Here is a 144,179-nt window from a genome sequence, read left to right on the forward strand (position 1 = left end):
GAACTCAGTGTGTAGAACAAAGTATATTTTTTTCACTGTCTATACGTGTCTTGCTTTTTATTAGATTGGTTTTTTTCACAACATGACTAATAAATATTTTGCATGACTTTACATGTATAATTGATATCATATTATTTATCTTTTCAATGGGTGGGGAAGGGACAATCTAAAGGGAGAGAATTTGGAACACACACAAAAAATTTTAAATGCATGTTAAAAATAAATTATTAAAAATGTTTAAAAAGATAAAGAAATCCTGTCTTACAAGTTGAACCATGCTCTTATGTGAAAGATTAATCATGGGACCAGCTCAGACATCTCCCATTTCACCTTCAGACAGTAAACATTTTCGGGAAGACAATTTGAATTGTAGGACTATGACTCCCTCACACTTCTCCCTAACAGGATCCCTGGTTTTTAATGGGAGAAGATTCATGTCTCATCCATAAGAGTATCCTGCAGGCAGAACTGTTAATATCTTGAGATACTTGAGAAACAAGAATCCCAACCCAACTCTGCCACCTGTATAACCTTAGATGAGTTTCTGAATTCTCTGAACCTAAATTTCCTTATTTGTAAAAATTAGGGACTGTCTTTTTTCACTCCCCCTTCTAATGCTACCCAGTTTCTGTCAGTATTTTTCTAAAAAATGTTACTTCTCAGGCTGCTAGGTGGCGTAGTGGATAAAGCACCAGCCTTGGAATCACGAGTACCTGGGTTCAAATCCGGTCTCAGACACTTAATAATTGCCTAGCTGTGTGGCCTTGGGCAAGCCACTTAACCCCATTTGCCTTGCAAAAAAAAAAAAAACCTATAAAAAAATGTTACTTCTCTGTGTTTAAGATAATACTCCAGCCAGGGAACTACTGGTTTGTATATATTATAGTCTTTTGCAAATCATATTATCCCAAAAATCCAATAAAAAGACTTGGAGCTACATATATATATATATATATATATATATATATATATATATATACACATATATATGTATATATATATATATATGTATGTATGTATGTATATACAAAGAAAGAATTATCCATACCTGGAAATGAATAAGTAAATTAAATATATAGATTCAGATAATAAATGCATAAATGAAGATTGGATTAAATAATCTCTAAAGTTCCTTCTGTACTTAACTTCTCTAAGTAAAGACTGAAAAGGAATCCCCTGTTCATGACTAAAGAAAAGAAGAAAAATACTAGGGTTTTTGTTTGGGGTTTTATTTTTTTAGAGTCCCTAGATTTTTTTCATCATACCTTTATTAGTAATTTTTGGTTTTTTCATCATTTTTTTAACAGGACTTCTCCAAAAAAGCCTGGAATACTCATATCCTAGGATAGCTAATCCTTTGTAATCAAGATTTTAAAAGAAATATTCCCAAAAAGGCAGTTCAGGGGCAGCTAGGTGGCACAGTGGATATAGCACCAGCCCTGGAGTCAGGAGTACCTAGGTTCAAATCTAGTCTCAGACACTTAATAATTACCTAGCTGTGTGGCCTTGGGCAAACTACTTAACCCCATTTGCCTTACAAAAAAAACTAAAAAAAAAAAGGCAGTTCAGCAACACCAAACTATACCTCAACTATATTTAGTCAAAATTTTGTTTAGTCACTTTTCAGTCTTATCTAACTCTTGGTAACCCCATGTGGGATTTTCTTCACAAAAATACTGGAGTAGTTTGCTATTCTTTCTCTAACTCCTCTTGAAGATAAGAAAACTGAGACAGACTCAAAAGTGACTTGCCCAGGGTCAAACACAGCTAGTAAGTGACTGAGGCCAGAATCGAACTCATAAAGATGAACTTCTTGACTCCAGGTCCAGCTGCCAATGCAATATCTCAAACCCACGATCCTCTACCTGGGTCAAGATGGGAGGAAAGTGGTATTTACCATCTATATAACCTTGGTCTCTGCTTGCTCATCTGTTGTCATTTATCCTTCATTTTTAAGAAAAGCAATAAGTGAGGCAGAATTGCACCAAGTTGTCAGTCTCTCTTTTCCAGAATCATCAAAGTCTAGTGGCAGGACAAAAGTCAGGTCAACTGGTGATGGCCCAGGATGCAACTGATGACTTGTCATCTTCAATATCTGACTAAGCTCTAAGTGCTCCATAGAGTCTGCTTCAGATACCTCCATGGTCACTGGAATAAATTGTTCTCATCCAATTAGCCAAGGGAACACTTTCGTATGCTTAGTATTAACATCCCTCTAACTCATGGATGGATTTGAGACTTGTCAGTTATCTTCCACCTGGTTTAGCCAGTCTGCCAAAATGGTTTCACCAAGGTGTGGCTACTGCAGGAGAGAAGGGCTGGGTAAGTCTCCTGCTGGTCCTCCTGGAATACCCCATACACCAGAGCATAGTTTAAGAGGGAGGGCACTAGCAGTTAAGGGGATCAGGAAAGAGCTTGAGTTCTATAAACGTGACAAAAAAAAAAAGATCCTTGTGTGCTTGTTGGTTCTTCCAACAGACAGAGATATCTTTGTGAGAACTGATTTTTCTTTTTGGTTTGATTTTTTTTCCTTGCCTTTCTTTGCCAATCATAGTGCTCATAGTAACACATAGTAAGTTCTCAATAAATGAAAAGAAGGATCTAAACAAGCATTTAACAATCCTGGAAAGCAGATACTATTATCACTCCTATTTTACAAGGGAGGACACTGTGGAAGATAGAGGTTAAGTTATTCACCTAGTCTCTGAAGGCATATTTGAATTTAGGTCTTCCTGACTCTAGGCCCCAGTACCCCATCCAATGTAACACCTGGGATTTTCTTGGCAAAGATACTAGAATGTTTGCCATCTCCTTCTCCAGCTCATTTTGAGGAAGCTGAGGAAACTAAGGCAAACAGGGTTAAATGACTTGTCCTAGGTCACTTGGTTAGTATCTTAGGCCAAATTTGAACAGGTACTCTATCTACTTGGCCAACTAGCTCCCCATGACTCACAGTAGATGGTCTATAAACTCTTATCCCCTACACTCCCCTTCTCATAACAGATCTCCATCTCTTTAGGTCTGGGCATTTTCTCTGACATGGGGACAGTCTCTTTAACTCCTACTACTAATCTCTCTGGCTTCCTTTAAGTCCCAGTTATAATTCTGTCTTCTTCAAGAGCCCTTCTTAATTCCTATGCCTTTCTCTCTATTAATTAGCTCCTATTTAAAATATATATATGTATGTATGTATGTATGTATGTATGTATGTTTTTGCATACTGTCTCCCCATTAGAAAGTAAGATCCTTGAAGGCAAAGATTGTCTCCGGCCCCTTTTTCTATCTCCAGTGTTTAGTACAATGTCTAGTATATATTAGGTACTTAATAAATGCTGATCGAATGAGTGATTTGTTGCTCTCTCTCCCTAGAACGTCAGTTGAAACCAAGTTGTGAAGGAAACTGAGTACACTAGTCACAATGGCATTCACAGGAAGATCTGGTGAACAATGATTATAAAACTAACACTTTGAGAGTGCCTTAAGGCTTTCCAAAGCATATTACAAAGCTCTCTCCTCATGATAGTATAGCAGGGCTTCATAACTTAAAGGTAGAGATTTTTAGATTATATTAATAATGAGGATGATGATGATGATAGCATTTGTGCAGCGTAAATATATAATATTTCATTCAGTCTTCCAAGGTTTCCTCAGTTTTAAAATGAGAATAGTATTAGCACTTACCTGCCAGTATTGTTGTGAGGATAAAATGAGATAATATTTGTAAAATACTCATTTTTTCTCACCACCACCCTAGGAGGTAGGTGCCATTAGATGAGAAAACTGAGGCAGACAAATAAATGAGAAGATATGTGTAAACTGCTATATAGATGCTAGCTCTTATTATTAATTTTACATCAACCCTGCAAGGTAAGTACTATTTTTTTTGGAGGGAATTAGGATTAAATGATCTACCCAGGATCACACAGGCCTGATTTAAAAGCAGGGTCTTCTGACTCCAGAGTACTCTACTCACTATGCCATCTAGTTGTCCCAGCAAGTGCTCTTATTAATCCCATTTTACAGATGAGGAAACTGAATCTGAGAAAAAAGAAAAATAACTTGTCCAGGGTCACAACCAACCTGGCGGAACTGGGACAAAAACCAAATCTTCCAAGGCCAAGATGTTTTCTTTTTTTTTTTTTTTTTTTTGCAAGGCAGTGGGGTTAGGTGGCTTGCCCAAGGCCACCCAGCTAGGTAATTATTAAGTGTCTGAGGTCGCATTTGAACTCAGGTACTCCTGACTCCAGGGCTGGAGCTCTATCCACTTTGCCACCTAGCTGCCCCAAGATGTTTTCTGTCATATCAAAGAATCATCCTCTGGTGCTGCATTTATGTGCAGTACATTGGAAATAATACATTATTGTTATTTCTAACAGTGTTATCATTATTATTAGAAACTGAGAGAAAAGGCATGTCCCCTATATAAACCTAAGATCTCATGCCAGGAAGGTTACCAGGGAGAAAAAAAAGGGAACAAACTGACCTTGTAGTAAGATCAGGAAAAACAACAATCAACCTACCTTCCATCAGGCAAGCACTGAACAATACTCCAGAGATGAACAACTAAAACCCCAAAGTCCCTGCTCTAAAGGTGCTCATATTCTATCAGGAAAACTATGTAGAGGGAAAGAGTGTGTAGAAACATCTATACTACATCTAGAACCAGGTTTGAACCTGTCCTAGCTCAGTGATCTCTGTAATCTTAGACAAGTCATTTTCCTCCCCTGCTAAATTGGAGAGTTGGACTAGACTTTCTCTAAAATCTCCCTTCCCCCAATTGAATGATCCTGCAAGATGATGTGGCTAGTTCCAAATATCCATCTGTCTCTGTTCCAGAGATGAAATATTTGGAGCAGGTACAACGTACTGGTAAAAAGAAAGAAGCATTCTGTTGTGGGTTGTTGTTGTTTTTTAATTAGAAAATAGATTAGTTTAACAGTAAGGAAAAAAGTCAGATTTATTGTTTTAATTAAGTACACACTTCACATTTTCAATCTCTAGAGGGAAAAGTACTCTGTCCCATCAGTTTCCCCATTTTTCCACCCATTTGAGGAAGATACTCACAATTTTGGAATGATAAGTACATGTATTGGTCAATTATCAGTCCAGAATTCACTAGAAACAGTTTCAAAAATCTCATCTTGGAAGAGACACATTCAAAAAGACCCTACCAAGTATATCTATTTAAATGGAAAAGGAAGGAAATTGAGAAAGATCAGAAAGAAATATGGAGCAGGACAAGGAGCATGAGATGGAGCAGGAGACGTTGCTATTATACACAGCTTAGGTGAGAAATGTCAATTATTTTCATCCTTGCTCTACCTGACTGGCTATGCAGAATTCTCAGTTCTCTCCCCATAGGTCTATCTGTGATCCCCATCCCACCCCCATCCCTCCACTGAAGCCCTCCCTCTTCTGGAAATCCAGACCTTTGGACAACCTCTTCCATCTGTTCTTCTCTAACTACCCCTCCCATCACCACCTTCCTCCACCCAGGTCCAGAATCTTTCTCCATCAATAGCATCTACTTGACTCTCATTCTGCATGGTCCCAGATCTTAAATTAACATTTGGAGTTGTAAATTACCAGATAAATCCAGTCTAGGTTCACTAATATGATAGGTGAGAATAAGTATGAGAAATAAATGCCAATAGTTTACAGAATATGGGGAAATTAGGGAACACCTAAACCTAGGAAGGTTTGGAAGCAGGGGTAGGAAATTCTATTTTTTTATAAAAACCCATTGAAAAATTTAAGTTGTTCACCCCTCCCCCTATTTTGCCTTCCCATAAAAAAATGAAAAATAATAAAAAGAAGAGATTTTCTAAAAGTATAATCCTTAATACTCCCCAGGCCTTAGATTTGTGAGACTGGCTTAATGAGATGAGAAATTCATTCACACACATATTACTCTTGTCAAGAAGAACAAATATAGACCCTATTGGAGAGTAGTGCAGGAGGATAAATGGAATAAAGTGAATTTAAACTGCAAAGAGAGAAATTGTCTCCTCTCCTCAGAGCCAGGGCCCAGAGGGGGGCGGTGTGCACCTCATAATTCAAGTCTTCACTTAATTAAACAGGGGACCATCTTGGACTCTGCCCAACTGGCCCCAATTCCATTCTGATTCTGATTCTTCAGATTGCTAATAATGTCCATTGGACGGAAGGTAGTGAAGGAAGGAAGGAAGGAAGGAAGGAAGGAAGGAAGGAAGGAAGGAAGGAAGGAAGGAAGGAAGGAAGGAAGGCAGAGGAAAGAAAGAAAGAAAGAAAGAAAGAAAGAAAGAAAGAAAGAAAGAAAGAAAGAAAGAAAGAAAGAAAGAAAGAAAGAAAGAAAGAAAGAAAGAGAAAGAAAGAAAAAGAGAAAGGAAGGAAGGAAAGAAGGAAGAGAGGGAGGAAGAAAGAAGGAAGAATGGAAGGAGGAAAGAAGGAAGGAAGGAAGGAAGGAAGGAAGGAAGGAAGGAAGGAAGGAAGGAAGGAAGGAAGGAAGGAAGGGAGGGAGGGAGGGAGGGAGGGAGGAAGGAAAGAAGTTTTCCCAAAGGTTCTTCCCTAAATGTCCCTTCTAGCAGTTTATGTTCATAATGTGGAATAGGAGCATATGAGAATGACAAAGAGGCAGGAGTTTCAGTCTAAGCAATCAAAAAGCTGTGAGGAGGTCCTGCCCCTTTAACCCTAGGAAACCCTGCTGCAGCTAGAGTTTTCTCCCGAAGTCATGCCAAAGTAACATTGTTTCCTTCTTTGACAGGATTGTAAAAATTAGTAAATAAGGAAAATGCTATGAATATAGTTTGCCTAGATTTTATCAAGATTTACCCAGATTACTTAGATTTGGGGCAGTGAAATAGTGCAGTGGATAGAGTACCAGATCTGGAGTCAGGAAGACTCAGCTTCCTGAGTTCAAATCTGATTGCAGATATTTAATAGCTGTATGGCCCTGGGCTTGTCATTTAACTCTGTTTAACTCCATTTCTTCATCTATTAAATGACCTGGAAAAGGAAATGGCAAACCACTCCAGTATCTTTGCCAAGAAAATCCCAAATGGGTTCATGGAGAGTAAGACATAATTGAAACAATCAAACAAGATTTCAGCAAAGCTTTTGGTAAGCTTTGATAAAGTATGTCATAGTATTTTCATGAAGTAGAATAATTAATTAATCTATTAATGCAGTCAAATGGATTCAGATTTATTAGAAATCTAGTCTCAAATAGCAGTTAATAATGGTGTAGTATCGCAATAGTAGATTGGTTTCCAGTGGAGTTTTCAGAGGTCCAGGGACTCTCCCCTAGATCTTTTTTTCAAGGTCAGTGATTTTTTTTATTTCAAATGGCATACATTTTCTTCTATTTTTTAATCTTTTAATTTTGTTCTAATATTTCTTAATTTTTCATGGAATTATTGACTTGTTTGATCTAATCTAGTTTTCAGGATGTCCATTTCTTGAGTAAGGCTTACCATTTTCGTTTTGTTTTTTTTTTTTAGATTTTTGCAAGGCAAATGGAGTTAAGTGGCTTGCCCAAGGCTACAGAGCTAGGTAATTATTAAGTGTCTAAGGCTAGATTTGAACTCAAGCACTCCTGACTCCAGGGCCAGTGCTCTATCCACTGCACCACCTAGCCACCCGTTCATTTGCCTTTCAATTTGCCTCTGATTTGCCTTTCAATTCTTCCACAGCTTTTATTTCATTTTCTATCTCTTACTTCAATAATAATAATAACAATAATAACTAATACTTATATAACACCAGGCCAGCTAAAGTTTTCACAGACATACACTTGATTATTTCATTTGCTCCTCAACAATCCTGGGACATAGGTGTTCTTATTTTTTAATTTTTACAGAGAAGAAAATCAATCAATCAATAAACATTTAATAAGTACCTTTGCTGTTGTTGTTCAGTTGTTTCAGTCATTTCCAATGCTTAATGATCCCATTTGGAATTTTCTTGGCAAAGGCACTGAAATCGTTTGCCATTTCCTTCTCTAGCTCATTTTACAGATGAGGAAACTGAGACAAATGGCTGAGTGACTTTTCCAGGATCACATAACTAAGAATATAGCCTAGAATACCCTTTGATCCAGCAATACCAGCCACTACTGGGTCTATACCCTGAAGAGATGATGGAAAAGGGCAAAAACATCACTTGTACAAAAATATTCATAGAGGCCCTGTTTGTGGTGGCAAAGAATTGGAGATTAAGTAAATGTCGTTCAATTGGGGAAATGACTTAAGAAACTGTGTGTATGTCATGGAACACTATTGTTCTATTAGAAACCAGGAGGGATGGGAATTCAGAGAAGCATGGAAGGATTTGCATGAACTGATGCTAAGATAAGAAGAACCAGAAGAACACTGTACACCTTAACAGATCATGGGAGTGATGGTCAACCTTGATGGACTTTCTCATTCCATCAGTGCAACAATCAGGGACAATTTGGGGCTATCTGCGATAGAAAATACCATCTGTATCCAGAGAAAGAATTATGGAGTTTGAACAGAGACCAAAGACTATTACCTTTAATTTAGAAAAAAAAAAATGTTATCTTACTATATAATTCTGCTATCTCTTATACTTTATTTTTCTTCCTTAAGGATATGCTTTCTCTCTCATCACATTCAACTTAGATCAAAGTATAGCATGGAAACAATGTAAAGACTAACAGACTGCCTTCTGGGGAGGGGGGGAAGGAAGATTAGGGGAAAATTTGTAAAACTCAAAATAAATAAAATCTTAAAGAATATAGCCTGGGGGGCTAGGTGGCACAGGGGATAGAACACCTGCCCTAGAATCAGGAGTACCTGAGTTCAAATCCAGCCTCAGACCTAATAATTACCTAGCTATGTGGCCTTGGGCAAGCCACTTAACCCCATTGCCTTGCAAAAACCTAAAAAATAAATGAAATAAAAAGAATATAGCCTAGATTTGAACCTGGGTCTTCTTGACTCTAGGCTCTATCGACAATGCCACATAGCTCCAAAATAGCTAATATTTCTATAGAACTTCCTTTTTGAAGAGGACCAATGACATAACAGATCATGGCTTGACTCCTTTATGAATTGGATTTAAATGAAGTAGAGTTGCACAAAGTTGTTAGACTTGCTCTCTCTTTCAAAGAGGAAAACTCCAGTGGCAAAGATTGATTTGCAACTTTCCTTCTCTCATTCATTTTACAGATGATGTAAATTAGATTAAGTGACTTGCCCAGGGTCACACATCTAGTAAGTGTCTGAGACTAAACTTGAACTCAGTTCTTTCTGACTTCAGGCCCAGCACTCTATCCACTGTTCTTCCTAGCTGCTCTAATTTCATTTCTTTACTCATGTACTTCTTTTTTTTTTTTTTTTTTGGTTTTTTTTAGGTTTTTGCAAGGCAAAGGGGATTAAGTGGCTTGCCCAAGGCCACACAGTTGGTAATTATTAAGTGTCTGAGATTGGATTTGAACCCAGGTACTCCTGACTCCAAGGCCGATGCTTTATCCACTATGCCACCTAGCTGCCCCCTACTCATATATTTCTTATGAAAAATCTATTTTCTTTGATTTTCTGCACTTATTACTGATTTATTCTCACCTTTCTTAGGAGACTCTCTAGCTTTGCCAAAAAATTTTTTTTGAATTTTTATTTTCAGTTCCAAATTCTCTCTCCTCCTAGCCTTTCCTCACCTATCATGAGAAAGCAAGCTTTTTTAATTTGCAAAAAAATGTTTGCTATTAGAGCATCCAGGTGATGCAATGGATAGACCATGAGTCCTAGAGTCAGTTCAAATTCAGCTTCAGATACTTACTAGTTGTGTGACCAGGGTCACTAACCTCAATTGCCTCTCCAAAAAGCGAGGGTTTATTATTGGTTACTACTTTCTTTGATTTACTCATCTTCTCAGCATTAGTTTCTGAACTAGGGTTCTGTGATAGGAACAAATTCCACCACTAGTGGGTGAAGTGATTGATCCTACATTGGTCATGCCCTGGTTTCCTTGAATTTCTGCACTGACTGGCATTTCCTGGTCTTACCCTGGATTTGAAGTTCACAAGAAGAGATAGTCTCATGCTACAGCACCATAATGGTCACTGCCATCTGTGAGTTTCCCCAGCTCTTCCAAGTTTCAGCCTCCCTACCACCACCACCACCAAGACTTTCTGACTTAAGTGAGACTTTTTCTGAGGAGACCTTCATTCTCTCTCTAGTTGTATTTGGCTTTGTCAAAGTACTGGGTGGGGGGGGAGTGAGTGTTAAGGGGAGTTTTCCTATTGTGCTTGGTTTCTTAGTTCAGTTTTTGTGCACTTATGGGTAGAAGCAGCCATTTTTTATAGCTTCTCATCAGATTTCCTGATCATTATTTGATCTAGTATAAATTTTTACTATTTTTGCTAGAATGGTCCTGTGGGAACAGGACAGTCTATCTTCCACTCAAGCAGCCACCTGTTCAGAAGAGATCATTGGGAACTTTGGAGAAGGCAGTTTCAGTTGAAAAATGTTGAAAACCACATTGCTGAAAGTTTAGGAGAGATCAAGAAGGGAACAAGCGGGCTGCTAGGTGGCGCAGTGGATAGAGCACCGGCCTTGGAGTCAGGAGTACCTGAGTTCAAATCCAACCTCAGACATTTAATAATTACCTAGCCATGTGGCCTTGGGCAAGTCACTTGTCTTGAAAAATCTAAAAAAAAAAACAAGGAAACAAGTGGAGTTATTCATTATAGATCACTTTCTCAATGAAATTAGCCATGACAGGAAGGAGTTCTAATAGGTTTATATCTATCAGGAATGATAGGTACAAGTAAGGTTTTATATTTTAGGGGGTTTTTTAAGGATGGAGAAAACATGGTAAAGTTTAAGAAAAGGTCAATAAAGGGCAGTTAGGTGGCACAGTGAATAGAGTGCTGGCCCTGGAGTCAGGAGGGCCTGAGTTCAAATCCAACCTCAGACACTTAAATTACCTAACTGCGTGACCTTCAGCAAGTCACTTAACCCCATTGCCTTGCCAAAAAGAAAAAGAAAAGAAAAGAAAAGGCCAATAGATAGGAGAGATTGAAGATAAAAAAAAAAGAGAGAGTGGAAATTATAATTGGGGAGATTTGCTTGAGAAGTGGGAAAGGAGGGGATCAAAAGGATGCATGACCAAGATGAGAGCTAGCTTTCTATCTGAGACAAAGATGAAGGAGGAGATGATGGAGAAAGATGTCTGAGTGATATGAAAGGAAGAGATGGAGGGTGAAGGCAAATTTTCCATGAATGGTATCAGTTTTTTCAGTGAGGCATGAGTTTCAAATCCTCAACTGAGAACAACTGCAGAGGGTGAAGAAGGGATGAGAATGTTTAATAATCATGGTGGTTGTCCTTTATTAAGGAGAAACAGAATGTTTACCTAGCCATAATGGAGAATCTCGATGGCACAGTGGATAGAATGCCAGATCTAGAGTCAGAAAGACTTATCTTCTTGAGTTCTAATTTGGTCACTTACTAGTTATGTGGCCCTAGGCAAGTTACTTAAGCCTGTTTGCCTCAGTTGCCTCATCTGTAAGATGAATTGAGAAGGAAACAGAAAACCACCCCAGTATCTTTGCTAAGAAAACCCCAAATGGAGTCAAGAAGAATCAGACACAAATGAACAACTAGCTGTAATAAGGGCACCATTGAGACTAAAGTGGACTCAGCTTGGTTTCATGATTGTCTCCAGCAAAGATATGACTGGAGAGATCAAGGAGGGAAAATGTACAGAATGAAGATGGTTCATCAGTGGATTGAGGTAGGAAAGACTGTAACCAGTGCAGGAAGAATAACTTAGAAATAACTGAGGGGCATAAGAAGTGAAGGTCATAGTGAAGATAAAGAACATGGTTAGAGGTGCTAAGGCATTGGCAAACATAAACTGATAAAAGAATTTCAGAGTGCATGAACATGGAAGTGGAACACTTATGGAGCCTGGCAGATCAAAAGTATGGCCATCTTTCTGTGTAGCTAAGGTGGAATGGAGGAATAGATCATGGGAATTATATAAATTGAAGAAAAGAGAAATTAGAGAGGAAGGAAAAAAGAAAGGAAAGGGAAAGGAGGGAAAGAGGGAAGTAAGTAGGAAGAGAGAGGAAGGGAGAAGGGGAAGAAGGAAGGAAGGAAGGAAATATTTTGGGGGTTAATAGTTAAACTAATAAAATCTGGATTGAGTGATAAATTTGGATGGTGAAAATCTCAGGGCATCTGAGGTTGCATAATGAGATGATCAAGGATGGGTCTGAAAAATGACAGTGGAAGAAAGGAATATTCTGACTTGCTACTATGACTGGTTAGTCTAGGGAAGTGAAAAATGCAGCCAAGGAAAGTGGTGCAATCAGAAAGTAGCTATGTCTAATGGGGTTATAGAAGACAAAATGAATAACAGAAAGAACAGTTTATAAAGAAAGGAATTTTTTTTTTAGGATTTTTGCAAGGCAAATGGGGTTAGGTGGCTTGCCCAAGGCCACACAGCTAGGTAATTATTAAGTGTCTGAGGCCTGATTTGAACTCAGGTACTCCTGACTCCAGGGCTTGTGCTCTATCCACTGTACCACCTAGCCACCCCAAGAAAGGAATTTCTTGAAGTTAAAGCACAAGTCCTGGAGTCAGAAAGACCGGAGTTCAAATTTGGCCTCAGACACTTAACAATTGTGTGATCCTGAGTTAGTCACTTTAGGGAAAAGATTGCCTTTGGGGAAAAGAAAAAAAAAAGACAGACCATGTATAGACATTCCAGAGGATCCTGTGGAAGAGGAGGGCAGATCTGAGGTGGGATATTGGAGCATCAAGGTTGAAGTGTCTAGGCCTAAGGAACAGAATATGGATATTGGCTACTGAAGGTTGAGAGTCACTGGGATGGGATGAATATAAGAGAATAGGAAAAAGCTTACAATTGAATCATAAGTCCCAAGCAGAGTATCAGTAATCTGAAAGAAATTAGTTGAGGTAAATATAATATTAGCCTGTTGGAAGTCCTTCCTTGAAGAACAGAAAATGTCCAAAAGAGGCAAGCAGGAATGGTGAAGAGGCCTGAGTTCGGGACATGTGAAGATGAAGCTGGGAACATTTAGAATAAAGTCATCAAGATATAGTGAATAAAGGAAAACCTGAGTTCAAATCCTATCTCAGATAGTGTGATCCTAAGCAAGTCACACTAATCTTTAGATTTTTACTTTCTAACCACTTCACAACTCACCAGCAAGGACTACTTAACCCTTTTATCCCCCAAGAATTTTCCCTCTCCCTTTCCAATTCTGCAACTCTAATCAATCATGTCATCACTCCAGAAATGGGTATGTCAAGATAACCCCCTAAGGTTATACTCACCACTTTCCAGGACACCACTACCCCACAGGTTATATTGTTCATTTTTTCTAACTCTTCATAATTCCATTTGGAATTTTCTTGGCAAAGATACCGGATTAGTTGGCCATTTCCTTCTTCTGCCCATTTTACAGATGAGGAAACTGAGGTAAACAAGTTAAGTGACTTGCCCAGGGTCACAAAGCTGGTTTAGTTCTGAGGCCTTCCTAACTTCAGTCCTGGCACTTTATCTACTGTGCCAGCTAACTGCTATTGTTGGTCCATTGTTTTCAACTCTTATTTGATGCTTTCTTGGCAAAGATACTGGAGTGGTTGGCCATTTCCTTTTCCATTATGTTAGGAAGATCACTTTAATAGGTGAATGGAATATGCACAAAACTGGAGAAAGACTTGAGATAGGAAGAACAACCTGTACATTATTTCAATAGTTCAGGTATGAATTAATAAGGGATGTGGTAAAGTGATATCCAGGATCTCATGAGTTCTATTAGCTTTACTCAGTGAAATTTATTATTCAGAATTTTTAACTGTTATTCTAATTGGAAGTCCTTTACCTCTTATTTTTGTGCCATGGATTCTTTTGGCAATTGAGTGAAGTTTATGAACCCCTTTTTAGAATAATGTCTTTAAGTATATTAAATAAAATCCCATGATTACCCTATGGCAAGTAGGTGACACAAAAGATAGAATGCCAGGCCTAGAGTCAGGAGGACATGAGTTCAAATCCAACCTCGGGCACTTACTGTGTGACCTTGAGCAAGTCACTTCACTCTGCCTGTTTCCTCAACTGTCAAATGAGCTAGAGAAGGAAATGATAAACCACTCCATCTTTGCTAAGAAAATTCCCCAAAATGTACTCCTGAAGAGTTGGAAATGAATGAACAACAGCACAATTATTACATTTATTTTTATTTTATTTTACAACTTTTTCCCCAATATCGCTTCCTTCTCCCCCACCTCCCACAGAAGGCAGTCTGATAGTCTTTACCTTGTTTCCATTGACAATTATTACAAAGAAACCAAATATACTGAAATACAATTACCAAATCCTTTTATACCAGTTCACAGGTGTCAAGTAAGAATCCCTGAGTTAAGGGTTCAATTCTTATTTGACCCTTTCTGCTTCTTCCTTCAGCTCAAATGAAGTTGTTTTTCTTAGCTCTTCAAATTGTCCCAGTGGAAAAAAACCTGGTTTCTCCAGGTTCTCTCATAACATCCAGAACCAGCACTCAAGAAATGTGTTTGAACTCCTCACTTTCTTATTTTCTTTGGTACACAAGCCTAGGCTCAGGTAAATCCTTCCACCCCCACCTCCATCTTACACTTTCCTGTCTTTCTAAGCATCTTCTTTTCCCTGTTTCATCTACTTGTCACCAAATAGTTTCCTTCTCCTTCATCTCAGTATTTTGCATCTTCCAGCTCCCTGGATTGGAGGTCAGGTTCTTTTGTCTCCTCAGTACCAACATTAGCATATCTAAAGCCTATTTCTACATTTTATAACAGTCCACAGAGGAACCTGTCTCCATCCAACCCATGTATATTGAAGTGGGGGTTGGGTATTGGAGTAAAAAAGAGAGATAGGTTCATTTCTTCACATCTTGCTAAATTTCTGTGAGCCCCCACAACAGATGAGTGTGTCCCAGAGTAGCTGTCATTATCATCAGAATTTTCTTGTAACTTTCAAATTTCAAAAAACTAAGGCCCTCCTAGGTACTGGGTACTAGGTGGAGCAATGAAAACACAAAAACAAAAACAAAATTGTCCTGGCCTTTAAGAATCTTGCATTCTCCTTCGGAGGAGGTGCAACAAGCATCTATTAAGTCAATTAGTCAATCAATCCATTTATAAACATTTATTAAGCATCTACTAAGTATCATGCAGGCAACTAGATGGTATAGTGAATGGAACAGTCAAGAGTCAGGAAGACCTGAGTTCAAATTTGGTTTCAGAGACTTATTAGTTGTGCAACCCTGGGCACTTAACCTGGTTTGCCTCAATTTCCTCATCTATAAAATGAGTTGGAAAAGGAAAAGACAAATCATTCCAGTATCCTTGCCAAAAAAAAAAAAAAAAAAAAAACAGCAAAATGGGGTCATGAAGAGTTGAACAGGACTGAACAACAACAAAAAATATCAGGCACTGCCAAACACTGCAAAAAAAAAAGAGAGAGACAAAAAAACAGTCCCTGTCCTTAAAAAGCATTCAGTCTACTAGGGGGAAGAAAATATGCAAACAAGCATATACAAAACATGCTATGTGCAGAATAAATATGAAATAATTAATAAAGGAAAGGCATCAGAATTAAGGAGTTAAGGAAATGGCAAACCATTCCAGTATCTTTACTAAGGAAACCCCCCCCAAAAAAATGGGTTCTTGAAGAATCATGACTGAAGGGAATGAACAACAAAATGATTACAAAGAAAACCAAGTATACTGAAATACAGTTATCAAAAGAAGTTGGGACTTCCTTTATTTTATTTTATTTTATTAGGTTTTTGCAAGGCAATGGGGTTAAGTGGCTTGCCCAAGGCCACACAGCTAGGTAATTAGGTAATTATTAAGTGTCTGAGACTGGATTTGAACTCAGGTACTCCTAGGCAAGTGCTTTATCCACTTCGCCACCCAGCCGCCGCACCACCCCCCCCACTTCCTTTAAAGGAGATTAGTAATCAGTTGAGAAAGGAGAGTGGTCCAGCATGGGAGAGAGCCAGAGAAAATTCTTGAAGTTCAGAGATTGAGTGTCTTTTTCATGGGACTATAAAAAAACCAAAATCACCAGATCAAAAAGTATGTGCTGAGGAATAAGTTGTAAGTATGGGAGAGCAGTTAAGGTGGGAAGACTGGAAAGTTAAGAGAGGGTTAGATCATGAAGGGTTTTGAATGCCAAATAGAGCATTTTTTTATTTGTTCCTACAGACAACAGGAAGCCATCGGAATTCATTGAGTAGGGAGATGATATGATCAGACCTTAATTTTAGGAAAATCACTTTAGTGACTGAATGGAGAATTATTGGAGCAGGGAGAGAGAGAAGCAGGCAGACCCACAGAACTATTACAATTATAAGACCTGAGGTGATGAGGGCTTTCACTAGTGACAATGACAAAGGGCTTTCCTGTGACAATGTCAAAGGAAAGAAGGTGCATTCAAAGATATGTTTCAAAGGTGAAATCAATGGGCCTTGACAATAACCTGGATATAGGAAAGGAGAGATAGTGTGGAGTCCTGGATGACTCCTAAGTAATGAGCTTGAGAGACTGAGAGGATGGTGTTACCCTCTATGGTAAAAGGGAAGGTAGGGGGTTGAAGGTGGAAGAGGAAAAAAGATAAAGAGTTTTGTTTTGGATGAGTGGTATTTGAAAAGTCTATTAGACAGACAGACAGTTGGAGATGAGACAGCAGCAGACCTCCAAACTAGGGCAGAAAATGTAGATTGGAGGTCTTCAGACATCCAAATTAGGGCAGAAAAGGTAGATTTGAGAATCATCAGCATAAAAATGGTAATTAAATCCTTGGAAGCTGGTGAAATAACCTCCCTTTATAAAGGGAGAAGAGAGAAGAAGTGTCCAGGTCAGAACCCTGAGGGGGCTCCTGCGGGCAGGATCCTGGACCAAAGCCAGCAAAGGAGGAATGAAATCAATCAGAGAGGTAGGAGAAAGTTGTAAGAGAGGGATATCTCCAAAACCCAGAAACAAGAGTGTCAAGAAGAGGGTGATCAATAGTGTCAAAGGTTACAGAGAGGTTGAGGAGGACTAAGAAAAGATCATTCGATTTGGCAGCTAAGAGATCAGTAGTAACCTTAGAGTGAAAACAGAGAAAATGGAAGCACTTATTGTAGATGGCCTTTTCAAGTTTAGCTACAAAGGGCAGAAGAGATAAAGAACAAAACTTAGCAAGGATGGAAGGATCAAATGAGAACTTTTTTTTTTCAGGATAGTGGAAACAGGTATTTTGGCAGGAAGTAGGAATTGAGCCAGTAGAGGAGAGATTGAAAATAAATGAGAAGAGGGGTGGCTAGGTGGCGTAATGGATAAAGCACCAGCCCTGGAGTCAGGAGTACCTGAGTTCAAATCCAGTCTCAGACACTTAATAATTACCTAATTACCCAGCTGTGTGGCCTTGGGCAAGCCACTTAACCCCATTTGCCTTGCAAAAAACAAACAAATAAATAAATAGATGAATGAATAGATACATAGATAAGCAAATAAATAAATAAATAAGAGTAGGGCAATCTTTGGGATGAGATGGGATGGAATAGGATCACTTGAACAGGTATAGGAGTTAGCTTTGGTAAGGAGTAATGCCTCTTCATCATGTGAGACAGTGGTGAAGGAAGAGATAGTGACAGAAGCATTTGAGTGATAGGAGATGAGAAAGCGAGAAGAAGCAACTGGCTTCAATTTTTATCTGTAATATATGAATTTCTTAGCTAAGAAAGCTGGGGGGTGGCAGCCATAGAAGATTTGAGGAGGGATGAGAAAATTTGGAAGAGCAATTGTGGACAGTGGGAAAATGAGTTGATAGGGAATAAGAAGATAACCTATCAGCAGTGAAGGACCAATTGGGGTTATCTAGCATATCCCCTCCCCTCCCCTTCCCTTCATTTTGAAGAGGACCAATGACATCACAGATGATAGATTTAAGTGAGGCAGTTTTACAAAGTCCTCAGCCTCATTCTCTCTCCTAGGGTCATTAAAATCCAGGGGCAATACAAAAGTCTGTACAACTGACAATGACCCAGGATACAGTGGACCTTCTATGTCTGACCAAGCTCTAGTCTAAGTATCCCACATTGCCTGCTTCAACCATCTCCATGGCTGCTGGATCAGATTGTTCTCATCTACCCATTTAGTTTTGGGGAGGAAGGAATCTTCACATGCTTGGAGTGGCCATCCTTCTAACTCACTGGCAGGTCAACAGGTAACTGTCTACCAAGACAGCATACTATAATTTCTTGGAAACCCAGGTGAGAGTTGAGTGTCAGGTAAATACTAAAGGTAGATGAGCAGCCCTGAAAAGGACTCAGCAAGCCCTCATAGCAGAGGTGCTAGCCCCCCTAGAATGCTCCATACATTCCATTATTTGTAGTAGACCCAGTCAAAAGGTCCAGTGATTTTCTCCACCATTGTTCAAGTGGTGGAAATGATCCAAGATGAGTGTAGGGTTGTTCAGATTCACAAAGGAGTCGAAAAGGAAAGAAGAAAAGTATAATTAGTGTAAGGGGGATGACCTGGCAGAAAATTGTAGAACCAAGAGACTGGAAGTCATGATGAGAATGGAGAATAAAATTATGTGAAGGAAGACAGAGGGAAAGACAATAGATTATGGCATGCCAAGGGAATTTCAGAATCCTTGAACATGGAGGTAGTACATTTGTGAGTGATGGCAAGATGAACAGCATGAACATCTTTGTGTGTGGCTGAAATGGGATGCAAAAGTAGCTCATGGGAAGTAGTAAATTGAGGAACTAAGTAGTTAGGATGTTAGGGGGGAGAAACAATATGCTGAAGTCTGGCAGGAAAGCAGAATTTGGGGAGGAAAGAAAAACTGCAAGCAAGGCATTCAATTCCTTAAGGAAGAAAAGGAAGTGACATTAAGGGGTCTATAAAAAATAGCCACCAGGATTTTGATTGGGTGATAGATGTGAATAGCATGAACCTCAAAGGAAGAGAAGTTACTGAGTAATGGGGGAATGGGGGAAACCTGAAAATGTTAAATGCTTATCTTGAGTCACACACTGTGCTCAATCCCTACACATACAATTTTAAGGAAAGAATACCTTTAGCAAGACCTGAAAGTTTGGTCTCTCTGCTGGGAGGGAAATGAAGCATGAGGAGTCTGAGCCTCTTCCCAAAATGGAGGATAACAACTAACATGGTAATAGGTAAGAAGAAACAAGGTATTTTGAGGAGAAAGAAAGCAGCCAGGGAATCATGAAAGGATTTGAGGAGGTCCTGCACCTGAGCTGAGCCTGGCAGGAAGCCAAGTAAGGATTGAAGGTGAAGAGGCAAGGAAGGGGACAGAGTGTGCAAAAAGGCATAGCGGTAATTGGAGTCTGGGAACAGCAATAGTCAATTTAGCTGAAAATTTTGGTGTGAAAGGGAATAATGTCATTATATTGTTGTAAAGATATAAAATATCTTTATATTTACAGATATAAAAATAAAAAATGTGATCATCATATTCTGCTTTGTGCTATAGATTTGTGTTGGTATTTTTGTTCCTCTTTGAAACTGCAAAATGGAGTATAACTGGTCTTGGATGCAGGAGATCTAGGTTCAAATCCCAGCAAAGGCATTTCTTATGTAAATTAAGATAAATTGCTTAACTTCTCTGAATCTCAGTTTCCTCATCCATAAAATGTGTACAAAAAAGCATACAGGAGCTACTTAATAGTGAACATTCTACCTGCTGCTCTAGGAGTTCATTCATAAAGGGCTTCACGTAAGGGAAAGTCGCCAAGCAGGGCCTGGTGGGTTCGCAGCTATGCTTATCAACAGATTCAGTTTCTCCCTTCATTGAAGAAATGAAGGCTATAGATATGGAATATTGCCTGTTCTGTTAGACACCATAGTTTTGTGGGCTTACTAAAGTGCTTTTCTTTTCTTCTTATAAATCCTTGTTGCAAGGGTTGATTGGCTAGGCGGGGGGTAGAATTTCAGATGAATATGATATAAAAAAATGAATGTGATATGACAACAAAGGGTTCCACTAAAAATGAAATGTATTTTAAAAACTTTAAAATGTTATGTAATTATAAACTCTGCTAGACTTTATGGTTGGGAGTGAAAGGGGAATGGTTTCACAAGGAGAGCAATTGTATGAATTCAGAAGTTCTGGATAAAGGGTCCCTAACTGACACTTACCAAGATGCATGTCTATAAACTAGTTAGTGAGGATTATATTTGCAATCCTACAGAATTCTAAGGAAGGAAAATGCACTGTAAACCTTAAAGTGTTTATAAATATTCTTCATCTTTGTTCTCTTCCTGGTCCCTTCTCTATTCCCCTGTATAAGTTTCATCTTTAATACTTTTAAAAAATTGCTAAATTTTAATCTCTTGCTTATGCCCAAATATCTCTGCTTTCCAAATAGAATGAGTACTTAAGAAAGACCTCAATCCCAATCCAAATCCCTTTGGTCCTCTAAATATTTTATGGCAGGGAGACGAATAAATGTTCCTCTTAAAACTCATAGGCTCTGGAAAGACTTGCATGAACTGATGCTGAGTGAGATGAGCAGAACCAGAAAAACATTGTATATCCTAACAGCAACATGAGGGTGATGATCAACTCTGATGGACTTGCTCATCCCTTCAGTGCAACAACCAGGGACAATTTTGGGTTATGTGAAATGGAGAATACCATCTGTATCCAGAGAAAAAAGTATGGACTTTGAACAAAGACCAAAGTCTATTACCATCAAATTAGGGGGGGAAAAGTGTTATATTATTATGTAATTTTACTATCTCATACTTTATTTTTCGTCCTTAAGGATATGATTTCTCTGTCATCACACTCAACTGAGATCAATATATAACATGGAACCAATGTGAACACTAACAGAATGCCTTCTGTGGGGGATGGGGGGATGGAAGCAAGAATGGGGGGAAAATTGTAAAACTCAAAATAAATAAAATCTTTCTTTTAAAAAAGAACAACTCCTAGGCTCCAGAGGTTGGATGGTGATGATGTCAGAAGGCAAGTGAAAAAAAGTAGCATTATCTCTACAGGAGAAAGCCTACTAGTCTCCAACCTACTAGTTTCCCCTCCTTTTCCAGCAAACCTTCCATCCACAGCCAGAGACAGGGTTAGGAATGGTTTCCCCTTCTCTTCTACCCTACTTTTCATTCACAGCCAGACAGGTAAGAATTCCCCATCCCCCACTTTGGGAAAATTGGATAGGCAACAGCTTCAGGAGAACACACTTGCTTTCAAGGGAGTCAGATACTTCTGCTGAAAGCAAACATAGAAAATCAGAAGAGCAAGGAGAGGGGCCCCTGCCTGGAATCTGGCATGGGATACTTGGGGTTTGCCCCGCAGTCCCCAAAACAGGCAAAGTCCATCTCCACCCCACCCTATCTTCCATCTCCTCCTTCCTTCCACCTACCACGTCATCTTTATGGGTTGGGTCCACCCAGCCCAAATCCTCGAATTTACTTGGACTCCCCACCCTTTCCAGGAAGGGAGATGGCATTGTTATTGTGTCTCTTCAAAGCAAAAGTAGTCCGGGTGGCACCACTGTTGTCTGCCCACTCTCCATTTTCCAGGACTAGCGACCCCGACCTTACCCACCCTCATCTTGGCTTCAAAGTGGGCCATCGAAGCTATGGAGTCACCAAAAACAACCCTTCCCGGGAACTGTAACCCCCGGGGCAAGAGATGGAAACGTGGCCGGAGAAAGTGTGGCCGTGGACTACTAGCACCTCGTAGCGGAGTGCTTGGCGGGCCACCTGTGCATTCTACCTGCGACCACAGAGAGATACCCTTCTGGGGGGTGGGGGGGCGCTGCGCACGCAGACCCAGGCGGGGGTGCACACCCACCACCCACACCACCCCAGAGCCCGAGGCACCCGCCGCCTTCCTATCGCCGAGTTTGTGCATAAGCGTGGCAGAGAGCCGGCCCGGGCCCCTCCGCTCCGCGCCGCGCCGCGCCGCGCCGCGACTTTCCCCTCCACCGAGCCCTTTATGAATGAACTCCTAGAGCAGCAAGTTTATTTTTTTATGAATGGGAGTCCAAGCCGTGAATGAAGCCCAGCACCAGGCCTTGCGTTTTGATTGGCCCGGGTTACTGGGAAACTCCGCCCCCGGGCTCGGACGGGCTGCGATCCTGATTGGCGGGCGTGTCCGGCCCTGGGGTTTCATTCACAAAAGTCAATGAAACAAAGGGAACGGGGAAAGCTGAGCCCGAGCTGAAGGAAATGCACCAATCGGGGGGTCCCTCGGGCGCACAACTGTCTGCTCCGGCCGGAAAACAAGTTGGTGCGCTCGGGACTGGGGACTGAGCCAGCCTCGCGCCGACGCGGAGCGCGGGGTCCCTCCGCCCCGGGCTGGGGGCATGCTGCGGACCCCACAGCGGCCACTGCACAGACGCCCCCTCCTCAGGTGAGGGGGAGGGGGAGGGAGGGGGGAGCGTGATTCCCCGCCCACACACACACACACACGCACACACACGCAGAACACAGTCGTGCCGCGCACACATGGTTTCTGCACAGTTGGGGGGCGACGGGGGAGGCAGATGCTGCTGGACGGGGCGCCAGGTGTGCGGCCGAGGGGCGGCTGAGTCGGCGGCCCGGGGATGGGGCACGGCCGGCCCCCCAGCCCCACGCACACGCGCGCGCCCTCCCACACGCTCACACACTCGCACTCACGAGTAAGTCTTATGTAACCGCTCCCGGCCCCCCGGGGCCGCACAGAGCAGGCAGAGGAGGAGCCGCGGAGCTTCCCGGGGCAGGTGGGGGTCCGCCGGGCGGGAGGGCGGCCTCGCCCCGTCTCCCGGGCCCCTTCCCGGGCGCTCCGGGAGCCGGGCCCGTTCCCACTCTGCTGCGCCCCCGTCCCCGCTCCCACCCCAGGTCACCTCGGTGGGGCCGAGGCTCGAGGGCCGAGGCCGGAGCCACGCGCGGCGGAGGATGAAAGGCGGATCCGCGGACCAGCGAGTGCCCTACACCTTCTCCAGCGTGAGCGCGGGTCTCGGCCCCCCGGCCCCCTCCCCACCTCCCCGGCCCCGCGCCCCAACTTTCCCGGCCCCTCCCCCCCCACGCATCCCGAGTGGGAGCCGGCGCTGTGCCCGTCCCGGGGGGGCGCCCCAGCCCCGTGACCACCCCCCGCCTCCGCCCCGTCCGTCCCCGTCCCCCAACTCCGCCACTCTAGAGGATGACTCGGGGTCCGTTGGGCCCTTCTCTCCCCCCCCCGCCTCCCCCCACCCCCAGAAATCGCCCGGAAATGGGAGTCTGAGCCGAGCTCTGATGGTCACACAGGGGAAACTCATGGACCCTGGCTCCCTGCCGCCCCCGGAGTCAGAAGGTGAAGCCCCAGCCCGGGCACCTCCACCCCCCGCCCGTGCCATGCCCCCAGCCCCGGCCCGGCCTCCCAAATACACACCGGCTCAGGTGGAGCCCCTCTCCTCCGCCCCCGACACTTGTGGCATTCCCTTTCGAAGGTCAGAAGTGCTATATCCCCGAGTGGTCCCCACTCTCGTGGCGGGTGGGAGGGGAGCTCCCCCCTCGGCCCTCTCCGCCTTCCAACCCCACCAACACCCCCCATCCCGTTTTATTCTGTTCACCCCTCAGATCTCTTCCAGGACTTGAGCCAATTCCAGGAGACCTGGCTTACGGAAGGTGAGTTTGGGGTGCCGTGCTTGTTCTTCTCCCCACCCCCACTCCTACCCTCCAAGCGGCTCTGGGGCTCCCCCCCCAACCACCTCCCTCTTCTCCCGTACTCTTCCCCACCCCCACCCCCCCCAGTCGAAAGTGTGGACCTATATATTGATGTATTTATTTTCTCTTGCCCTGAGCGGGCTCCTAAGCTTGTGTAACTAGGCCTGGGGATGAATCAGACCATTGTGCGGGGTATTTGCTTATGAATGGAACTTGGCCTCAGGCCCATTTTCCTTGTTGAAATTTTCATTTGCAAAGTCTGCTTGGCCCTGTAGGAAGACTGAGGTGTGTATTGGGGTGGGGGTGGGCAGGGAAAAGGAGCAGTTAATTTGTTACTTATCTTCAGAGTTTCCAAAACATTGATTCTTCCTACCCCTCCCCCACCCCGTTAGACAATCAGCTTTTCTGTGGGTTGACAAAAGAAGAAAAAAAAGTTGAAATGATTTTTTTTTCCTGTCTGCTTTGCCTCCAGGGCCCAGAATCCAGGGATCTGTCCCTAAATTCCCTTGCTCATAAATCAGATAGTTCTGCTTTTTATTCCCTTTCTTTCCCCTCTCCACCTTCCAAGTGATAATTCTCCTAACTTACACTTTTTTCCCAACCTTGAGACTGGAGAGTTTTGCTGGCATTTGATGGATGCATTGTGTTTAGGTCTGAAGATGTATTTGATTTGAGGGCAGAATTTAGATTTGGGTGTGGTTGGTTGATGTAGTTCACCTAATGTGTTTTGAAAAGGATAATTGATATATTTTCACAGGATCCGAGAATATTGATTTAAGAGGTGGACCGAATCTTAGAGGTCATCTTATTCCTGTTAGTATATTTCTGTAGGTTTCTTTCTGACAAAACTGGTGACATGTTAGTGATTTTGTTTGTAAACACTCTGGATGGTAGGGGCTGGAAAGATTATGAAGCTCATTTTTCTTTAACGTGTTGGTTATCGAGAAATACAATAGAGATTTCTCCCCCCCCCCACTTCATTTCCCCACCACCTCTCAATTTACAGATGTCTTATTCAGATGATATTTTGGGGGCTCCAAACTGCAGGGCAAGTTGGAAAGAACTTTTGGCTAGCTCTCTGGGACTTTAGGGATATGTGTGGGTATTATATAAGTAAGACTTTCTCCTACCCTCAAATGTAGGCTAAGTAAATTACTAGATGTCAGAATTACAATTACAGACCCAGAATCATATCCCTCTGTTCCTACCACCTTCCCGCTAGGGGTTCCTGGGCTAAGACCTAAAGTGGCAGAAAAGTAGAACCATTGCTGTTCCTGCAGCAAGAATTTTCCAGGGTTCCATTTCCAGTTTCATTTAATTCATTTATCATATAGTTTGACATCTCTCTGGCTTGCCAGGCTGAAGGTCCCCAAATCCTGTGACCCTAAAGTGGGCAGCACCTCATGATGTTTTGTCAAAGAAGATTGGGTTTTGAGGTTGGCTCCGGTTTCAGCCAGTCCCATCTGTGGCCTCTTTGTAGGAATGAAGGGAGGAGGAAATGTCTTCCTGTTCCTCCATACAAAGAAGCTTCATCCCTTGGGCTGAGGGGTTTAGGGGTACTTAGGGCTAATGATCCCAGGGAATACAAATGTTACGGCCATGTCTCCATGTTACTGTGGATAATGATCATTCTGCTATCCTAGCATCCCTGTACATTCCAATTCAGTGGGTGGACAGTGTATGGCCAGTGAGGGGGAGGGAAGTATGAGAGGCAGGGGGAGGGGGACTGGGATCTCCCTGGTTCCCTTTCCCTTCTGAGGGAGCGGCTACGGTTCCCAGCTGGAGATGTAAGGGGCCTGAGGTGGGGATGCTGAGGCCGCTCACTCACACTCTCTCTGCGGAGACAGATGCAGCTGCCGGGGCCATGTCCCCCTCTGCCGTCAAGTCACCATCCTGGCCTTCTCTACTGCCTCCTCCCACAAGGTTAGTCTCCCCTCTTAGCACAGGGGGGGGCCCTGAGATAGTGTGTATATGTGGGGAGGGAGGCTGAAGCTTGAAGGGTGTGGTGGGGGGGGATGGGAAAGAAATAGTTCCTTTGGAAATTGGTGATTATAGGGAACCCTGGTCCAAATGTGGGGTGATAAGCCGGCCAACCTCTCCCACCTCCATTGCTTCCAAGAGGATTGAGAAGTCTACTTTACCTCAACCCTCCAGAAGCAGAGTCTACGTGTTTCTGCGGTGCCGAGTGACTTCCTAACACCACTACTGTTCTAGGGTACCAAGAGATGGGCAAGGGAGCTCTTGGTCTGATGGGCCACTGAGGTGAAGGGACACACAGCTTAGAGATGTTTGTGGCAGGGTGTGTCTGGGTGATGGTAAAGAGGGAAACCGTGACAAGGAGCCCCAAGCTCTGGTTTTGTGGAGCCTTATCTTGAGCAGGGTTGAAAAGGACCTCCATTTTCAGGGCTCCATTGACATGTTGGAAAAGGAGAGTGCAGGAGGAACGCCCTGAAGTTGGGTCAGATTTTGAGAGTCCATCTGACTGATGGGGGATAAGGGAGCTGACCAGTATTTAGATAAGGTTTTTCTTCTGGGACTTTCAGCAGTCGGTACTAGGTAGTCCCTCTGAATTTGGGTTCCATTTGGTGAAAATGAGAATATTTCACATGGCTTCATGTATCATATGGTTCAAACCCTCTGTATTGGGATCGCTTTCACACAGTGAACACCTTTGCTTTTCTTGACCTGTGGGTATACATGGGTGACTTGATTGAAGTTCTGTGTTTATAGTTGTAGCAAGAGTTGACCAAAGGAATTAAGGAATGTTTCTATGTGCAGAAATGGATTTATATGGTCATCTGTGTACATATGTCTATACTCATGTTTATGCAGGTAGTTGTTTCTTAGGGTATGTTGTGTGTAAGCATACACTCAGTTTATTCCCCTTCTTCCCTCCCCTAATCTTTACCAGTATTCCTTAGTTTTACTGTTGACCCTCTGGCATAATGTGGATAGAGACTGTATTTCCCCCCCCTTTCCCCACAAAAGAGAGGTGATTCCCTTTAGAACAGAGGTTGATATTTGAAGTGAACGTACATATGTTTGAGTAACATTCAATAGATATGTTCCTGAAAAGCTAGAAGACTGCTGAGGGTAGTGAGATATAAGACAAGTAGTTGTGTAATGGGGGGAGACTGGCTAAAGGGGCTGCTTGCTTCCTTTCCCCATACTGTCTGTCCTCTTGGAGTTCTATTGCTGGGGCTCAGAGGTAGGGAGTATCCTGAGAGATCTCAAAGAGGATGGGGCAGAAGTCAGGGTGTATGCAACCAGACTCCTCCATATTCCTGATAAAATGGTGTTGTAACATGGAGATAAGCAGAAGATATGGGGGAGCCATATAGCTGAATAGCTAACTGTATCCGCCTTCAAGATTACTTTAACCTTCCTTTGGGTTGGGAAGTTTTTAATGACTGCCTATCAAGCATCCTTTCATATCTCTTATCCTTGTATCTTTTCTCATTTATATACTGGTTTCCTGAACTGCATAGACTTGAAGAACATTAGACTGTGGAGGGATCTTGGAGGTTATTTAGTTCAACTTCTTCATATTACAGTAAAACCCAGCGAGAAATGACCAAGATAGGAAAGGAATGTTTCCTCAGATCTCTTTCTGGCTTGGCAATTCAGCCATCCTCCGCAGTTCCATCATCCTTGTCCACTGCTCAAAGAAAGTCATAAGAGCATAGTATTTAAGCACTAGAACCATCTAGCATAACCATCTTACTCATCTGCTATAGAGAAGTTGGTATCTGCCTGGAATGGGTCAGGAAAGTCAGAATTCAGTCAGATGAATAAAACAAATAAATCCCTGTGATCTCCAGACCAAAAGTGGTTGTTGAAGAAAATACCTTTGCTCTGCAGGAAAGGAAGTCTTTGTCGTTTTCATCAAATCTGATCATTCTGAAAATTTGACCCATCCCTCATCCTCTTGGCTTCTGTCTGTTTTCTCCCACACACACACACACACACACACACACACACACACACACACACAAACACACACCTGAACCTTTTTGTCCCAGTGTCAGGGAATTATAATGATGATGATAACAGCTAGCATAGCACTTGAGAGCTTGCAAAGCTCTTTACAATATTTGATCTTTACACAACCCCAGTAGGCTCTTGTTATCCCTATTTTTTACAGATAAGGAAACTGGGGATGAAGGAGATGAAGTGTCCCAAATAGCCTTTCAGCTCTGGTTTTCTTGCCTCTGTCCACTGAGACTTAGACTTTTAGCTCTCCTTGGGTGTGGAGATACAGTCAGGATCATGGAGGGCTTTAAGAACTCTGAAGGGTTGCCATTTCTTGTCCTTTTTACCTTCTAAGAATTGTAGATTCATACTTTTTTTTAAAAAAAGAATCCAACATTTTTTTTTGGAAGGAGGCTAAGAATCCTGGAAACGTAGGATAAGAAAGCTAGAAGGAATTCTAAATAATCTATTCTGGCCCCACATCCTCATTTTACGAGAGGGAACCTGAGGCCCGAAGGAGGGAAGAGGTTTGCCTAATGTCACACACTTAATGGCTTAACCAGGACTAGTTGTTGTGTTTTTGTGTTTTTTCTTTTTTGTTTTTTTTGTTTTTTTTGCTAGGCAAATGGGGTTAAGTGGCTTGCCCAAGGCCACACAGCTAGGTAATTATTAAGTGTCTGAGACTGGATTTGAACCCAGGTACTCCTGACTCCAGGGCCTGTACTTTATCCACTGCGCCACCTAGCCGCCCCTGGGTTTTTTCCTTGAAAGAGATACTTGGAAAGGTTTGCTATCTTCTCCAGTTCATTTTACAGTGTGGAACTGAGATAGATAGGGTTAAGTGACTTGCCCAAGGTCACATAGCTAATAAGAGTCTGAGGCTGGATTTGAACTTGGGAAAATGAATCTTCCTGACTCCATGAATCTTCCTGACTCCAGGTTCATTCCCATCTAGCTGCCCAACTAGGACTAGAACAGTAGTAAAATAGAAATCCTCCCCTAGGGACTTGCATTGAATAGTGTCAGTCACAGCTCTTTAAAAGCTGAGTATGAAGCAAAAAAAAAAAAAAAGGATAAGAGAGGGCCTTTGAAGTGCTGCTTTATGGGCCCTGGTTCAGGTAAGCATCCTTTTTAATGGAATAGTGGAGGGAATGACGTCAACAAGGGCAGACCTGGCCCCTTTACCTCAATGGAAACAGCTGTTTAATGAGGCCCCATGGGGGCATTGAGTGCGTCACCTTTCTCTAGGCTCTGTGTCTCCACTCCCCTCCTTCTCTAGAGACCCTCCTTGCCTAAGTGGACAGGGGAGAGGGGAAGGAATTTTGTTCACCTTTTATCCCATGTTATCTCCTCTACACAACCAAAGCCACCATCCCTATTTGAGTTTGGAGGTGTCGAGAGATGAGAGGGACTTGGAAAAGAGAATAAGAAGTCTGCCTATTTTTGGTCCATGATTAGAGTGTGTATCTTGAATTTTTAAAAGTCTTGAGTGGTCTTCGGTGTCCTTAACTCAATAGACGTGTCTCTTCTAGAAACGGACTTTAGAATCATATGGCTAAAGCTAAAGAGCCATTCAAATCAACTCCTTCATTTTACAGATAAAGACAAGGTCTTGCTCAAGATCACAAAAAAAGAAGGGGAAGGGAGTAAGGGGAACAAGAATTAAGTGCCTACTGTGTTATATTATCTGATTTAAAATACTTATACAAATAGTATCAAAGGCAGAATTTGAACCCAGGGTCTGGAGTATGCTCTTAATTTTCACATTGATTTCTGTGATGATTTCTAAATCATTTTACTTTTTCTTTGGGGTTATTTTTTTTAAGTTTTTGCAGGGCAAATGGGGTTAAGTGGCTTGCCCAAGGCAAGGTAGGTAATTATTAAGTGTCTGAGGCAAGATTTGAACTCAGGTCCTCCTAACTCCAGGGCCAGTGCTCTATCCACTGCGCCACCTAGCTGCCCCTAACGTTTTCCTTTATGTTGAATGGGTCCATAGATTCCAGTGATTACTTGTATTTTGATGTCCACTTTAGGTTTTCCGTCTTTTGGGCAGCCCATGAGTCTGTAAATCAAATTCACTAGGTCTCTATACTTTAGAAGTTCAAAATGATTTTTCTTATATATAAGTAAATAATTATCCCCTAATTTTTCTGTTTTGTATACTGGCATGTTCTCACGTAAACAACTGTAAGTTCAAAGAAACAGCAATAATGTTCAGTCTTGGACTGAGAGAGTGGGGTAGGGGTTGTTTGGCTCCTTAGAGGTCCAGTCTCCCCCTGGCTTCAGAATCCTTGTTCTTTACCATTCTCCTGGTCAGTATGGGCATCTACATTCCAGTGACCTGAGCCCCAGAACCATCTTGACTCCAACTGGACCAAAAGTTATCTCATCCAGCTCCTGTCCTTGCCTACTAGACAGAATAAATCTCCATTTTTTAGCATTCTCCTAGGAAAGAAATCCTTCCAGATTCCTTAGGCAACAATTTCAGGGTAAAACATCCCTTCACTCCAACCCCAAGACCACTCCCTTGAGAGGTAGAAAAATTTTTGACTCCATTTGTCTACCTAGCAGACTTCTCACTACATTCTACCTGGGAGGCCTAAACTGAGGAGAAAAGAGCTCTGCCTTCTGTTCCCACAGAATAGATTGCTTCCACCCACTCTGCTCCTATCATTCTGCTCCAAATTCCCTACAGTTGAACCCCCCCTCAACCATCCTCCACCCTCATACCCTTAAAGCTTGTGCCAACTTGTCAGACTTCCAAGCTTCTAAGACTTTTAGAAACTCCAGCCAGGTCCCCTCCACACCCTGACAAAGCAGCAGATAAAAGGCTTAAGGTACCTTTCCCCCTCCCCCCAAACCCCAGCATTCCTTCCGCCCATCATTTTCCCCAGTTGCTCCCTAGCCTAGCCACAGAGTACCCAGGTAATACCCCATCCCCAATCCTACCCATCCATGACTCCCCTAAGTTCTGAGTTGGGGAAGAGGAGGAGAAAGGGGAGTAGAGTTGTTTCAACTTGAGGGAAGGGGGGGGGGATTAAAATAAATCATGTAGGAAAAGACACTGGAATCTCCTCAGACAGGTTCTGGGAATGTTTCAGCAACAAACTGTATGAGAGGAGAAGGGGGCAAAGGGGCTGTAGTACAGTCCTCTTTGTCAGTTACAGCACCCCTGGTGCTACTAATCTGTAAGACCCTCTTGGAATAAAAGTGACAGATCTGGTCACCTTTAGGTCATCTGCCCCCACCCTTGACCATGAGCTCTTAACTCATTCCCAAACCTTCTCTCTCTCTGCAGCTCAAGTTCCCGACAGTGACGAGCAATTTGTACCAGATTTCCATTCTGAAAACTGTGAGTTTGTGGGCCCAGTTTGGAAGGGAGTTGGAGAGGAAGGAATAAGTCTAGGAAAATTCATGTACACATTCTAGACTGACCCATTTTCCCTTATAAAAGTATGAGGGGAGCGGGATTCCTATTTTTGCACAAACAGACTAGACCAACAGTTAGATTCTGACCACCAGGCAAAAGGACTTCAACAAAACAAAGCTTTGGGGAGATAAAGCCTTCTTCCATAGAATCAACAACAAAATAACTAGCATTTATCAAGTGTTTTGCTTGTCATGTGGCTTTGGCACTATGCAAAGTGTCAGGGATACAAAAAACAAAAATTCATATAAACAGTCCTTATTCTTACAGAGAACAGGGACAGTTAATCACAAACAGCACATACTATGAAATAGTTGACTCAAGATTCTAAGTATTTAGCTCCAGAATATATTGAGAACCCTCTAGAGTTTCTCTTCTCTACCTCCATTCTCTGAATGTTCAGAACCCAGTTGAGCAGTAGAGGAAAAAAGACCATTATCCATCCACACATAATTGAGAATATGGTGGATATGTGAAAGAGACTACTGAGCACTAAACTAAAAGGAACCATTAGTCTGTCTAAGGTTCAGCGTTCAAGCCTAATACAAGAAAAGCCTCCCTTCCACCCAGCTTAAAGTATAAAGAGTTTAAGGCCTTAAGTGAGCCAGAATGAATATGATTATGAAATTACAGATTTGTTTGCACAAGTACTCTAGAGTTTGACTTTATGTTGAGGATTGAACTTTTGGCAGTGTCTCTGGCTAATGTCTGAATTTAGGCATTGTCTCTGATGTCTTACATTAACCAGTCTGCCCTTAGCTATACTGTCCAGCTGTATACTCCTTATTTACATTTTCATTCAGAACCCAAATTTTGGGGGGAGGTATACCAGCAGGCTCCAGATCTCTGCTCCTGCTTTGCCAATCCAATCCTTCCCTTATTCAGTAGCTTTCCACAGTCCCACCACCAAGATCAAGAAAGAGCCACAGAGCCCTCGTACAGACCCGACCCTGTCCTGCAGCCGAAAGCCGCCGCTCTCCTACCACCATGGTGAGCAGTGCCTTTTTACCAGGTGAGTACAGGTGAGGATAGCGAACTGGATAGAGAGAGAGGGGGAAGAGGAGAAGTAGTCGTGGGAGGAAAGTGGGGAGAGCTGACAACTGGAAAGATGATCTAGCCGGCAGAAGGATGAGCTGTGAAAATTATTTATTGGGGATCAGGGAGGAGGGAGTATTCCTCTTCTCTTGTGAGAAATAGCCCCATCTAATCAGTCTGGGCTCCCCCAAAACCAACTGTAGTAGAAAGAGGAGTGGGGTTGGAAGGGAGGATGAACTAAAACAGGACAGGTTAGATTAAGAGAGAATATTAGCCACAGTCGAGACAGAGGGTCTTGCTATTTTAAACTCCTCCTCATTCAGCAGCCTCTCTCCTCTATATAATGTGGGGCTGTGACCTCACTATCCCTGGGGAGTGTGTGAATGTAAGGGGGAGGAGGGAGATGGAGCTGAGAATGACATAATGATAATAATTTATACTTGGATAGCTCTTTAAGATTTGAAAAGTGGTAGGTTGAGAAGATTGTAGAGGGCTGGCTATGCCTAGGAAGGCTCACCTAATTTCCTTTCTCTCTCATCCATGTCTGTTTGTCCCTAGTGCCTATGATGCCCCCAGACAAATTGCCATCAAGTCTCCCACACACAGTGCCCCAGGACAGTCACCTCTGCAGCACTTTCCCCGGGCAGAAAGGAGTTTCTTGAGACCCCCGGGGGCAGCCCCACCCAACCCCAGCCATGGGTTCATCATGGAGCATAGGTGAGTGGAGGACATGGTTTGGGGACCCCCATTCCCAACTTTCAGGGACTCCCTCCCTCAAGCCTCTACCTGGCTACCTTTCCTCAGGTGATGTGGTACAGTGGGTAGAATTCGTCTGAAAATGAGGGGGTCAGTGACTTTTCAGGTTCCTCCCAGCTCTAAATCTGGAATCCCATGATCCTAAGTAGGGAGAAGGGTGAATAGAGCAAGGGACACCTGAATTTCTACCCCAGCCCAACACAGTTCCTCAGTTCCTGAGGAAAGTCCCCAGCAGAGGGAAAATAATAAGGGAAAGAGTGCAAAGGACAGAATCAGCTAACATTTTCTTTTTTCTCCCCTCTCCTCCCTACTCCCTCCCATGTCCCATCCAACCTCCATCCAGCTCCATTTTCCAGCAGCCCCCAGAGCTATGCCACTCCTTCCCTTCCTCCCAAGGTGGGGGCCGGGAACCCCCTACAGCTTCCTGCCAGCCCCAACTTTCGGAGCCCTGCCTGCCTTATCCCCAACAGAACTTCAAACGGGAATACCACGACCCCCTGTATGAGCAGGCAGGTGGGGGTTGGGGCAGCGGCAGCAGTGGGCCCAGGTACCCAGGGGCGGGGGTGGTGATCAAGCAGGAACAGACTGACTTCGCCTATGACTCAGGTAAGAGGAATTGGGGGCCTGGGATGTGTGAAGTGGGAAAGGAGGCCTGGGAGGTGGGTTGTTAATAATGGTAAAGTGGGAGGGGGATGACCCTATGGTGAGAGCCCACAAGTATCCAGGAAACATTCAGTATTCTTTCCTCCAGGTTTCTGATTTTAAAATGTCTATACATGCATATATATTGTAAGTGTATATTTTTTTAAACTAGACCCAGAGCTAGATTCATCAGCTGTATTGGGTTGGGTTATTAAAATGAATGGATAAATTTCAGGATTTAGAAAACTGGAGAAGGGGACACAATGAACCTTAAAGTAACTCTTAAGAATTGGTTTCAGCCCAAAGGAAACTTCTGCTTTTTTTTTTAATTTCCACACTTTAGAGGAGGGAAGAGAGAACACATACATACATTACCTAGATGCTAGCCTGTGTAATGTATTTACTGTGTGTGTGTGTGTGTGTATATATATATACATAGGAATACTAAACCAAAACACTCCTATAAAGCAGAGAAAGAAGCCTGGGCTGGAGGCAGCGCAGAGGAAGGAGGGAGGGAGGAAGGGCCAAGCTCTTGCCACTGACCTTCAAACATTGCTGGAGTGGGAGGGGATCAGGTTACGTGCCCTTGAACTCAGGGCCCCTCCCCCTTCAGCTCCCTCTGAATGGAGTCAGGAATTCCATTCACAAAATGGAGGCATGAATGAGTCCACCCCCCCCCCTCCCCAACCCCAGAGGTGTCAAATTTCACCTCTAGCTGTTCACTCATAGGTGAGAATGGGGGGAGGAATAGTCCCGGAACTGTCTTCTCCTATCCAATCAGCTCAGGGTGGGAAGCCTGATGTCTGAGAAGGGGGGAGCTCCCCAACCCTCACCCTATGGGTTGCAAATACAGGGGTATTGGTCCAATAGGATTTCTGGGTTGTTGTCTCCCAAACCATAGAGACAAAAAGCTTGCCACCCCTCCCTTCCAAAATGAGGAAGGGACAAAAGGCCATTTGGGAACTTGATCCAAATTATATCTGCCCCTTCTCCTAGGGATCCCCCCTCCCCCAAAAAAAAGAAGATAGTGAATGGTTTTCTCTGGGAGCTGCTGGTCTTCATTCATGCTCTCCCGTTCCTCCCTCCCCCTCTATAAACAGGAAATAGCCGCTCCCAGAGGCTTCCTCTGGGGTTGGAATTATCCTGGCCTCCTTTCAAATAGAGGGAAAACCCGACTCAGCAACACTGCATGATCTCCAGGCTACAGCCGCCCTCCACTCACTATCCCAGGGCTGTTCAGACCAAAGACTGAAAAGAAGTTGGGCACCCAAATAATTGACAATCTCTCTGGATGGTGGGGCTGGGGAGAAAGAACAAGGTAGCAAGGACAGAAGAGTAAGAGGGTGCAGGTTACACATCAGGAAGGATTTCTTGAAAGTGAAGGGGTTGCTTCCCCAGCCCACCGCCAGGCATACTTGACATAGGTGTTTTCTTCCCTTCCCCACAGATGTGCCTGGGTGTCAATCCATGTACCTACATGCAGACAACTTCCCTGGCCCCTCCCCAGGTGATGGAACCTTGGGTAAGGCAGCTGTCCCCCACCTTCCACTCCTGGCCCTGATCTCTCTCCCATCCCCAGTATATCAGCAACAAAAATCATAAAATATCAGAATGGATATTTTAAGAGATCTGGCCCAATCATGGCTTCTCTCCAGCTCCAGCTCTCCTCATTTCACAGCTGAGGGCCTGTTGGCTGGAGATCTGGATATAGAACCAGAAAATCAAATCCAGTCTCAGATACTTAATAGCAGTATGACCCTGAGCAAGTCATTTCCTGATAATACATCTTCTACCTCCCAAGGTTGCTGTGAGGCTCAAATTTGTAAAGAACTTGCTATGAGGGAGCAGCCTCTCTCTGTCTCTCTGTCTCTGTCTCTGTCTCTGTCTCTGTCTCTCTGTCTGTCTGTCTCCCTCCCTGTCTCCCTTTCTCTCTCTCTCTCCCTTTTTTCTCCCTCACAATCGGCATTTATAGAATCATGGTTTTAAAGCTGGGAAAAAAATCCCTCAAGAATGTCTAATCCAATTCAGTAATTAATAATAATAAACATTTATATATTGTACTGTGTGCCAGGCCAAGTCCTTTACAATTATTGTTTGATCCTCACCACAACCCGGGGAAGGTAGATGCTATTATTATTCCCATTTACAAATGAGGGAATTGAGGCAGATAGGTAAAGTGACTTGTTCAGGACCAAATAGCTATTAAGTGTCCAAAGCTGTATTTGACCTCAGGATCCTCCTGACACCAGGCCCAGTGATCTGATCACTGCACCAACTTTACAAATAAGTGTGGGGGCAGCTAGGTGGCACAGTGGATAAAGCACTGGCACTGGAGTCAGTAGTACCTGGGTTTAAATCCGTTCTCAGATACTTAATAATTACCTAGCTGTGTGGCCTTGGGCAAGCTACTTGAACCCCATTTGCCTTGCAAAAACCTAAAAAAAAAATAAAAATTAAAAAAAGTGTGTGGAAGTGGTCAGACTTGCTCCAGGATCTACAAACTTTTCAAAACCTCAGAGGTAGTATTTGAACCCATGTTCATTGACTCAAGTGGCAGTTCCCTTTCCACTCTTGTCTGTTCTATCACACTCTCTCCTGTAAATAGGTTGGAGGGGTCTCAAGCCCCAAATCCTAAGGTGTGTCCTTTTTCTCCCCTTCTCCCCTTAGGTTATGGTTTTGAGAAGTCACTTCGGCCTTTCCCAGAGGATGTCTGTGTGGTCCCAGAGAAATTTGAAGGTCAGAGAGTGATTGGTGGGGGTGGGGAGGCAAAGGCAAGTCTCCCCATCCATGACCCTCATCTGCTCCAAAGTAGGGAGGTTGGGAGTTTTTTTTTCCATCTCCTTCCTCTCTAGAAAGGGAGTCTTAGACCCTGGGGCGGGGGGGGGGGGTCCTCCTCACCTACCTCCGTGTTGTTTTTTACAGGTGACATTAAACAGGAGGGCCTAGGGGCATTCCGGGAAGGTCCCCCATACCAGCGCCGAGGCTCCCTACAGCTCTGGCAATTCTTGGTAGCTCTATTGGACGACCCCACTAATGCCCACTTCATTGCTTGGACTGGCCGAGGGATGGAATTCAAGCTCATTGAGCCAGAAGAGGTGAGTGTCTCATCTCTTCTTCTACCATGAGACTTCCTCTTTCCTTCTTACTAATCATGAGTGCTGAAAAGCCTAGAGGTAAAAAGAAATAGATTTCTTGGACATCCACCTTTTTTTAGCAACTTTATTCTTACCTAGCCTCTGGGGGGGATGGTTAGGGTGAGGGTGACTGGTGCTTAGCCCTAAGACCTGACCAATGTTACATGAATCAAGACCAGGCATTTTTCCTGGACCACCTCCCCTTCTGCCCCCTGCCCCTTGCCCCTTCTAAGAGCAGAAACCTCCTAACCCCCCACACCTACCCTCCCCAGACTCATTTGCCCATCTCTCTCAGGTTGCCCGGCTGTGGGGCATTCAGAAGAATCGCCCGGCCATGAACTACGACAAGCTGAGCCGTTCACTTCGCTACTATTATGAGAAGGGGATCATGCAGAAGGTTGGGGTTGGCTTGCCAAAGAGCTAAGAATGAGGTGTCAAGTGGTGGGAGCGGGGCTGGTGCTGCCAGGGAAAGCACCCGGGTGGGAGAAGATGGAATGAAATCAAGAGCTTAGGAGAGGAAGGAAGTCCAATTGGGGTGAGGGGGATACATCCTTAACACCCCTTCCCAAGGAAGTAGTTGGTGGGGAGTGGGGGAGGAGGGGGAAGGGCAGGGCAGGGCAGAATGTAGTTAATAGTTTATCTGGCAACCCGCTCTCCCACCTGCCCCCAACAGCTGAACTAGTCTAGGCTTTAAGATTGAAAGGTTAGATCAAGCTATTCTTGCCACAGGAAACTTGGGCTTAAAATATATTGATGGAAATGATGGGAATGAGACTGGGATAATGGAGAATTGAGAGATTGGGAAGGAGGAATAGTGGTAATTGTTACCTTCCCCCTCCCAGGTACTGTTCCCTAATGAGCAATTCTGACACATAGAAAATTTCATAGTTAACATAGTTATTTATAGAGATATTTATATATTATTTATATAGATGTTTATATATTTATATTTACACAGATAGTTATTTTTTTCTTTAGGTTTTTTTTTTTGCAAGGCAATAGGGTTAAATGGCTGGCCCAAGGCCATACAGCTAGGTAATTATTAAGTGTCTGAGGCTGGATTTGAACTCAGGTGCTCCTGACTCCAGGGCCAGTGCTCTATATCCACCACGCCACCTAGCCACACCAATACATAGTTATATTGATAGCATTGGCAGCATAGGAAGGGAAGACCCTCACTAGGGTGACCCGAAAAGAATACTAGTTCTGGTGTCAGAGGGCCTGGACTCAAATCCATGTTTGCTGACTATGGACGAGTCCTTAGCTTATGTCTCCCTGTGCTGACTTTGTTTTCTCTTCATCTGTAAAAAAGGGGAGTGGTGGGATCAAATGACCTTGGAGATGACTTCCAGCTCTAGTTTGCTGGCCTGTATTTTCTCATAGTCACATCCTGCAGAATTCCAGAATGCTTTTTGGGACATGCAGGGTTAGGCATGGAGCACTTTTTAAAAAAATTTTATTTATTTAAGGCAGTGGAGTTAAGTAACTTGTCCAAGGCCACACAGCTAGGCAATTATTATTAAGTGTATGAGGCCGAATTTGAATTCAGGTCCTCCTGACTCCAGGGCTAGTGCTCTGTCCACTGTGCCACCTAGCTGCCCCATGGAGCACTGCTTAATTGAATGGGGATGCTACAAGGGCATAAGATGTAGACCTGTAACTTCCTGGAAGATCTCTTAGCTCTAGAGGGTTCCCCATCCCTGCTATCTGCCATCTTGCCTGGAGACAGTGGGAGTAGATAGGATCTCCTCAACCACTCTATCCCATCCCCTAGGTGGCTGGTGAACGCTATGTCTACAAGTTCGTGTGTGAGCCTGAGGCCCTCTTCTCTCTGGCCTTTCCGGACAATCAACGCCCAACCCTCAAGTCTGAATTTGACAGGCCAGTCAGTGAGGAGGACACAGTTCCCCTGTCTCACCTGGATGACAGCCCTGCATATATTCCAGAACTTGCAGGGCCTGTCCAGCCCTATGGGCCTAAGGGTGGCTACTCCTACTAGCCCCTGACATCTCACCAAGAACCCACAAACCCCCCAGGTGGGGGCAGGGGACACTACTCTATGACCATCTTCTTTGTACATATGGATAAATTTGGTGTTGGCAGGAATCCTTTATTCCCCTCTCTGACACTCCAGGAAAACTTTGGGGGGGCAGTTCCCTAGCCCTGGTCATCCTTTCTCCCTTTTCCTCCCCAACTGAAACAGACCCCACCCATGGTGCTCACTCAAATGGCTAGAGAGGGTGGGAAAAGATCTTGTCCGTAAGTAGAAGGATCTTTCCCTTTTCCCTATAACCCAGAGGCTCAGCTCAGGCTCTTCTCATTTCCTTCTAAATGACCCACCCACCTTCCTTCTCCCCCAGTACAGTGAGCAAGCAAGGTTTGCCCCATCAGGTAGGTCAGGGGAAGAGGATCAACTCTACCCACTACCTCCAACCCCAGTGGATCTTTGAGGTTCAGAAAGCTCCCATCAGTTCCCATGAAGAGAAACAGAAGGCCTAGATATGCTCCCTTATCCAAGACCAAATTCCCAGGTCACCTTTCTGCTCTCCACCCCCCACCCCAGCCTCTGGGTTACTCTGGGTCCCCTTGGGGTCAATAAAATGCTTTTTGAACTAAGGAAGTTAATGGCCTCCTAACTTCACTAGTTGTCCTTTCTCTGCAGGTGACTGACTGTTGGCAAACACTCACTCCAGCTGGGTCACTGGAGGGTCTAAGGTCCCTTGTTCTCTGAGGGAGGGGTTTCTGGCCCAATTCTTCAGGAAATGGAGGTTGCAAGGGTCTGTCGGGCTGGTAGCTTGAGGATGAACTGAAGAAGGTTCCCTGAGCATATTATCCTCTTCTCCAGACCAAAAGGCCCTCAGTCAGGCTCTGTCAGTTCTCAATGTGGCCAGCTTCAGTCCCACTCCTCCCATGGCATGTATTGGAGAAGCTAGGGATAAAGATTTCAGAGAAATTCACAAAACAGTTCATAAGAGTTGCTTGAAGTTTAGGGGCTTCAAGGTATTTTCTTCACTCCTGCTCTAGCTTTTTGCAATCTTTTGACTTTGTTTATCTCACATATCCCTTCTTGTCCAGTCTCACTTATCCCTAGCTCTTGCTGGCTTCTCTCACCTAAGGAGCAAGTAAGGGTTTCCTCCCACTACTCCCAGGCAAGTTCAGGGGTGGCCCATTTGTCATTGCTGCATTTTTGCTGGGGACAAGAGAGGCAGGGGCAGCAGGATGTGAGGGGGAAGTCCAAGTATGTCCCGGGAGTTAGGCCAGTGAGGGATTGGTTAAGATAACCAAATAGATATGTGTGTACTTCCAGGGAGGAGTTGGGAGGAGAAAAGAATTTTGTCTTCCAAATTTGGAAGAAATCTGACTCCTGGGACAGTTTAGTATGGGTGGGAGGGAGGCTGCAGGGAAGGAGGTGATGAGTAGGATACCTGAGCTGTGTGTAACTGAAACAGGTGATGCAGCTATGGTGGGAGGACAGGATAGGACTAGGAGGAAGAATAGGAGTCTAAACAGAAGCCCCCTTCCTAGCATTAAGGCTAGACCCAGTTTGGGGAGGAAGGCAAAGGGGAAGTTAAAAACAGGTGATCTCCAGATGAATCTATATTTTCAAACCATTACATTCCCCTTGGAACTAAGAATGCATCAAGAAAAGCAGGTGAACACAGAAGATTCCAAGTGATTTAGTAACCCAGCAGAGATCTGGCCCAAACCATCTCTTAATGCAGTTAAGTACAACATAGCAATTTGGAAGGGGGAGTCCTTTTTCCTTTGGAGAAGAGAATAGAAGTCATATAAGAGTCATATACAAGTTAAAAACATGTTTCATTTTATATTGGGGGGGGGGGAATGCTTTCCCAATCACTTGCTTTTTAAAAAAAAATTCCAGACAGTGAACATAAAACTTGATATAAAAAATTAAAATACACATCAATGTCACATTATGGCCATAGGCTACATCAAGGAAAAGGAGAAAATGGGAATGGAAAAAGAGACAGAAAAAAGTCAACAGATTGAATTTGGATTGATATACCTTGAAAAGCTCTAATCCTAAAACTTCTTTTAGTAGCCTGATGAAATAAATGGAAGTCCACTAAGAAGAAATGATCTCAAATACTGTGAAGGCAAAGTAAGACTGCTGGGGGTTGAAGGAGATCAAGCTGTGGGCCACAGATCCAATATACACATGCAAATGCAGGCAACACAAATCAGATGAAAGGAGCAGGAAACTCCCAAGCTTGGGTACCTGCTGGGCCACTGAGAATAATAGACTTTCATAACTATAAAGATTCCAGCTCACAGCATGACATCCATATCCTCTCCCTAGTCATCACCCAATGTCAGGAAAAAATGAACTAAAGCCAGGGAAACAAGCACCCCATTGTGTGAGAACCACAGTTCAATCTTGACCACAGTTCTTCTCGGGAGCACCATCTCGGTCCTGAAATAGGTAGGGTGGGGAAGCAGCTCCAGGGAAGGAATCTTCACAGTTCCACAATTCATGTTGATCTTTTCTGGAGGAAGGTCAGAAGGGCTTGTAGACTCAACAGGGCCCCCAGTGTGGGCGAGGGGTGAGGAGGCCACAAGGTTGGGTCTCACCCAAGCTCTCCAAGAGGAGGTAACTAGAACACACACAGAGCTAAAGGCCAGGAGGCATTCTACATGGCCACCCAAACCACTGTCAGCTGACTTTGGGCTTGGTAGGTGGTCGACCAAGCTGCCCCTTCCCACCCAGCCCCCCCACCAATATGTCACATATTCCCCTTATAACAGGGTAGCACCATTGGCAGGGAAAGGGGAAGCTGTATTCAATAAAGGTGTACACTTCCAGTTTTATCTGGGAACACCTGACTTGCCCTCTATCATACTGATATATCAATCTGGCGGGAAATGGCTATGGAGGAGGAAGGTTGGGAATTGTGTAGCTCTCTGCCCAGCCTCTTCTATTCCTGGAGTCCCTCTTGGGTTCCCTTTGAAAGCTTTACAATGGTAAGGTTTTTTGTTCCTAAGGCCCTCAAGCTGATTTTCTCTGCCAGACCATTCCAGGGTGAACCCAGCACAATCTCTTCAGGGCCCAAACTTCCCATTCAAATATTTAACCCCACGCAGAAAAGGAAAAGGTGTACCTGGGGAAATGGAGGGGTCAAGGAGACTAGCAACTTTCCCCAAACCCTAAGTAATTCCTGCTGGTCTCAGTCATGAGCAATTCCTAAATGCTGTGGCCTGGATTTTCAGAGAATGACTCAAAAGAGTTCAGCTAAATACAGGGGCAAACAAAAAAGGTAAGCAAGAAGGAAGGCACAGACATGAACACTGGGTTACACTGCCCAGTTCTAGCAGCTGCTTCTCCACAGCAGCACAGAATTTCGAGATGGAAAGGACCTTAGAGATAATAAAAGTAAACTAAGGTCCAATGTGGTTAAATCTGCCCAGGTCACCCAAAGTATAAAGCTGATTCTCAGACCTCTGATGCCTGCCTTCACACTGAATAAACTAGAGAAGAGTGGAAGCAAAGTCAGTGAAGAAGGGACAGTTGACAGCACTGAGGGAAGAGTGACACCTCCAGACCCCTAGTTTCAATGATACCTCCAGACCCCAAAGCTTAGACATTGGGAGACAGACACCACACCTGAAACATCCCAGGACACAGTGGGCCTTGGTGATTTCATCACATGATGTTGTTTTGGGGAGCTCGATTCTATTTCCCAGCATCTCCTAAACACAAAACTACTCTAGCAGGCAGTGCCAGCCCTTCTGGGGGTTGGAGAATGAGCAAGCAGAGATGAGGCATATCCACACAAAGACCTAGGAAAGATGAGCAGGGAAAAAGGAAATTCAGGTCCAGAGTACAGCTGTGAGACATCCACAAACCGTGTGTGTGTGTGTGTGTGTGTGTGTGTGTGTGTGTGTGTGTACACAAATGTGTGTTTTACCATAGAAAGCTTCTTTGTTAAAATTCACAAGAGTTCCTGGGGGAATACTAGGCCTGTTTTGTGGAAGGGAGTGATGGAGGTGGAAATTCAATAAAATAAAAAAGTTGTGATGTCACCTAGCATTTTTAAAGAGGAAATAAGACACATTACACATTATTTGGGGGGGGGGGGTGAAAACCCTCTGTATTCAACATCTGTAACCACTCAAACCCCCAGAAATGAAGTGCTCTGTGGAATGGATGTGGCTAAGCACTGGGTGACCTATAGCTCTTAACTATGCTAATGCTGAAAGACTAGATTTCCAGTCTGGCATGTGTGTCCAGCCCAAGCCCAGCCCAAGCGTGAGGCTTTGATTCTGGGAAAGGGGAATGGGGTAGGAGGGGTGTGTAAGACCCTTTACCATATGCTCCCAGCTGCAGATTCTAAATTACCTCTCCCAAAGACAAGCCAATATATTCACATTTTAGCTAAAAGAAACAACTGCATGAAAAAATATATACATTTGTATTTAAAAATAAACAAATACATATTTCCAAAGAGTTAAGCCTGAAGATACAGGTTGGAGAGTAGATAGAAAGTTAGGACAGTGCCACCAGGGGCTCTGTTGTTAAGTCCTGAAAAAACACTGGGCTGATGAATTGGGATGGTACAACAGGATCTTATAGCGTAAACTTCTTAGAAATGTTAACAATTCCTCCTGGTCCAGCTCTGCAGAAAAAGGTGCTACATACCTGTCATTCACAGGTCCCAAGCTCACCCCAGCCAAAGGCATAGTACATATCTCAAAGTCAGGGTGAGCTCCTGTCTTGTGAGGATTTCACCCCAGGAAAAGAAATGAGAGTCAAGTTCAGGAAATCTTGCATTGACTTTGAGGCCTCTCAACCCAAGTACAGTTGTGCTCTCAGTGGTAGGTTTTAAACAAAAGTCCTGAGCCTCAGTCCCATAGAAGGGATCTGAAACTGAGCATTTTGTGTCAGAGTCCATGGCTCCCTCATCACCGCCGCCGGAAAGCACGGGAGATTCTCCAAGCATTCGGTTCCTCATAGCGGTTGTATAAGGGCTCCAGCCGCTGCTGCTTCTTCTGTTTGCTGAGCTTCGTGGGGTCCGAGACCTTGAAGAAGGCTGGGGCAAACTCCACCAGCCACCGGGGGTCAATGGTGGTGACCTCTCGCATGTATTCCTTGGTGGTCAGCACCAGCTCATGGTATACCACCCTGGGGAGAGACAAACACAAGATACAACACTGGGGGCATTATGTGACCCTGGTCCACAAAAAAACTATGAAACCTTCCCCCATTCAGGCACTCTCTGGGTTTCTATTTTATACTGTATTCCAGTGAGCTCTGCTTATGAATGTGACACTGAATTTTCTAGACCTTGGGTCTGGCAGAATTCTGCATTTTTATGAACCAAAGGGCCTTGTCTATCTTGCAAATAAGTGGCTCACACTAATGGTTCATTGCACAATTATCCCAATGTGAATATATCCAGAGATCCAGAGTCATAGAGAAATCAGTCAGGTTAAGAGTTCAAAGAAAATGTAATTCCCTTATTGAGAACTATAGAAGCTAAACTTGTGTTTCTGATCCTCTTAGAAATATTAGGACTAGAAGAAGTGCTGGAAAAGAACACAAAAACATTTTTTTACTTTTTTAATTTAAAAGAAAATTTATTGGGGGTGGCTAGGTGGCACAGTGAATAGAGCACTGGCCTTGGAGTCAGGAGTACCTGAGTTCAAATCCGGCCTCAGACACTTAATAATTACCTAGCCGTGTGGCCTTGGGCAAGCCACCTAACCCCACTGCTTTGCAAAAAAAAAAAAAATTTATTTCAGAAGGTATGGGGGTCTCACAAGATTATTTGTGAATAATAAGAGGAATTCAGACCTCTGGTGAAAGAAGCAAATCTATAGAGCTGGAGACCACTAGACTTTATGCTTTCATACACAGAAATGTCTATCTAGAGTGCCCTACATTATGTATTGCTGGCCTACCATTCTGGCTGTCTGTTGAAGAGAGCACTGGAAGGATGAATGTAGACCACCTGCTGGTCAATCAAAGTTCGATAGCCCTCTTGTGGGTCCTTCTTGGCAGCATTTCGGAAGAAACCACTGCAAATGGCTTTCTGTACACGCACTGTAGCCTTGCCACAGGACACCACATCCAGTTTATGCCTAGGTAGCAGAACAAAGGAAAATAAGAGAAAGATATAGGACCAGTCTGTTGTCAAAGGCTAGTCAGACACTGATACCTCTAACCACACCCACAACCACACCCACACCCACTCAATATCTTCTCTCCTCTCCTCTCCAACAGGGTATCCCAACTTCCACCACTAAATAACAAAGAGGAACACTGCTTTACAGATTGGACAAAGTAAAAGCCTAAATCACTCAGACACTTGCCCAAAATAAGAAATTTTACTTTTAAGATACTGATTTTAATAGTATAAAATTATGTTTTCTTATCACAAAGAATCTGTCCTCTTTTGTGGTATCTTTAAAAGCAAAAAAATATCACCCCATTCACTTGTAACAAAAGAAAAGGTATAAAAAATGGAATAGATGGGTTTGTCTATTGGTGGTCACAGGTTAGTTGTTTTGTTTTTTGATGGAAGAACATTGACAACTGTACTGTAAGGACTAGAAAGGCAATAACCATGTACAAAAGATAGAAGGAAAAGTCAGTCCAAAAAATTCTAAAATAAATGATTCTGGGTCTTACATGGTAAGATGAGGGGGTAAAAAGATCATATTTTAGGCTCACCTATCCATGATGCCCAACATCTGTTTACGAATATCCTGGGCTCGGCGCAAGGAACGAGCCTGTATGAAATTCTCATAACACCAGGGGTTGGAGAATTTGTTGTTCTTCCAAGAATTGTACACAGCCAGGAGAGTGAGGTGGTCACCTTCAGTCTGGTGGAATTTGGCTTTCTTCTGATCTGCAAGGGCTTGTTTGTCCTGCCAATCAATAGAGCACAAAATTATTCTCTTTTTCATTCATTCCAACCAATCCACATACCAACAGTCAATACCCAGGCCTCCCCCCAAAAAGCCAGCTCAGTGCCTCCAGGGGGAGCACTGAGACCCACCTTGGGCCTATAGAAGACATTCTGCACCGACAGCATGGACACAATGGTGAGCATCTCCTCACTGCAGCCCAGATGCACAGACATGATCAGCATTTTGCACAACATTGGCTCCAAAGGAAACTCTGCCATCTAGAGGGAGAAAGAGAAACTGTGCCTGGTTCCTCACACCCTGGGAACATCCTCCAGAGGTCTGTAGTGCAGAGAAAAAAACTAACAGAGGGAGCCCCTGGCTAAAACTAAGCTTCGGATCAAAAAAAACCCATGTAGGGGGAATCAACTCTGACCAGAATGTATCAGACTAGGAAAAGGGAGAGACTTACTCTAAATATAAAATAAGATTCCTGACTGGTATCTGGTGACCAGATGATTGATAAATACAGGCTCAGGATTGTACTCTGAGAATGAGTCTCACCCAGGGACCCTCCCCCCAAGTGATCAGTGTCAGGGGAAAAGAAAACCTTGGGGAATGAGGCTTGAGGAAGTGGGGCTATGGGACTGTGAGGCTGAATCTGTGACCTACCCTACGGCCCAGACGGGTGAGCAGGCCCTCATCATCCAGCGCTCCCAATGTGTACAACTGTTCCATAGCTGTAATCAGAGTTTCCATTGGGGGGGCATCCATAAAGTCAAAAGAAAGCAGGTCATTGATGCCCATGGCCTGGATAAGAAGAAAGAGAAACATTGTAACCCCATTTATCAGGCATCCCAAATGACTATTTACAGAGACAAATCAGATTTTCAAACATTTCTCTTTTAGATACTTGGGATTCTTCATGATTAATAGGTCAAAAGAGAGCAAGTCATGGGTCCCCCAGGACTTAGAAGGGAAGACAAATGTGACTCCGACTTCCAGAAATCCCAATTTTTGTCCCTGATAAAAACAGACTTGAGCAAAATAAATAATTTCAAATAATTCAAAGCTTGTGCCCCAGAATAGACAGAATCTCTCTTATTTCATTTCTCTAGTTGGTCTTTAGAACCTCAAGTACAGATTCAATGTTTTCTATTTCTTTTCCATTCCCTAAAGTTCCTAAGATGTATATTCACTATACTTGTCTTAGTGAATGAACACTGTCTTTTTGAACATCACATCCTCTTTGCTAAAACAGCAGAGAGGATGATATTTTTTCCCCTGAAACTCTGTCCTCCTCCCTCTCACAGAGGATAAATAATAAATTACTGTGGAGCACTCTGCACCAATAAAGTGACAGGGCTCCAGAGTAACATCAACTGTCGTGGGGACAATGCCATCATCTGGGAAATTACTCATACAGCTGCCACTGCCAAGAGAGAATGAAGCTCTCCACTGAGGACTAGGAGAGGAAGAGAAATTATTCAGAATGAAAACCAAGCTCCCAAAGGACCAGTCTGTATTCTGATCTTACAGTTTAGTTTTAATCTCTTTGTGTGTGTGTGTGTGTGTGGGGTATGTGTGTGTGTATTTTGACTTTTCAAGAGTGGAAAAAAGACTCAAAAAATAAGACTCTTCAAGAAATTGTATGTTTAGAATTAGAATTTAGATTTGGAATCAAAAGGGACTTGGTTTGATACTAATGACATTTTTCAAATGTCACTTTTTTTAATGCTATTAACTGAAGTCTTAAAAAGTCAAATGACCAATTGTAATACCAAGAAAGAAAAAGACTGGAGATGGAGATATGTCAGTTAAACTACTGAACAATCCCTTATCCGAGCTATTTGCATTTGACTTAAAAGTGGTTTTGATGTTATTTGAGTATTAATGGGAGATTCAGAAAACTGACGTTAATTTACTGAAAGCTTTATAATTGGGTTATGCTAACAACCATACTTGGACTGGCTCAGTGGGCCTAGGGTTAGGAAGATCTTAGTTTAAATCTAGCCTTGGACACTGGGCAAGTCACTACCTATAGCTTAGTCACAGAAACTTAATGCTTAAAAAAAGCAGCTGCCATCAATCAATCAAACACTTTTTAAGGGCTTACTATGGATCACAAATTGTGTGAAAGGCAAAAACAATGTGCCAGCCCTCCAGAAGAGCCCATTCAAATGTGGGAAACCATGTGAAAATAAATCAATACATACAAGATATAGATAGGGGCAGTTAGGTGGCACCTTTGTGCAAAGAACATCAGGTCTGGAGTCAGGATGACTTCTCTTCCTGAGTTCAAATCCAGCCTCAAAAGCTTTACTGTGTGACTCTGGGAAAATCACTTAATCTTATTATGCATCAGTTTCCTCATCTGTTTGCCTTAACCCCCCCCCCCAGAGAAGGATTCTCCAGATTCTTTGCCAAGAAACCCCACAGAATCATAAAGAGTTGGACTCAACTGAATTACTGAATAACAATACCCCATGCAATGGAACAGTAATGTCTACCTTGAGAGAGAGCACTGTGCTCGCTAAATTAGTCCGCTGGATCTCAGGCACGTTGGTGGTCAACATTTCATCTCGGTAGGCACGTTCTGTGTAGAGCCTATAACACTTTCCCGGCCCTGTTCTTCCAGCTCTGCCTGCTCTCTGCTTTGCCTGTGCCTAGAAAGGTGAACATGAAGAAATAGCACACCTATTAAACAGCTACTGAAGTGGAAGAAAATCATTATACACAGGTTACTGGTAAAATCATAAATGGGACCTAGTTTATTCCACTTCCATTCAGATCATTTCTAAGCACATAATATCCTATCTTTCATTCTCTTTATAGCAGGATATTCAAACAGTTGCTGAAGAATGATTCAAAATGAAGCAGCTACCAAAGAAGATATGAAGCCTGACTTGAATGCCTCTAGCAGGGCTATGGGTCCAGTAGCCAGAGTCTGATAAAGCAGCCTCTAAGCCTAAGCAGCAGAAAGTACTGAAAGAACCAGGCTGAGGCAGCTTTTGTATGACTGGAGTGGGTTGGGGGATGGGGGGTGGACAGGGAACATCCAATCCACAGGCCTTATCATTTGGTCTGACACTACCAAGGCAACCACAGGTGGGACTCAAAATTCATTAAATCGAGAAGCTTTTTAAGGATGAATTAAATGTTTGACCAAAGAGAGCTGCTTAATTTTTAAGTTGATATTTTTGTGTGGCCCACAAATGATGTTATAAATATCCAAATTGCACTTGGCAGATAAAAATGTTCCCTACTATTGGACTAAAGAGAAGAGTTACCAAGACACGCTAAGTGATTTCGGCTCACACTCAGTCTATATGATCCAGAAAAACACCATAATCAGCATCATTTTAGAATGACTGGTCCAGGGTGGTTCTCTAAACTACTCTTGGGAGGCCTCAATAGTCTACAGAGACTCCAAATTTCCCACTAAAATAAGAAATGATAGCAGCAACAGATAATTTATTAATTTGCTTCTCTATTATGATCCTTTGCTATTATGATTTGATTAACAGAATATTAAAATTACTGGGAAAACAAATCTGCCATAAATTATAAATATCTTGATCATTTGTACCTATGTATTTTTTAATGTGCTCTTCTACCTAGGTAGGTTAGACTGGAGCATGGCAAGAGTCCAAATTAGAAGTTTTGAAAAGGATCTACAATTTTAGAAATTGAAAACTACCACTTTATAGATTTAAAACTCACAAGCACACCCCCAAAACACTACCCTCATCTAACTTAAAGTAAAGTATAAACTTATCCTTAAAAACACTGTAAGGGGTGGCTAGGGGGCACAGTGTATAAAGCACAGGCCCTGGAGTCAGGAGTACCTGGGTTCAAATGCGGTCTCAGACACTTAATAATTACCTAGCTGTGTGGCCTTGGGCAAGCCACTTAACCCCATTTGCCTTGCAAAAAAAAAAAAAAAAACCCACTGTAAAATCCAAAAACAGAACACATAAAACTTTTAAGAAAAATGCAAGCAAATATTTTAGAAAATCTCTGATGAGTATCATCTGAGAGCTGAGCTCATTCCTAAAAGGGTCAAGTCTGTGTACCTGAGAGATGGGAGTCACCACCAGCTGGTCAATCCCAGTCTTGGAGTTGTACACTTTCTGCTTCACAAATCCGGGGTCCACCACGTAGTAGATCCCATCAATAGTCAGAGATGTCTCAGCAATGTTGGTAGCAATTACAACCTGTAATTGTGAGAAACAACTAATTGTGACAGCTGTATTTCTGCTCAAATGGTTATGTAGATTTGCAAATCTTTGTATTTTAAAGGGTGTGAAAGACAGGGACCCATCACCAGGGAAATACAGAAATATCCCCTCTGGAGGCTCATTCAAAGAATAAAGAGGACAATTCTATCTGGGAAGGACTGGGTGTTCTTGCCTAATGGCAGAGGAGAGGGGAGGAGGAGGAGGAAGTCCTATCCAAATCACTAATTCTGTGAGAAGGAAAAATCATCCCTAAGCAGGAGGGATAAAGGACAAGGAGGAGGAGGAGGAAAAGGGAAAAAATGATCAAAGATCAAAAATTTTACTTGGATAAAATTGCTATCTAGCTCACTGTCAAGACTCAATGCCAATTACTAAAATTTTAATTTTCCAGTGCCTTGGGAAAGCAAAGATTTTCTGGTATAGCATTAGCCAATGCAAAAGGAGAATTTTCTCTTGCCCTCAGGGACATCTAAACTACAAAATGGGCTTTTCAAATATGTGGAACATGGGAGAAAATTTTCCAACCATAAAAGGAGGTTGAGAAATTTCATCAGCTGGGTACAGCAATATACATGATCTAAAAGGTTATTAGTCTCGCCTTGGCACTGCCACAATTCTTCTACCCAGAAGCCTAGCTAATAAAAGATGATGCCTTGGGAAAAGCCACTGCTAGGAGGTTACAGCATAGCTTACAGCATATGCCAGCATCACAGTGGCCCCAAAAGACTGCCTACCTATAGCTTAGTCACAGAAACTTAATGCTTAAAAAAGGCAGCTGCCATCAATCAATCAAACATTTTTTAAGGGCTTACTATAGATCACAAACTGTGTGAAAGGCAAAAACAATGCGCCAGCCCTCCAGAAGGGCCCATTCAAATGTGGGAAACCATATACAAATAAATCAATACATACAAGATATAGATGGGGCAGTTAGGTGGCACCTTTGTGCAAAGAGCACCAGGTCTGGAGTCAGGATGACTTCTCTTCCTGAGTTCAAATCCAGCCTCAAAAGCTTTACTGTGTGACTCTGGAAAAATCACTTAATCTTATTTGCCTCAGTTTCCTCATCTGTAATGAGCTGGAGAAGGAAATGACAAACCACTACAGTATTTTTGTCAAGAAAACTCCAAATGGGATCATCAAGAATCAGACACAACTGAAAAATGACTGAACAAAAGTAAGAGGAGATAGAGGAGAAATGGTACGTAAGCTGACATGTTGGGTCAGACACTAGAGACTAAAGGATTCAGGAAAGTTTTCCTGGTGGGAGTTTGTCTTGAAGGAAGTCAGGGATTCTATGAGTCAGAGAAAAGAAAGCAGATTCAATGAAAAAGCATGTTGCAGTGAAACCTGGAAAGGTAGGAAGGGGCCAGGTGGTAAAAAGCTTTAAATGTCAAATGAAACTTATTTTAAATCTGAAGGTAACAGGAAGTCACAGGAGTTCATTGGGCAAGGGAGCAGAGGCGGTCATATTTCAGAAAAATCACTGATAGCTCTATTCTGAATGGATTGGAGTGAGGAAAGTTCAAGTGAAGACAATAAACATTTATTAAGGAACTACCTAATGTAACCTCAACTCCTCCATTTAGAACATTCTCCAGACTCCTGATAACAAGGAAGACATAAAGGTCTGTGGACAATGGGGACTGGGTCTGTCCAGAAGCTAACCATTCTGAGAACTCTACGTGGGGAGAAGCTGAGCACCAGAGCAAGAGAAGATGCCAGACTCGGTCTGAATGTAGGAGCCTTGCTGCAATGACTGTTGCCAATTGGCAGCTCTGTCACCAGTCAGAGATCCAGAGGATCTGAGGTTTGGCAAAGGAGCAGAACCAGGCCTTAGGGAGCTTGAAGACCCCATCCTCTGTAATCCTGGAACAACAGCTCAAGAAATCAACCAGCAGGACCAGAGCACACCTTCCTTCCAGAAGTGTGTAGTCTGGCCCTAACATCAAGTTTCAAGTCAGGAAATAGGCTGAAAAAATGAGCAAAACCAAAAATGACTCCACTATGAAAAGCTGGTGACAGGGATATTCAATATACAAATTCAAAAGCACAGAATGACCTCAAAACCTTCATAAGCTAAGTTTCGAAGGAAAACAGGCACAAATCCAACCTTAATTCCTGAAAAAGATGAAGGAACAGTTTATAAATGAAATTGAGAGCGCTAAAGTAGAAAACTGGAAAAGAAATAAGAAAATTGAAAAAAGATTGGGAAGGGGATAAACAGCTTCCCACAGAGGTACCAAACTTTGCCCAAGCAACATACTCCTTGAAAAGTAGAATGAATCCCAATAGAAGCAAATTATTCCATTTATCAACAAGGAATATTAAAATGAATTGACTGAAAATTTAGGGGGGGAAAGTATCTGACCTGGAAAAACAACTGACCTGGAAAAGAGACCAAGAAAAAAATTTAAAAAACATTAGACGACCCGAATACCAAAAAAAAGAGCCTAGACATCCTATTTCAAGAAAGAAAATGACCCTCTACGAACCAGAAGGCAAAGTGGCAAAGAATTCATCAGTCACTTTCTCAATGCCCCCAGATGAAAACTGTCCATTATCATCAGAGGTCAGAGAGAGAGCCTAAATAGGTCAGATGATAAAACTGACAAACTTTAAAAAGAATGGAGACAGAGGGGAAGAGGATTACAATACTTGGGGGAAAGAAAGGAAGGTAATGAAAAATTATTTCAAGATTGAGACTGACAAGAAGTTTATAACAAGAAGGAAAAGGAAGAAATAGGTGAAACTTTAATAGGTGAAATTTTAAAATCATTCTTTTCTGAACTGATCAAAAAAGGGGATGAACACATACACAAACTTAGACAAGAGTTGGGCATGGAAATAATATTTCACTCCACAGGGAAATAAGAGATAGAAGGGAGAAAGGGAAATTCGAGAAAGGGTAGATTCTCTCTCTCTCTCTCTCACACACACACACACACACACACACATATACAGACACAATTCTGCATTCTTAAGCACACCTTTCTCTACACACACATACATACAAACACATATAAATACATGTACACACACATATTTATGTATTTAAGACATATCCAATATGAACATTTTGCTTTATTTAACAATATGTTTTTGGGGTGCAGCTAGGTGGCGCAATAGATAGAGCACCGGCCCTGGAGTCGGGAGTACCTGAGTTCAAATCCAACCTCAGACACTTAATAATTACCTAGCTGTGTGGTCTTGGGCAAGCCACTTAACCCCATTGCCTTGCAAAAACAAAAACAAAATAAAAAATAAAAAATAAAACAATATATGCTTTTAACAGGAGTTTTATTTTTCTTTTTTTTCCCCATTAGGGGTAGGGTGGGTAAGGTCAGACTTTTGCTGATTAGAGAAAATTAAATTAAAAAAAGACTATTACAAAAGACAAGGGAACAGAGCAGATGCCTAATGACTTGGGAATATCTTAAACAAAAGATATATGAATATAATGGATTATTACTATGCTATTAAAAAAGATGAACATGAAGAATATAGAAAAGCACAGAAAGACCTCTATAAACTGATGTCAAATAAAGTAAGCAGAACCAAGAAAACAATATACACAATGACCACAATAATGGAAAGGGAATATTGCAAAACTGTAACCAGTAAGCTTGGCTCCAAAGAAAAACTATTAAAAGACATCAGTAGGGGGCGGCTAGGTGGCGTAGTGGATAAAGCACTGGCCTTGGAGTCAGGAGTACCTGGGTTCAAATTCGGGTCTCAGACACTTAATAATTACCTAGCTGTGTGGCCTTGGGCAAGCCACTTAACCCCATTTGCCTTACAAAAAAAAAAAAAAACATCAGTAGAGGACAAAAGATATGGGATATAGCATATAATGGGAAAGAGAAATGATGTAGACAAAAACTTATCAATAAACATCTACTTTAAGGGCGGCTAGGTGGCACAGTGGATAAAGCACCAGCCCTGGAATCAGGAGTACCTGGGTTCAAATCTGGTCTCAGACACTTAATAATTACCTAGCTGTGTGGTCTAGGGCAAGCCACTTAACCCCATTTGCCTTGCAAAAACTTAAATAAATCAATAAACAAACAAACAAATAAATAAATATCTACTTTGAAAAAGATTACTACTGCAATAGATGGGGTGAGAAGTGATGAAATCCCAAATTAGGTGGTAGCTGTGTAATGGAAAAAAGGGAATGTTAAGATTTGACAACCAAAGATTGGATATATGAGGTGAGAGACAGAGTGAGAAGTCAAGTATGACACCAAGGTTGTAAAGAAGGATGTGACTGTGCAGATGGCAGTGCCCTCAACAATTACAGGAAAGTTTTGGAAGAAGGTAATTTGGGGGGGTGGAAGATAGTGAGTTCTACTTTGGTCATGCTATAGGACCATTAGTTTAAAATCTGCTACAGATAGTTCATGATGTAGGTCTGTAGGTCAAAAGACACTAAAACTATGGAAAATCTGCATAGATCCATAATCACTGAACCCATGGAAACTGATTAAATGATACAGAAGAACAGAAAGAGAAAGGGGCCTAGGGCAGAGTCTTGGGGAATAACCATAGTCAGCAGGCATAAATAAATAAAGATCTAGTAAAGAAGACTGAGGAGCAGTCAGATGGTCCTAGGTAGACTAAGAGAAAGAAATTACAAAGTTGATATAAACTTTAAATAACTCAATATGACTACTCAGAAAACATCAGCAACATAAGAACTATGAATCTATTATTAGGCATTACCTTCCTGCTACCAGGAGGAGCTGGGTCAAAGATCCGAGTTTGCATCTCACTTGGTAGAGCAGAATACACAGGGAGGATAATTAACTCAGGCACATCAGGTCCAAGAGACTTCATGCGTTCATATAAGATTTCACAGGCAGTATCAATCTCTTCCTGACCAGTCAGAAACACCAAGATGTCACCTGCATAGAATGAATAATGGTATTTAGGCAGGGAAGAAACAAAACCAAGTCAACTAGTAGCTCACAATTACATTTTTCATGAAAGTCTTGCCCTTCAAGAAATCAGAGTTATAGTACTGGGGAAGAGACATATTCAAAGCCAGGTATGTTAGCCTAAGAATAAAACAGTCCTATCCTCTTACCTGGTGGTTCAGTTAAATGGATTTGCATGACTGTGATCAAGCTAGCATCCAAGTAATCTGTCTCAGGTTCTTTAGTGTAGAGAATTTCCACAGGATATGTTCGGCCTGGAATGGTGAAAATGGGAGCTTCGTAGAAATATTGGGAAAATTTCACAGCATCTAATGTGGCAGAGGTAACAATCAGCTTCATGTCTTGCCGTTTCTGCACTGTCTATTTAAAAAAAAAAGGGGGGGTACTATGGTCATATTAATACATACAACCAAAAAAGGATGGCTTTCACAACTTATTGTGAGACTGATTATCTTCCCCACAACTTCCACCAATCTTTTTGCTGTTCTGCTGGAAAAATAGCACCACCAGGAACTATCTAGGTACCTTTTTCAACAATCCAAAAAGAACATCTGTGTGAATTGTTCTCTCATGAGCTTCATCCAACATGATGATTGCATACTGAGTAAGGTCGGGGTCAATCAAACATTCCCTAAGCAACATCCCATCTGTCATGTACTTGATGACTGTTTCCGGACTGGTACAATCTTCAAAACGAATAGTGTAACCCACCTGGAAAGGGCAAGAAACAAAACCCCCTACTTAAACTCAAATTTCCTTCTCACTGAAATCTTCAATCTGGCTACAAAAGGATATCCAGTTCAACTGGTTGTCCTGCATAGCCATATTCATTATTTTATCTGCTAGTAAAGAAAACAGTAAAATTCGAATCTCCCAGCTTTTCACTAAGTTCCTCAGTAGTAGTTTTCTTTGTCTCTTACCTCTTGTCCCAAGCAACAACCAAACTCCTCAGACACTCTTTTGGCCACTGACATCGCTGCAACTCTTCTAGGTTGTGTACATCCAATTTTTCCCCTAGAGGTATAACCTGCCTCAGCAAGGTACTGTGTGATCTGCGTTGTCTTCCCAGAACCTGTCTCTCCAATAACAATCAGGATCTGATTGTCATGAACAGCCTAAGATGCATGAAGAATAAAAAAGAAATTGTGAATGAACTCTACAAACATGCCCATCTGAGAGAAAAACAAATTCTTCACCATGTTTGACTCAGTGGTTATCTTATCATTCTAGTTTAAGGTTCAGGGCTAATTTCACATGGTCCAGTTACTTAAAGCACAATGTCCTGACAACTGATCTGGCTTCCAGGTTCAACTGTTTTCATTTTTAATAAAGAACAGGTTTTGTAATGAGATATAGATTTTAAACTTAAATCACAGTTCTTTAAACATGTCTCCCCCCTGTGTTTTGAAAATCATCTTCAGATTCCCACATGCTCTCTTCCAGAATCTCACCCTCAAATGGCCTCCTCTCCACTTGGTCATAAAATAATTTCTCACCTGAACAAGTTGCTCTTTAAGTTTAAAGATGGGGAGACTTTCCCTTTGCTCGATGATTGACAACTGTGTCTTTTTACCATAAGATGCTTTGTTGCCCCCAAAAGCATGCTTCTTCCATTCTGGGATATCATTAGGCATCATCCCAATGCCCCGCATGTTGGCAGCAATCTGCCTCCCATCCACTAGAGAAAAACAAATCATTTAGAAAGTCCTCAAACACACCTCTCTATACTGTCTGCAACTCAAGATACAGGACTAACATGACAGGTAAAGAGCAACACACAGGCTGCTGCCTCAATTAAACTGAAATCCCTGCAAATATATTTATTCAGTTAGATTTCTTAAAACTTGACTTCCAAAAAAAAAAAAAAAAAACTTGGCTTCCTAGAACCAGGAAAACAATGTTGACAATGGCACTAATAATATAAATGGCAATAACACTAACAGGTCACAGAGTTTAGATTATTCATAAAATGGGTTAATGTTGGTTCTAGAAAATAAATGCAGAAATACCCTTTATCCTACTTTTAAGCACAAAAGGAGTATTACATATGCTACTATATCAATTTGTCTTGTTAAGTGTATCATTTTGTTACAAAGAGTTCTATAAGGGATCAGATATGATTAAGTGTTTTTCAAACACAAATATATCTGTGGTCTCTTCAATGTGGACATGCTCTCTAATGATGCATTTTTGTTATAGTTATTTTTCGATTGTGTTCAACTTTGACCCCATTTAGGGTCTTCCATCACCAGTTCATTTTAGATGAGGAAACTGAAACAAAGAGGGTAAAGTGACTTGTCCAGGGTCACACAGCTAAGAAGTGTCTGAGGCCAGATTTGAGTAAGCATGTGAATAGGTTGAGATGTACATCACAACCTATTCATGCTTAATCATCCTGTATGACTCTTATTCAAGATATCCCACAAATGCACCTTAGAAAGTCTACCTAATACACTGGAGGTCTGTCTTGTTTTATCCTGACATCAGGACATGGCAAGCTCACACAAGCCATCTGTCATTCCTCATGTCTGCCACTGACCAACCTATATTTTCCTATCATATATTTCACTGATGACATCTTCTAATTCTGTTGTTCTTCCTTCACTGGTTAAATGTTGAAGCCTACTCATACCTACCTTGCACCTCTCTCCATTAAATTCCATGTGATATTCATTTTCAATTCTCTAGAAAACTGGTATTTTTTCTGTCTTGTAATTCTAGTACAGTGAACATAGAATAGCAGTAATAAAAAAGATGGGCCTTTCCAGAAGTCTGGGATCATTAAAGACACTATGCCATTTCCTGAAGTCATTTCAGAGTTCTCTCCTAGCCCAGATGGACATGTATGTGTGTGCAGATTGTGCACATGTGCAAACAGATGGATAATCTTTAGAACAAGGTCAAGCAAGAGATATTCTTCATCTACTTGTTCTTTCCAGTGTAGAATCAGGTTAAAACTCCTGAGGTGACAGTTCTCTTCAGGAAGGCTCTGCAGTGCTCCAGAACTGGATGCAATCAAGCACAATGCTGAATAGAAATTGAAACCCCTTGAAGACACCTCACATTCCTGAGGGAATCTGTCTTCACCTGGACTCCTCTAACACAATGGCATATACCTTTGATGAGCATGTATCTCTTCCTTTGATGCTCCACCTGATGTTTATGATATATATTTATGTTGACTCAGTCACTGAACACAGGACTGGGTATTTTAATTATTATGTCATGTAAGGAATTTAGAATGATTTTGAATATGAAGAGGAGATACCTTTCTGGAAGAAAATCTTAAAGGTGTTTACTGAATCAAATGCATTTGGGAAATGATAGTGGTATTAAAAAAATCAAAAGGGGCGGCTAGATGGCGCAGTGGATAGAACACCGGTCCTGGAGTCAGGAGTACCTGAGTTCAAATCTGGCCTCAGACACTTAATAATTACCTAGCTGTGTGGTCTTGGGCAAGCCACTTAACCCCATTTACCTTGCAAAAACTTAAAAAAAAAAAAGAAAAAGAAAATGTTCAATTCCAGTAACAAAAATAAAGTAGATACCTTGCTTATAGGACATTTTCCCAAGCAAATAAACATCTTTCAGAACACCACTCCCATCAATAAAGGCTTAGCTTCACTTTTATCATTTAAAAAGAATTATTATATTTTAAATTAACAAATCTAACAATGAAATTAAGGCCCATAAAAAAATTAAGTGGCATTAATTTTCAACCTGGGTCATTTGTAGCTCTCTCCTAACCTTGGGAGCTTCAACAAAGGAACCCTTAAAAGTACTCCCTCCCCGCCCAGTATCATACCATCAGGCAGAGGATCCACCCAGTGTTTGTTGAGTCCCATAGGAATGGAATCCATCTCTGCTTCACGCTGAGCCTGTTTGAGTTCTCTCCTTTCCTTGGCCAAAGCACTCTGCATCATTGCTGCTTGAGACAAGGAGCCATCAGGATTCTAGGAGAACAAGAGGAAAAAAACAATGAGAATTCTCATCTGAGGTCTATCCCACCCAAGTTAGTATAGCTTCAATTCTTCCCACTAGACTTTAAGTTGCCTAAGAGTAGAGACAGAATCATAAACTAAATAGAAACTCACTTAGCACCTGCTCTGTACCCAGCAGGCAATGAGGAAAGGTTTGTTGAACTGAAATGGGCCCTATCTTTTAGTAGCTACATGAACCTTTTAAAAGTGTTCTGAAACTTTAAAATGCTTATTCTATTTTTCAAGATGCCAGAGAATTTAGCTAACAGCAGTGACAGAAGACAAACCATATGTGAATGACAAAATGTGCTAAAGCTGGGCACCTTCAGAATTCATTGAACCTTGATTCCTGGGAAATTATCTGGCTGCAGCATCACCTCTTATAGTGATGGCTTACATAGATTAAATAACCAGATTCAAAATTATATTCTGACAGTGGCAGTAACAATAGCAACATTTTCAGGAGCTCTCAGTACAGAGAAGGGGGGGAGGCAAGAAAAAATATCAAAAAGCTGGTCAGAAAAAAAATTTCAGGGGCCCCTTTTCTGGCACTGGGCATAGTTGGCATTGATTGGCAATTCTACTGCCCATAAGCAATTCTAAATACTTGCACCTCAAGAAAGACAGATTCCTTCCTGAGTAAAGACCAGAGCACAAACCAGAAGGGTAGTGACCACACCTATTCTTAGATCATCTACCTTGGAAGCACTGAAAATTTGCAGACCCCTGGAACTGCCTTTTTAAATAGTACAAAAAATCCTGAAGCTTGGCAGAGTGCCTCCCTATCCCCAGGTGAGGAAAGTGTAAATTTCACATAAAGTTCAAAGTCAAGAAATAGATTGGTGACCAAGGAAGAGATAGAGAGCATTATAAAAAACAAACTAGATAATTTTGATTACATTAAGTTAAAAAGCTTTGGCACAAACAAAACCACTCTAACCAAGATCAAAAGAAATGTAGTAAATTGGGAAACAATTTTTACCACCAGTGTTTCTGACAAAGAACTCATTTCTAAAATATATAAAGAACTGAGTTAAATTTTTTTTTTTTAGATTTTTCAAGGCAATGGGGTTAAGTGGCTTGCCCAAGGCCACACAGCTAGGTAATTATTAAGTGTCTGAGGTCGCATTTGAGCCCAGGTACTCCTGACTCCAAGGCCAATGCTCTATTCACTGCGCCACCTAGCCACCCCTTGAGTTAAATTTATAAAAAAATAAAAATAAAAAAAAAAGCCATTCCCCAATTGACAAATGGGCAAAGGATATGCAAAGGCAATTTTCAGATGAGGAAATCAAAGCTATCTATAGTCATATGAAAAGTTGTTCTAAATCATAACTGATTAGAGAAATGCAAATCAAAGTATCTCTGCAGTACTACCTCACACCTCTCAGACTGATCAAAATGACCAGAAAGAATAATGATCAATACTGGCGATGTGGGAAATCTGGGCCGCTAATGCATTGTTGGTAGAGCTGTGAACTGATCCAACTTTTCTAGAGAGCAATTTGGAATTGTGCCCAAAGGGCAATAAAAATTGCATACCCTTAGATCCAACAATACCATTACTGGGTCTGTATCCTGAAGAGATTATGAAAAAGGGTAAAAACCTCACATGTACAAAAATATTCAAAGCAGCTCAGTTTGTAGCAGCAAAGAACTGGACATCAAGGGGATGTCCATCAGCTGAACAAATTATGTGATGGAACACTACTGTTCTATTAGAAATCATGAGGGATGGGATTTCAAAGGAGCCTGGAAAAAAAATTGCATGAATTGATGTTGAGTGAGATGAGCAATATATCCTAACAACAATATGGGGTGATGATCAGCTATGATGAAGGACTTGTTCATTTCAGCATTGCAAAAATCAGGGACAATTTTAGGGGATCTGTGATGGAGAATACTGTCCAGAGAAAAAATTGGGAGTTTAAATAAAGACCAAAGATTATTATCTTCAATTTTTAAAAAGTCATCTTATGTATTACATAATTTTTCTATCTCTAATGTTTTCTTTATTCCTTAAGGATATGTTTTTCTCTCTCAAAACATTCAAATTTGATATATGCATAGCATGGAAACAAATGTAAAGACTATCAGCCTGCCTTCTATTTGGGGGAGGGGGAGGGAAGGGAGGAAGGGGGAAAATTATAAAATTCAAAACCTCACCAGAAAAAGATTGGTAGAAACTACTATTGTATATAACTGGAAAACAAATAAAATATTTATAAACAAAAAAAAGAAAGAAAGAAAGAAATAGATGGGAAAACAACCAAACAGCAACAAAAAAGAAGTACCATAAAAGTCTACAATAGTGATAGGAAAGATCAGGACATAAACTCAGAAGACAACAATGTAAAAACAGTTAGAAGCAAAGTCTTAAAAAAAATGCTAACTGGACCCAAATCCAAAAGAATTCTTGGAAGCCTTCAAGAACAGATGAGAGTGGTAGAGGAAAAATTGGGAAAATAAATGTATGATGCAAAAAAAAATTATGAAAAGAGAAATGAATAAAAGAGACAAATACTGATGAAAATAACATCTTTAAAAACAGCATTGGGGGGGCAGCTAGGTGGCGTAGTGGATAAAGCACCAGCCTTGGAGTCAGGAGTACCTGGGTTCAAATCCAGTCTCACACACACTTAATAATTACCTAGCTGTGTGGCCTTGGGCAAGCCACTTAACCCCATTTGCCTTGCAAAAAAAAAAAACCTAATAAAAAACCAGCATTGGTCAAATGGTCAAAAAAAACTTGTTGATGAAAAGAACTCCTTAAAAAGCAGAACAAAGGGGCAGCTAGGTGGTATAGTGGATAGTGCACCAGCCCTGGACTCAGGAGGACCTAAGTTCAAATCTCACCTCAGGCACTTAAAAATTACCTAGCTGTGTGATCTCGGGCAAGTCATTTAACCCCACTGACTTAAATAAATTAAAAAAAAACAAAATAGGTCAAATGTAAAGGTACAAAAGTTCACTGAAGAAAATAAAAAAATTAGAATTCGGCAAGTGGAAGCTAAAGATTCCATAAGATAGCAAGAAATAATAAAACAAAGTCAAAAGAACAACTAAAAAGATGAAAATATGAACTATTTCAACAGAAAAACAACTGTCCTAGAAAACAGACTGAAGAGGGATAATTTAAGAATTATTAGACTAACTGAAAACCAAAAAAAAAAAATTAGAGCTTTGACATCATGTTTCAAAAAATAAATCTGAGCACTGGCCTTGGAGTCAGGAGTACCTGGGTTCAAATCCAACCTCAGACCCTTAATAATTACCTAGTCGTGTGGCCTTGGGCAAGCCACTTAACCCCATTGCCTTGAAAATTCTAAATAAACGAATGAATGAATGAATGAATGAATGAATAAATAAATCTGCCCTGGGTATCCAAAAGGTAAAATAGAAATTGAAAGAATCCACCCATCTTCTTAAAGAAATCCCAAAATGAAATCTCTCAAGGATATTATAGCCAAATTTCAGAGTTCCCAGGTCAAGGGGAAAATATTGCAAACAACCAGAAAGAAACAAATCAAATATCATGGACCCACAGTCAGGACCATACATGATTTAGCAGTTTCCATGTAAAAGGAGTAGAGGGCTTGGAATGCTATTGCAGATGGCGAAGGAGCTAAGATTACAACTAAGAATCACTTATACATGATCACTGTTGGAAGGGTTGTGGGAAATCTGGAACACTTACATTGTTGGTGGAGCTGTGAACTCATCCAACCTTTCTGAAGAACAGTTTGGAATTATGTCAAAAGGGCAACAAAAATGTGTATGCCCTTTGATCTAGCAATACCACTACTGGGTCTATACCTTGAAGAGATGATGGAAAACGGGTAAAAACATCACTTGTACAAAAATATTCATAGCAGCCTTGTTTGTGGTGGCAAAGAATTGGAAATCAAGTAAATATCCTTCATTTGGGGAATGGCTTAACAGACTGTGGTATATGTATATGATGGAACACTACTGTTCTATTAGAAACCAGGAGGGATGGGAATTCAGGGAAGCCTGGAGGGATTTGCATGAATTGATGCTGAATTAGATGAGCAGAACCAGAAAAACACTGTATACCCTAACATAAACATGGGGGCAATGATCAACCTTGATGGACTTGATCATGCCATCAGTGCAACAATCAGGGACAATTTGGGGCTCTCTGCAATGGAGAATACCATCTGTATCCAGAGAAAGAACTGTGGAGTTTGAACAAAGACCAAGGACTATTAACTTTAATTTAGGAAAAAAAACTTGATGTCTTATTGTCTGATCTTGCTATCTCTTATACTTCATTTCTTCCTTAAGGATATGATTTCTCTCTCATTACATTCAATTTGGATCAATATATACCATGGAAACAATGTAAAGACTGGCAAATTGCCTTCTGGTGGGGGTGGGGGGAGGGAGTAAGATTAGGAGAAAAATTGTAAAACTCAAAATAAATAAAATCTTAAATAAAAAAGTCACTTATCCAGCAAAATGGAGTATAATTCTTTAGGAGAAAAAACAGACATGTGATAACTTCCAGACATTCCTGATAAAAAGACCAGAACTAAATAAAAAAAAAAATAATCTGACATTCAAACACAAGACTCTAGAGAAGCATAAAAAGGTAAACATGAAAGAATAATAATAAAGCATTCAATAAAGTTAATTTATAATCTATATAGGAAGGTGATACATGCAATTTCTAAGAACTTTATCATTATTAGGGTAGTTATAAGCAACTACATAAACAGAGGTCAGAAGAGAGAAATGATTATGTTTGGATGATCAGCCAAAAAAAAGTGAAGGTGTGAAAAAAAAAAAGGATGCAATGGAAGAAAGGGAAAGGAAGATGAAGGATAAGGTAATTTTCCTCATATAAAAGAGGTGCACAAGGAAGAGTTTTTATAGTGAAGGAGAAAAAATGGAAGGGAGAACAATATTTTTATTTTTATAAAACATCAGATCTCATTAGAATTGGTTCAGAAGGGGAAAATGCAAACACACAAACACACACACACACACACACACACACACACACACACACACACACACAAAATTATATACGGTGATGATGACTGTTCTCAAAGAAGACCATAACATCAGGGAGGTGATACCATGACAAGTACATGAATTAGATTTTATTGTCAGGGTTAGGGATTGGGGGGTTTCTAAACCATCAACCTCACTTTCTCCTCCTAGAGTCAGTGGCCATATATGAATCAGGAAGACTGGAGGTGACCCTGGATGTGAGGCAATCAGGGTTAAATGACCTGCCTTGTTGCCCAAGGCATTATATCTAGTAAGTGTCAAATATCTGAAGCCAGATTCAAACTCCCATCCTCCTGACTCTAAGAGGAGTACTCTATCCACCACACCACCTAGCTGCTCCTACATAGAAAGTCATCTTATGCATTAAGGAAATAGGAGGGGAAAGGGATAAGATATAGACTGGGAGGATGGTAAAAGGAAGGGAGAATTAAGGGAATCAATTGTCAGAAGTAAAGCAGAGTTCTGAGAAGGGGTAGGATAAAAAGGGAGAGAAGACTAAAAAAAAGAAAAAAGGAAGGAGTGAATAGAATTTGTAAGCATAATTCTAAATGTGAATGGGATGAACTCACCCATAAACAGAAGTGGATAACAGAACAGATCAGAAACCAGAATCCAATAATATGCTGTTTAAGAGACATACTTGAAACTGAAAAACACATCAAAGTTAAAATAAAGGGCAGGAGCAAAATTTACTATGCTTCAGCAGAGGTAAAAAGGGCAGAAATAGCAATCTTGATTTCACACAAAGTAAAAAGCAAAAATAGACCTAATTAAAGAAATAATCAAGAAAACTCCATTTTGCTAAAAGATACCAGACAATGAACATCAAAAAAAAATTATAGCAAGTTTCTCTGATAAAGATCACATTTACCAAATAAATAGGTAATTGAGTCAAATTCATAAAAATAACAGCTATTTCCAATTAATAAAGTCAAAGGATATGAACAGGCAGTTTTCAGAAGGAAAAATCAAAGCTATCTAGATTCATATGAAAAAACTGCTCTAAATCAATATTAATTAAAGAAATGCATATTAAAGTAATTCTGAGGTACCACCTATCAGAAATGATACATGCTGGAGGGGATAAAGTAAATAGATAGGACTAATAAACTACTGGTATAATTGTGAACCAGTTTTGAAAATTTTAGAAAACAATCTCGAACTATGTCAAAGGACTATAAAACTTTGATCCAGCAATAACACTACTAGGTCTTTCCCCAAAGAGATCAAAAAAAAAAAAGGAAAAGGACCTATTTGTACAAAAATGTTACAGCTCTTTTTGTGGTGGCAAAGAACTTGAAATTGGGGGGGATGCTCTCATCAGCTCATCAGTTGGAGAATGGCTGAACAAGTTGGGGCATATGATTGTGATGAAGTACTACTGTGTTATAAGAAATGATGAGGGGAGTAGTTTCAGAAAGGACAAGGCAAGACCTATATGAATTGATGATGCAAAGTAAAATGAAAGGAACCAGGAGATCATTGTGCACAGTAACAGTAATGCTCTAATGATGGTCATTTGTGAAAGACTTTGTTAACTCTGATCAGTGATTACAAGTGATTACAGTGATTCAAGTTAACTGCAAAGGATTCATGACAAAAAAATGGTATCTACCTCCAGACACAGAACTAATGGACTCTGAGTACAAATTGAGGTATCATTTTTTTCTCTTTTTTTTGCAATATGGCTAATATGAAAATATGTTTTGGTGATTTCACAAGTACAACTGATATAATTTTTTCTTTTTGCCTTCACGGTGAGTGGAAAAGGAATGAGACGGTGGAAGAGAATTTGTAACTGAAAGTTTAAAAAGAATGCTAAATAGAGATAATAAATTTGAAGAATGGGGGGAAAAAAGACTGTATTCTTTTTAATCTAAAAGAATAAAGTCTCTTTGAAGTTTCCAGGTTAAGTTCAACATTTCTCACCTTAACAATTTTAATGGGGCTCATGTCCATGCTTTGTTTGGTGTGTCCTCTCAGGAATGGAGGTTCTTCCTCAACCAGTTCAATCTCCAGGTCTTCATCTAAAATCCCCCAAAAAGAAGATTAAACAAAAGAGGCAATTCAGATTCTTTTCACCAAAAGCTAGGTAACACTTAAAAAAAGAAACTGCCATCACCAAGGATATTGCCAAAGGCCTAAACAGTAATCAGGTTCAAAAGAAAGCAGTCTCTCAGCTAATTGGTACCTAAAGGAATAAAAACAATTTCCTTCTTCCCCCTGCCCCCCCCCCCATGCTCTTCAGAGAGTTGGCATAATCTCAATCTAATTGCTTCTTGGTACTTTTACATGAAGTCAAAGCATGTTGAAAATACTTTTCTGAAAGAATTTATTTAGTACTTTCAAAATACTTTTTTCCAACATAAACCAAACTACAAACTGGCTAATTCTATGCACATCAATTTGAAAATAACTTCTTGATTTTTTTTTTTTAGTTCAATCAGACCCAAGTGATTTGTTACCTTCTTCATCATCCACTTTAGGAAGGATTCCTGTCTCTTCATCAAAATCTGGAAACTCTTCTTTGGAAAGAACATTGGCTGCAATCATCTATACAGAAGGCAAACAGCATCGTTTATGGTTTTTTGGTATAAAAGCTGCTTCTAATAAAGAACTAAGGTCATTTCTCCTTCACCTCAATAAGTTAGAGCCCTAGTCCTTTTATGCCTTTCTAAAAAAAATTTAATTTTTATTTTTCTTTAAGGCAATGGGATTAAGTGACTTGTTCGAAGTCACACAGGTAATTTTTAAGTGTCTGAGGTCATATTTGAACTCAGGTCCTCCTGACTCCAGGGTCAGTGCTCTATCCACTGTGCTGCCTAACTGCTACTTATGCCTATTTTTTACAAAGCCTTTTTAAACCAGAACTAAAGGTCATTTAGAGGGTACTGGCAAAAATATGCAAAACATTGGCCTCAGCAATTAACTGAAATCACCTACTAAAACAGAACTGGATCAAACAACAAAATAGAAAAATTTTTTATTCTCAGCTTGAGTTTGCTACTTATTAGCACATCTAACTGCACATCTAAAAGGGAGATTATAATCTACTAAGGAACAAATGAGAACATGAAGTTTTATGAACTGCAAAATGCAATACAAATGTGAGAAATTATTATTTCTGATTCTGCAGAATTGCTGTCAGACCTTTTCCTCTGATTTCATCTTTTCAGGAATTTTCTCCTTCCACTTCCAGGACAAACTGTTGGATCTAATTACTGATCATTAAAAACAGTAGAGGAAAGAAAGAGTCCCCCACCTGTTTGATCTCCCATTTCTCAGGATCTGAGATTCGGGTGAGGCGTTTCCTTTCAAGAGTGTCATCTTCCACTTCTGGGGCACTGACGAGGGAAAGGTGAGTAGGTCTATCAGGGTTTCTCATAGAGGTTTCCTCATTGGTCTCCCCAACAAGGTTTCTCCGTCTGTTTGGATTCAGATCTTCACCAGTATCCTGATCCACATCCTAAGACAAATGAAAACCTCTGGGCTCATTTTCCACCCTCATGCTTTCAGAGACATCGCTTGCAAAAGATAACCTCTATTGCAATGAATGCCTCTCCTGTCTTACCTTCATGCTCAGACTGGTTTTGGTCCCAGTGAAAGACAGAACCTTCACCTTAACCCTTTGGCCTTTGGTCACAACATCAGCAACATTAGCTACTCGACCTTCCCGACGAAGTTCAGAAATATGAACCAAACCTTCCCACCGTTTCCTGTGCAGTACAAAAGGAAGATACAAAAGACATATCAAGTCACATAATTCCTTTAACTGTTTCTCCTCTGATGGTTTCCATTGTCATTAAAACAAAAGGAAAACATTTAAATTCTAGTGGAAGGGACCTAAGGTGAAATATAATTTTCTAACAGGGGAAGTCAAATATATTGAAGGAAGCCATCAAATCTCCTTCCCTGAGAAGCAACTTAAAAAAGAAACAAGCTCCATCTCCACTTTATGTCTCAGTAAGAAAAATGTTAGTCCTATATGAAAAAGAAAGGCTGAGATAGCTTCTGGCAGAACATGCCAACCCCCAAACAATCCTGAAAACTGACTGGATTAGAGAAGAATCTTCAATCAAACCACCTATAAGTTTTTTTTAAATTTAAAGCCCAAATGACTGTGGAAGACATTCTTCCTACTCCTAGAAGAGTTTAAAAGATCCTAGATTTTACCTTAGTCCTTCCAGTTGCACAAAACACCCAAACTGCATGATACTGGTCACTTTGCCATTGTAAATTTCCCCAATAGAAGGTTCTTCAGGAGGAGGCCGGTCCACATGCTTGTCTCGCCATCTATCATTATTTTTCTCCCCATATTTATCACGGTCCTTACGTTCTTTGATAGGACTCTGACTCCTACTCCTAGATCGGTATCTCGATTTCCCCTTATTCCTATCTCGAGTCCTAGAACGTGACCGTGATCGGGACCGGTGTCTCCGTTTGTGGTCTCTGTCTCGGCTTCGACTCCGACTCCGTTTCTTCTTCTTTGTCTTATCACTATCAGAAAAAGAGGTTTTTAGATTATTCAGATGCATCTCATCAAATACTCTTTAACAGGTTCCATAAAGAGAGGACTTTAGAGAGAATGAAGTGGGGGGGTAGTTAGTTAATAACAGGAGGTTATTAGGAAGCTTCTAAAAGGAGCAAATGTTATATAAATGGATAATTGGCCAAATAACAGTACAATGGAGTTTCACAACTTTATGGTTGTGAAGCCTCTATATATCAATATTCTACATACCTCTATATAAAATACTAATATTGCAAAATGAGATGGATGTGATAACCTTATATAGGTAGCTGTGATAACTGTATGATACTTGTACATGTCCATCACTCAAAACAAATCAGAAAACTAACATACAAAATTTTGTTTTGTTTCCCATTTTAAGACCTTTTGCTTGTAGTTTTTCCTATTTCTTAAACTTCCTAGCATTTGCTCACAAATATCTGTCAGCAGGAAACATGAATAAGTGGTAAAAGTGGCTAAAAGGGTATAGTTAAGGGCCACACCACAGGTCCTGAGGTCTGACATAGAAATGTATTTGGACTGGACTGGACTGCCAAGTAGAACTACAACAAATATACCGGTGTTCAGAGCCTCTTTGCTTCTCATGTGCTGCAGCACTAGGCATTAGAGCTTCTAGCTCTTTGAGGACATCTACAGCTACTTTCACATCATCTTCATCAAGCATGGTCTACAGAAAAAAGGAAGTGAGAAAAAAAAACACTAGTCAGAAAATACAGGCAAGAAAAATGAACATTTCCAGTAAAGTCCTGCTCCAAGCTTCCCTGATGATAGCATGAAGATGACTTTGGTTTCAGAGTTTATATCAGATAAAGACACAGTTCTGACAGACCCTACTGGTTTTTTGTTTGTTTGTTTTTTTTAGTTTTTTGCAAGGCAATGAGGCAATGGGGTTAAGTGGCTTGCCCAAGGCCACACAGCTAGGGAATTATTAAGTGTCTGAGACCGGATTTGAACCCAGGTACTCCTGACTCCAGGGCCAGTGCTTTATCCACTGCGCCACCTAGCCGCCCCTCAGACCCTACTGTTTAAGTAGGCCCTGAAGTGGACTGTGCATCTGTTAATCAAGGAGTAGTCTTACTGCCTAAGCTCAAAGAGGCTCATAATCAGAAACTGGCCATCAGGTTTAACTTTTTTTGTTTGATTAGAGAAACTCTGGAAATCACTTATTAAGACATGGATGGTTTGGAAAAGGAGTATTCACACTGATGAAATCACAAATTTTTTGACTTACTGAAGTAATGGCAACCAACATTTAGATTAAAATGTTTTACCAATTCAAAAGCACAGTTATTTTATGTGATCTTCCCAACAGCTCGATGAAGTTGGCAAAGCTGCCATTATCCTCATTTACAGGGAAAAACTGAGGATTTGAGAAGTTCAGTGACCTGTCCAAAGCCACCTGGCCAATAGGAGTTCAAGGATACCCCCAGAGAACCATTCTTCTAATTCCCAGTTCACCATTCTTTTCATTAAATCCACTGCCCTAGGTTATAGACTACAAAATGAAACTGAAAAGGAGTCAGGAAGAATTTCCAACATAATTTAAAATGATGAGAAAGGACAAAAATGGACCATATGAAAATAAAAGGGGGGCTAAATGGTTCTGCTGTACCCATTTTTAGAATGCTTGCTTTTGGAATTCAAGACTAAGCAGGACCTTGACAAAGGAGAATAAGCATAAAGGACAATCAGTATAATAAGGGATATGAAAACTATATCACAGGAAGAATGATAGAAGAAATTCTGGGCAATGGCAGTTTTCAAGTGTCTAAAAAGTTATAGTATGGATGAGGAATTAGTTGCAATTATTAAATAGAATAGGCTCCCCATCACTGACGACATGTCCTAGTCTAGAAAAGCTAGAACAGGGATATCAGAGAGATTACAGTACTGCATAATTAAACTTCTGACTCTAAGATGATATCATTCTGGATGATGAATAGATACAAAAGTTCTCAGAAAGTTTTTCTTATGTTCTATATATCTCTGTAATACAACCCAGGTTCTATAGTTTTTCAATTAAAGGCAAAAATTTTGCCAAGTTAGGACCCAAGAAACACATAATTATTCAAACGAAATGAAATCTAAATGAAATCTAAACTATCATGTATGTCAGACTGCTGGTTACTTTTTTTTTTGCAAGGCAAATGGGGTTAAGTGGCTTGCCCAAGGCCACACAGCTAGGTAATTATTAAGTGTCTGAGGCTAGATTTGAACTCAGGCACTCCTGACCTCAGGGCCGGTGCTCTATCCACTGTGCCACCTAGCCGCCCCCGCTGGTTACTTTTAAGGGTATGTTAAATAACCCAAAGGTCTCCAATTTATGTTTACTTACTGCAGTTAACAAACCAGAATATCAAAAAAATTAAGTAAAAATAAGTCTTACTTCACACATGCTGTTAAAAATCAATTTTCATAACTTTTCCAAATGATCTCTAATTTAATCAATCCTCATCAAGATCTTAGGTCCTTTAACACTTTTACTTAATATTTTCTAAGTATAAAAACAACTGCAACCATTTGCATTAAAATTGTTAAGAACAATTTTGGGACCTCATGAGGTCCCAAAAGAATCAGTACCCGAACTGCAGGATTGTCTGGTCGGCAAAGTGCTGGGAAGAGGTCCTTGAGCTTGTCCTTTTCTGTCTTTGGTTTAACAACTGGATCTTGTTTCATAATTAGAAAGGAAGGAAACATATAATAAGGTACATTTAATTTTTTCAGGGATTAAAAGAAACCTGTATAACACTAAACATGAAATAAGCATCAAAATTTTCAGCACCATATCCAACCCAATTTCCCTAAGCAAAAAGAATTTCTAACAAATAGCCCTCTCTTCCCCCACCCCCAAAGCGGAAAAAAGGATATCTTCCTTTCCTGCCCTGAGGAAACCAAACAGCAAATGATCCCACCTCAACACTTAGGCAGCAGCCCTGGTCACTCCAAATTTGTAAACACACACAGACACACAAAGACAGACAGACTACAAAGAATTTGAAACATTTAGAATTTAAAAAAATATTTTTATAGGATTTCTCCCCCCCCCAACATTTAAAGGGACATTGCTGTGCAAAATATCTCAATCTGAGAGGAATTGGGATACAGAGAAAGAAAAGTTGGATATGTGGGGAGGATCATGCAAAGACATATCAGTTCCAGTGTGACAAGTTAGAAAACTTTAATGGTAGAAGTAGATATTCTCCTTAAATGGTAGATATTCTACTTAAATCGAGAATATCTTTATTCTTTTTCTTGCTTGATGCAGGGGCATTTTTTGTGTCATGGGCCCCAATAGCAGTCTGGTTAAGCATGGAACCCTCCTCAAAACGAGATGCTTAAAATTATAAAACACAGAAGATTATACAAGAGAAACCAATTACATGGAAATATTCAATGGTTTTTTTTTTTTAAGTTCATAGACCCAGGTTAAGAACTCCTGTGCCAAAAAGGAATCTTTCCTTCTTTCCCTAATCCCAGCCCTGTTGAGGAATGAGGAACATTGGCAGATGGACATGAGGTAGAAGGGATAGGTTTCCTTGGTCAGTGCTTTTGTCAGATCAGGCAATGTTTGTACTGCTCATTTATTGATGGCTTCTATCACTTTAATTTTACTTCAGGTGACACAGACAATTTAAATAACAGGAGCCTATGCTCAAAAACTGCCAATTAGATACCACAAAAACATGCTTCAGGATTCTCAGGATCTAAAAGAGACTATGAGAACCATAGCCAGCTCAAAGCAGAACTCACCTTTGGCAGAAGGTTTTGCTGGTGGCCGCATGGTCTGTATGAGACGTAACAAATTGCTTATAAGAGAGTCCTTTGAAAGCAAGCACAAAACAAGAGTCTCTGTTTCTGTTCAAATATACTTAAAGAGTATCAAAGGAAAGAACATATCCACTAAAGGAAATTTGGTCTAATGTAAATTGGAAGCCTCCAGAATATGAGGACTTTGACTTTTTTTTTTTTACAGTGTACTACCCATAAATTTGGTTCTTGTCTTTCCTTATCAAACATTACTATATTAGAGTCAAGTTACTGTGGCTGAGCAAACCAATACAAGTTAAACACTTGGGTTGAATTCTCTAAACCTGCCCATCCCATTTCTTTTGAGCTGCTTCCACTCTGCATTGTTCATAGAGCACAGAATCTTCCCAGCCAAGAGCACAGCATCCTGGGTGGTCCTATGCCAACGTCTCCCATCAATCTCCAATCAATTCCAAAGTTCTTAAGAGAGACCTTAAGAGTGTTCTTGAATCACTTTTTCTCATCTGCCCATCCCCAATAGCAGATACTTAATAAATGTCTGTTAAATGGGTTGAGTGAACATGTGTATTTGTTTTGGGGGGTTTTTTGAGGGGGGGGTTTTGTTGTTTTTGAACATGTGTATTTGTGAGGAGGCTGTACTCCTAGATTAACAGACTGGGGTAAATTTTAGGTAACACCAGATATATGTCAACTTGCTAAACTGCTTGATACCAGTAGAGAACATACACACCCTCAAATGTTCTTACATCTTCAAAATAATCAAACAAGAGATTAATTATGGAATTCTTTAGACAAATTAAAGTATTAGCCTTTTAGATCCCCCAAAACCATTTTATTTTTCAGTTTCTAGCTACCTCCACATGGTCCTGCAATTTGTACTGCATTCACAAAATAAAAATGCAAGAAAATGCCACAAACACTTAATAATGGAAAGAAACTCTGCTCCATTTAACTGGAAAAGTGTTCCAGGAAGCCAAATTAAACTGAATAAATGACTGTTGGTGGCTTGAAAACATTACTCACTCAATTAATTTGCTAAACACAAACCCTTGATCCTTCCCCAACAAAAGCCCCATTTTTAACTCAAGAGTAACTTGAATAGAATGGGATCGATCATACATACTGTGAATTCGGCACCATTTTTGGTGAGGGAAGCTTTAAAAGTGTCAAATGTTGTATTTTTCTCTGCAAGACTGATCACAAATTCAGCTGTGAAAATAAAAATATTAAAATAAGAACAAAATAGAGGGACTAAGGAAAGGCATCATTTCGAAATACAGTGAAAAACATTAGATTGCCCTTAATAGTCTTGAATATCAAAGATCCAGTGATAAAAACAAAAAATGATTTACACTGCCCAGATGAATGCATTCTATTCCTAGGCATCTGTACATGACTGAAAACCTTTTACAAAATTGTATTCCAGATCTTCAAGTATGCCAGAATTGGGAAATAACTCTTAATTTACCACCCTCACTCTCACAAGGCTGCTAAATGGATAAACAGTAATTCTGAGCTGGAATATGCTAGTGTCAGAAAGGGAACACATAATATGCTATCTGTTATGCATCGTTTCCAGCGATATTGACTATACTCAAATGTGGATGAAGCAATATTAAACAATGAAGAGTGTTAGACTAGGAATCAGGAGAGACCTCAATTTAACTACTAGTTTCTATCACTTATTAGATGTGTGACCCTGGATACATTATTTAACCTCATACCTCAGTTTTCTCATCTGTAAAAATAGAAATAATACTTGTGTTACTTATTTCATAGGGTTGTGGTAAAGAAAACACTCTGCAACCTTAAAAGTGCAATTCAAATCTCGGTTATGTTCAACCAACATGCCCTAATCTGGAGGTCACTAAAAGGTCTATCAGTCCCTAAACTACTCCCATTCAGCTACCAATGTAGCAGAAATTTAAACATTTTGAGCTGTCCATGAAAGGCCTTCAAAATATCCAAGAATCACTAGGATAACAAATGTGAGTCTACATGTGACCTCATTAAGGCATTAATAAATTTTGTGTACCTAGTTAGCAAAAAACGAAAAACCTAACATTTCCCAGGTAAACGAAAAGCCTCTTACTATATAAAGGAGGGGAGGAAAAGATGCTATGCTAAGGGATGACTGGTATCCAAAGAGGATCAAGACAAAATTACTACGTCAGAGACAAGTCACAGTGTGTCTGACTGCAGCTGATCAGACTGATACAAGCTTGGAATGCTTTACCACAGGTCAGGCACAAAAAGTCCATGTGAACAAGATGTGTGGGTTCTCTAAACTTGTATATCTCACAGTTCCATTGAGCTGCTTCCTTCTATCTTGCCCACAGAACATAGCACTCTCTATGATGAAGGCATGCCATGCTAGGCAATCCTGTGCCAGAGTCTCCAGAGCACACAATCAATTGCAAAGTTCTAAAGAAAGACCTTAAAAGTGTCTTTGTATCACTTACTGTGATACTTTGTATCACATCACTTAAGGGATGAAAAAGTAGGGCCAATGAATTTTAATGGAGAGGGATATGAAGAAGGGAAGGAAGAAAGAGGGAAAATCATATCCGATGAGGAGTCTGAACAGTTTAGGTAGCAGCATAAGTATACTAGAGAAAAAGTACAGCTGGAAAAAGAGAAAAAAGCAATTTGGATGTGAATTTAGAAGAGATAATTTCAATGATCTTTTTCAGCTCCAGATGTCTACGAATTTTGGACAACAATAATTCTGACTTCTTTTCCTACTTCCAAGTTTCTCTTAAAGCTAACCCTTGGACTTACAAGGCAAGCCAAGATGATGAGGTGAAGCTAGCATGCTCTTGGAGCTTTTCCTCACAGAATGTTAAATTCAGCCTTTACACAGACATTAAAGCTACAGATTCCACCAAAAAAAAAAAAAAAGATCAAAACAAGTCTTCAACTTTAGACATGGAGGATCTTCAGTGAAGGTCTACATCTCTTGGGGGGTGGGGTGGGGAGGCGAAGTAAAGCCCAGCTAGGCAGGAGATCTGGGAAAGTCAGTGGAGGCTTTTTAGCCACAATGTTGCCCAGGTCCTGGTAGCCAGATAGCAAGCCAGCAGGGAGGGTCCCATCCCCAGACAAAGTCTGAACCCTGGGAACACTGGGGCAAAAGAGGGGACTGGTTTGAGAATAAATCACAGTGTAGGCAGAGCCTAGACACAAAGGAGGAAACAAAGCTCTGCATAGACAACACCTGGGCAACATCTTGGCAAGCAATAAGCCAGGGATTGACCCCAGCCTCTGCAAAAAAAGTTCAGGATTATTTTCCCTATACCTCTGGAATAGAACTTAACCAAACCAAGAGCGAAAAGCATAGAAAGCTACTGTACAGATAGAGATGGCATCTCAGAAGAAAGTAATGAAAAATTACCTATGTGGAGAGTCTTGACTATAAATTGGACAAATCCAAAACCTCACAGAAGAATATAAAAAGGAATTCAAAAACAAAAGAAAAAAAGAATGGGAAAAAGAAATGAGAACCATGCAGGAAATTTATTAAAAATTGAACAAAGAAATCAATTCTTTTAAAAGTAAAAATACTTTTTTAAAAAAATCTTAAAAAAGAGAGTAACTCTCCAAAAAATATAATAGAACTGGAAGAAAAATGCAACTCATCTAAAACTCAATATTTTTTTTGCAAGGCAATGGGGTTAAGTGGCTTGCCCAGGGCCACACAGCTAGGTAATTATTAAGTGTCTGAGTTCACATTTGAACTCAAGTACTCCTGACTCCAGGGCTGGTGCTCCATCCACTGTATCACCTAAGAAAAAAAATGCACTTCATCCAAAACTCAAATTTTTGTTGTTGTTCAGTCCTGTCTGATTCTCTGTGACCCCAACTTGACATTTTCTTTATAAAAATATTTAAGTGGAATAGAGCACGGTCCTGGAGTGAGGGGGATCTGAGTTCAAATGTGAACTCAGACACTTAATAATTACCTAGTTGTGCGACCTTGGGCAAGCCACATAACCCCACTGCCTTACCAAAAAAAATAAAAATACTTAAATGGTTTGCCATTTCTCTCTCCAGCTCATTTTACAGATAAGGAAACTGAGGCAAATAGGGTTAAGAGACTTGTCCAGGGTCACACAACTAAGTGTCAGAGGCCAAGTGTAAACTCAGAAGGAGGAACCTTCCCGACTTTAGGCTTGGCACTAGCTGCCCTTAATCTCCCCCACCCCTTTCTTTTTATAGATTCGGAAATAGAGGCTGGAAGGAGAAATTACTTGTCTATAGTCCCGTAGCCAGTGACTGATGGAAATGGGACAAAGCAAGGTTGATTTTCCTGACTCTAAACTCAGCAGATAAAGTCCGTTCTAAGACATGGGGCTCATGGATTTATGTTCTCCTAAACGCATAGATTTACAAGACTCAGCTATGACACTCGGAAAGTCATAATTTATGACACTCCTAAGTCAGAGTCAGAGCTGGAAGGGGCTTCATCCTGCCCAGCTCCCACATTACAGAGCGGGAAACTGAAGCCCAGAGAAATGAGACGACGTAGCCCCTGTCTGAACCTGGGCTTTCTGACTCCAACGTTTCCCCCGGCTGCACTCGGCTTCCTGTCTGGGAAAGTGCCTTGCCCGAGCTGGTGGTCGGCCGGGCACAGGGCCGGGAGGCTGCGGTCGGGCCTGCCCCCGCTCCGTTCCGCCCGGGCTTCTCACCGAGGTCCTTGTCGTTGATCCCCAGGTGGTTATCCAGCTCGGTGCACACTTTAGACACCAAGGACAGGTACTCGAGCTTGGCGAGCTCCTCGGCAGGTCCCAGCTCGGCCATGGTGGACCGCAGCCCACTCTTGGCCTCAGCCCGGCTTCGCCGCCTCTACTTCCGGGTCAGCCGGAGGCCCCGCCTACTTGTTTATCTTCCCCGAGGCGGCATCCAATGAGCACGCAGCGGAAGAACCATAGAGAACCGACAGGAAGTGCGTGAAGGGTCAGCAACCCGGTGAAGGTTGCAGCGCCCCAGCGGCGGGCGACGAGACGGCGGCAGGTTTCGGAGTCTGGACTCCATGGAGGCGCGATTCCCCCAGCTGGGCTGTCTCCCGCCTTCCCCCTCCCCAGCGGGTGGACCCTGCGCCCGGGCTCAGGCTCGGCCCGAAGCGGAGAGCGAGAAGAAAAGGCCTGGGGAGGAAAAGAGGAGCGGAGGGAAGCGGAATTCCCGAAATGGGGGGCGGAAACGACGAAGCGACCCCCGAACTCTAGGGGTCGCCGGTGTCTTTCTCTCCCCGCCACATTCTCTCCGTGACCTCGTCAACTAATACGGGTTTGGCGGTCACGGCCATGCAGATGATTCCCGGATGTAGAAAACCTCTCCAAGCTTCAGTCCTGCGTCACCAAAAGTGACGTAATGGACCGCGCGCTGGACCTGGACTCGGCTCTTTACAGGGTGACTCTGGATAGGTCACGCAACTCTCATGGGCTCAGTTTCCTCATCTGTACAATGGGGGGGGGGGGGGGGGGGTGATGAACTCCTAAGTCCTTTCCAGTGCTAAATCCTTGATCCTGAACAAGTCTCCTCTGGCACTAAATCTGTCCTCCGGGCTAATCACTTAACCTTTCTGGGTACCAGCTCCTTATCGTTAAAATGGTAGATTGATTGATTGCAAGGTCCTTTCCAGCACTAAAACATTGCCTCTCTGTGCCTCTATTTTCTTTCTTTTTCTTTTGTTTGTTTTTCCAACTACATGAAACTGTAATTTTTATCAATCTTTTATTTGCAGTTTGAGTTTTGCATTTTTCTCCCTCCCTTCCTTCCCTCCCCCTTTATTTTTTTGGGAGGGAGGGAGTAGTGACTTGCCCAAGGTCACACAACTAGGTATGTATTAAGTGACTGAGACCATATTTGAACTCCAGGGCCAGTGCTCTTACCCACTGCACCACCTAGCTGCCCCAACACAAAGCTTTATGAATTACTTTCTCAATTAGAACGTGACCTTCGGAAGATCCAGGTCTGTCTTTTTTTATTGTATGTATAGTGTTTGTCACTGTGCTTTGCATATAGTAAACACTGAATAAATTTCTCTTCCATTCCAATCTTCTAGATTTCAATCACCCCAGACTCATCCTGGACACTTCAGTCCCCTTCAACCTACACATAATCATTTGCCCCAGTCTTGTTTATTCTATCATCTTGACATGCTCACATGCATCCCCTTTTCTCTACTCATGGAAACCACCACCACCCTAGTTCAGGCCCTTATCACCTCATATATGATGTATTACAAAAGCCTCCTGACTGTTATGAAAGGCAACATGTGTAATGGATAGAAAGCAGGCCTTAGAGTAAAGGAAAGCTGGGTTCAAATCCCTCTTTTGATACACACAGGTTATGTGGCCCTGGGTAAGTCCTCTTAGCCCCTTGGGCACCTTTTAGATCTTTAAATTTCAGAGGAGGGTTGAAGTATAGATTGGTAATAAATGTTTACCCATCTGGGAGACCTGTGAAATTACAGGTCCAGACCCTCTATATCCTTCTTAAATGGGATCCTTGCCTTTAGTCTCTCCCCTCTCCAATTCATCCTCCATCCAGTTACCAAAGTGATCTTCCTAAAGCACAGGACTGACATGTGGGTCCCTATTACCCCTAGGATCAAATGCAAAGACCTGCTTGGCAGCTAAATTTAGCCTTTAGCAACCAATTGAAAAACTACCTTTCTAGCCTCATCATATGTTGCTCCCTTTTGCACATTTTGTGGCATAGTCAAACTGGACTTCCCTCTGGTTAGCCCTGGCACTTCCACCTGCCCTCTAGACCTGGAATTCACTTCTTCCTCCTCTCCTGCCTTTTAGAATCTGTTTTCCCACCCCACCCCCATTTGTTAGTGCCCCCCCACAACAGAATTAACATGCATATTTTGTGTTTTTCAGTCATGTCCAACTTTTGTTCCTGCAAGACAGAGGGTTAAGTGACTTGCCCAAGATCACACAGCTAGGTAATTATTAAATGTCTGGAACTGGACATGAACTCAGGTACTCCTGACTCCAGTTTCTGTGCTCTATCCACCGAACCACCTAGCTGCCCCACATATCCAACTCTTCATGGTCCTATGAACCTTGAAGATCTCTTGGTCATGGAGTTTTCTTGGCAAAGATAGTGGAGGGATTTGCCATTTCCTTCTCCAGTGGATTAAGGAAAACAGAAGTTAAGTGACTTGCTTGGAATTATATAGCTAATAAGTGTCCTCCTAACTCCAGGTCTGGTGCTCTATCCACTGGGCCACCTCACTGCCCCTTGAGGGCAGATTTGGACTCAGGTCTAAGCCATCTAGGTGCTGGTATGTGTTATATGCTTATGTACATGTTTTCTTCCTGATGAAATGTATGCTTTTTTTAGAGCAAAGGCTGTTTCCCCAATACTTGAAACATTTAAAAAATATTTGTTGATTGACAAACCCATAGGACATCCAAGAATTAGACTTGAAATTTATCTTAATAAGGATTATCACTAAATATAGGAGATTGAAAAATATCACCAAGAAGGAAGATGAAAAGAGAAGCAGACTTAGGACAGATACTGGGAGGACCCCCACATTTAAGGGACCAGATATAGAGGATCCAGCAAAGGAGATTAAAAAGCAGTCAGACTAGGGGCATTAGATGATTCAGTGAATAGAGCACTGGCCCTGGAGTTAGGAAGATGTGACCTTGGGCAAGTCACTTAACCCCATTGCCTTGCTAAAACCACACACACACACACACACATACACACACACACAAAGGAAGACGGGAACAAATAATCAAGAGGAGTGGTCTGGTTCTAAGCCCTGGCTTTGCCACTAATGAGACCTAGAATAAATAATATCATCTCTGTAGACCTCAATTTTCTGAATTATACAGTGGGAAAAGTACTTTCTATGGAGTCAGAAGACTAAATATTGAATAACAGCTCTAGAAATTTTTACCTGAATGACCCTGGGCAATTCACTTCTCTCAACTTCAGTTTCTTCATTTATATAATGTAGATAATGATTATATACTACAATGCCATATAGATAGGACTATGAGGGAAATATTTTATAAATGTTAGTATTATTCAATTATGCATATTTTTGTTAGAATAGGAAGTACTGTATGACATTAGACAAATCATTTAAGCTTTCTTTAGCTTGTTTCCTCATCTGTTTATTAAGAAATAATACTTGTATTATCTATTTTAAAGGGTACCTGTAAGGAAAGTGCTTTGTAAATATTTGTAGCACTAATATTCAATATTTAAAGTATCTTTGAATTTTATTTCCATGGGTGTTTCTTCCATCAACTCAAACTGCAATTCCACTGAAGTTCAGTAGATGGTTGTCTAGAGCTGCTGTGGTTAAAATGCACTCTTCCATCCAAACTAGTCATGAACCTCTGTAGGCCGGTCTTCAGAGAGACAATAGATTTACAACCCATCACTGGACCTTTCCTTCAAGTGCTTCCAGGTTAGTTTAGAGGCTGCCAGAATAGTCTCAGAGGTCATCACAATGAGGCATCAGAGTAGGACTTCTAAGGAATCATTCTCTCTCTCCATATAGATAGATAGATAGATAAGTATCTACTCAGACATGTCTATTAGATATACATTTCGAGATATACTAAAGAGAGTTGTTAAAATATATACACATATTTATAGACATACACATCAAAATGGATATGTGTGTGTGCATTGTATGTATATATGTATGTATGTATGTATCAAGGGAGAAGCCTTAAACTCAGGTTTAGGATTCCAAAGATCATATACTTAGCTCTTTAACTTTCTCTCCCTATGACGCTTTTCCATTAAAAAGATATATCTCAAAGGGAAAAAAAAAGATATATCTCATGGAACATTTCTTTTTATTTTGTTGGGTTTTTTTTTTAATTTAAGGCAATGGACACAGGCAATTATTAAGTGTCTGAGGTCAAATTTGAACTCAGGTTGTCCTGACTTCTAGGCAGATGCTCTATCTACTATGCCATCTAGCTAACCTCTTTAACATTTCTTATAGTACCTTTTGGGGAAAAAGTAGCAGACAAATATAGGGGAGGGCTTAATGTCATTCACTGTGGTGCCATTCTTTGTCTTCAAAAGGATCTCTTTGAGAATGCCTAGTAACTATCAAAGTCTAATATATACTCCTTAACTGTGTTTTTGGTCTTCCATTACGGTCTCTTTGTGGTGTGATAATGATCCTGGGTTTATGGGATAACATTCAGCCATAATGCAAGCCAGGCAATCATTGTATATCATAGACACATCATAAAATCTCAGTTGAGTTCTTGTACCATTTACTAGGTTTCATGCAATCTAGTTAAAGCTATTTTTAAACCTGTATGAGACTTAGTTAAAATTTTTATTTGGAAGGTGCTCGGGGACCTATCCCGAGCCCTGGCCTGGATACATACCTCTTCCCGGTCTACATCAGGGACCCTCCTTGGGGACAGAGGGCAATAAACTGGACAGAGCACCCAGTTGCAGTCTAACAAGCAGGTCTCCATTGGTCACATTTGCAGCGAACATGGCCCCGCTGCTTGCTACATCGGGAATCTCCTATGTCCATATCACTTATATCACTTATATCTTATATCACTCCCTAAGTCCTCCTACTGCGTGGACGAGCCCACTGGAGCCAATCCTGTTGAGGGGCAGCCTCGATACCCCTCCTCCCGATACTACATGGCACAGTCTGTACCCAGGTGGCTCACACTAAGGGCCCGCTCCACCCCCAGGACTCCAGGTGGGATTACACCCCTAACAGGAAGGAGCAAGAAGTTATTTTCTATGATTTCATCCAAAGGGAACTCCTGGCATGGAGATTTCTTCCACAGACACAGAGTAGCTATTTACAATTTTAAAAAGTTATCTAGTTCAGTGACCGAGGGTCACATGGCTAACTTGACTCAAGGTCATCCTGATCCTAAGCCTAGTCTTCTTTTCCATGCTTTTTCCTCTTGTTTAAAATTCCTGAAAGAAAAAGGAATTCTGTGTAAAAAATCAAAACTTTCTCTAGCCCACTGTTGCTGTGTCCTGTGGAAGATCCTATAAAATTGGAAAAGGCTTCCAAGATGAGCCCAGCAACTTCTATATTATCTGAAGACTAACTTAGCTAAAAGCTCATCAGCAGAGAATTGTCCACCAGATGCAGAGGGATTGGGAAAAGGAAGATTAAAAACCATAAGAGGGTAAAATGATCTGTGTCAATAGAGGAATTAAGGACACAGGTGAAAAATAACGAATCTTTAAAATACTGAGGTGTTATTTGCTGCAAAGAATGGAGTATTTAGAAATGACTGGGGGATAATTTAAATTTGGTGTGGGTTTTAGCTCTGAGGCATTAAAAAATGTAAGGAAAAAAACAAATAATTAGACATAGATGTCAAACAGATGCCCATGCAACTCTACCTTTCTCATTATCTTTAGTAAGGAACACTAGGTTCTCTTGCATGATTAAATGATACTTATATTGTTCTTGTCCTTCACAGAAAATTAAAGGAAGGCATATAATTAATCTTGGATGATTTTTTCCCTTAGTTTTCTCTGTGAGGTCTTCCATGATATTCATTCCTGTCACTTCCTGTCACTCATTGATTCTTAACAAGCAACTCAGGTGCTTCCACAATAAAGAGATTGAGTTGAATATCTCAAACTATGTTGAATCCCATCCATATGTGGGTACCTACAAAGTCGACTTAATGGATGGGAAATAATTTCTCTCCATAATTCTCTAAGAGCAGGGATTCTGATTTTATGCCTGATAAATGAAACCTCAACCACCATGGCTTATATTATATATATTATGCTTCCTGGGAGCTAATCCCAGTTTCTAACATTTGGTTAGGAAGGGGGGGAAATAAAGTGCTATAATCTTCCTAGTAGCAAATTGGAAAGGAAATTTAAATGTATGATGCCTTCTGGATAAGGTATTTAAGGGTGTTGTCAAGAGAGTATGGGGGGGGGGTTTCCTGTTACTAAAATAAAAGCAGTGTTGTGGCAACTGAAACGGCTTTCCCTCTTTTTTTATTGTCAAAAAGCTGTGATTTTCATGGCAAGCACTTTAGTTCTAAATCAGAAGATCAGAGCCATGTGGGTCAAAAGAGTGTCACTCTCACCTTTTTGCTATTATTATTAATGCAGTGAGACTTCAGGAAGATGGCCCCTAATTTGCTGCTTGACTGCTGTTTTTGACACAACATGGTGCCTTGGGAAACCTCATAAAGAAGCTGGTGTGTAATGATTTGAGCCTTTCATGAGAGACTCATAACTGGGACCACAGGAAAGGGAAAGAAATAATAATGAAAAGGGGGCAGTAAGCTCCTTTTATCTTCTCTTTAGCCTTTTTTTCCTCCAAATTCTTCACCATCTGAATGAATCCTTCTTAATGGTTAAAAGAGCTTCAGAGAAATAAAGAAATCAATTATTAATATTTTGAATTTTTTTCAGAACTGGGTGAATATTCGATTGCTTTGGTTTGCTGACAGAGCTTTCTGCTGCCTAAATAGAACAGGAGGATGGTCAGACAAAACTAACATGACCTAAGTCATCTGAAAGCAGCCTAGGATGGGAGATTGGGTTTCACATCAAAGCAATCCCCCTTGGTCTCAGTGAGATGTGCCATTTTGACCTATCTCTTGCATGTACAGACTCAAATTCTGTGCAGAAAGTCACTAACCTAGAATTCTCTTATGATGCCATCACACCTCCATTAACAGCTACTGGAAATAATGGATGCTCTATACTTGTAACTATTTAAACTTCTATAAAACTAAATGAAAACTTAATTCCTTTCTCCCTCTCCCTTTTGTCAGAATCCAGCTGGGTATCTCTAACTTCATATAATCTGACCACAAAATGTTGGGTCACCTGTAATTATTAAGAATGAGCTCTAGAGGGGCAGCTAGGTGGCGTAGTGGACAAAGCACCGGCCTTGGAGTCAGGAGTACCTGGGTTCAAATCCGACTTCAGACACTGATTACCTAGCTGTGTGGCCTTGGGCAAGCCGCTTAACCCCATTTGCCTTGCAAAAATCCAAAAAAAAAAAAAAAAAATACTACAAGCAGCCAAAAAGAAGCAAATTAAATAAAAAGGGAGCAAAATCAGAATTACCCAGGATTTGTCAGCTTCAATTAAATGATTAGAAGACCTAGAATACAATATTTTGGTGGGCAAAGGACCTTGGATTACAACCAAGAATTTACTACCCTGCAAAATTCTGCATATTCTGTCAGGGGAAAGGGTAGCTATTCAATGAAACAGAAGACTTCCAAAATTTCCTTATAAAAAGACAGATCCGAACAGAAAATTCTATCTTCAGATACAAGATTCAAGAGATGAATAAAAAGGTAAATGGAAAGGTGGAAAAAAGCAAATTAATCAAAAATATTAAATTGTATACAACCCAACCCTACAAGAGAACACTTGCAGTTCTTGAGATTTATATTTCTCTTACAATAGTTAAAGGAATGAATATAGTTGAAGAGTGTTCTTAGAAGATATGAATTGTATTGGTTCTTGTCCTTTTATCAAAGAAGACCAAAATGACATCAATATTTTTTTTTAGGTTTTTTGCAAGGCAATGGGGTTAAGTAGCTTCCCCAAGGCCACACAGCTAGGTAATTGATAAGTGTCTGAGGCTGGATTTGAACTCAGGTACTCCTGACTCCAGGGCCAGGTGCTCTACCTGCTGCACCACCTAGCCACCCCCATCAATATTTTTGAAACAAATTACAGTGTGTCTGACTGTGGCTAATCAGCCTAGTATGAGCTCAGAGTGCTCTACCACAGGTCATGCACAAATAGACCAAGTGAAAAGCTGAGGTGTTTACTCTAATTTTTAAATTGATATTTTATTTTTCCAAGTAAATATTATGAAGGTTTTTCAACATTCATCTATAAGCATATGTATATTTTTAAGTTACAAAATTTCCTTCCACCCTCCCTTCCCATCCCCCTTTCCTCAGCAGTGAATCATCAGGTTAATGTTGTATATACACATTTGTGTTAAACATGTTTACAGATTAGTCATTTTTGGTAAGAGGAATTAGGATTAAGGGAAATAAATACTTAAGAGATATTTTTTAAAAAGTGAATGTAAGGGGCAGCTAGGTGGTGCAGTAGATAGAGCATGGGCCCAGAAGTCAAGAAGACCTGAGTTCAAATTCAGCCTCAGACACTTACTAATTGCCTAGCTGTTCAACCTTGAGCAAGTCACTTAACCCCATTGCCTTAAATAAAAAAATTTTTTAAAAAGATTCTAAAAAGTGAATGCAGTGTTCATCAGATTTTGAAAGTTTTTTATTTTGCTTTGTTTTGTTTTTCCTCCTCTGGATGGGGATAGCATTGTCCTTAACCAGTCTAATAGGGTTGTACTAGCTCTCTGAGCTGCTAAGAGCAGCTGCATCCATCAGGGTTGATCATCTCACAACATTGCTGTTAATATGTGCATTGTTCTCTTGGTTTTGCTCCATTTGCTCAGCATCAGATCCCGTAATTCATTGCATGCTCTCTTGAGTCCACTCTGGAGAAGTATAGGGTGTTTACTCTAAACTTATGGATCTTACATTTCCTTTGAGACACTTTAATTTTGCCTTGATTATAGAACTCAGTACTTTCTCTGAGGAGGGCATCCTATGTGGGCAGTACTGTGTCAGTGTCTCCCATACCTAACAATCAATGGTAAAGTTCTTTTTTTTTTTTTTTTTAGGTTTTTGCAAGGCAAATGGGGTTAAGTGGCTTGCCCAATTATTTAGTATTTAGTGTCTGACACTGGATTTGAACCCAGGTACTCCAGACTCCAAAGAGAGACCTTCAGGGTGTCCCAGTACTTAACAGTACTTAGAGGCTCTATTCTTAATTACATCAGAAGTTACTTTATTTTACTAGACACTTAGAGGTTTGGAGTACAAAACAGAGAGGCAGAGGGTGAGAAGGTATTTAGAAGGCTGGACATAAAAAGATTAGGAAGTAATCTTATCTTAATGCATACTTTAATTAATGAGGGTTTAAATGCAATGATTGGCTTGCTAAAGGGACAGTGGAAGAGAATATACTGAATAGTTTGGCTGGGGAGAGCTATAAAGCTATGTTTGGAATACTATAGAAATGGAGGGAGAGAATATACTTAGAGGGACTGGACATGAAAACATTTTGCTTAGCTTGTTGCTTTGGCTACAACTGGAGAGAGTATGCTTGAGGGGGAGGAGTTTGAATGGTTCATGATATGATCTGGCTTTACATGATGCTTTGGCTCGTGAGGATTGTGTCCATAGAGGGTACTTGAAAAAGGGGTAAGGTATAAAATAATTATAATTATAATTTGATATGATTCATGACTCATTTCTAATGAAACAAAAGGAAGAAGGGTTACTTAGTGACTGAGGAAATGCTGTTTATCAATCCATCAAATAAACAATTTAATTTGAGCAATCAACCAACCTTTGAAAAATAGTATTTCTACCAGGTCAGATAAAAGGAGTATAATTTGACAAAGAGGATGTAAGTACTAGACAGGGTTAAAACAATAAACACATAAAAAGAAGGACTATACTAGAAGAAGGCTAGGCATTAGCGGATAAAGAACATCAGGAGAAAGGCACCTATTATAGTAGAAGGAAAGAAGAGAGGGTGTGAACACTGAATAAATCTTACTCAATAGATTTGACCCACAGAGAGGAAAAATATACATTCCCAATTGGGTTTAAAAATCTATCCCACACTACAGTAAAATAGTGGAGAAAGGAAAAGAAAAGGGAAAAAGGGACTGTTAAAAGGGAAGACAAAAAAATAAGTGAAAATAAAGTTAAAATTCAATAGAAAACTTAAAGGGGAAAGGGAACAAAACAGTGAGGAGGAATAAGAGGATAAGAAAGAAAAGTATAACCAGGGAAAGATAGCGTGGAGGGTAATATAGAATTAGTAATCTTAACTATAAATGTGAATGGGATAAACTCTCCCATAAACAGAAGTGGATAGCAAAATGGATTAAAAACCAGAATCCTACAATATGGTGTTTACAAGAAACTATATACAGAGGGTAAAGGTAAAAGGCTAGAGCAAAATATATTGTACTTCAACAGAAGTAAAGTAATCAGGGGTAGCAATCCTGATCTCAAACAAAGCAAAAGCAAAAATAAATCTCAAAGGCACCAGAGACAAGGAAGTATAAGTATTTAATAATGATATACTTCACCCTTTCTGCACTGCCCAGAAGAGGGGTCCATACAGCCTTGTTCACGGTTCCCATTATAACTTTCTTTTTTTTATTTAGATTTTTTTTTTGCAAGGCAAATGGGGTTAAGTGGCCACACAGCTAGGTAATTATTAAGTGTCTGAGACCAGATTTGAACCCAGGTATTCCTGACTCCAGGGTAGGTTCTTTATGCATTGTGCCACCTAGCTGCCCCCCCCCTTATAACTTTCAAGGGAAATTTTCACAATGTTCAGAGCCCTGGATGTCTTGCAGATAAAGGAGGAGGATGTCCTCAAATTCCTTGCTGCAGGATGGCACCAATTTGAACTTCCAGATGGAACAGTATATCTACAAAAGGAAGAGTGACAGCGTCTATATCATTAATTTGAAGAGAACTTGGGAAAAGCTTCTGCTGGCAGCTTGTACCATTGTTGCCATTGAAAATCCAGCTGATGTTAGTGTCCTTTCATCCAGGAACACCGGCCAGAGAACTGTTCTGAAATTTGCTGCTGCCATTGGCGTCTCACCTATGCTGGACGCTTCACCCTGGGCACCTTCACTAACCAGATCCAGGCAGCTTTCAGGGAGCCTCGCCTCTTAGTGGTCACTGATCCTTGTGTAGATCATCAGCCTTTGACTGAAGCATCATATGTTGACCTTCCAAACATTGCACTGTGCAACACAGACTCCCCACTTCGCTATGTGGACATTGCCATGCCATGTAACAACAAGGGATCTCACTCAGTGGGTCTGATGTGGTGGATGCTGGCCGGAGAAGTCCTGCGGATGCGTGGTACCATCTTCCGTGGGCACCCATGGGAGGTCATGCCTGATCTTTACTTCTACAGAGATCCAGAGGCTGTGACAAAGGAGAAATTTCAGGGTGAATGGACTACACCTGCCCCAGAATTCACTGCTGCTCGGCCAGAGGTGGCTGATTGGTCTAAGGGAGTCCAGGTGCCATCTGTGCCCATTCAGCAGTTCCCTACTGAAGATTGGAGTGTTCAGCTGGCTACTGAGGACTGGTCTGTAGCTCCTACTGCTCAGGCTACTGAATGGGTAGGAACTACAACAGAGTGGTCCTAAGTTTTACCCAGATGCTCTAATAGTGTTGGGAAAATGCTGATGGAAAATAAACATTGGTTTCTTAACAAAAAAAAATGATATACTTCATTAAAATTGTTATTTAATTTATTCATTTAAATATTTATTATTTAAAGGCAAAAATAGTAAATGCATACTTTTCAGATTATGATGCAATAAAAAGTGTCTGTAATAAAAAGTCATGGGAAGAAAAACCAAAAAAGTAATTGAAAATTAAATAACTGACCCTGGAGTCAGGAGTACCTAAGTTCAAATCCAACCTCAGACACTTAATAATTACCTAACTGTGTGGCCTTGGGCAAGCCACTTAACCCCATTTGCCTTGCAAAAAAAACTAAAACTAAACTAAAATAAAATAAAATAAATTTAAAAAGTGAACTCACCCCCTATGAAGAAGAAATTAAAGAGATAATTCATAGCTATTTTGCTCAATTTTTTGCCAATAAATTCGGTAACCTGAGTGAAATGGATGAATATTTCCAAAAATACAAACCACCCAGATTAATAGAAAAAGAAATAAAACACTTAGATAACTCCATTTCAGACAAAGGAATTGAAGAAACCATCAATAAACTCCCTAAGAAAAAGTCTCCAAGTCCAGATGGATTTACAAGTTGAATTCTACTTATATTTAAGGAACAATTAATTCCAATTCTACTATTTAAAAAAAAAAGAGTTCTGTCGAATTCCTTTTAGGACACCAATATGGTGCTGATATCTAAACCAAAAAGAGTCAAAACAGACAGAAAATGATAGACCAGTCTCCCTAATGAACATTGATGTAAAAATTTTAAATAAAATTTTAGCAAAGAGATTATAGCAAGTAATTACTAGAATAATTTACCATGATTAAGTAGGATTCACACCAAAGAGGCAGAGATGGTTCAATATTAGGAAAACAACATAATTGAACATATCAATAAAAAAACAACAAAAATCATAAGATTATCTCAATAGATGCTGGAATAGCCTTTGACAAAATACACCATCCATTTCTATTAAAAACACTTGAAAGTATAGGAATAAATGGAGTTTTCCTTAAAATAATAAGTAGCAGCTATCTAAAAAACCATCAACCAATACTACATGTAATAGGGATAAACTAGGAGCATTTTTCAATAAGATCAGGGTAGAATAAGGATGCCCATTATCACCATTACTATTCAATATAGTATTAGAATGTTAGCTTTAACAATAGAAGAAGAAAAAGAAATTGAAGGAATTAGAACTAGCAGTGAGGAAGCAAAACTTTCACTCTTCAGATGATAAGATGGTATACTTAGAGAACCCTAGAAAATCATGTAAAAAAACTACTTGAAACAATTAACAAATTCATCAAAGAAGCAGGATATAAAATAAATCCTCATAAATCATTAGCATTTCTATAGATGAACAAGAAAGCTCAAGGGTAAGAGATAGAGAAATTGCATTATGTTGCAACATAAAATACTTGGGAATCTACCTCACAAGACATACCCAGAAACTGTATAAACACAATTACAAAACACTTCACACAAAGGCAGATCTAAACAATTGGACAAATTGGATAAATCAATTGCTCACAATTAGAGCTAATATAATAAAAATTGCAATACTACCCAAATTAAATTACTTATTTAGTGCCATAGCAATCAAATTATCAAGTAACTATTTTACTGAGCTAGAAAAAAATAGTAACAAAATTCATCTGAAGCAACTAAAAGGGCAAGATTAGCAAGGGAACTGATAAAAAAAAATGTAAAGGAAAATGAGCTATCTCTACCAGATCTAAAACTATACTATAAGGGGCTGTCATCAAAACTGCCTAGTAGTAGTGCATTGGGTTTTTTGTCCTTTGTATTGAAGAAGATCAAAATGGCATCAATATGTTTGAGACAAATTACTTTGTGTCCAGCTGTTACTGATCAGATAATACAAGATGTGAACACCTGTGGTGGGTACGCTAAACTTACAGTTTCCTTTGAGCTGCTTCAGATCTGCCTTCCTCAAGGAGTATAGCACCCTCACCTATGAGGGCATGCCATGCTGGGCAGTCTTGTGCCAGTGTCTCTCATGCTGTACAATCAATTCTAAAGTTCATTAATGAGACCATCAGGGTGTCTTGCCCCTTTGTGATCACTTGCCCTGTGTGAATTCTCCATAAAATAGTTTTTTTGGCAAGAGTACCTCTGACATTCTAACAACATGTCCATCCCACTGTAGTTGCACTCTGTAGAATTGTTGGAATATTAGGCAGTTTAGCTCCAGAAAGGACCTCAGGGTCTGGTATTTTCTCCTGCTAGATGATCTTCAGAGTCTTCCTAAAACAATTTAAATGGAAGCAATTCAGTTTCCTGACATGGTGCTGGTACACTGTCCAGGTTTCACAGGCATATAGCTATACACAATGGTTCAGTAGACTTTCAGTTTGGTAGTCAGTCTAATACCTCTTCTCTCCCACGCTTTCTTTCAGAACCTCCAAATACTGAACTAGCTCTGTTCTAGTTAAAAATTATAATAATAGAGACCGCTAGGTGGCGCAGTTGATAGAGCACGGGCCCTGGAGTCAGGAGTACCTGAGTTCAAATCTGCCCTCAGACACTTAATTACCTAGCTGTGTGGCCTTGGGCAAGCCACTTAACCCCATTGCCTTGCAAAAAAACCTAAAAAATCAAAAAAAGCAAAAAACAAAGACAATTGTTTGACAAAGACATTAGCTTCTGGAAGAACTCACATTTCAACAAAAATTATTGAGAAAACTGGAAGATAGTATGGGAAAAACTAGGTATTGACCTACATCTCACCCTATACCAAGATAAAGTCAAAAATGGTACAGGATTTAGACATAAAAGGTGATAATTTAGACTAATTAGCAGATCAGGAAATACTCTGTCAGCTCTATAGAAAAGGGAGAATTTTATGACCAAACAAGAAATAGAGTACATTATAAATTTCAAAATGGATGATTTTGGCTATATTAAATTAAAAAGGGTTTGCACTATCCAAACCAATTCTACCAAGATTAGAAAGAAAACAGAAAGCTGGGAAACACTTTTCACATCTTGGGGTTCTGATTAAGGTCTCATTTCTAAAAGATATGGAGAATTGAATCAAATTCATAAGGTTACAAATAATTTTCCAATTGACAAATAGTCAAAGTGATGCAGGGGGAAAAAAATGTAGAGAATTGTGAATGTAGCAGAAACAAAATCTGTAATCTTAAATACTGTTAAATCTTATCAAATGGATGGAGGTTCTCCACTCTTGATATGTAAATTAACTCCCATTGTTTCATTGTTTAATGTAAAATCCTGGCTCTTCAACTCTCTATCTAATTCTGGTCTGGTAAGGGGAGGGAAGGAAATTCCCCTTTAGTCCTCTGGATAAGGGACATGACCATAAAACCTGATTTGGACCTCTGCTCAAGGCAGGTCCCTATCTCTCTCTCTCTGTTCCAGTCAACTCTGCTGGACTGTTATTTTATCTGTCTCTCTCTTTACTTATATCCCTCTTTCTGTCCCTGCCTCACTCTCTGTCTACTAGGTCTTTATTATTGTCTGTCTTAAGTGCTTCTGATCCTTGAAGAGGAGTTTTTTTAACTTGTTCACTTTGTTATATTCTATAACAAAATCATGAACAGTTTTAATATCTCAGAGGGCTGCAATTTCCTTCGCCTTTTCAGTGGCCTTAAATCTTCTGTCTTCAATCTCTAAACCTTTAAAAATCGGCAACAAAAAGATATGAACAGGCAAGTTTCAAATGAAGAAATATACACATGCTAACTGAAACAATATTTCACTGAAAATATACATATTTCATTAAAATCTTCATTAAAATTCTTCAGTTAGGAAACTTAGGAAAGTCTACCAATGCAAATGGGCCCTTTTTCTTCAACTTAGTCTAAGTATTGCCTAGGACTTTGAAAAATTGTCACTTGTCCAGGGTCACTAAACCTCAAGGTAGTTCCCAATACACTACTCCAAAACACCTTTTAAAATGCTTTGTAAAAAATGTTAATACAAATGTCATCTGTTAGACTAGGTTTATTTATTCCCATTACTGAAGATAATAGGTGCATTAGAAAAAAAATTCTAAATTTAACAAACACAAAATAAAATATGTCCACATATAAAGGAAAACAGGGGGGAAAAAAGTAGATTATACATAAAACTGAGAATCTACATTACATTTAGATCATTTTTCCTTTTAGGTATATAATAAATTTAAGGTATAACTTTCAAAATTGCCATTTTTAGGGGCAGCTAGGTGGTGCAGTGGATAGAGCACCGGCCCTGGAGTCAGGAGTACCTGAGTTCAAATCGGACCTCAGACACTTAATAATTACCCAGCCATGTGGCCTTGGGCAAGCCACTTAACCCCACTGCCTTGAAAAATCTAAAAAAAAAAAAAATTGCCATTTTTATTTGTTTCCTCTTGACCTTCCTTTTGTTCTTTTCTGTGCATTTCTTTTTTTTTTTTTGGAGGGGGAGACATTTCTTAAAGTGCTTCTATGATCCTCTCAAACAACAAAGAGAGAGGCGTTTCCTAAAACAAGTACCTCCCTCTTATATCAATAACCCTACCCCTTCTATTAAAAAAAAAAAAAGAACAATAATAAAACCCTTATAACAAATTAGAAGAGTTAAGCAAAACAAATTTCCACATTGACCAAGTCCAAAAAAGCAGTTTCTGTTTTGCATTTTAAATAACCACCAAATGGTTGTGTAGTTTCTGGTTTCACTTACAAGCATCTCTGAAGTTCTCCACAGGATACATTTCTGAGCCAAATTAAATCAAAGATTTAAAGTAGTGTCCATTGAAATTCTCATTTAAGACTCAAGTACATGAACAGCTGTCAAATTAGCATGGGGTTGAGGTCCTGATTGAAATGCATAAGCTTACTAAATGTTTTCTGTTACTCCTTTCCAAGAACAATAGACTGGGGAATTTCCAACTACATCTTAAAATCAGAGAGCTATCTTGACAAATAAAGCTATCCCAGAGGACAAGAATGAAATGATTTCTATTTCACTGATCCTCTTCACTCACTTCTCAGTACTGACCAATAATATCAGACAGAATATTCCAAATGAAAAAAAAACATATTCCAAATGGCAGCAGAGGCTGTAGCTGGCCCACAGTAACTGCCTCCTTATCCTAGGATTACAGTTATTATGTTGATTTATGCCTCCACAGTGAAAATTAGCAATCTGGTAAGGTAGCTAAAAATGAATGTCTCTTCTCAGAGCTGAGCTCCACCCAGCTAAAACACCAAAAGAAGCCATGGCACACAGCAATTAGGTGGGCCAGTCCTGCTTTTCTGGCACACAAGACCAAGGTCCAATGGCTCAGGATTTTCTTCCCACTGAAATAATTATCTTGACTCCCCAACTAATGTCCTCTTTGCCTTTTATAATACCAGCCTGCGTTTATCCTCTCAAAGGAGCTTGACCCATCATTTTCTATTTGTATTTTACTGCTCTTTAATACAGATGGGAGGGTTAGGAATGGGGAATTAATCAATTCACATTATAGTAGATTTGAGTTTGATATTTTTTGTGATTTATCTTTGCTTTTTGAGGGGCTCTTTGATTCTTATTAAGAGCCTCCTCATACTCCAATTTACCCCTTTGTGGAGGTGGACGGTCCAAAGTATTTGTTCATATATTCAGACTTTTTTTAAGTATTGATGAATTGTGCTGACTTTTTCTCCCTTTTTTAAAAATACTACTTGTCATAAGAGATAGCTCTCTGGGGGGGAGCAAGAGAAGGACTATATATGATAGACTATATTGATGTAAAAAACAGAAAATATCAACAAAAATTTAGCTTTAAAAAAAGAGCCTCCCCCACTAGAAAAACAACAGTTTCTAAATATTGATTCCATTCCTCCCTATTGAATAAAATCTAGGTAATAGACTGAATTTCTAACTTTTTTAATGGACTATTCTAGTGATGAAAATTGACTGATCGAGGCTTACTGCTTCAAGAACAGGTATATTACATTTTATCCCTCATCTGGGTTTAGAAGTATCTGAACTCTTTGCAAATGGTTCTAGTGTCCACTGATGGTAAAGCCTATATTGTAGGGGTTGTCTCCTGTATCCCAATTGCATTCAACCACTTAACAGTCATATTAACTTTTACAAAGGAATATTTACTTCAGAAGGAATAATTTCAAATCAATAAACTTACTCCCTAAATACATGAAGCTTAATATTTTTCCCTACACCACTTCAGTCTCTGGGGAAAGGAAGGAGAGCAGGTTCATAGTTGAACTCAATTTCTATAGAAGACAGTATCAAATTCTAACTCCAAACTTCCCTCAGGCACCCTGGTTTCTCTGGACTGCTTGCTAGGATGGCCAACTGCAATATCCTGTCTAGTTCCAAGGTTGTCATAGCTCACTCTCAGGTCTGGTGGGGATGACTGTCAGTCCCTGAAATTAAGGACAAGTGTCACAGAACAGAAACAGAGATTTCAAGCCAAGAGAAACCTTGGAGCCACAGCGAAGAAGGGAAGGCAAGTGTAGGAAATTCTTCCCCTGTCACCAGGTCAGGTTGTGACACTCATAGTGCGGATAAACTGTTATTTTCACTCTCTAGTTGTGAAAAGACTGGCTATGTAGCCAAGCAAAATAGACTACTTTCACTCACGTGGTAGAAGAATCCAGAATGCAGAAAGCCTCCAAGTTAGATGATTTTAGTATGTTCCATGACCCATTACATATATTATATAACTTCAACTGAGTCCTCACTGCAGCAAAATAATCCTTTTACTGCTTCCTAATTGATTTTTCTCTCATTCTTTACAGAGGCTGTTCAACTTTCTCTTCTCTTTTCAAGCCACCCACACCAATTCTTTCCCCTGCTCTTTCATCTGAAAGTCTCTACTTACACTTTACTAAAAAAAAAATAGAATTCATTTACTCTAAATTCTTCTCCCCCTTTCTTCATCTCAAAGCCCATTGACATACCCCTTTACTTCCTTCTCTTTTACTCCTGATAATCAGGTGACTTTTCTCTTGAACAAAGCCAGTCACTCTAAATGTGCTCTTGATCCCTTCCATCCTCTCCTGTCATCTCCAATAGATTTCTTTGCCCTCAATGATCTCCTACCACCATCTTGGCTCTGCCCCAAGTCTCCCTTCAATTATCTTCTAACCTTCAAAGATTCCCTTTCTGCTGGTTTTTTCTGTTCTAGGTATAAACATACCAGTCAATTTTAAAGCTGATTTTTTTTCAAATTTTCATTTTTATTAAGATGAATTTGATAGATAAAAAACAAATGAACATTTTTGTTTGTATAGAAGAGGAAAAGAAGACAATGTATGAAACCTCCAATTTCTACTATATACAGTTTGAGAATGGGTTTTGGGGTGGGTTTTTTTTTGTTTATTTCCTACTTTACATAGCAGGTAGTATAAGGGAATGAGGCTAAACATGCAATCAGGAATAAATGAATCAATCAATTAATGAATCAATAAACATTTATTAGGTACCTTTTATGTTTCCAGAAATGGCAATGGGGATACAAATAGGAAAGGAGAGATAGTCTCTGCTCACTTTCCATTAAGAACAAACAACACATAAAGGATATTTTTAGTCAGGAAGATATAAATTTAACTTCTCAGATATTTTACTAGCTTAAGTGAATAATTTTTCCTTTCTTAATCTCCACTTCCTCTTCTGTAAAACAGGGTTAATAATAACCCCTACTTCACAGGATCCAATGAGGTAGCATATGTCAAAAGGTTTTATAAAGCTTAAAGTATTGTATAAACTCTTACTACTTCTACTATCACCATCACCAACATGAAAATGACTTCCAAGTCCACATGTCCAGTCTGATTCAGTGTCTCTTCTGAGTTATAGTCCCACCTCACCAACTGCCCATTAGGTATTTCAAATTGCATGTCCCATAGTCATCTCAAACTCAACATGTCCAAAACAGAACTTATTATCATTATTCTCCAAACCCACACCTTTTGCAATATTCCCTATATCCACTAAGGGCACCACCATCTTCCACATTTGAAACCTCAGTGTTGTTATCCTCCACTCCCTATTCTCCTTTATCCTGTATAATTAATAAATCCAGGCCTCTCCAGCCTGTCCTCACTTCTCACCTAGCCATCTGCCTCTCCTGGACTGTTGCAATGAACTCTTAATTGGAATCCCTGTCTCCAGTTTCTCTCCACTCCCATCCATTCCTGAATTAATTTCTTTATCTATCAGTGACTTCCCTGGCCTAAAGGTTAGGTGTGTTACATTTTACCTCTCTCTCAAGGTTCTTCAGTATCCATAATGGGATTTAAGGGTGTCTAGTCTCTGCTCTTGGCTCTTCTCCATTCCATTAAACCACTTAACAGATTAGTTTTTACAAAGAAATAATTTACTTCAAATAACAATACTTCAATAACAAACATACAGCCATTGTCCCTCAAACACCTGAGGGGCATAACCCCAGTATACCACCTCAATCTCTGAGGAGAGGAGAATTAAGTTTACAGTTTAACTCAGTCCAATGAAGGTCAAAGCCTCCCTTGGGCAAGAGGTTGAGGCACCCTGAGTCCAGGGACTCTATTCCCGCACCTAAAATAAAAGGCACAAGCAAAAAGACAGACTGTGATTCTAGGGACCACAGAGGCCCAGGGAGCAGGGGAGGTGAACTTTATTCCCACACAGCTCAATGCATAGTGGAGGGAACAGGACCTTGACAGATCTCTTCTGCCCCACTCCAGATGATCTCAAAAAGAATTAAGCAATTGTCCCAATCTGGTGGTTTTAAAGATACAGCCTATTCCAACTCTGATGCTAATGGAAAGAGGCGACTCCTACTCACATGGAAGAAAAATGACAACTGTCTTCTCCCAAAGACAAATCCCCGGACTCTTCTAAATGGGTGCCTCCATCTTTGAGTGATCTGGACCTGTGTAAGACTCCATTACATTAAGTGCAGGTCTGATTATTATGTACTACTCCTTTTACAAAGGAGCCTTATATACTATATACCCCAATGGTTCTTTATTGACTCTAGGATGAAAAGAAACTCTTCTTGCTTTTAAAGTCCTTCACAACCTAGCCCTAGCTTACCTTTCTAGCCTTATTACACATGACTTTCCTTACCAGACTCTACCTTCTAGCCAAAAAGCCTTCTTGTGATTCCTCACCCAAAGAGCTCTGTCTCTCCTCTTTGTCTCTTTGCAAAGACTCCCTCATACCTGGAATGCACTCCCTTCACCTTGTTTGACTCTGTAAAATCTCCTCAAGTCACACTTCCCACAGGATAGTTTCTCAATCCCTAGTAGCTGTAAATACCTCCCTCCCATATTTACAGGAACCAGCTCACACAGGTCACAAAAAATTGATTGAATTTTCAAAATCCCAGGGTTTGATTGTTTTATTGCTTGGCTATAGTCAAGGAAGTGGTGGAGAAAAATATTAATAATGCAGATTAAAATTAAAAGCCTGTCATGTGTATATTATTTTCCCAGAGAACCAGTTAAAAAATTTACAACTCTTCTCCAACTCCCTCCCAACTGTCATGGATTTATTCGGTATTTGTTCTGTAAATGCTTACATCCTTATATTTTTTTCCTCTCTCTATAAAATATAAGCCTCTTGAAAGCAGAGACTGTGAAGGAAAATAGGTAAATCAATGAATTGTCAGTGGAGTAGTGAAATGATCCAACCATTCTAAACTATGCCCAAAGAGCTATAAAACTATATATAAAACTTCGATCCAGCAATACCACTACTACCTCTGTACCTCAAAGAAATCAAAGGAAAAGGAAAAGAACTTATATATAAAAATATTCATTGCACTTCTTTTTGGATGACAAAGTATTGGAAATTAAGAACATATTGATCAATTGGGGAATGGCTGAATAAGGTATGGCATATGCTTGTGATAGAGTACTATTGTGCTATAAGAAATGATGAGTGTGTTTCAGAAAAACATGGCAAGATCTATATGAACTGATGCAGTTAAATGAAAAGAGCTGGAAGATCATTGTGCAGCAATGCTATAGTGCTCAATTGTAACAGATTTGGGTACTCTGATCAATACAGTGATTTAAGACAATTGCAGAGGACTCATAATGAAAAAAATGTTATTTACCTACAAAGAGAGAACTGTTGAACTTAAAACATAATTTCCTCACTTTCTCTTTTTTTGCACTTTTTTATGTTGAATGTGGAAATTTGTTTTGCCTGATTTCACATGTATAATTCTCAGTGAGTAGGGGAAGGGTGAATAGGAGGGAAAGAACCTGGAATTCAAAATTTAAAAAAAGAATGTTAAAAATAAATAATAGATATGTTGGGAGGGAGAAAGCAGAAACTGCTTTATTTTTGTATTTGTACCTTTAGTAAAAATTCTTAACCAATGTGTAATTGATTGGTTGATTGACAATGTAATTGACAGACTTTATGTGAATATGATAATTTGGGATATACAAAATTATAGCTTAAATAACTGTTCTGCTATTTTGAGTATTTGGTCTGGCATATCTGCCCCACACATATTATATATCATTATATGCATATTTATGGAATATATAATGTAGTATTGGCTGTAGAGACTCTACAAAAGTTTTATTACAATACTTGCTTTTGGTATAAAGGTGATCCTGGGTTCCTCTAGTCAGACTTACCAAGCTTAAAATCAACATAACTAAATTGGCAAAGAGAAAAAGAGGACATAGTTCAAAGATCATCTTCTACTTAAAAGTCTTTCCTGATTTTTCCAACTCCTGGTATCCTCCTTCCTACACTACCTTTTATTTAACTATGTTGTATAAATTTTTATTTATTTATTTTATACTGTTTATATATAAAAATATATATTTAAATATTTCTTTTTGTCTCTCCTATTAGAATATAAGGCCCTTGGGGCAGCTAGGTGGTGCAGTGGATAAATTGCTGGCCCTGGAGTCAGGAGGGTCCTAATTCCATCTCAGATACTTAATACCTATTTAGCTATATGACCTTGGGCAAGTCACTTAATCTTATTGTCTTGCAAAAAAAAAAGAAAGAAAAGAAAAGAAGGTCCTTGCCAGTAGGAATTATTTCATTCTGTGTACTCATATCCCTAGCCCTTAGTGCTGGTACTGGAGAATAGTAAGCACTTAATAAATATTTGTTGACTGATTGCATGAATAAATCAGCATAGTAGATAAAGTGTTGAACCTTGAGTCAGAAGACCTGGGCTTAAATCCCTATAACTATATGACCCTGACCTTAACATTACTATGTCTTAGAAAACTCCTTAACACTTAGCTACTGTATAATAGAAGGGTTGATAGAGAGATTTCCCATACCACAAGTTCTCTTTTATTTATCATTAATTCCAATATATAGATGCATGTATATGTGTAAAATAAACATATTTAATATACATATATACAAATATATATATATATATGTATGTATGCATATACTTAAATATTTATATGGAAAGGCTCTGAACCCGTGATTTGTGAGGAAAATCTAACAATCTAGGTTGGCCCCTTTCCAATAACACAGAAGACTAAGAGTTATCTAGAGTCCTGAGAAGTAAAAGGACTTAGCCAAAGCCAGGCAGTCAGTTTATGTCAAGAGGAAGGAACTGAGCCCATGTGAACATGACCCAGAGAACTGGACTAGACAATGTCTAAGATCACTTACAGCTCTTTGAATGCAAAGATACTGGAATGGTTTTTCATTTCCTTCTCAAGTTCATTTTACAGATGAGAAAACAAATAGAGATAAATAACTTACCCAGAGCCACACAGCTAGTATGTGTCTGAGGAGGTCAAAATAACCCAAAAGAATTTAGAGAAAACTGTAAAGTCCAGATTAGAGATGATTGAGGGTCCTTCAATCCTCAAGAACTCAAGTCACAAGAATCAATTGTCACTATTTTAACCACATCTCATTGAATGTGGTGCTCTCTGTCAGGACTACAAATTTCTAAATATGAGATACAGTGGTTTGCATACATGCAGATTATAGGAGGGTGCCACTGGAACCACTAAAACTAAATGATTCCTTTGCTCCACAAGGTCTCTCTATGAGAGCAACTGCTGCTTTCTTCCAATTCATGGTACCATAAATAGATTATATCATCTAACCATAGCTGCCCAGCTATTAGTACATTAGTGTCCAAACTCCCCCAATGTTGAAACCATTATAATTCTGGAAGTTGACTTTGCTAATCACCTTTGCAGCCTCTCTAACCACAAACATCCCATTGGAATTCCTGGCATGATTACTTTTCATTTTAAGAATCCTAGTCAATAGAAGTTCTTTGGATGAGCATAACAGCCAAGGTTCGAGATGTCTCTAGTTATGGGGTCCCACGATTGGGATGTACTCCAAGGATAGCATCAATACCATACTTCTTGATGGCACCATTGATATAAAGCTGGAATTAGAGTAGGAAGATCTAAATTTAAATCCAACATCAGTCATTTACTAGCTGGGTGACCCTGGGCAAATCACTTAACTGCTATCTGCCTCAGTTTTCTCATCTGTAAAATGGGGATAATAATAATAATACTTACCACTCAGGTAGTAAGGATCAAATTTATACATTTTTTTGCAAAACCAAAAGCACTATATAAATGTTAGCTATAATTATCATTGTTCTACTAGGGCTGGATAGATAACTATTCCCCTGACCTAACTCCCAGTACCTCTCTACACTGATTAATTAAGTAAGCATATGAATCAACCTTAGATAATCATTAAATCAATGTTCTGCAACTTGATTGTGCACATATGAGTGATCTGCCTCAGAAATCTAAGAATGGGTCTCCTGAAATGAATGACCATACCAGTCACTTTAACCGGATGTCTGAAGAGAATTCTAGCCCTCTCTGAATGTCAATTTTTAAGCCTTTGATCTTCAGGTAGCACCCTTTCTGTCAAACTCTCTCTTGGCATTAAATGGGATATCTCCTTCAGGGTGAGTAGCTCTATTGGTAAACACCAGGGACAACAACTGGGGTACAGGAGAGAAAAATTCCTGCCTCCTGTGAAGGATCTTTACCTAAAGTCCAACTACCAAGGCCAATTAATTAATACATTAATAATTTGTCATTTGTTCTTACCTACTATGACTTTATTAGCTGAGCTAGTTGAGGGCAAGGGACAAAATCTCTCTCCTCCCTACCTCACCCCCATTCCACCTGCCCATATGCTATGACATTGGGAATAAAAGCTACTGAAAAGATTATAATAAAATCAGTTAAACTTCCTCCCCTCTCCAGAGGTGGAAAGCTTGGAGGGTGAGATATTGCATATTCTATCCTATCTTGTTGCTGAGGTATTTGGTTTTGTTGAAATGATTTTTTTCCCCTCTCTTTTTTTTAACTTTTGTTCCAAGTAATAGCTCATTGAGTTGGGAAGAGAGGAAACCTATATTTGGAAATGACAGTGATATGAAAACAAAGCTATTAATAAAAATAAGACTTAAAAGTCAATACAACAATGCTACAAAGTAGATGACCCTGAATTTCTCAGTCCAGACACAGAGCCATGTATGAATATTCACCAGGATGAGACCACACCCAGGAGGAACTGTTCTGACTTGTAAGGACAGTGGATCAGAAAACAGAGAGAATTCAAAAGAGACTGAAGGAATAATACTGGCCTCTTTACTAATTCACTTCACATTCCCATTACCTGGTTTATGCCAAAAGATACTATATATATATACACACACACACAAAAAGACAACATTCATAAGTATATTATATACAAATATATATAAAGCATATACATACACATGTGTATGTGTATATATAAACATACACATATATACATATATGGATGAAGGCATCTCAATTCAACAAATATTTATGAATGTTTGCTATGTTTGCTATCTACGTTACTTTGGTTAGGGTTTGTGGAATTCTAAGATGTAAATAAAAATGAGCTTACTCTCAAGGAGTCTACAATCCAACTAAGATAATGTATACTTAAATAACTCTAATATCAAATAGGATGATCTAAGTGAATAGAAGAGGTAGAACAAGAAATCTGAGCAGGAAGAAGTCAGTTATGACTGGGGAAATTTAAAGGGATTTTATTTATATACATATATTATATATACTATATAATTAGTCAATTAGCATTTATCTTGTCTCTGCTTACTTGAAAGAGAAAGTGAAACTGTTCACTTTGCAATGCTCTGACTCATTTAAATCCAATTCACTCACAAGGCACTATATGATATTGAGGGTCCTCTTTGAGAATAATACACAATATCAAACAATAATAACAACAACCTACTTGTGAAAGGTATGGTGCTCAGACAAAACCACTGTAACCAAGATCAAAAGAAATATAGTAAACTGGGAAACAATCTTTACAACTAATGTTTTTGACAAAGGACTCAGTGCTAAAATATACAAAGAACTGAGTCATATTTTTAAAAAAAAGCCATTCCCCAATTGACAAATGGTCAAAGGATATGCAAAGGCAATTTACAGATGAGGAGATCAAAGCAATCCATAGTCATATGAAAAATTGCTCTAAATCATTACTCATTAGAGAAATGCAAATTAAAGCTTCTCTGAGGTACCACCTCACACCTCTCAGACTGGCCAATATGACCAGGAAAGGATAATGATCATTGTTGGAAATCTGGGACTCTATTACATTGTTGGTGGAGTTGTTAACTCATCCAACCTTTCTGGAGAGAAATTTGGAACTATGCCCAAAGGGCAACCAAAATGTGCATACCCTTTGATCCAGTAATACTACTACCAGGTCTATACCCTGAAGAGATCATGAAAAAGGGTAAAAAAAAATCACTTGCACAAAAAGATTCATAGCAGATCTGTTTGTGGTGGTAAAGAATTGGAAATTAAGTAAATGTCCTTCAATTGGGGAATGGCTTAGCCAACTGTGGTATATGTATGTCATAGAACACTATTGTTCTATTAGAAACCAGGAGGAATGGGAATTCAGGGAAGCCTGGAGGGATTTGCATGAACTGATGTTGAGTGAGATGAACAGAACCAGATAAACACAGTACACCCTAACAGCAACATGGGAGCGATGTTCAACCTTGAAGGACTTGCACATTCCATCAGTGCAACAATCAGGAACAATTTTGGGCTGTCTGCAAAGGAGAGTGCCATCTGTATCCAGATAAGGAGCTGTAGAGTTTGAACAAAGTACAAGGACTATTACCTTAAATTTAGGAAAAAAACTGATATATTATTGTCTAATCTTGCTATCTCTTATAATTTATGTTTCTTCCTTAAGGATATGATTTCTCTCTCATCACACTCAATTTGGATTAATGTATACCATGGAAACAATGTAAAGACTGACAAATTGCCTTCTGTGGGGGGTTGGGGGAGGAAAGTAAGATCAGGGGAAAAATTGTAAAACTCAAAATAAATAAAATCTTTAACAAAAAAAAGAAAGGTATGGTGCTAAAGACTGAGGATACAACGAAAGGCAAAAACAAACAAATCAAACACATTCAAAATAGTTCTTGAATTCACAGTTTAATATGCGTGGTCTTTCAAGGTTTGGTCTAAGAGAGATGCCCATACTTGCTGACCTTAATAATAAAATGATTAAATTACTTAGAAATAAAATCTCTGTTATTCCAAACAAAATATTTAAGAAACTTTTGAATTGGGCACAAAATAAGAAAGAAAATTATTATTCCACCAAATGAATAATTTACAGAAAGTAAGTAGCTATTTTGTCCTCTTTTTTTCTGATATCCCAAGGGGATCTGAAGAAAATGGGAGGAGGCAGTATTTGAGCATTTCATGGCTCAAATCATGTAGTGACTGTGTGTGTGTGTGTGTGTGTGTGTGTGTGTGTGTGTTTGTGTGTTTGTGTGTGCATGCATGTGTGTGTTAGATTTGAGAACACTACCCTCATACTGCTGTCAACCTGGACAGCAGGATAATTAGGTTTCCCTTCTACAATATCTTAAGGCAATTCTGTGATGCCTTATTCCTGGGTCAATCTGGGAATATTGGTTCACAAATCCACAGGAAAAAATTGAATCAGAATTAAAATGGGTATGAATTGAGGTCACTGAGAGACTCTGCCCTTGGCTGAAGTTGCAAGATCCCTTCCCCCAGCCCTGAGATATCTGTCACTGAACAGCCTTGTATCTGTCAGAAGGATCATGTTTTTTTTAAACAAGAAGAAAAAAGCCAAGAAATGGAGTTCTACATTTCAGTCTTAAAGGATCTGGAACCTTGGTCATACTTCCACCTGGAAATAAACCCTCAGATACCTCATCCATAAAATGAGGTGTTGAATCAGCTGATATTTAAAGTCCCTTTCAGCTTTAAAGTCTCTAAATAGGGCATCTAGGTGGTGTAGTGGATAATGCACCGGCCTTGGAGTCAGGAGTACCTGGGTTCACATCCAGTCTCAGATATTTAATAATTACCTAGCTGTGTGGCCTTGGGCAAGCTACTTAACCCCATTTGCCTTGCAAAAAAAAAAAAATATTATATATATATATATATAAATACCTAGGTCTGTCTTCCTTCTGATTGACCTGACAGGATAAAGTCTCTAAATAAATAGGACAATTCCATCTAGGGAAATTGTGCTTCTTCAGGCAGATTTCTTCAGTGCTGAGTAGTTCCACAATAGAGCAAAATAGTCTTTTGGACTCCTTGATAATAAGTAAGAGTTCCCACCAATCCTGGACCATAAGACTGGTCCTGAACTTAGGTCATTCATTTGAGCACTCATTAATTTAACATTTAGTGTATGTAAATATTATGCCCAAGAACACTCTGTTAAGCAAAGAGGAGATAGAAAACAATGTAGCCAAAGACCATACAGAACAGTGGACCTGAAGTCAGGAAGACCTAAATTCAAATTAGCAATTGAGCAGGTCACTTTACACTTCTTGGCCTCAGTTTCCTTGTCTATAAAATGGGTCTAATATTGTCACATACCTCCCAAAAGTATGTTATGAGGACCTCGAATGAGTTACTATTGTGTAATGTGTTATAAACCTTCAAGTACTATATAAATGCTAGCCATGATTAAGGACAAAAGATCTGCCTTTAAGCTCCACTATAAGGAGCTTACCTTGGAGGGTTAAGCAGGTTGACTATTTCAGACAGATCTTCACATTTTAATCATGTCACCTTGAGTCCTAGCTCTTGTTCTTGGCTTTGCAAGGTTCAGGAACTCTATCTATCCAAGGGGAAACAGGAGTGAGGATCAGGGATTTTTTTACCTTTTTTTTTTGTGCCATAGCCCTCTTTGGCAGTCAGATAAAACTTATGGACATATTTTTAAAATAAAATTTCTAAATAAGGAAAGTCACTTATATTGAAATACATTATCACAATATTAAAAACAAGCCTAATGACTCCAGGTTAAAGAATCCCTGATCATTATATGAATTTGATTCATGTTAATCAAACTCATGAACATTTGGTGGCTCAGTAGATAGAGCCAGACTTGGATTCAGGAAGACCTGAATTCAAACCCAGCTTCAGACATTTATTGTATGATCATGGGTAAGTCCCTTCCCTGTTTGCCTCAGTTTCCTCATCTGCAAAATGAGCTGGAGAAGGAAATAACAAAGAATTCTTGTATCTCTAACAAGAAAACTCAAAAATGGGGCCAGAAAGAATCAGACAAAACTGAAAAAAGGACTGAATAACAAAAAACAACACTCAGAGTCATAAGACTGATAAACCAAAATCTTGGTGTTTTTACAAGAGTCATACCTTTCCATCCTCAAAATATTTGTGTCTATTACCACACAGTCCCAAAGGTCAATTTATTTATCAGCTCTAGTAAAATTCTCTAAATCCAGCCAACTGGGGTGTGACTTGTGTCATCTTGCAGGTTTATCTAAAAATCTTAAGAGAAAACTCCACAGTTGTCTTAATATTGCATTACCAGCTTTTGTCCAGAAGGACATGAGCATAGCACCTGTACCAGATGAACATTTTATGAATCATTAATCACCCAGTGACCTTGTCAATGAACTTGAAAGATCTTAGAGAATGAGGACTTGTGACCTCTGCCCTGCACACAGTTATACAAGGCAATGAGCACTCCTGTGATCAATCATTTGTCTGTGAATTATATGAAAATGACCAATGTGGATGTGCAATTATTCCTTCCTGGAAACTAAAAGAGCCTTTATAAAGCAGAGACTTGGGTTTCTTAAAATATAGCAACAAAAACAAAAGCAACATACACACACACACACACACACACACCCCACAAAAATAAAATAAATACAGTAAAAAATAGTGGAAACTCTTTAAACCTCCTAATTGTACAGAAGGGCATTGTCAGAAAGGCAAATATAAATGTTTTCTTAAAAAAAGAAAAATGCCAGTTCTCATTTGACAGGATTGGATCTGAAAGAGAGTGAGACAAATGGCTAGGCTTCTGGCAGATCTGCTCCTCCCTCATCAGAGTGAATGTTTCAATTATAATTGTTTTGCATTAACAGGGAGGATCCATTCTGCCCACTGCCACAGACATTTAAATGGGAAAGTTCCTTATAAAAATCTAGGAAGGGAACTAGTCATCACTCAAATGAAAGTGAATGAAAACTTCCCTGCTAGTGAGGACTCACGAAGGTGTGTTAAATCTCTCATATTACAGAGAAGACTTGAATACAGGCATTCTGCAGATAGAGATCTCTTGACTGCATGAGGATATCTGATGAGAATAATTGTATGGGGTTTTTTTTGAGAATAATTATATGTTACAGTGTTTCAACATCAGTCTCTTATTAATGTCCAATTGTCTTGAGATACCACAAGAGATAACTAGTTACCTCATGCCAATATTGAAAAACTGGGCAGAGTTGGGAAAGGCCTCATTCTAGACATTTCATTAAGTTTAAAAAAAACAAAAAAACAACAGTTCATTGATTAATTTTTTTTAATTCAATTTAGTAAATGAATGAAATGGTCCAGGACCTAGGCTTCATTTCATCTTCCTAGGTTTAGCTTTAGTTAGGTTTTTGTAGACCCAGGAAACTACTTTTGTCTTGTTTTAAATGAAGAAAAAAAGAGAAAAAAAATTTTTTCAAATTCTTCAGTTCCAAAAGTAGCCTTAGTTACCATTTTGCATTTTCTTTAGTAACCCCCTCCTAAAAGTACATAGGCATGGTGGAGTAGATTGCTGTTAGTCCTTTTTGGAAAAAAAAAATCAGTGACATCATGGAGTGACTTAAGGGAGACAGAGTTACATGAGGTTGTCAGTCTCACTATCTCTTCCAGAGTCTTCAAAGTTCAGTGGCAAGGCTAAAGTCAGGACTAGTGATGATGGCCCAGGATGCAGTGGATGACTGTGGCATCTTCTATGTCCAACCAAATTTCATGGGACCTGCTTTAGTGGTCTTCTTGGCTGCTGGGCCCATTCTACCAAGGAGAAGTCTTCACATCTCCCTAACTCACCAAGGGCTTTAGGGTCAGTTGGTCAGTCTCAATCTAGTTTAACCTCTCTGTCTAGATGGTTTATGAAGTATGGCCCCTGGACATCCTGCAGTTGTAAGACCCAAAGTCTACTTTAGTAGATACCAAAGGTGGATGACCAGCCCTGAAAAGGGATGGGCAAGTCATCATAGCAGAGGTGCTAGTCCTCCCTGAATATACCATATACCCCATACATTCCTTTTCAGAATGGGGTGGTTAAGAACCAGGAGAACTCCTAATACTTAGTAAGACAGCTGTGCTCTAGGCCTGATGGCCCTCATTGCTCCAAGCTGCTAGGGAGGCTGAGACTGGTGAATCTTCTTAATTCAAGAACTCTGAGCCACAGAAGGGTCAAAGTTGATTCAGTGTTTGGTTACCAATACTAAGGGTGGGAAAATACCATGCTGCTTAAGGAGGGGTGAAGAGCTCAGACCTGTAAAACAGAGAAAGTAAAAGCTTCCATGCTAAATTTTGGGATCCAGTTTGTTAGGAACTGTTGTGTGAAGGAGTACTGTAAACTATCATCACCTGGTGTTCTTGAGCACCGAAGTCTTATTTTACTAAGTGCCATGGGAGTGGGAGTGGATTATAGACTGGGAAGGCATTTAAACACTAGTATTTTGGTAAATAAACAGAGACCTCGGAGACCTTGGTGTATAGGGAGAAACTTTTCTTCCTTGTCTCCCTCCCTTCTAGCGTTGGCCTGGGGAAGATTGAGGGAGTCCAGAAAAGAGATTCAACATATGACATCCAAACTGGTATTCAACACAGTTAATGTGAGGCACACTGTATTTCTAGACTATGCAAAATTAGAGAAATTTGGGGGATTGGGGTGGGAGAGGGGAGGGGGGAAAGGGAGAGGAAGGGCAGCTGAAAAAGTAGGAGAACTAGCTCCAGAGACATAAGATATAAATTGAATAGTATCCCTACTGCTTCCTGTCCAGGTCCCCTTTACTATCTCTAGGAGGTTAATATTATTTCTCAGCCCCATCACCTTCGTCATCTAAGAGACTAACTCCTACATTACTTAACTCATAGGGATATTGTAAGGATCAAAGGAGATGATGTACGGAGAACATTTTGAAAATTTTAGCAGATATCATTAGTAATAAGAGTTATGGTATATTATAGTCCTAAGACTAGCACTCCATGTACATCTTCCTTTGCCATAGGAATGACTCACCAGTTTCCTGGTAACTCCCATTGTTTTTCACCTTAACCAAAGCCTACTCTTCCCATACCCTAGATCCAGTCTTCCCTATGTGCTAATTACCCCAATTTGAAAACAGAGTTCACTGCTCTTTCTCTCATAACTGAAGGTCTTCCCCCCTCCCCAGCTCTGCTCAGTTTGTTTGTTTTTTTAAATTAAGACTGGAAATTTATTCTTTTCATGATTCAACATATTTCATGTACTAAGAATGGATTGGTTATCCCATGGGATATATAGGTCTAATATATAGGTCTATGGACTTTTTGTTTTTGGCAAGACAATGGGGTTAAGTGACTTGCCCAAGGTCACACAGTTAGGTAATTATTAAGTGTCTGAGTTCACATTTGAACCCAGGTCCTCCTGACTCCAGGGTTGGTGCTCTATCCACTGCACCACCTAGCTGCCTGGTCTATGTGCTTTTTTGCAAACAATAACTTTGAAAAAAAATTGTGTTTAATAAAAGTTTTGTAAATCAAAACATATTTTCAAATGCCTGATAAAAACCCCAATTAGCCAGGACCAATTAACCAAGACTAAACAGAATCATCCATTAACTTTGGGGTGGGGGGATGTTGAGAGAGAACATCTTCCATGGAAAGCACAAACAAATCTATCCACTTTGTTGTTGTGGAGTGGAGAGTGTCAGAAGGAGGAAGGTGCTGATAACAATACCCTCCTTGAAGGAGATTTTGGGAGACCCTGCTCCTAGAAAGGCATGATGGTCTGGAATGGAAATACCCAACTCTGCACAGACATTCTGTAACTGGTTCTAATCCACTAACCAGGTAGGGGGAAAGACTTTGGATTGACTACTTGGCCAGAGTTGAATGCATTCAAAAGAAATTCATCGTCCAGGGTCAACCCTTGGTCTGGTTCTTTGTCCCTAGCTGAATTCCATTAAGGAAGAAGGAAGATGTGCTATAAACCATTAGATAAGGAGTAGCCCTAGTCTCTTCTGGGAGACCAACATGTGGCTTATGAATTCACTTCAAAGAAAGACCTGTGTTCATATCTAGCCTTAGACATTTTACCAGATGTATAACCCTGGGCAAGTCTTCTTGTCTCCCTCATTTTCCTCACTTGCCACATCACTAAATGGCTTTGCTTTGAACTAATTGGGTCTCCTTGCTAGGAGCTGCATGCTCCTTCATTAGATTGTAAGGTCCTTGAGGGCAGTGACTGACTTTTACCTCTTTTTGTATCCCTATAAATTAGAAAAGTGCTTGGCACATGCTAAGCAATTAATAAAAGCTTAATGATTAATTGATTGATTGCAGGTTCGTGAGCTATGATTTTTAGGGGACCTACAAAGGATCTTGAATCTGAGTTCCAAAATGTCTGGTCTCATCAGACATTTCTCCTCTCCCTCCCATCTCTGTCATCCAGCTAAATGGACTATTTCTCTCATACAACACTCCCTCTTCCATTTCCACGCCTCTGCCCATCTCTTCTTTTAAGACACAATTTTAAGAACAATTTCTTGAAAGTTTTCTTGATCCATCCCCTCAGTCTAGTGTATTTTCTGCCCCATTTATATTATTTATATATATATATGTTATATGTTTCATATATATAGCATATATAGATATATATTTAATAAGTACTTTTTGTCTAATGGAAGCATTAGAATGCAAATTTCCTGTAGGTTTTTTCTTTTGTGTGTTTGTGTTTCCAACACCTGTCATATAATGAGAATTTATTAAATGCTTCTGGGGGGGTTGCAAGGCAATGGCCTTAAATGACTTGCCCAAGGTCACACAGCTAGGTAATTATTAAGTGTCTGAGTTTGAATTTGAACTCAGGTCCTCCTGACCCCAGAATTGGTGTTCTATCCACTGCACCACCTAGCTGCCCCCTTAATAAATATTTCTTGATTGATTGTTGATCGAAAAATAACTGCTATGGCAGTTTGTAGTGGCAAAGAATTGGAAACTGAGGGAATGTTCACAGTGGCAAAGAACTGGAAATTGAGGGAATATTCATCATTGAACAACTTATGGTATATAAATGTGCTAGAGTGATATTGTTCTGTAAGAAATAATGAGTGGGAAAATTTCAGAAAAACCTGAAAAGACTTGCCTGAACTGATTCTGAATGAAGTGAGTAGAATTGTACACATTAGCAACAATGTGGGATGATCAACTATGATGGACACAGCTCCTCTTAGCAGTTCAGTGATCAAGGACATTAAAGAGAGACCTATATTTTTCCCAAGGCAATGGGGTTAAGTGGCTTTGCCCAAGGCCACACAGCTAGGTAATTATTAAGTGTCTGAGGTCGGATTTAAACTCATAGATACTCCTGACTCCAGGGCCATTGCTCTACCCATGGTGCCACCTAGCCTCCCCCAAATCGAGACCTATTATGGAAAATACATCAACATCCAGAGAAAAAACCATGGAGTCTGAATGCAGAGCAAAATATACTTTGTTCACTTTTTAAAACTTCTTTTGCTTTTTTCTTTCTTTCTCATATTTGTTTCCTTTTTAGTTCTAATTTTTCTTTCACAACATGAGTAATATGGAAATAGGTTAAACCTGATTGTACTTGTACAACCTAAATCAGATTTCTCCCTGCCATGAGGAGTGGGGAAGGAAGGGAGGGTGGTAGAAAAATGAGGAACTCAAAAGCTTGCTAAAAGATAGATGCTGAAAATTATCTTTTCATGAAAAAATAAAAATAAATAAATTAAAGAAGAAAGATAATCATGCAAAAAAAGAGGTACTTTAAAGTACTATTATGGGAATTCAAACAAAGAAGAAGTAAGATTACTCCAGGTTATTGGTACCTCTCTCTAAGTATCTAACCCTCTTGGAGTTCAACCTACAGTTTTCCATATTCCCTGCCAATTTTCTCCCCATCCCTTCCTCATGTAAATGTAAAAATGACACATAGCTTCTTCCATTGGACTCCATTTTACCAGATAAATTATAGGTACTGATGGGGCCAGGAGCTGTTCAGTAGACACCTTTGCCAGAAATTGTTATATCCATTCCAATGTGCCTGAAAACTCTAGAGGAAGCTGCTGGAGGTAATAACAGCCTTTCTCTTCCATATGCATTATCTTTTCTTCCACCAAATATTTTAAAGTGTTTTCCACGAATTTAAACCACAAGTTCTTTCTTCTCTTTCTTTAGACTTTCCCCTTATCTCTTTTAAGTTCCAGGTGCTAAATATTTTGAGATAAGTGAAGATTTGGTTTGTTCTTTTTTATTTGTTTTCTCAACTAAACAAATGTGGCTTACCTAATTCACTTTCATTGTTTATTCAAGGTGTCCTGGATATGAAAGTGTCTGACACCTCTAACAAGCAAAAGGTCCTTGAAGAAGCTCCCCTCAGCTATTGAGAGAGAGAGGACATTTTCACCTTACCTTTGAAATTAGCTATTTGTAGTTTATCCCTAGTTTACAATTCTCTATAACTTCAGGGAAGAGTAGAAGGTAATCAGCCAACTGGTCTAGGGAAACAAAAGACCTGGCCACTAGTTCCCATTCTCCCACTAATTAGTTATGTGACCTTGGACAAGTCATATTTCTTATTCTACATCTCCATTTTTTTTGTTCGTTTGTTTGTTTTTTTAGGATTTTTTGCAAGGCAAACGGGGTTAAGTGGCTTGCCCAAGGCCACACAGCTAAGTAATTATTAAGTGTCTGAGACCAGATTTGAACCCAGGTACTCCTGACTACAAGGCCTGTGCTTTATCCACTAAGCCACCTAGCCGCCCCCATCTCCATTTTTTTTAACAGTAAAATGAGAGAATCGTTTTAAGATAAAAAAAAATCCTTCTGCAAGTCAGCTTAAAATTTCTGCAGCTGGTAACTCACATAAATGATGTGACTCAGAATTGCAACCTTTTCTTAACAACTGGAAAAAAAAAAGCAACTTAACTTCACTAAATAGATAGCAGGACCTTGTTTGATTGCATCCTGTGGGACTGTGCTAGCCTTCAACATAAACTATGGTGGAAGGATGAGCCACACTCCCTAGCCCAAGGCCTAGGCACTTCCTCTGCTTTCCTACAATTTCTGGTAAGTGCCTTTTGTCCAAAAAGTGCTGAAGAGCAGGTTTTTCATCTTTGATTTTGATAGGGAGCACCCATCCTCCAGGGAGCTTGTCATCCTACCAGGAACTCTCTTAAAATGGACTCTATAGCAAACTCCCTTCTTTTAGACATTTCCTCTGTTTAGGTCACTACCTTATTGTAATTGACCTCAGTGTCAAAAAAAAAAAAAATATATATATATATATATATATAATATTATATAGTCTGTTTGCATATATTATATATTATAAATATAATACATATAATATGTAATATACATATGTATAAATATATGTGAATATATGTACATATTCATATATATATTAAAGAAACTGAGACATTAGTCAATTAGAGTAGTTCTGTGAGGCCAGGTAATATCTTTCTTTCTTGTATTTGTAACCTATCACTTAGCACAAAGCCTAGGACACTATTAAAAACTTCTTAGTGCATTGCTTAGGACATAGTAAGAGTTTAATTATTTTTCATTCATTCATTCATGTCAAGACACAGTCTTGACTCATCCTTTTTGTTTCATGAAGTTACTACTCTAGTCCTTAACTATGTAGAATCCTTTTTTTCAACCAGTGGAGGTCACAAGCTCTTCTTTGTCCTGGTGATAATCAATGAGTTGAAGCTCTATGTCCTCCAAGGTTCAGCTCTAATTCACTCTCCATTTACACCTATATGGTATGCTTACTGTTTCTCATATACAACAGTCCATCTTCTACCTTTCTGTCTTTACCCATGTGGTCCTCCAGCCTTGAAATGTGCTTCCTCCTCACCTCCACTTTTTAGAATCCTTGGCTTCCTTCAAAACACAAACTCAGATTTTACATCCTCTATGAGATTTTTCTGTACCTATTTCTTACCCCCTCCAATTTCTCTTTATACATTTTGCACTGTGCTTGAATCCAAATTGGGGCAGGGGCTATTTCATTTTTGCTTTTGAACTCTTGCTGTCTACTACAGATTTCTCTTTAGATACATGCGATTTCATCTATGGTAGGAAGAGTCCCAGCAATGAAAACCCCCTCTACTCATGTAAACAGATCACTTCTCTATAATTTGCAGCCTTGAAAGAGTCACCCAGGCACACTGAGAGTTAAATGATTTGCCCAAGGACACAGTATGTGTCAGACTTAAGCCTGGAGCTGCTGACTCCAAGATGTTCCCTTGTCATGCTGCCTTTGCTTTGTGCTTGGTGGGTACTTAATAAGCATTTATCAAAACAAATTAAATGCTCTCTTCCCCTACCAGTAGCTGAAGGTCTGAGGATCAACAGTGATGGGGTTTGCTCTCTGGTGACAGCATCATTAGAGTGATTAAATTGTCTAGAAGTAGCGACAGATTGGAAGGCTGGGAGGCAGATGGATAACAAAACCAGGGGCTCCCCAGATCTGTGTCCCTAGACAAAAAGGGACCATCCATCACTAGGGAAGGCCATAAGAGCCTGTCTAGTTGTTCAAGGTGGCTTTCTACGATAAGAGGAAATGGAGCCATTATGAGCCAGATGTTACCCACCCCTATTTGCAACTTGGATTCTTTGTTGCTAATCAGGAATTGATTGAAGGATCAATTGTGTAGACCTTCAGTTATATAAAAAAAAAAATAGAAAAATGTGTTCTGGTCCCTGAGCAGTCCTCAGTCCTGGGCTCTAGGAGAGCTGCCCCAACACAAAGTGATAAATAGGACTTTCATCCATGTAGGGAGCTCCCATCTAAGATGAACAAAAGCAACCTATCTGTAGCTATTTGTTGTCTTTGAGAGTTCCCTGAAAGGCCTTACAGCTAGTAAGGCTCAGAAACAGGACCTCAGCCAGAGTCTTCTCAACTCTAAGACTGGTGCTCAGCTTTTAAGACAGACTGGTAGTGCAGTGGATAAGGAAAAGCTGAATGAGAAACCAATCCCAAAAAAACTTCCTCTCTGGGTGACCCTGGACAAGTCACCTAAGGATCTATCAGCTTCAGTTTCCTCACCTGTAAAATGGAAATAATAATAGCGCACAAATAGTTAGAGGGTCAAATGCGAAAACAAATCTCCAAGTTTCATGTAAATGAAAACAATTATATTTTCTCTCTGAGGAGAAATATTATAAAAATAGGTAGCTGCTCTTCACCGGCAAAACTCTGGAATGAATTGCCAAAGGATAGCTAATATTAAAGAAAACCAGAGAGGTAAGGGACCTTAGGAATTAAATCATTCACATTTTCTCTGCATTCACATTGCAGATGGAGAAACTGAGGCACAGGGAAATTGAGAAATGACTTGCCTAAGTTGTTGCTAATTAAGAATTGTACAGTTAATAATGCCTGCATAGCTGAGGTCATGGGTAGCAAAGAATTTAGAGATAGAGGTAGGAGGGAGAGAAGGAGTATTTTTGCTGATTGAATATATATGTTTATATTCAGCATATATCTTTACATATACATATATGTATAAATTTGAGAAAGTAATTTAAAAAAATACACAGCAGAAATTTATTTTACTTGACAATACAGCATATCCTTTGATGCAAAACAAATACAATACAATACCCCTTAGGGATATTGAGGAATAGGAAGAAGAAAAATCAGGTTTTTGCAGACTTAGGGGCTTGGAGTAAACTCTATATTTTATAGGTGAAGAAATTGAACCCTAAAGGGAAATTAAGTAACTTCTCCAAGGCCATAGCAATAGTAATTGGTAGAACTCACATTTGACCCCAGGTCTCCTGATACCAAATTTGATGTCCAATCAGCCTATGAGGAAACCTTCTCTCTTGAAAGTATTTTTCTAGAACAATAACTAGCACATAATAGGCAATTAACAAAGACCTCCCTAAAGAACTGGAGACTGAAGGGATGTCCATCAATTGGGAAATGAAGATAATGATATTTTGTGCTTTGTTCTTTTTTTATTTTTTTTAGGTTTTTTTGCAAGGCAAATGGGGTTAAGTGGCTTGCCCAAGGCCACACGGCTAGGTAATTATTAAGTATCTAAGACCGGATTTGAACCCAGGTACTCCTGACTCCAGGGCTGGTGCTTTATCCACTATGCCACCTAGCCGCCCCCCTTTGTGCTTTGTTCTTGAAGAGGACCATGACACTTCAGGAAGGTGATGCCATTAAAGCAAAAGAATTGGATTTGAGTGAGGGGGTGCTGGGCCAAAGTCACTAGCCTCACTTTCTCCTCCAGAGCCATCTGGGTCCTGTGACCAGATATTAATCAGGACAACTGGAGATGACTCTTGATATAAGGCAAACAAGGTTAAGTGACTTGTCCAAGTAGAAGATTTCAGATAAATCTCGAAAGACTTATATGAACTGATGAAGAATGAAATGAACACTATACATAGTAATAGCAATATTGTAATGATAATCAACCATAAAAGACTTTGCTACTCTGATCAATACATTGATCCACAACAATTTCAAAGGGCTCATTATGAAATATGCTATCCATCTCCAGAGAAAGAACTGATGATCTCTGAATGCAGATTGGAGCATTTTTTTCACTTTATCATTCTTGGTTGTTTTTTTTTTCCCCCCACAACATGACCAGTATGGAAATTTGTTTTGCATGACTTCATAATATATAATGGGTAATATATTTCTTGCCTTCTCAATTTTGTGGGAGAGAAGCTGGAGGAAAGGAGAGAATTTGGAACTAAAAAAAATTTAAAGATATTAAATAATAAACACCTGCCTGAATGATTGATTGAATGAGATAGTTTTTAAAAAAGAGATCAAATCCTAGTATAATATAAATGAAAAGAACACTAAAAATGAAACCCAATACTGGATAATTTTGGGTGATCAAACATGACCCCGAGAAGAGCTTGAGGAAATGTTCTTTCTCCTGTTTTCTTGGAGAGGTTGGGGAATATAGGTGTGGATTGTTGTATACATTTCCAATCACAGTCTATTAGTTTTGCTTGACTATTTTCTTTGTTATAAAGGAAAACTCTCTATAAGAGGGGGAGGAGTATGGTGATAGCAGAAATGGAAGAGGAAGGGTTAATAGCAAAAAATCTTTATGTTCAATAGAATGTAAGCTGCCTGAGATCAGGAACTGCTTTGCTTATATATTTTGTCCTTGCATCTTCAGTGTCTAGTATATACTACATACTATACTCTTATCTGTTTTTTTTTTAGTTTTTGCAAGACAATGGAGTTAAATGATTTGCCCAGGGTCACACAGCTAGAATTATTAAGTGTCTGAGGCTGCATTTGAACTCAGGTCCTCCTGACTCTAGGGCTGGTGTTCTATCCACTGTGCCACCTAGCTGCCTATAATGTACTCTTAATAATGCTTTTTGAATAAATAATAAATGAATGAATATAAAAACAAAAAGTGTCAGTAATACTTTAAAAAAAAAAAGATCAAAATATAATGATCCAAGACAGTTCCAGAGGACTCATGATGGAAAAATGCTGTCGGGGTGGCTATGTGGCGCACTGGATAAAGCACCAGCCCTGGAGTCAGGAGCACCTGGGTTCAAATCCGGCCTCAGACACTTAATAATTACCTAAACCCCATTTGCTTTACAAAAAACCTAAAAAAAAAGAATCCCCACAATGACTAATATGGAAATTGTTTTTATATGATTGCACATATATAACCAATACCAAATTATTCACCATCTTAGGGAGGAAGGAGATAAAGGAGGGAGGAAATTTGGAGCTCAAATTTTTTAAATGATGCTAAAATTTGTCTTTAAATATAATTAGAAATAATAAAATGCTATTTTTAAAAAGAGTAGGTCAAACTATGGTCTTACTTGAGGGGACAGTTCTCCTCAGAAACAGGAGGATGGATAGATTGACCAAAAAAGGTCCTCTAAGTTTCATATTAAGAATTGGGGTAAAACACTTGGGCAAGCCACTTAACCCCATTGCCTTGCAAAAATCTAAAAAAAAAAAAAGAATTGCAATAAGAATTGGGGTCCATAGATGGGAGAAGGAAAAACTGAGCTTCACATCTTACTGATGATGAGATAGCTCTGTTAAGAGCAGCAACAAAAACTTGCTTCATTCAACCATTTGTTTTTTTAGGTTTTTGCAAGGCAAATGGGGTTAAGTGGCTTGCCCAAGGCCACACAGCTAGGTAATTATTAAGTGTCTGAGACCAGATTTGAACCCAGGTACTCCTGACTCCAGGGCCGGTGCTTTATCCAGTGCGCCACATAACCACCCCCTTCATTCAACCAATTTACCCTATCCTTGACTATCTGTCCGCCCTATTAGCTGTGAGATCTTGGGCCTCAGTTTCCGCATCTTCGTCTTCAGAAACCAATACAGCAACTGGTCACTTTCTTCATATAGATATAAGAAAGCACTTCCTTACAAAGTCATTTTTCACACTCACTGCTTGAGGTCCCAAGCCAAAGCAGTAAATTAAATATAAATCAAAGACAGTTATGTTAATAAAACTGATGTGAAGGGCAGAGGTAGCCAACAGAGTATTAGAATGAAGACAGCTTTAGTATCTTTCAGGACAAATTACACACACATTTTGGACTGAGCTACCTCGAAGTTCACACAAACTACACCTCTGACCCAATTAACTACCATTGTTCTTGAACAGAACTGAGCTGGCTGGAGCTGTCCTCCACTGGAACTATTCAGAGTTATCCTCCTGTGGGAACCTCTTATCTCCAGGGAAAATAACTCTGTGACGTGAAAAGAATGTAAGGAAGGGGGCCCACATCCCCCTCTTCAACTAGGTCAGGCTGGGAGAGAAACAACTCTGCCTCAACTCTGAGTTTCTGTTGCCAAGACCAGCAGTGAGTGGCCAAAGGTGACCAGAAGCCAGAGGGAATCATCCCATAGGTCATGGGGTCAGAAACTTCAAGAAAGTTCTTTTTTTTAAAAAAAAGTTTATTGATGCCCTTTCAACCACGAGAGAAGCTAAATAATCACAGAATGTCTGAATTGGAAGGGACCTCAGGGGTCATGGAGTCCTACTAGTAGCTGAAAAGGACAGTGATATCTTGGGATCCTAATTTGTTAGCCATCCTACCTTACTTTGCATATGCAAATTTCATAAAGGTGACACCTATGTCAATCTGGAATGTTGATTAAGGTTTTAACTGCCCCAGTTAAACGAGCAATGTATTTCTTCTCCCTAATTGTTAGAAGAGTTAACCAGTTCAAAGAAATGTCACTGATTCCCTCCCCATCCCCCATTTCTACTTAGTTTAGGAAGGAAGAGATAGAGAGAGATACAGGAATCTCTCCTCAATTGCTGATACAAATAAGTGACCGGTGCTTATGTTGTTTGCTTCTTGACTTTTCTTTGTATTCCTATATACATACTGTGGGTTTGTGTGACTATATATGTGTATGTATGTGTGTGTGTGTGTGTGTGTGTGTGTGTGTGTGTGGCAGCTAGATGTTTTGGTGATTAGGCACTGGGAATGGAGTCAGGAAGACCTAAATTCAAATACTTCCTAGCTATGTCATTTAACTTCTCTTTGCCTTAATCTACTGGAGAAGGAAATGGCAAACCACTCTAGTATTTTTGCCAAGAAAATCTCATGGACTGTATGGTCAATGGGGTCATGAAGACTTGAACACATCTGAACTACAGCAATGTATCTATATATCTGATAAATCCTGTACCTAACAGCCTTGTATAATGTTGATGTGGATGAAGTTTCCTCCTTAAAAAGAGATAAGAAATAATTCTCTTTAAGAGTAAACTGAGGGGGGCAGCTAGGTGTCGAAGTGAATGGAGCACCAGCCCAGGAGTCAGGAGTACCTGGGTTCAAATCCAGTCTCAGACACTTAATAATTACCTAGCTGTGTGGCCTTGGGCAAGCCACTTAACCCCATTTGCCTTGCAAAAACCTAAAAAAAAAAAAAAAGTAAACTGAGGCACAGGGAAGGAGGGTAAGAAAGAATCTGATTTAAATGCTCCTAAACAGGAGAGTATTAGAATATAGTGGGAATACATGTACCCCACTCCTTTTATACAAACACAACCCATACTCATATTCTCTGCACTACCTAAGCCATTACAGAGCTTCCTTTCTCTGTTGCATTCATAGAACCTAGGATGGTATCTGACACAAAATAGGCACTTAATACTTGTAAACCGATTAAATAAGTTTCACGCAGGCCAAAATTGGGGTATTTGGGAATATTGGAGCTTCACAGTTGGGCAAGCCCCAATCAGTTTCTCCTCCATGTTTTAGCCTGGGATATTTTGGCTGCTATTTACCATAGCTGTGGGCAAGCAGAGGGCTCTCCCAGCACCCACACAGGTCTTATGGCTCAGCTTTATGTCATAGCTGCAGGCTCTGCTTATGAGCACAGCCTCACCCCAATTTTGCTACAAGTAGAGCACTCTTTATGAGTCCCGGGGAGTTGGAAACTCATGGTAATGCCACCTTGGTGGGAACTCAACAATAAATAGGATGGTTGGTTGGATGTAGGTGCTGCTTAGCGGTACTTGTGCCCAAGGCAAGGGCTGCTTCCTTCTAGCCATGAGCAATCCAGTAATCAGATAGAACTTGTCCTTGGCAGAGGGAGGGATAGGAGGAAGAGTTTACATAGTTTACATAGTTTACATAGCAAACATCTTTATAATTACTTTGTACTTTACAACAGTCCTGTAAGGTAGGAGGTGTAAGCATTATTGTCACCATTCTATAGATGAATAGACTAAAATTCACATAATTTAAGAGACATATTAGGTTCATATAATCAATGAGTGGAGTAACAAGGATTCACACCCAGGTCCTTTGTCCTAGCAAATCCTGCCTCTTACCTCACAGTGCTTCCCTATTCTACAATACATTTATTCAATTCAGCAAATATTTATACAGGGATCATCAAGTGCCAGATTCAGTGTTAAGGAACTGGGATTAAAAAATAAATCAAACAATCCCTGCCCTCAAGCATCTAAGAATAAAGAAATTTGGAAGGAATCAACCCAGATTTGAGCTTTGAAAGAGGATGAGGATTCTGAGAAATAGAAAGCCTTCTGCACAAAATGGAAAGGGGGGGAGGGAGGAAGAAGGGGATAAAAAGGGAAGATGTCTGAGACAAATGAACAGAGGTAGGGGATGGAATGTCAGATTCCAGGAACACATGTTGGTCCAGTTTGGCTGGAACCCAGAGAGTGTGAAGAAATGAGCCAACACCATAGTGATATTACCAGTTTGTTTGATTGAATTTACAGCTCCTGCTCTGGATAATTTCATACATAATTTCATAATTGCATATTCCTGCCCTACATACGTTGTCTCCTCCATTAGAATGTAATCTTTGTTCAGCACTATGTAAAATAATACTAGAAAAAAAGATGAGAGCCTCATCTGAAGTTTCTGTTTCATCCTAGAGGCAATGGAGAGCCACTGATGATTTTTGAGTGGGGGGAATGATATGGTCAGACTTGAGCTTTTCTACCTCAGCAACCAATTAAAAAACTTCAATCAAACAATAAGCATTTATTTAGCTCTCACCACAAGCCGAAGCAAAGGGAATGCAAATAGAGGCAAAAGATAATCATGGAGTTTACAATCTAATGAGAGAACCAATATACAGGCAGATATATAGAATGGAAGCTATACATAGGGCAAGACTTGGAGGAGGATCCAGCAAAAGAGGCAAAGAAGGAGCAGATAGGGGGAGGAAAAACCAGAAATAGTGTCCCAAAATGCTAGAGAGAAGAGAGCATTAAGGAGAAAGTGATCTATAATGTCAAAGACTACAGAGATGTCAAGGACTGAGAAAAGGCCATGGGATTTAGCAACTAAGAGATCATTAATAATTTTGGAAAGAGCAGTTTCTGTGGATTAATAAGGTTAAATTGTAAGTGGTTAAAAGAGAGAAAGTAAAGGCACTTATTACAGATAGTCTTTTCCAAGAATTTAGCTACAGAAAAGATATAGAGCAAAGCCAGGTCAACAGGAAGCAGTCAAAGAATTATCTGCATATGCTTTGAAGAGGGAAAAATCACATTCTCTCCCTCTTGCCTTGACTTTTATTCCATTTTCTCCCAGCATTTCCATGAATATTCCCAGATACTGCAGTCTCATGACTTCAGTGACTGGTGGGCTCTAGGAAAGTGTATCCAATCTCCATGGTGATTGCTATACAGGGTTGCATTCAAAAATTATTTTTTGCATCTGTGTGTAGGATGTTTTGGAGAGGAAAGTAGAAGCAGAGATATTAATTAGCAGGCAGCATGTTAGATGGTGAGGGCCTGAATGAGGATAGTGCATGAGAATGGAAAAAAAGGAAAGGATACAGGGGCAGAAGGGCATGGAAAATTGCTCTTGGGCATCAGTCTGTCTTGGCAATGCTGTTCTCATCAACTTCCTTGCACAACCAACAGATACGTGCAGTTCTCAGTTCTACTGGCTCACTGCATCAGCATGCTGCCCAGAAGACAATATATGGGTCAGTTCAAAACCTCTGGTGGATCTATATCCAGAGAAAGTATTGTGGAGTTTAAACAAAGACCAAAGACTATTACCTTAATTAAAAAAAAAAAACCCTGAGCCCTGGCTCAGGACCAATGCCTAAAAGAGACCCAGTTTTGTATAATAGGCCCCTGCTCCTGAAGAGAAGCACCTTGATCCTCCTTTTCTGCTTAGGAACCAAATTCAGTGATAATAATAATGATTCACTTTTCTACAGTGATTAAATGTTTGCAAAACCCTAAGATCACTAACCCTGTGAGGTAGTGAGTGAAAGTTATAGTCATCTCTGAAAGTTTAGAGGATTTGCCTTTAATCGTGCATGTAATAAGTGACTGAAGTAGCAAGATTCAAAGTCAGGCTCTCTTACTGCTATAATAGGCAGATGTATAGAATGTATCTTGGAGATCAGTGTGGAAGAGTTTGGAGAGACTCCTTCTTCCAGGAGAGCAGGGATGACACAGAATGGAAGTACCTAAGGAGGACTGTGGAACATGTACAGACTTTCTGTCATTGTTTCTGGTTGGATAATCTCATGGGTAGTAGAAACCTTTTTCTATGACCTGAATATGCAGGACTGAAGACATCTTCAAAAAGGCTTTGGTGAGCCTCTGCTTTAGCCTCTTCCCTATTCTGTTCAGAAGCTCAGTTGTGGTGAATCACACTGACTATTACTCATAGCATCCATTAGAAACAAAGCTGAACAAAGGCTTCTCCCTCCCAAGGACAGACCTGGATTCTTTGCCTACCTTGATGTTTATTCTTTTCCATTCTAGATAAAATAATTGGAAATCAATCATTCCAGCATCCAGGTTTTATATCTAGCTTAGCATTGATACCCCAGAAAGCAAGGAGTGAACTTAGCGAGTGATCCTTGAGACCTAACCCAGGGATAGCTGAGATGAGAACTCATCTGGAAGCAAGACCAGCTTTGGATATAAATTTGGTGGAACTTATATAAGTTTTGAGACAACTCTCCCAGAGACTGATGTGGGATAGAGGAAAGAATGCTCCCAAAGTTTTTTAAGAAAATATTTACATTATTGTTCTTGCTATTCTTTGAAGTAAATATCCCTTTGTAAGAGTTAAATGATAGTAAATAGTGAAATGAAACTGGGGCATTAGTCCTTGCTACCTAACAGTGGTGAACAGCTGGGGGGAAGGGGAGGGCTTGAGCCAATGATATTTAACAAGAGGCATCCTACAACCTTCAGAGGCAGATATAGCAAAGGTCAACTTGGGAGGGTGAGACCAGAAGAATATTGTTGTAATTCAGTCGTTTCACAGTCTTTATAACATTTAGGGTTTTCTTGTTGGCAAAGATACTGGAGTGGTTGACCATGACCTTCTCCAGTTTATTTTATAGATAAGGAAACTGAAGCAAACAGGATTAAGTGACTTACCCAGGGTCACACAGCTAATAAGTGTCTGAATTCAATTTGAACTCAAGTCTTCCAGACTCCAGGCTCAGTTATGTCCTCACTGAACCACTTAGCTGCATCTTCCAGGCTGCTAAATCTAATACTCCATATGACAGGTTTCATTGTAAATGCAAACTCTGTCTCATTTTTGCGTTTGTCCACAGTACCTGGCAAAGTAAATACTCAATAAGTGATTACTGATTGATTAGTAAGATCTTGAGCCCCTCTTTCATTTCACTTCCTCAGCTTGGTTGGCTCCCAATCAAGATCTCAGGGAGTGGAGTTGGAAAGACAGATCTAAGATGGCAGAGTAAAGACAGGGAGTTGCTTGGGCTCCTCCCAAACTCCTCCAAATTATCTTTAAATAATGACTCTAAGCAAATTCTAGAGCAGCAGAACTCACAAAAAGACAGAGTAAAACAACTTTCCAGCCCAAGACAACCTAGAAGGATGGCAGGAAAGGTCTGCTTGCCAGTGCACAGCAACCTCCACTAGTAGGGCGATTAAACCAGTGGCAGCAGTGGTGATTTCCAGACTTCTCAATCCATGGGTACCAAAGACAACTTAAATGGTGGGCAGGAAATGTCTTTCATACCAGGATGATAAAGGAGCTAGGAACAGGTCTTGGAAGCCACTGAATCAGCAGTGACAACTCTCAGCCCACCAATGGTAAGGAGGGACCAGAGATGGTAAGAGACTTGGAAGGAGATTACAGGGGTCTACTTGCTAGCACTGAGGCAAGACTCTTCTGCTGTGTTCATATTCCTATCTGGGTCACAGTCCCAGGGAGAGGAGGAATAGTAGAACATCAAAGCTTGCAGCCACGGGGAAGTGAGGACCCTCCTCACAGTTCCAGAGCAGAAAAAGTCACTCATAGTCACTCATAGTCCATAACACAGGCCAAGAAAGTAGTAAACACCTCTCCTTAGATCATACTACCTTGGAAAAACTTAAAACTTGTAAGTGCCTAGAAGCATCTCTGAAAATGGATGCACAAAACCCCAGAAGCTGGGGATAGTGCATCCTCTGCAATGGAAAATAAGCAAACAGAAAAAAAATCCTCTTCATAGAAAGTTATTATGGTGACAAGAAAGATGAAAACACACTCAGCAGAAGATAACAAAATCAAAGTTCATACATTCAAAGCCTCCAAGAAAAATATGATTGGTCTCAAGTCACGGAAGAACTCAAAAAGAGAGGAAGAAGAAAAACTGGGAAGAGAAATTAGAGTGATGCAAGAAAATCATGAAAAATGAGTTAGAGGAAAGGAGACACACACACACACAATACTGAAGAAAGGGAGGGGAATTATAAAAACAAACATTTGGAGCTTCATTAAGATGAGAGATTCTGTTCCCATTTGGAAATGGTTCTCCAGTCCCCAGATGGCAAGACTGAGCTTATGCTAAGGGTACTAAAAACTGTTCTTCCAGCTAAAGAGCATTGGAGATATTGTAGATGGTTTTTCTACACCAAAAGGAACTCCTCCATCCCCTACTCCTGCTACCCCCAAGACTGGAAATGGACTGATTTGGCAGGTGGTGTTTATTCACAATCAGAAGCTATTCATTTTGACTACCAGATCTCTTAAATGCAAATTGTTCATCACCATTATTATCCCTTAGAATTGATGGCATCAACTCAAGTTGTCTCCATAAACCCCACCCCTTACAATCCATAAATTCAAAAACCTGCCAAAGTCCTTCAGCCCCAAAAGGACAACTGCAGCTGCTGATTTAAAAGAGTATAACCACCTCACCTTCAAAGGCACAGGAGTCAGTCCCCACAGAGTTGTTTGGAAACAGAGAAGTATTTGCTAGAAGCCAAAATAGGGAGGGGTTGCAACCTGTGATCTTTTTGGAAAATCCCCAGAATTTCCCTCTCACTCTCTAGGTGGGGATAATTCACTTAATTCTCCATTTGTCAATATCATGGGCACACACATACACACACACACACACACACACATATACAAATACACACACACATGCACATGCACACACACACACACACACACACACACAAACACCCCTCTCATCTTAGCTAGACACATACACACACTTCTCTTGATTGCCTGGGATAGCCAAGCAAAGTCAGTAAATTCATAAATAAATAAGCTCAATGATTTGTTTACTTAACTTCTCCCACTGGGAGTTCTTAGTCAAAAGGGAATGTGGCTTAGGCAACAAAGGAGTGAGTAGATGGACAAATTGTTACCTGGTCAGGTTCAGAAAAACAACTGTTCTGATCTGCTAATAGTTCTTGGTGAAGATTGGAGTACTCCAGTAGATACAGATTCAAAGTCAAGTTTGTTGCTTTGACTCTGTGGAGATTATATATATATATATATATATATATATATATATATATATATATATATATATAAAATATGTATTCCCTAAGACATATTTCTACTCTCTCTCCTCCCTTAAACTATCTTTAATAAAAAAACCTTATAATTTGAGCATTGTTATTGTATAATTATCAAAACAATAACATCATCAATTATGATAACTATTGTTGATAATAATAATAATAGTATTGAAGCTGGACTTGTGATTTCAATGGTATAGGGAATTCCCCTTTATCAGATATCATCAGGAGTATTTAAGTAATCAAAGTAATTTGCTCAAGGTCACACAGCAAATATATGTCAGCGATAAGTCTTAAACCCAGGTCTTCCTGACTGGTTCTCTGTCCACTATGTTATATTGCTTACCTTACTAGTAATAAAGGTAATAATGCTAACCTTCTCAAAATTCAATCTATTATCCATGATGGGGGCAGGAAGGCAGAACAGAAAAGGATGGAAAGTCATCCATAATGATGTATAGTGGGGGACTCCATGTGCCCTGAGAATGTTATAGCTGTGAAGATCTAGAAAGAGCCCCAAAACAAAGCCAAGTGGGCTCAGATTGGGTCAAGTCTCTGGTGTGAAGAATCTGCTTTTGTGAATTTAAGATAGCAATATAATTCAAAGAATAACTAAGTTATTCTGACTATTCTAAATATTCAAATCAACTACAAAGTACCTTTGAGGGAAGATGCTATCCACCTCTAGAGATAGAACTGATAAATAGAAGTAGGCACAGTATGGTTTTATGTACATAAATACATAGATTTCTCTGTTGTGGGGTGGGGAGGAAGAGAAAAAAGATAATTTGGAACTTAAAATTTTAAAAATTAAATACAAATAAAAATAAATTGAAGGAATAGCATGGTTTCCACATTGGTCCAGTATAAATGTGAGTTGGGGAAATAGTGATGTCACAGGTTTACAGGATAATAGTCTTTGCTAGAAAGGACCTTAGAGATCATCTTATCCAAGAGTTCTTAACATTTTGAGGGATCAAGGACCCCTTTGGGAATCTGGTTCAATCTATTCTGATTAAGTCTTCTCAGAAGAATGTTTTTAAATACATCAAATGAACACCTAAGATTATAAAGGAAATCAATTATATTGAAATAATTATCAAAATATTTTAAAGTTCACAGGCCCCAGGTTAAGAACCCTCTGATGTAGACTAGCTCTCTCATTTTACAGATAAAAAAAAAAACCAAGGCTCAATAAAGGCTACCTAAGTTCAAAAAAAGGTAGTAAGTGGCAGAGTCAGGATTCTAATCCACGTTCTAGGTCTCCAAATTCAACACTCTCTACTATCCCATCCTCCTCCTAAATCTTAGAACCCATACCATTTAATCCTCAGACCACAGCTCTTTCCATATACCAAGTTACCAATGGGGGGAAACTGAGAGTGAGTAAATAGTTGGAACCCCAGGGGTAGGACTTCTGAATGCCCAATGAGTCTGAATTTAGGGGAATCTATGATCCAAAGAATCAATCTTAAATAAATGAAATCCAAAAGGCATGAATAGACAGTCAATGGAATGAAAATGATCTGAGGGTTTAAATAGCCCACAAGCTCAATAGAAATGATTAGGTGACATGGAGAGTATGATGCTCAGTTTGAGGCACCACATTTTAGGAAAGAATGTAGGAGAATGTCCAAGGGAGGACAACCAGTTGCAGGAACCAGGGGTATTCATCATGGAAAAGAGAAGACTTGAGGAAACAACTTCATATATTTGAAGGGTTGTCACAGGAAAGAGAGATTAGATTTGATCCCTTGATCTCAAAGGGCAGTAGAAGTTTAAATGAGTTTTGAGGGAAAAATAGTAGAGTGGGTAGAACTAACAAATTTAGGTTGAGAAAAAAAGAAAACCTTCTAACAACTGGAACTATGGAAAACTGAAAGGTAGTAAGCCACCTCTCACTGAAAGTCTTCAAACAAAAGATCATATACAATCATAGATTTAGAAGTGAAAGAGAAGGAAGGGTCTTAGAAGGGACCTCGGAGTAAATCCAAGGTCTTTCCACTATCCACCCTGCCTCCTGACAGCTGGACAAGAACCTAGATGGCATGTAGAACTCAATGACCTCCTTCCTTGGGTTCTGAGATTCTATGATAAATGTAGCTAGTTTGGTGCAGAGGAACAAACCCCAAAGGAGCAATGGGGGTAGGGAGACGGAGCAGAGGAAACTATAATGCATATTCAGCAGGTACCTCCTTGCCTCCAGTTGGGAAAGTAGGGAGATAAAAGGACCCCTCCCATCTTTAGTGCTGTGATTAATCCCAGTTTCCCTCCTGGGCTCAGCATAAAGAAAAAGCTAATCATTCTCACCATCTGGGCAATTATGATCTCTCATCAGCCAGACAAAATGAGGGGTTTGTGACACATAACGGCAACCCTGCCTCCCTCACATCTGGGCCCAAATTAGCCAAATCAAGAGAAGCTTGGATATTTACTCCACAATTTAAGTGATAGAATAACAAGTCCCCTTGACTAGTCACACTCCACTTCTCTCTTAGGACGCTAAGCTTAGCTGGAGATGACTAAATAAGGAAACCAAATCAGCAGTCTGCAAAAGCTCTTTATATGTGTGAATGTATCCCTATGAAGGTCTCTTAGAGTTTGATCCCTGGATTTTAATTGAAGCAAGGGTTAACTAAGCCAGGGCCAAGGGGATAGACTCTGGAACACTATCTTTAGTGGGGGTATGACACATTCAATTCAACAAACATAAATTAAATCCTACCAAGGCACTGTGTTAAGCTCCAGTGATACACTAGTGATTACAAACAAAATAGTTTCTATTCTCAAGGCACTCACCATCTTATGGAAGAGGCTGGGATGGGATATAGTATATACAGTTAAATAAATAAAAACATAAAGAGTGAAACAATGCCTACTCAGAAGGAGCTTGCTTTCTAAGGGAAGGAAACAAGTATACTGTAAATAGATTTTTATTGTTGTTCAGTTGTATCCCACTTTGAGAGTCTTTTCGGATTTCTTGGTAAAGATATTGAAGTGGTTTGCCATTTCCTTCTTCAGTTCATTTTTACAGATTGAGGAAATTGAGGTCAACAGGATTAAATGACTTATCCAGGGTCATATAGTTGGCATATGTCAAAGGCCAAATCGGAACTCATGAAGATTGCTCTTCCTGATTCCAAGTCCAGTATTCTATCTGCTGAATTACCTGGTTGCCACTTTAGATAGATCAGATAGATAGATACAAACACACACACACACACACACACACACACACACACACACACACAGAATTTATGTATATTTAAATATGTTCATTTGTATTTATTCTTCCCTTTATATATATATATATATAATATATACATATACAGCATAAAAATAAAATGTGATAAAATATATTGAATGTAGTTAGATACAAGGTAGTTTGAGAAGAGTCCTAGTAGTAGGGCAATCAGGAAAGGTTTCATACAGAAGATGTTGACTGAGCTATAGTCTAAAGGAAGAGAGGGACTCTGAGATGGAGCTCAAGAGGTAAGTAGAATAGAAAGGAGATGAGGAATGGTCAGCAGGTCATTTTGGCTGGATCATAGAATGCAAAAGTAAAAATAATATCCAATAAGAATGGAAAGATAGGTGGGGTCAGATAATATAGGAATTTATATTTTATCAAACAGCCAGCACAGTAGTTAATAAATGATTAATAAATACTTCTTGACTGAGAGGGAAGAAGGAAATAAGTATTTACATAGTGCCTGCGGGGCAGCTGGGTGCACAGTGGATAGAGTGCTAGGTCTAGAGGCAGTAACGCTAATCCTTATGAGTTTGTCTGGCCTAAGACATTTAACTAGGTGTGTGATCCTAGCCAATCCTGTTTGCCTCAGTTTCCTCATCTATAAAAATGAGTTGGAGAAGGCAAACCCTCTCAATGTCTTTGCCAAGAAAACCCTAAATGTGGTCATTGAAAAGCACCTTAGCAACAAAAATGGTGCCTATTATGCAACAGGCAGGATGCAAAGCGCTTTTAAATTGTTACTTGATAAAAGGAAGCCCCTGGAGTTGGTTGCATAGACTATCATATAGTGAGATCTGCACATAAAGGAAATTATTTTGGCATTAATCTATATAGGATAAACTAAAGCAAGAGAGTGCTGAGGCAACTAGATCAATTAAGAAACTGTTGCAATGACCCAGGCAAGAAATTATGAACTAAAATAGTAGCTACATGACTAGAGCTAAAGGGTTGGATGCAAGAGATGTTGCTAGAATAGAAATAGCAAGATTTAGCAATTAATTGGATACATAAGAGTGAGGGAGAGGGAGAAGTCTAGGATATTGCCCTTGCCAGAAATAGAAAAGTTTGGAAGAGGAAAGGGTTTTGATTATTACTGCACTGACCAGAGTTTTGGCATCTTTCAAAATTATTTTTCTCTATAATATTGTTATTTTATAAATTGTTCTCTTAGTTTTTCTTACTTCACTTTTCATCAAGGCCTTCACAGTTTACTCTAAAACTGTCCATTTCATCATTTCTTCTGGCACAATAATATTCCATCATATTAATGTGCCACAATTTGTTTATGTCTCAACCTTCCCAGTCTCCAATTCCGGGATGTAATAAAGAGTTGCTCTAAATATTTTATACATATAGATTAGTTTGGTTTCTTTCTGGGTAGAGTTCCAAATTGTATTCTAGAGGGGCTCCTTCAGATGCTTAACAGCTTCTACCAGGATCAGAGGAGTTGTATTGTAAGAACAATCCAGGGCTGAGATTGCACAAAGATGAGGGACAACAGGACAAGGGGGAAAGAGATTCTAGAAGAAAAGACAGTATAGAACTGAAATGGATAGTTATTGAATAAAAATGGAGAGGGAAGAAAGTGAAGTCAGAGCAGGGGAAGTAATAGTGAGATCTAGTGTGTGCCCACCCCTGTATGTGACTGGGGTAAGGTAAAGACAAAGATCATAGGACTTATAGAGGATGAAGAGTTGGAGGTGAAAGTTTGAGGGATATTCTCTGAATTTTAGAGTCCCTTGGTATTAACAGAAGAGGAAGATGATAAACTCCTTAAAAAAGGAGGCAGAGTGACCTGTGATATATTATAGCTGCAACAATTAAGATAAGGTAGAAATTTTCGATTGGGCGGACTTAAAAGAAAAAAAAAAGTTATTGAGTAGAGTTGGTAAAGGAAGAATCTCAATGTGGGTCTTAACATGAGGAACAAGGAGTATTTTGATTCTCCCTCCAGGACCAGTGAGAAAAATGCATAATCAGTATGGGAGCATATAGGATAGACTACTATGCTACATTAGTAATATCATAAGAGAGGAGTGTGAGAGAAAGCCATGTCAGAGATGGAAAAAGTATGAGAGAAAGAGATCCAGAACAAAGAGGAATTTGTTCTTATGCAACAAGAATTCCAGGAGTCAGAATAGAAATATGTAAGGCTGCAGCAGAACCGAGGAGGGTTGGGATTGAAAAGGTTAGGAATGATGGGGGTGATGATCAACCTTCCATCAGTGCAACAACCAGGGACAATTTTGGGTTATCTGCAATGGAGAATACCATTTGTATCCAGAGAAAAAATTGTGGAGTTTGAACAAAGACCAAAGACTATTACCTTCAATTTAGAAAAAACAAAACAAAATGCTATCTTAGTATGTAATTTTGCTATCTCTTATAATTTATTTTTCTTTCTTAAGGATATGATTTCTCTCTCATCATATTCAACTGAGATCAATGTATACCATGGAAACAATGTAAAGATTAACAAAATGCCTTCTGCGGGGGTGTGGGGAGGGAAGCAAGAATAGGGGAAAAATTATAAAACTCAAAATAAATAAAATCTTTCTAACAAAGTTAAAAAGAGAAAATGATAGGAATGAGTTAATCAAGAGACTCAGGATGGTTTTTTTCCAATTATCTTTCATGATTAATTAATACAAAGATAGGGAAAGAAAAACTATAAAAAGTCATAAGAGTAATAGTGGGTAGCAGATAAATAATGAATCACAGGCTCCACAGGGTCTTACAGAAGGAGCTGAACCAGGCCTGTGTCTAGGTTTAGCCATCCTACAGGTGCATCTGTTCCTGGGTGCATTCTAGGGCAAATGGTGAATCAGATTGGGTTGATAAAGGAATAGTCCCTTCTCCTCCCTTGCCTTTTGATTAGAGACTAATGGTCAACAGTCTAGGTCTGAGTATAGCTCAAAAGAGAGCAGGGTCACAAAAACCCAGAGGGGAAACAATATCTAGAAGAGGGATGGCCATCAGCAACAAATAATGCAGAGAGGCCAAGAGGCATGAGGACTGAAAAAAGGGCATCAGAAATGGCAACAAGGATAACAACTACCATGAAGAGAGAGTTTCTGTAAAGTAATGAATTTAGATGCTACATTGCAAAGGGTTAAAAACTGGAGAGGAAGTTGAAAAGAGGAGAGGAAGAAGACATGCCAGATAACTTTTTAAAGGATTTATCTGTGAAAGAGAAAGAGATAGAGAATCATACTTTGAGGGAATGGGGCCAAGAAGGCAGGATCCTTAACACACCCATAGTACAAATCTTAACATCCTCCTGCTCCCACTAAAAGAGCTGACTCTGATAAGAAACAATTTCCTCTAAAAAAATAATTAAAAAAAACCTCTTTTGTGGACTTTTCTTTGTCTGGATTTCCTATGGCTTCCTTTGTATCTATGTTGTTGATACAACTTTTCTGTAGCTGATGCTGGGGAGGAATTTACAAAAGTTGTTTAAAACTAGCAGTCCTTTTCTATTATCTAACAAAAGCAACTACTGCTGAGCTGGCTGGAATGGGGCCCCTACCACCTCTCCCTTTCTGCTAAGGAACCCATATTCTTTAGACTCATACATGAAATTCAGTCAGTTCTGACCTAGGAAAACCTGACTCTAATAAGAGGTTTAGTCTATTTATCTCACAATTCCTACTCTGGAGATCAAGAAGGAAATTACTTAAAATGTAAGTTTTGGCTCATATCTAGGATTTCCCCATAGTGGAGGGAATAGAAAAAGGATTCTGTTCACAATATGAATCAAGTATGGGACAGGTATTTATTTCCTTCAAACAAAAGAAATGCTTAAACACAAATCGTAAGTACACATTAAGAAAAAGACCTAAGGGGCAGCTAGGTGGCACAATGGAGTCAGGAGGACCTGAGTTCAAACTCAGTCCCAGACACATAATAATTACCTAAGCTGTGTGACCTTGGGCAAGTTACTTAACCCCACTGCCTTGTAAAAACTAAAAAAAGAAAAAAAGAAAAAAAAGACCCCAAAAGGATTCAATAATATAATTTACAACTACTTTTCTACTCTCCTAGGAGGATGGCACTTAAACTTCAACAGAACATAGAGTGGTTTTCACGATGGCTGAATAGACATTGCTACATTTTATCTAGTATTTACACTGTCCATGTGTTCTGTAGACACTTTCTTCTTCCAGTCTGTTCCACCAACAGACCCAGGACCTCCCAACTCACAAGGTCACCAACATCTCAAGATTGAAATTCAGTCATCTATTCAGGAAAGGAAACACAAGATAGAAAAGGCACTCAGGGCCAAGTCTAAAACTTGCTTGATTGAATTCCCCTGTTCTACTTACCCATTGAAAGTCATTCCCATATCCCCCACCCTCTCCAACAAGAGGATCAAAGATACTCAGAAGCACCCAGGTAGTAGAATAGAAAAGAGAATAAGGCCTGTTGAATCATCAGGTCTTCCTGCTCACCAGCCAATAAGAGGATGACTTCCTTATCCCTAAGCACCCAAATCTTTTAGCACTGAGTCATATAGATAGCAGACCAGAAAGAGTCAGGTAATTTGGACCTAGGACCCAAGAGCTGAGTTAGCTGAGCTAGCATATATGGTGACTGGAAGTAGAAAAGGCAGCTCTGCACATGGTATGTTCAAATTTTATTCTCCAGATCCCCCATTCACATATGATGCTTTCAGAAAAAGAAGGGAGGGGGAGTAAGATGTAATCATCCTTCTCTGTGGGTATCCCCTTCATCTGTTTGGCAGTATTGCATCTCTAAGAATTAACTTCATTCTGGTTAGGCAGAAGGCAGTTCCTCCTAGCCCTGGACAGGGCTATTCAAATCCAAGCTGTAGCAAACTGGCTCTCTCAGTTATCTGAGCTGAAAATCTGCTTGCTATTTGATGGAAATGAGACTTCCTCTTTTAGAACACTAAAATCATTGACCCTAAGTCAAGATTGGAAGGAGCCACTTAGAAGAGGGAAATCATTTCTCCAAGGTTCATGTGATATAGAGGGAAAGGTAATGGGCTAGAGTTAGTAGACAGGCTGTCTATTAAAGACCTTTTTCTTATTTGGCATCACATAGCCCTAAGAACAAGCAAAATTAGGGTGTTTCTATAAGATTGCAAACATATTTCCTTTTCCATGAAACTTTCAGTGAGGAGACTCAAATAGCTATAATGGAAAGGCCCAAAATCAAACCATAGATGGCTGGGAAGGGAAGGAGAAACTTGAAGAAGCTGAGTCTATTCCCAACCCCTATGAAGTTCTAGAATAGATCTTATGGAATCTGTTTCTTTTGTAAATTCTATTTTTCTCTCCAGTACAATATTATCACTTCCCCACCCCCTTTTGCAAAGCTAAGGGAGAGTCATACTGAGGATTTACATTTTGCATTTTCTTTGGTAACCAACATTAAGAGAAGGTGTATGGTAATGGAGAAAGGTCTAAAGTGTCAGCATGGTGAATAAGCAAAGTGGAGTTAGAATACAGAGGTCAAGAACTCTATCTCACAGCCCAAGCCTTAGTTCTAGGATTCTCTTTGTCAGGACAAGGTGATGGAAAATTTTCAGACCAAGAGTGGCTCCTTTCCTGGCAACTTCAAATATTTTCAGATAAAAGGAGAGTGAGACAAAGAAGGGAAGGAAGGAGAAAGAAAGAGGAAAAGGGGAGTGAGCAATGTAAAGGCAGAGAGACAGAGTATGTGTGTGTATGTGTATGTAAGAGAGAGAGACAGTGAAAAAAAGAGAAATAAATAATGGGGGAGACATACATGAGGCAGAAGACTTGGTTTATAGTCTCAGCTTTGCTTTGTGTCCCTGGGAAAATCATGTCTCTGAACCTCTTCTATAAAAATGAGGGATTTGACCAGAACTCTAAGACATGCTGCAGCTGAACATTCCAAATGGCTTAGTCAACTGAGTCATGGCAGTTGAGTCATCCTCAACCAGCCCCTTCTGCCTCCATCAGGTGAACCAGAAGAGGTCCGCTTGCTGACTGCCAAAAGGAACAGCCCTTCCCTCCGCCTACCTGCTCTGGGGGAAACCCTGTGGTTCCTTCTGCACGAAGCAGACACTTTCTCTTTTAATGAGACTCATTGCTATAAATCACACAAGTATTTTTATTCACAAACTCTCCTGTAGGCAGTTTAATTTGAGAAAATACTCTTATGCCTGAGCCCACATTGTTTAATACTTTGGAATAAAGGATTTCCCCCCACCACCAGAGATACTCAGAATAAATATTTGTTGAGTGAATGAAAGAATGAATTAATATCATCATCACTGAATACTGATTGTTGCAGAAGTTTACATAGCTCCCCCAGGAGATTTCTATATTCTACAGTTGAGAATGACATAGTCTCTTTGTTCCTTGGGTTTTGCTTCAATTCTTTGTCAGAAGGAAGAATTAAGTGGAGAATGGGAGGGTGAGCACTATACTGGGAAACAGTTATTTTTATTAAAAGTACAAATAAGCCAGTAATAGGGGAGAAAAAAAAGAAGCATTTGATCACTCCTTGTAAGTCTATTTTTTTTTGATCATCATACATATCCTGCCTACTTAGGGATGGTGTTTGCTAGATCTTTGTCTTGTGCCCTCTTCCCTTTCTTATAGAGTTCATCAACTATCACTGATTCAAATAAGGTAAAGTTAGATGATATAGTGATTAGAGCTGGGACCAGAAGTCATAAAAACCTAAGTTCAGCTATGGACTCAGACACTTACTACCTGTGTGATTAGGCAAGTTGTTTAACCTTTCTCTGCCTCAGTTTTCTCAAATGTAAAATAGAAATGATAACACCAAATTCTAGATTTGTTGTGAAGATCACATAAGAAAATATTTATAAAGCATTTGGTAAATCTTAAAGTATAATAGGAATTTTAGCTATTATTATTATGACACCTATAGAGATAATTCCTAAATGTTTATAATCAGAATTCATATCTCTCCTGAACTCTAGTCAAATATCAATTGTCTGCTGCTAGATATCTCCCTTACATGGCCCACAGATATATCAGACTTAATGAATGCAAACCAGAACTCATTATCTTCTCCTTCTCCCCCCAAAAAAAACATCACTGCTCCTCTTCCAAATTTATTCAAATATTTCTTTTTTTTAGGATACCACCAATCCTTGTAGTCATCTAGATCCTCAAGCTAGGACCATTAGGAATTTTTGATCCAATATTGTCATTTTACAAGCAAAGAAACTGAGGTCCAGAGAGATTAAGTGATGTGATCCACCTCATGCAGAAAGTAAGTAGGAGACATGAGATTTGAACTCAGTTCCTCTCCAAAACCAGTATTCTTTCTACTATATGACGCTGACTCTACAAAGATTCTGATTCTACCTAGTTCTAAATCCAGGACCTGTTTGTTTTGGGCAGCTGTGATAAGTAGTAGACTATGAAAACAATGATGCTAGGTGGCACCCAGGCCAATCAAAGACTCAACTTCTTTAGTTCAAATCTGGTCTCAGACATTTATTAGTTGTGAAACTCTGGGCAAGTCACTTCATCCTGTTTGCCTCGGTTTCCTTATCTGTAAAATGAGCTGGAGAGGGAAATGGCAAATCATTCCAGTATTCTTGCCAAGAAATGGGATCATAAAGACCTGGACATAACTGAAACAAAAGAACAACATCCATCTTTGACTTTTTGCTCCCCTTTATATCCAGTCATTTGTCAAGTCTTGGCAATTCTACCCCCACAATGTGTCTCCTCTCCCCCTCCTTCTTTCTATTTATGCAGTCAACACTCTAGTTCAGCCATTCTCATCTTTCAACTGGAATGCTGCAATGAAGCTCTTCATCACCAACCTCTGCAAATAAACCTGCTTCCAATTTCTTCCCTCTGAGATCCATACTCCATATATCTGCCAGAATAATCTTCTAAAGGTAGAAGTATGACCATGTCAATCCCTTGCTCAAAAATCTTCAGTGGTTAATAACAATTGAGAGTATTTATCTAGTACTCTAACGTTCACAAAGTGTTCATTTATGTTATCTCATTTGGTCCTCACAGCGATTTTGTGATGCAGGTACTATTATTATCCCCATTTTACAGCTGAGGAAACTGAGACTGAGAGGTTAATCAGTTTGCTCAAGATCACCCAGTTAATAAATACTGGAGGTAGAATTTGAACTCAGGTCTTCCTAACTCTTAAGTCCTGTACTCTATCCACTGTACCACCCTTACTGGTCCATTGCATCTAGAATAAGTAGAAATGACCTACCCTATTCTTTAAGGCCCTGCAAACTTTCCAAGTTTATCTCAAACTACTCTCTTTTTTATTCCAGCCACTTGTTCTTCCCTAAACTCAATATTCCCTCTTCCAAGGAATCATAAGCTTCAGTAAGGACTGTTCAAATGCAACCTTCTTTTGAGACGTGTTCCAGTTCCCTCAATTCTAGACCTTGGGTGTTCAATCTTTTCACTCTTCTGGATTGCATTACCCAACAAAAACTTGACAAGGGCCACTTATAGAATTTAATATTTATTTATGTCTACAATGTAACCCACATTACCAATGAGTATAATAAAATATAATAACATTGCATGAATGAATAGGCTTTGAGCCTATTCTCTAGAGCCTTCTCTAAAAGGTTACCTTGGGGGCAGCTAGGTGGTAAAATGGATAGAGCACTGGCCCTGTAGTCAGTAGGCCCTGAATTTAAATTCAGCCCCAGACACTTAATAATTAGCTAGCTGTGTGAACTTAAGCAAGTCATTTAGCCCCCTTGCCTTGCCAAAAAAAAAAAAAATTACTTTCTAGATAGTTACTGGTAAGGTAGACAGAGTGTACGGTCTGGAATCAAGATTTAATTCTTAGATACTGGTTAGCTGTTCCATCCTTGGCAAGTAACTTAATTTCTATCTGCCTCTATTTCCTCAGCCATTAAGTCAGGATCATAATTGCACCCACTTCCCAGGACTGTTATAAGGATAAAATGAGATTATATTTGAGATGTATATTTTTGAAATTATATAACCTAATAATTGTTTATATTATAATACTTATAGCAATATTATATTATCAACTGATGATTATATTATGTTCAATATAATTGTAAATAATTATTTAATATAATTCTAGAATTATAATTTATAGGTAATAATTAGCTTATGAATAAAACACTCAGCACAGTACCTAGCCAATATTGCAAGATTCAGTTCAGGGTATCCAATTCTCCCTAAAACCTTCCCTAACTATCCCTTCATTAATACTCTCCCCTTCCTCTATTATACAATGCTAATCTTTGTACATGTTGCATTTCCCAGTAGACTATAGTCTTCTAGAGGGCAAGGTCTCTCTGTTTTCCCAGGGCCTCACCCAGGAAGTTCTTCAATAAATTCTTGTTAGATCAACACTTAGCTCATTGTTATATGACGAGTTAAAATTGAACACAGACCTGAGAAGAATGCCCCGTGCTTGTGTTCAGTGGTCAGGAAAGGAAGTTGTCCAAAGGACCAAGGCTAATGGTGCTTTGGTGATCTGAATTCTAGGCACTGTCCACTGGCCTGATGTAGGAATGGGCCCTGATGCCTCTGGCAAAAGTCTTCTCACCCAGTTGTAGGTCTTTATTTTCTCTTAAAGACAGGCTCAAATCTATTCAGCAAAAAAAGATGAAAACAATGAGTCTCTTATTTCTCAAAATATGAGAAACCACACCTCTGTAAGGCATCTCCAAAATTATTTATTTCTTCCCCCTCTAAGTCAAATAGTTGATAGAGCACTGTCATGGAGTCAGGAAGACTTGAGTTCAAATTCAGCCTTATTCACTTCCTAGTTCTGTGACCTTGAGTAAATTAATCATGCTCAGCCTCTGTTTCCTCATCTGTAAAATGAGGATAAAAATAATACCTACCTTGTTTGATTACTGAGAGGATCAAAGGAAATAATATGTGTAAATCACTTTATAAATCTTAAAGCACTATATAAATGTTAGTTATTATTATTGTTACTCCCTATAAACTCACTGGACTTAGAGTTTGGAAGATATAGGTTCTGCCTAAACCATTTCTTTCCTTTTTTTTTTTAAGGTTTTTTTTGCAAGGCAATGGGGTTAAGTGGCTTGTTCAAGGCCACATAGCTAGGTAATTATTAAGTGTCTGAGGTCAAATTTGAACTCAAGTCCTCCTGACTCCAGGGCCAGTGCTCTATCCACTGCACCACCTAGCCACTGCAATGCCACTTACCCTCCCCTAGACCACTTCTTATGTGACCACTGGGCAAGTCACTTCATCTTCATTTCCTCATCCATAAAGGGAGGGGGTTAGACTAGGTGGTCTCCAAGATGCCTTCCAACTCTGGATCCATCCCTGATTCCATGATCCAGCCTCATATCACTTCCATTAGCCATGACCTATTTATTTGCTCTCCACCAAGCCACTGCCATCCACTAAAGTTCCTGAAATCACAGCTCTAAATGCTCAAAAAGGAGAAACAGTGCTGAGCAAAGGCAGAGTCAGAGAGGAAGGGAGGAGGACTTCTCAATGCCAGCTGACATCCTCCAGAGGAAGCAGGTTGGGCAGGGTCTAGACCCTGCCTAGGCTCAGGGAGGGTGTGACCACAAGGCTAGTTCAAAGATCTGGGAGAAGAAAGTTTATTGATTTTTAGGGCCTCTGTCAAACTTACCTTCCCTGCTGGGCTGATGGTAAGATCAAAGCAAGAGGTCATTTGTTTCCTTCCCCTCCCTTATTTCCAAGCTTGATCACCATTGTCTCTCTTTATTTCAAAGGGAAGAGATGACTCATAGAATTTAGAGTTGCAAAGAATATTAAAGATCATTTAGTACAATCTCCTCATTTTATAGAGGGACTGAGGCCTAAGGTAGAGAAGTGACCAATCCAAGGTCACATAGGAAATTTAAAAAAAGAACCAGAAGTCAAATGAAAGTCATCTGACTCACGTTGTCTCCCACTCATTTCCCTGGATCATGTTCTCTTTGCTCCTGGGTTCTCCTGATCTGTGGTCCGTGGATCCTGAGAAATGTTTGTTCACATCTACCTTTAATCCCCTCTTACAGTAAGATCAGGATTTGCCCTGTATCTTCTTTTTCCTGTGAAAACTTTCCATCTTAATGATCTCATTATTGATCTGATTAATTCCCTTGAGTTCAACTATCAGCTCTATGCAGATGACAAATGGAAATAAATAACCAACCTTTATCCCCTGAGAACCATTTCTACATAATCAACTGTATATTGTCCATTTCCATTTGGTTGTCCCATAGGCATAGCAAACTTGAAGTGTCCAAAAATATTACCTACTGTCTTTCCCCCAAATTCACCCCCCCTTTCCAACCACCCTGTTTCTGTGGAGGGAACCACCATTCTTGCTCAGGTTTACAACCTGAGAGTCAATTTCAATTCTTCTCTCTTCCTCACCTCTCACATTCAACCATATGCCAAATCTTATTGACTCTACTTCCATAATATATCTTGAATCTACCCCTTTCTCTCTATTCTCATATTCCCTACCCTAATTCAGGTACTCACACTGTCTTGCCTGGACAGTGTTGTAACAGTCCCTTTTATCATCTAATTCCTTCTCCCTCCAATCCATTCTCCACACAGCTGCCAAATATCTGGTCTTAAAATATGGATTTTAGCATGTTTTAGCAGGTCATTCACCTGCTCTAGAAACTACAATGGCTTCTTCTTGCCTTTAGAGTAAAATAAAATAAAAATGCTTCTATTTGACCTTTAAAGTTCTTCATAATTTGGCTCCAACTTTTTTCTATACTTACTCTTATGAACTTGATGTTCCTTCTTGCTATTCCTCATACATGTAACTCCAGTTCCCAAGCTTCTCAGCTCTACTTTATTGGTGGAGATCAATGTCCTAAGTTTTCACCTCTCTTGCTCTGCAGTTGCTTCATTAGCTTCTGGCCTCCAGGCTTTGAGAGAGAGAGAAGATGGAAGATGCCAATCTCAAGAAACCAAGGTGAGAGGAGTCAGCAGTCTCCATCATGTCCCAGCTTGCTACACTAGAGACTTTGGGGAACTCTAGGACTCTTTCTAAGTTGAGATAATTGGGAGAGTTCATCCATGCTTTGTTATCTGATAGATATTCTCTTCTTTATACTTTCTCTGATTTCTGTTTGCTATAGACTTGGATAAATGGGTTTCTTGGTTAAGTGCTATATGTCTTCACTATAGAATTACTATTTGGTGGGAAAAGGAGTCAAGTCTTGGATATAAAACTTGGGATCCTCCTTTCCTAGTAATGAAAGAGAAATACAAAGTTAGTTCAAACCTGAAAATCAAAATTCTTAGGCTAACACATTTTAAGGGAACAGATAACTATAATTCTAACCTGGTATTCTGTCTCTCTGAGGACAGCAAAGTGATGGTTTTCACTGCCTATTCCTCTGTAGAAGGATTCCTTGTAGAAGTGTTGGGGGAGAAGAGGCTAGCAATGGCTACATCTCTATCTAGAGACATCACCCCATGCTAATAGGGACAATCTTTATCACAAAGGCAACATTCTCCTCTTCATCTCACTAGGTTTACACAAATTTTCTCTCTCTTTTTTTTCTTAACCTGAAATGTACCCCTTCCCATCTCCACTTTTCAGTATTCCTATTTTCATTCAGAGATCAATCTGTCACTCTATACTATGGGTAGGAAACCTTTTTTCTTCCAAGGGCCATTTGGATATTTATAACATCATTCCAGGGCTATATTTGGTCAAATATTTGATTAATTCACCCCTAAAAAGCACCAAGATTTATTGAATTTCAAATCCTGTGATTGCCTTGGCAATGCCAGACCCATATAACTGGGGAGCTGGGGGCTCCCTGCCCCTGTTATATACAGAAGGCTATTTTGAGCTCTACCCATGTGCTAATACCTTTCTCTCAGAAATTTTTTTAAATAGTTTATATTCAGAGTTCTATGAATGCTTCCCCAGTAGAATATAAATTTGAAGACAGACACCATTTAATTTTTGTCTTTGCAGACTTAGCAGCTAACACAGTGCCTAACACAGAAAATAAAAGGAAAAGCAACATACATTTGTTAGGCATCCTATTTGTACTTTCAAATTATTTCATTGAATCCTCACAGCAATTCTGGAAGAATGGCCCCCTATACACTACACACACATGCGCGCGTGTGCACACACACACACACACACACACACACACACACAAAGACAAAGACACTTTACAATTAAGGAAACTGAGGCAGACAGAGGTTAACTTATTTGCCAAGGGTCAAATAGCTGGTAAGTATCTAAGACTGGATTTGAATCAAGGTCTCCCTGACTCCTGGCCCAGTGCTATATTTATTTTGCCACTTAGCTGCCTCAGTTGGGATAATAACTCTTATGATACTGATGTCATAGGGTTAATTAGGAGGGGGAAAGGGAATGTGTTAAGTATATTATAAATAACATCTCATTTGATCCTCACAACAACTCTGAGAGATAAATGCTGTTATGGTTCTCATTTTACAGTTGAAGAAACTGAGTCAGGCACTTTAATCTACTTGACCAGCTAGTATCAAAGTCTGAATCACAATTTAGGTCTTCCTGACTCCAGGCTTAGGGTTCTATCTCTAAGGTCACCTGTGAAATGCATATTGCATGCGTGAATGAATCGAATGAATTTCTCTTCATCCTGTTCTAATCATATTGGCACTGGCTGCTCCCTCTCTCTCCTTCACTCCTACACTCTCCCCTGTCTGGTATTTTTAGGTTGTTCCACGCTCAAGCTGTCTTTCTCATAGGCTGCCCATATGAAGCATTTTCATAAAAATCTCAATTTAAAAAATTTTTTTTCCAATACCAGTAGGGAGCAATGATATGAGTAATCACAAAGAGAAAATAATGTAATAGCAGTACTTATTTGGTCTTGTTCCTATATCTGAAAACGGATATGATGGAGATTCTGGGGAATCCAGTGTCAGCAAAACAATGAGGTAATCAATCAACAGTTAGCACTTGGTTGTGTATCAGATGTGTTCATTGAAAAGGAAAAAAGACATTTAACAATGCCTACCCTCAAGGAGCTTAGATTCTAAGTTTTGATAGACCCAAAGGACTGGAAAGATAACCGTTGAGATTCTAGAGGCTGATGTACAAAAGCATCATGGTAAGGAGGAAAGATCAGTGTACTGAAAATCCCCAGACTAGGGTGTATGTGTATGTTGGGGGGGCGGGGGAAGATGTCTGTCTATTCCTGGTTCTGCCACAAGATTTCTATATGATTTAGGTCAAGATCCTGTCTCTCTTTCTATCTCATTTCCCTTCTCTGATGGTCTCTAAGGTTTCTTCCATCTTTAGCATTCTATTAGACCTCAGATCACACACTGAAGTTGGAGCTAAAGAGCTAGGCTAGACCATCCAGGCTGACTCCCTTTATTATACAGTAGAGACCCAGAAAGGTGGAATTGTCATGGTCACAATAGAAAGTGGATACCAGAGCTAGTATTTGATCCCATCTTCCTTCCTTCTTTCTTTTTTTAAAAATTCTTTTAGCTTCCATGTTGAGAATGGACAGCATAGTCTTTTAGAAGAGTGTAAAGCAACCTTTTAGGGTGAAGTATTCTCTCTTTCCCCAACCTCTCTCAAATGACATATATATTTGTAAAGAACTTAGTATGTTGTAATTCAGTCATTTTCAGTTATATCTGATTCTGCATGACCCTGTGAGGGGTTTTCTTGGCAGAAATACAGGAATGGTTGGCCGTTTTCTTCAACAACTCATTTTATGGATGAGGAAACAGAGAGAAAAAGGCTTAAGTGACTAGTTTGTAAGTGTCTGAAGTCAGAACTCAG

At 40.0% G+C, this 144,179-nt stretch overlaps 2 protein-coding genes and 1 pseudogene across 6 annotated transcripts; 2 read left to right on the plus strand and 1 right to left on the minus strand.

Annotated features, from left to right (window-relative positions):
• Nucleotides 1–22,231: 22,231 nt before the first annotated feature.
• Nucleotides 22,232–39,412, plus strand: ETV4 (ETS variant transcription factor 4). 5 transcript variants are annotated; one of them, XM_074223788.1, is made up of 13 exons: nt 22,232–22,410; nt 22,878–22,982; nt 23,235–23,328; nt 23,595–23,642; nt 30,952–31,005; nt 31,969–32,092; nt 32,674–32,832; nt 33,215–33,477; nt 34,961–35,035; nt 36,181–36,249; nt 36,436–36,608; nt 36,943–37,044; nt 38,422–39,411. In XM_074223788.1, the coding sequence occupies exons 2-13, from the start codon at nt 22,935–22,937 to the stop codon at nt 38,644–38,646; spliced, it is 1,434 nt and encodes a 477-aa protein (XP_074079889.1). In that variant the 5' UTR covers nt 22,232–22,410; nt 22,878–22,934; the 3' UTR covers nt 38,647–39,411. The 5 variants fall into 5 exon arrangements, with proteins under 5 accessions (XP_074079889.1, XP_074079888.1, XP_074079887.1 ...); XM_074223787.1 differs by having other exon boundaries at nt 22,234–22,410; nt 31,966–32,092; nt 38,422–39,408; XM_074223786.1 differs by lacking the exons at nt 22,232–22,410; nt 22,878–22,982 and adding an exon at nt 25,529–25,604 and having other exon boundaries at nt 23,289–23,328; nt 38,422–39,412.
• A 1,998-nt stretch (nt 39,413–41,410) lies between these two features.
• DHX8 (DEAH-box helicase 8) lies at nt 41,411–76,874 on the minus strand. The gene is made up of 23 exons (XM_074223784.1): nt 76,701–76,874; nt 73,139–73,224; nt 71,998–72,067; nt 70,828–70,913; nt 68,805–68,914; nt 67,890–68,213; nt 67,288–67,432; nt 66,979–67,182; nt 66,182–66,269; nt 65,646–65,743; nt 58,502–58,649; nt 56,193–56,374; nt 55,617–55,811; nt 55,222–55,407; nt 54,846–55,056; nt 54,482–54,663; nt 49,592–49,732; nt 48,026–48,181; nt 46,188–46,325; nt 45,668–45,796; nt 45,340–45,536; nt 44,568–44,747; nt 41,411–43,788 (listed from the first exon to the last, which is right to left on the minus strand). Exons 1-23 carry the CDS (start codon nt 76,810–76,812, stop codon nt 43,569–43,571), a joined length of 3,588 nt encoding a protein of 1,195 aa, XP_074079885.1. The 5' UTR covers nt 76,813–76,874; the 3' UTR covers nt 41,411–43,568.
• Nucleotides 76,811–88,267, plus strand: LOC141512041 (small ribosomal subunit protein uS2-like; annotated as a pseudogene).
• The last annotated feature ends 55,912 nt before the right edge of the window (nt 88,268–144,179 follow it).

This window comes from Macrotis lagotis, chromosome 2 (assembly GCF_037893015.1).
Source record: "Macrotis lagotis isolate mMagLag1 chromosome 2, bilby.v1.9.chrom.fasta, whole genome shotgun sequence".
Lineage (NCBI taxonomy): Eukaryota > Metazoa > Chordata > Mammalia > Peramelemorphia > Peramelidae > Macrotis > Macrotis lagotis.

Coding starts and splice junctions, on each gene's coding strand:
- DHX8 (XM_074223784.1), bottom strand. CDS start 76,812: ATGGCCGAGCTGGGACCTGCCGAGGAGCTCGCCAAGCTCGAGTACCTG. Junction 55,408..55,616: donor GTTGTTGCTTGGGACAAGAG/GTAAGAGACAAA, acceptor TGCCCTTTCCAG/GTGGGTTACACTATTCGTTT. Junction 43,789..44,567: donor TTCAACAGACAGCCAGAATG/GTAGGCCAGCAA, acceptor GTCTCTCCCCAG/GGTGGTATACCATGAGCTGG.
- ETV4 (XM_074223787.1), top strand. CDS start 22,935: ATGAAAGGCGGATCCGCGGACCAGCGAGTGCCCTACACCTTCTCCAGC. Junction 32,093..32,673: donor GAGCAGTGCCTTTTTACCAG/GTGAGTACAGGT, acceptor GTTTGTCCCTAG/TGCCTATGATGCCCCCAGAC. Junction 35,036..36,180: donor CCCAGGTGATGGAACCTTGG/GTAAGGCAGCTG, acceptor TTCTCCCCTTAG/GTTATGGTTTTGAGAAGTCA.